General features: G+C 40.5%; 6 protein-coding genes across 9 annotated transcripts; 4 read left to right on the forward strand and 2 right to left on the reverse strand.

Annotated features, from left to right (window-relative positions):
* Nucleotides 1-42,802: 42,802 nt before the first annotated feature.
* On the reverse strand, nt 42,803-55,679 carry rasgrp2 (RAS guanyl releasing protein 2 (calcium and DAG-regulated)). 2 transcript variants are annotated; one of them, XM_077233404.1, is made up of 17 exons: nt 55,533-55,679; nt 55,104-55,258; nt 54,064-54,166; nt 53,724-53,780; nt 50,770-50,901; nt 50,086-50,227; nt 49,804-49,977; nt 49,068-49,184; nt 48,463-48,744; nt 47,918-47,998; nt 47,599-47,706; nt 46,645-46,760; nt 46,389-46,530; nt 45,237-45,273; nt 44,993-45,154; nt 43,785-43,844; nt 42,803-43,655 (listed from the first exon to the last, which is right to left on the reverse strand). In XM_077233404.1, the coding sequence occupies exons 2-16, from the start codon at nt 55,171-55,173 to the stop codon at nt 43,789-43,791; spliced, it is 1,779 nt and encodes a 592-aa protein (XP_077089519.1). In that variant the 5' UTR covers nt 55,174-55,258; nt 55,533-55,679; the 3' UTR covers nt 42,803-43,655; nt 43,785-43,788. The 2 variants fall into 2 exon arrangements, with proteins under 2 accessions (XP_077089519.1, XP_077089518.1); XM_077233403.1 differs by lacking the exon at nt 55,533-55,679 and having other exon boundaries at nt 55,104-55,293.
* A 1,655-nt stretch (nt 55,680-57,334) lies between these two features.
* Nucleotides 57,335-71,732, forward strand: pygma (phosphorylase, glycogen, muscle A). The gene is made up of 20 exons (XM_077233405.1): nt 57,335-57,902; nt 61,445-61,546; nt 61,629-61,707; nt 61,896-61,999; nt 62,226-62,357; nt 62,439-62,550; nt 64,032-64,114; nt 64,380-64,523; nt 64,672-64,764; nt 65,084-65,230; nt 65,945-66,108; nt 66,421-66,535; nt 66,723-66,824; nt 66,907-67,054; nt 67,525-67,583; nt 67,704-67,845; nt 68,291-68,498; nt 68,616-68,750; nt 69,218-69,284; nt 69,376-71,732. Exons 1-20 carry the CDS (start codon nt 57,660-57,662, stop codon nt 69,523-69,525), a joined length of 2,529 nt encoding a protein of 842 aa, XP_077089520.1. The 5' UTR covers nt 57,335-57,659; the 3' UTR covers nt 69,526-71,732.
* A 3,788-nt stretch (nt 71,733-75,520) lies between these two features.
* Nucleotides 75,521-102,517, forward strand: slc22a6l (solute carrier family 22 member 6, like). Of its 3 annotated transcripts, XM_077233407.1 has the most exons (12): nt 75,554-75,600; nt 75,866-75,897; nt 76,479-76,968; nt 77,591-77,694; nt 77,824-77,978; nt 78,104-78,272; nt 79,133-79,256; nt 79,339-79,454; nt 79,543-79,757; nt 79,908-80,016; nt 86,116-86,319; nt 100,905-102,517. In XM_077233407.1, the coding sequence occupies exons 3-12, from the start codon at nt 76,582-76,584 to the stop codon at nt 100,996-100,998; spliced, it is 1,677 nt and encodes a 558-aa protein (XP_077089522.1). In that variant the 5' UTR covers nt 75,554-75,600; nt 75,866-75,897; nt 76,479-76,581; the 3' UTR covers nt 100,999-102,517. The 3 variants fall into 3 exon arrangements, with proteins under 3 accessions (XP_077089521.1, XP_077089522.1, XP_077089523.1); XM_077233406.1 differs by having other exon boundaries at nt 75,521-75,897; XM_077233408.1 differs by lacking the exons at nt 75,554-75,600; nt 100,905-102,517 and adding an exon at nt 88,049-88,234 and having other exon boundaries at nt 75,776-75,897.
* Nucleotides 102,518-124,639: 22,122 nt separating this feature from the next.
* Nucleotides 124,640-126,645, forward strand: cox8a (cytochrome c oxidase subunit 8A). The gene is made up of 2 exons (XM_077233410.1): nt 124,640-124,818; nt 126,250-126,645. The coding sequence occupies exons 1-2, from the start codon at nt 124,699-124,701 to the stop codon at nt 126,358-126,360; spliced, it is 231 nt and encodes a 76-aa protein (XP_077089525.1). The 5' UTR covers nt 124,640-124,698; the 3' UTR covers nt 126,361-126,645.
* Nucleotides 126,646-127,222: 577 nt separating this feature from the next.
* otub1a (OTU deubiquitinase, ubiquitin aldehyde binding 1a) lies at nt 127,223-132,571 on the forward strand. The gene is made up of 7 exons (XM_077233411.1): nt 127,223-127,312; nt 127,785-127,846; nt 128,651-128,749; nt 128,937-129,055; nt 129,350-129,434; nt 130,501-130,695; nt 132,034-132,571. The coding sequence occupies exons 1-7, from the start codon at nt 127,267-127,269 to the stop codon at nt 132,229-132,231; spliced, it is 804 nt and encodes a 267-aa protein (XP_077089526.1). The 5' UTR covers nt 127,223-127,266; the 3' UTR covers nt 132,232-132,571.
* Nucleotides 132,572-132,611: 40 nt separating this feature from the next.
* epdl2 (ependymin-like 2) lies at nt 132,612-135,459 on the reverse strand. The gene is made up of 6 exons (XM_077233412.1): nt 135,328-135,459; nt 135,149-135,183; nt 134,869-135,003; nt 134,575-134,761; nt 134,165-134,255; nt 132,612-132,805 (listed from the first exon to the last, which is right to left on the reverse strand). The coding sequence occupies exons 1-6, from the start codon at nt 135,404-135,406 to the stop codon at nt 132,679-132,681; spliced, it is 654 nt and encodes a 217-aa protein (XP_077089527.1). The 5' UTR covers nt 135,407-135,459; the 3' UTR covers nt 132,612-132,678.
* Between the last annotated feature and the right edge of the window lie 8,720 nt (nt 135,460-144,179).

The following is a 144,179-nucleotide window of genomic DNA, read 5'->3' on the forward strand; positions in this document are numbered from 1 at the left end:
CAGAAAATAGAGATGTAATTTATCAATATCGCACACCCCTAAAGCGGTCTTAAATTAAATAAAATTACAAAAAAAAATCAAATCATTTTACATGTAAAAAAGTAAATTGAGGAACACCGCTTTATACTGTATACACAGTATGAAAAAATAAATAAACGGACATTCATTGAGAAGAGATTACATTCTCAAAATCCTTCCTAAGAAATTAAATGAACAACATGACAGTAGAAATATTTAAAAAAGAAATGTATCCATATAATTAATTTATTTTTTATCAGTATCAGACTATATTTGATATAGGCCCCTACAGCCAGTACTGATAATAAAAAATAAAATAATAATAATAATAATAATAATAGATAAATGATATGGTACTAAATATTGTGCATTCCCTACTCCCAAATATATTGTAATTCTTTTTTATTTATTAGCAATTTAAAGAGAAAATGCGAGTGGAGCAATTGTATTATTGTATTTCCAAATAAGTCAGAATGAAATCAAGAAAATCAGTATCAATAACAATTTCAGATTGTTACAATGCCAAATTTCATAAATAAATAAAATCATCCACAACACAGACTAAAAATGTACACTTCCTCGCAGCAGCCGAAATAGTTATTGTTTGTGAATTGTTGAAATAGTTATTGTTGAAATAGTTAATAGTTAAATTTGGGCAACCTTAATGCATCATACTGCATCTTTTCCTTTTGTTTTGTGCTCATCTCATATTAATAATTAAATAAAAGTATAGATCATCATGCAGCTAGTAAGCCTAATTCATACCCAGCATGAGCATAACAATGGAAGACATCATGAGGCAATGTTATGATGAACTATCATCATGCTAATTGCAAAATGCTTTAAAAAGTAATTAATTAAGCAGTGCACAAACAATCTGACAACTTGTCAGTTAACCAACACTGGGTCATTGTGTGAGCTGCACGAGATGAAATTCAATCCTAACACAGTCTCCAACATGGCTTACTGAGGCATTCCCTTCAAAACGGTTCCTCATACACAGATGCCAAAGGACAGCACAGAAGGACGATAAAAAAGCAGGCTCACAAACCAGCCAGTCAACCTTCGTGTACAGACAGGGGAGGGGGAAAAAAAGAAAAAGGAAGACCACCTGTCCATCAGGAAAGCCACCAGGTTTCCTTCCTCCCCCTCCTCTCTCAGTATCTCCCGGCCCAATGACGGCCAGCGATACTCCTTATCAGCTGGTGAGATGAGATTTAGTTCCAGGCCGAACACTCATGGGAGGCTATTGATAATGCTAGTCCCAATACTCCCCCACCCGTCCCCCTTCTCCTCTCATTTTCCTGAAGTGGGACCGGCCTCACCTGGCCAAATCCAAACCGCAACCATGAAAGCAACTGCAAGACTGAATTCGAATCAGCGTTACGAGGTGACATCTACCGTATTCCAGCTATGGATGAATACGATGAACCATGCAAAAGCCAGATGTGAGCCCTGGCAGTGGGCATCCCCCTAGTAAAATCCCCTCTTTTTTCCCTACTGCTACCTGGACGGAAAGCTAGGTCAAGCTCCTGGTGATGGGTGTGATGTTGTTTTGACATCCATACTGCTGCATACCCGAATGAATAATCGATGGTGCTTGAAAAAGAGAAAGCATTTGATTTTTTTTTTTTTTTTCTTATTTTAGTTTCTCATGCAACTTTCATTGTTTATAGGTACAAAGCCGGAAACGGCACAGACTGCCTAACATGGTCAAAGCGGTGTTTTTCCATTACGGACCGTATCTCCACAGCTAAGAATAATTTAATGGTCTTCATGCACAGAGCAAAACCATGTGCATCTCTTTGTGTCCACGTTTTTATAGCCTCGTAAATGGTTGCATATAACTGTCGAACTAACCTATTACACTGACAGACAGCAACTATTATGTGATATTGATCGCTCAAGCCTTTCAATAGCAGCGGTCCTGTCGATTTGATCAACTGGAGAAGTAGAGTTTGTCTAGAGCGTGTCTCAGTCGTAAACTTTAGGAACACAAGTCTGAATGTAGCCCATTTATCAAAACTCAATTTGACTGATTCACCTCAGCAGTTACTACACAAGGGACTCATATGCAATTAGTGGTGTTAATCATATACTAATAATAAACAGTGAATTTAATTACATCCATGATGTATTGTCATGCACAGCAAATGCTACTGGATTTTCACACACCACAGCTCAAAAAGATTTATCTGACACCAGCTCACAATCGAGTTCTTCAGCCCTGGCTGCCCTGCCACAGAACAGTTGGTGATAGAGCTAATAGAGGGTTGCAACATGGCAACGGCAGAAAAAGACAACAGATGTTCAAGAGGGTGATCCGAAAAGGATCAAAACAGCATTTTGGTGGCATCATTCTTTATATGTCCTGACGTCCATCGTAGTTGACCAATGTATAGGGGGCTACAGGATTAGTGGAGGCAAAAACTGACAATTTGATTATAGTACTCTGCCTCAAGTTCAAAAACTGTATGCATTACTTTCTTCTGTGTAGCATTCAATTGGTGAAATTCAAAGACAAAATTATGCAAAAAACTATAGAAAATGTCAATATAGTCTATATCATAAATATAAGTCTATATTTCAAGTATTCTGTGACTAGTTGCATAAACTGCTTAGACTGGTCTTCCCCCACTAATTTTTCAAAAGTCAATTACATAAAAACATAAGCCTTATCCGGGCGGAACTAGTATTCAGGGGAGAAATTCGTGTTTCACAGACGTACTTTCGATTTTAATTCCGTCGACAACCTCAGTTAAAATTCTAAAGCAAATTATCTGCTGTTTTTCAGCAAACTCAACGGTCCTCTGAGAAATCCAATCCTGTTCGAATGCGAATGTCTTGCGGATATTGTTTTATCCTTCTCATATACATACACATACCATACGTAATGCACAGCACATGATGTTTCTGTAACACCCACATCTATCTAACACACACTCCCACCTCTATAAGAAACAAGGGCTGTGTCTGAAATTGCATACTCTCTTGAGTAGGTAGCTACTTACTTTGAATAAGTGATTACTTCGCGACCGCTAAAAAAGTATGTTCTATATAGCATGAATGTCTGTAGTATGAATGTATTCCAGACGTACTACATTCACCATGATGTCTTCATCACGTCAATTGTGTCGCATCCCCATTCACAAATCTTCTCCCGTGGCCTCATGGGATAGTATGCATCATATGCACACTTCATAAACTCCAAAAGTAGGAGGTCATCTGGGTTCTTTTTGTAAACTGTTTTATGAGTACTGTGAATTCGGACATACTACTTTTGTCACATTGGCTACGGTTTTTCACCTAGTAGGGAAGTTGCTATTTCGGATGCAGCCAAGCCAGTTAGTCCTGTCCGAATTGGTAGCCTACATGAAATCACAGACGTCACATGATAAGTATTATAACTCAAACGTTGTTTAGAAAACCATGCAGTCCCATCCAAATAGGGCTATGATTCGATCACAAATTAGACTGATCTGGTAGGCTACTTAGACTGATGATACACCGTTCGGGATGAGGATCACTGAAAAACTACTTAAATGTAAGTCTGTGAGGCTTAATATTTTCTGTCATAATTCACTGTCATTAGTTGAAAGAGAGCAGCCAGGAAATCCTTAAAAACGTCTTCCATAAAAGAAAGAAAACCATATGGGTTTGGAACAACCTAAATAATGACAATTTATTTGAGTTGTTGGGTACAAATCTGAATGTGCCTTACACTATAGAAATGTTATGTGGTGAAATGGACTCCCTAAACTTGTTAATGACGATGCATTACAAAGACTGAATCTTCTCAAAAGATTAAGACATGTCCAGAAACACTCCCACAGGCCTCGACTGTTATTTCATAAGTCATAAAAACAATTTATTCGGAGCAGTTTTACATGTGTCCTTAGTGAACTTGTTTGGAGGGTCAGATTTATAATACCCTCCAAAAATTCATTCCACGGAAACAAACATTTGATCAGCAACACATTCGGGGGATAGCCCCTTATCCAAACAAAAGGCTGTTTTATTCCCACGGCTTTTCCATTTTTCTCTCGCTCTCTCTCTCGTGCATCTGAGAGCCGCACATGGCATGACTCGAATGGGGACAAATCAATACACACAGCGCCCCGTTAGTAACGCTATACTGGCGCAGGTGTTCTACAAACCCATCACCAATGAGTTATTAATAAAAAGATACACTTCCGAGGGGTTAACAATAACAAAGAACAGACATCTTCACTTACGAATCAACGTCACCATCCGTTCACTTCCCCAGCCCCGCGCATCACCTGCATTTGTGAAAGCACATATTCTGATGACAAAGGCATCTGCAGAGACACACAGAAGTGCCCTTACCTGTGTTTGTGGCTGAAAGTGAGCGCGCGCTATCCCCACTGCTCACTGGAAATTGTTCGTTGGTCTTCTGTATAGTCCAGAGACGCGAAATGCGGTTGTTTGCCCTCCCCTTTTACTGGCGTACAGACGGCGGCTGTGTAAGCGCGTCAAGTCGCTCCACCTGCATGAAACGACATAGCAGATCAGCCGCTCAATGCACGTTCTCCCCGTAGCGGTTAATGTTATAGCGGCGAAATGAGGGCGCGGTCAGTGGAACACCTCACCAATCATCCCGCGCGAGCACTTCGCCTTCCTACCTCACCGACGACAGGATGACTGCGGCACAGCTGCCTCAATGTGACTTACTTTTACAAAATCTGGACCACCACCGACTATGTCCAGTAACTACGTCTCCTCCATCCCCCTTCTGTCTCTTAATCCGTTTAGACTAGGGGTTCCCATCCTTTATGGTCTGCCGAACAACTATTTATTTTAAACACCCTCTGGAATTTAAATATTTTCGTTTCTCTCAATACATTTTATGAATAATAAAATCAACATTTTTGTAATTATTTGTAATTGTAATTTATTTGATGTTAAATGTATTGGTTTAATCTGTTGGACTCCATTAAAAAAAACTTGCCTGGCTCTATTGATTGCATGATTCTGATTGGTCAATAGCTGTTTTCAAATAAAATATTTATATAAAACTTGACCAATTGTCCGTGGCAACGCTGTCCCCTCATCAGAGCAAACAAGCTATTTTAGTCTCTTTACAAGTATGCCTACGATAAATTATTTCAGCTCAACTGCATTTTTAATGTGTCTGCATCTCATCTATTTATCCAACTTATTTTGCAATGCGGAAGTGAGCTAATTTTTGTTTAATGTGCGAAACTTTCATTAGGTAAAGTAGAAGAATTACAAAGGGCACTAAACAGTACAACTATTTGCATTACAAACCAATGCGTTTATGTGATAATAAATTAAAATAATATGATAAGTACCGGTTTGCAATTTACAGTTTTTTAAAAATTGCTTAGACACTTAAAGTGGTACTTGTTGAGGCCCCAATCAGTGAAACCATTCACTCACTCCAGTTTTGAGAAATGGAGCCATAGTTTCAAAAACTGTGTAAGCATTTTTTTTTAACTGTAAAGCTTTTTGTTATTTTTACAGGTAAAATAACTGGAAGCAGACACTTTAAGCCTAGCTTCACTGGCTGAATCCAAAATCGCCCCCTATACCCTTAAATAGGGTGGTTTTTGAGGGGACAGCCATTTGTAGTGGTGTCCAAAACCATAGTGGACGTTATCAAGTGCACTTATTCAATCCCACATTGCACTGCAATAACGATTGTACTGCAAACGATGTACGCTTAACGGCTGTCCGAACTCGTTCTCTCATTTACATTCATTCCTTCAAGTGAACTTTATTTGTGAACTAGCGTAGGGAATAGTGAATGGGTGTTTAGTGGAAACAGCGTAGGGAATAGTGAATGGGTGTTTAGTGGAAACAGCGTAGGGAATAGTGAATGGGTGTTTAGTGGGCGATTTCGGACTCAGACAATGTCTGCACCTGATCTTACATCAAAATGGTCATAAAACGGAAGTTGTGATAAGGTGTGTTCAACTTGAAGCATGCTGCGCAGTCCGAGCGGTGTATGATATCAAATAAAAGTATAGTGAGAACGATAGAGAGCAGGAGGCTTTATATGCTTTCGAATCCCTCTCGCGGTACTTTGACGTCATACAATGATCAGTCTGCGCAGCGACACTTCAAGTCGAACAAACCCAATGCCAGTTTGCAGTCAGTTGTGGAGGATGTGTATTTAGTCCTGCCCTCCGCTGAGACATACGTCATGAAGAGCATGTGCCGTTTTTAAAGGGGAGGGTAGGTTAATGTTTTTGATTAAAGATTACAAATTTGGAAAAAAATGTAAAGATGTGCATGGATAAATCACACTGTTAAAAAAATTCCTGTAGAAATTATAGCAAATTACTGGCAGCTGTTTGCCAGTAACTTACTGTAAATTAAACTTACAGTAAAAATACTGTATTCATATTTACAGTACCATTTAACTTACTGTAAGTTTATTTACAGTATAGAGTATTGTTTACTGTAAAACAAAAGTTAACAATAATTTACTTCGAGAGTAAATTAGGAAGGAAACAAAGACTTCAGGAGGGGGGGGGGACAATGCCAAAATAACAAACAAAAGTTTAATCTGCCTGGGGGAGTCAATGTCTTGCTAAATCTCTTAAAGAAAATACAAATAAATAACAGAAATGTACACTCCCTCCCTTCCTGACCACAAACCAGGAGAAAACAGGGGATAGCAAAATAAAAATGGCACCCATCTCCCTACAGTTCCCAAACAATAAACAAAGCAAATAATCAGATAAATAGCAGCTTAAATTATAAAGCAAAAAGGTATTGACTGGGACGTCTCACAAATAAGCAACAGTGCGGGGCTCCAGTAATAAACAATAAACAGGAATAAAGCAACGGTTCTATAGGCAAAAACAACAGAAAGAGGCACAGTGTTACACAGGTCCACGACAAGAAACACAACAGCTCTCAACAACAGAACCGGGCCGGGCCGGGCCAGGCCAGGCAGGACACAGACCATGCTCTGGAGAAAGGTTCTCCCTGAATGATAGTTCTGCTGGCTTTTATGCTGTGTCCCTGCAGGTTGATAAGCAGGTTCAGCTGGAGACGTAATCAGCTACCTGCCAGAGTGAAAAAGTGGGAGGAGCCAAAAGAGAGCAGGATACACCAAAACAACAAAGAGAGCACACACAGATCACAGTACCATGTACTTCACAAAAATATACGTCCTTGGACGTAACACAACAATGTTATGGTATTTTCTCCACAGAAAATACAAATATATTAATTTACACTGTGAAATTTACTGTAATTTGTTGTACACTTTTACTATTTATTGTAAAACTGTACAAATTATTGTATTTCAACAGGTCTCAGTAGTAAAGTATTAAGTGAAGGACTCGCTCCCTGACAGTTCTGTGTGTGTGTGTGTGTGTGTGTGTGTGTGTGTGTGTGTGTGTGTGTGTGTGTGTGTGTGTGTGTGTGTGTGTGTGTGTGTGTGTGTGTGTGTGTGTGTGTGTGTGTGTGTGTGTGTGTGTGTGTGTGTGTGTGTGTGTGTGTGTGTGTGTGTGTGTGTGTGTGTGTTTTAAAAAAAAGTATAATTTAACCATGCAGGAACATCTTTCTTATACCACTTAACCTTGAAATGAGCCACCATGGCTCACATTTCTCTGCCATTTTATAACATTTCAAATCTTATGACTCCTCAGCTGCCGTGGCCTTATGGGACTGCAAAGTGTCCATTATTTGCACTTTGCAGGCTTCAGAATCTCAGCGGATGCAGTAGGTCATATGTGTATTGTCCGCCTACTGTTTCAATGAGTTAGTTAGATACCAACAACTCAGGCATCCAACTCAATTCACACTATACAATATAGAAGGACACATATATTCGGACGCTGGGTTAAATTTGAGGTAAATGTTGACCAAAACATAGCACAATGGTGAGTAACTGACTTAGTGCTGTTTAATTGAATTATGATTAAATATTTTAAGTATGAACGGTCACTAGAGAAAATAAGTGTTCTGGGGTCAAGTGAGACAATGAGTATAGATTGTTTACCATATCCTTTTACCACAGAATTTAATTTCAAAAAGAAAAAATGTGTAACGATCTTTGCTTCAAAGAAATTTAAAAACGCCAACGCGCATGGATTCATGCACTTGATTATACATCAGCTATAATGCTGCGGGCTGTTTTATAAGTTGAACATTTCCATTGTTTTTTTTCTTTTAATGTTATTTTGTCCTCGAGTCATACAATATTAGGCATGTATCATCTTTAAATGTATTAATGTTTAACAGATTACTTTACATTTGCAAGCTTTGTGTAATGAGCCAAATACTCAAACAACAGCTAGTATGATTAATGGTATCTGTAGTAATTCCCCCATGTATTACCCTCAGCTAATAACCTTAAGCTCAAAGCCTGGACCACAAATGTCTGTTCAGACTTGATTTTAACAAAACTGCCTCACTGTCTCTTCATTTTGTTTGGGGGGGGTAATGTAACATAAAACAGGACATAATGTTAGACAGGTCCCATGCAGACCCTCATGACTGTCAAAGTCAATAGGTCTCTTAAATTATCAGTTAATTTGAATTTTTTATGCTAAGACAAGGTAAGCTCAGGGTGTGAAACATCATGTAGTGGTTCTCCCAAAAACGTATTGATATTTATGAATTAATAATAAAATAAAATGGTAATAAAAAAGACAATTGTTGTAAAATAATACACACACACACACACACACACACACACACACACACACACACACACACACACACACACACACACACACACACACACACACACACACACACACACACACACACACACACACACACTGTGCAAAAGTCTTAGGCTCTTTAGTATTTTCACGCACAAAAAAGGTTGAGCCATTTATTTAGCATAGGCCTATATATTTTAGACCGAATAAATTCAGAAGAACTGCGGCAACGTCTCCAAGACGCTTGAAGAAACCTACCTAAATATACTGATTTATGAATTAATAAAAAACAAAAACAAAAAAATAAAATAATAATTGTTGTGTTTAAATAGAAAATAAATAAGTGAATAATTATAATGTGTACACACCTGTTTTCAAGGAAAACACAATATGTTATTATTTTCTACTGAAGTCATTCAAATTAAACCGTTCTTTAAAATGGTATAAAAATCTAAGTTAATGGTATAAAACAAATGGATTGCTTTTCATTTGACATTCCTGTCTCATTTCTGAAAACGACTACGAGCTTCTGAGCATTCCAGTGTGCCTCGAGATGAGTGTGTGTGGGGGGGTCTCTCTCTATCTTACAACAGCAGACGGAAACCCAGCCACTCCAAAGTGTGCCTTGGCATTGGCCGCTGTGCACACAGCACCTTACACACTCAGGAAAAGCATCTAGACTGGCGTCGTTCCCGACCAACCTGCCTCATCTGTATTGAGCTCTGGCATAACTAAATGATTTGCAATTATTATTATTGTAGAAGTTTCCATTAATGCCATTTTTTGCATTCTTTCGCTTCTCGCGCACTACTTTGAACTTGGAGTGCCATTATGCATAAGGGGCTCCATCAAAGGAAAACATGCAAATGGTTGGGGATTTTGTGGATATGGTTAAGCTGAGAGTGTGTGCGTGTGTGAGTTTTCTGAAGCTGGCAAAGCTAATGATAGTCTGTTGTGGACCGTGTCAGAGCAGCCACATTGTCACTGTAACTTGAGTTAAACGATCGCTGGGGTTTAAAACCTGGACCGTGTGGACATGGAGACCTTGAAGCCTCTTCGAGCCCAGAGAGCGCAGCTGCATGGGACATATTAATGCGGACTGACAAGGACATGGGACATTGACTCTCTGCCTCATTCTCTCCCCCACCCTTCTCTCCATAATGTGTGGTTTCAGGAATAGCCACACTAACAGAAGGACGGCATGATGGGACCTTGGAATGTAATCATGTCATTACCGTGTGAGTGAAGTATGAAATAGGGAGAGAGCGGGTGAAAGATTGACTGGCCTGAGATGGCAATTGCTTTAGGGGGGTGACTGCTCTCAGGCAAGTGACACCGCAACAAGCTTTCTGCCTTTTTGTCCCTATTGTGCCCTATATTTTTAACACAAGCGTTCACTTACTCTCTCTCTCTCACAGACACTTGTCTTCCTGAGTCAAACGCATATCTCAGACACACGCAAACCACAACACAGATTTTGAAAAGCGGCCAATTGTCTTTGTGCAGTCACTAGCGTTTCTCCAGGGCTGGCTGTGAATTAACTCAACACAATTGGGAGATTAAAACACATAAGAGCCTGCATTTAACCACTTCTGTCCTCCGAGCGGGGCAGGATGCCAGTGAACAGCCTCTTGTGCTGGGTTTAGATTTGGGTCATCAGCTCGGTGTGGTCTTATCTAAATGCACTGCGGCGATAGTGCGGCAGAGGAGCTTGAGGCCTTCCGACTCATTATTTAGCAGTTCATATCAGTTTATTAGTGCCCGCGCAATTATGCCGCAAATCTCGCTTCTTGGTTTAGTGCGGTAAATACTTATAAATAAATCACAGCCCATCTGTCATCTTAACTGGATGTCAAGAAAGAACGCTGTAGCACATTTTTCATTGTGAATGTACAGTAACAAGATCAGTTTTTGTTTCAAGTGGTGCTGTGTTTTACAGGAAATATCTAATCGCATGATTGTTGTGCATGTCAGGGTTGTGCAAAATTTAGAATAATTGGCTCTGTGTCAAATCATGTGAATGAGTGTAAATTTGAATTAATTGGCCACAGGAAACTGCATTGTAATTTGAATTGAAATGACAGGAATATCTATCTATCTATCTATCTATCTATCTACCTCTCTTTCTATCTATCTATCTATCTATCTATCTATCTACCTATCTACCTCTCTTTCTATCTATCTATCTATCTATCTATCTATATCTATCTACTGTATCTATCATTCAAAAGTTTGTAAGACTTTTTAATGTACTTGAAGGCAGTCTTGCTCACCCTGTGTTTATTTATATCAAAAGTACAGTAAAAACAGTAATATTGTTAAATATTATTATCATTTTAAATAGTTTAAGGAGATTTTTGCAAGACATTTTAGAATTTTCTGCATCATTACTCCAGTCTTCAGTGTCACATGATCCTTTAGAAATCATTCTAACATGTTGATTTGCTGCTCAAGAAATACATCTTATTATTATCAGTTGAATCATTTGTGCTGCTTAATATTTTTGTGGAAACCTACTGTAACGTAGTGCTTTAGAAATAGCGATGAGGCTGGATCCAGACGCAGTGTGGTTTTATTAACAAACTTAGACAGGAACAGGATTCAAAGACTCAGGAACAGGATTCAAAGACTCAGAAACAGGACTCAAGGATACAGAAATCACCAACGTTAACATCTATCATACATTCAACAACTCACAAAGACAGGGCAGGAACATAGGGCTTAAATAATCAGGGACAAACGAGCTAACAGGATAACAAGGGGGCGTGGGAAAATCAGAAACACCTGTGTAGCAGCCCTTCAACTTGGAATAAACAGGCTTGGGAGTGTTTCCATACGGGTGTACTTTTATTCCGACGAGTGTGCATAGCATCAACACCTTGAAAACTTAAAAGGAAAATAACAGAGGCAGTTTAGCTAGATGCAAAATGATCCTTTGACAAATGCACAAATGCTAGAAAGCTAGCATCAGATTGTTAACAGCATAGCATGCAACAGCCATCACAAAATGAATCTCATTTCCATTTACATGAACATATGAAATGAATTAATATGAAAAAGTACATTACAATGAACCACATACCTCGCTCCGCATATCAAAGGGTGCTAAAAGTAGTGATCCAGGGGGGGTTCTGCCACCATTAACTTAACTTGGACAAACTTTGTGAATTACTTTTACTGCCAAACAAATAAGTACAGATGAATAACACTTAACATTTTAGTTTAAGGTTACAGTAATATTTTCCGACCTCAAACATGCATTGTATCATATCGTGCCTTCCCGCGTTTACCCCCTTCATGAGTGAGCGCGTGAGCGGATGAACACAGAGAAAAAATAGTCCCCCCTGCAGATAGCATGTCAAAATAAAAGTCACATAAAATAAAAATATAAAAACTGGATAATCATAATAAAACACTGCTAGTGGTCAACTACACTCCCACCACTCATGTTACGAAGAGTGAAGACAAGGATCAACCTGGCTGAACGGCTCATACTTGAGTACTAAGTCTGTATCAGTGTTTCTAGATATGTGCAGGAGAGTACTAAATAACTCTGAGGATGACCTATGTCATAAGGGGATAAAGGAGTAGACAGTAAGACTGATCAATCACTCTCGAGGAGGAGAACTAGTTTCTGAATGGGCCTTTCTATAATCAAAGGTTTGGTGGGGCGATCTTGTTTCACTGACGTCCTTTCTCCTACTAACACCTTGACACGACGCACTAGTCCATCACTCTCCTTTGTGGCTTCAACCACTCGTCCCAGATGCCACTGATTTCTAGGGGTATCTTCCTTTATAATGACTAAGTCATCTACCTTAAGGTTGCGTCGAGTCGTATGCCACCTTTGGCGTGTGGAGATGTTCATGAGATATTCTCTTTTCCACCGGCTCCAGAACTGTTCGACGAGGTACTGGACTCTTCGTCACCTTTTAGCTGCATAGACATCCTCCTTCTCAAATTTGCCAGGTGGTGGAAGGGCAATCTTGGACTTCATCAGTATGAGATGGTTTGGAGTTAATGGCTCGAGCGAGGTAGGGTCATTTACCCCGTTTACGGTTAATGGACGGCTGTTCACAATGGCCATTGCTTCATAAAACAGAGTTCGAAGGGAAGAGTCGTCGAGTCTGCCTGAGTATTGACAGAGTGTGACATTTAGGACATTACGGACAGTCCGAATCTGGCGCTCCCAGACGCCGCCAGCGTGACTTGCTGAGGGAGCATTGAAGATGAACTCACATTGCCTTTCTGCGAGGAAGCTCTCGATAGTTTTGGTGTCACATTGCTTCAGTGCTTCTTTGAATTCATTTTTAGCTCCCACAAAATTAGTTCCATGATCGCAATGGAGTTGACGAACGGCTCCTCTGAGACTGATGAAGCATCTTAAGGCATTGATAAATGCATCTGTAGATAAGTCCTCAAGCATCTCAATGTGAACAGATCGAGAGGCAAGGCAAGTGAAGATTAAGCCATAGCGCTTTTGCTCCTTGCGGGCTTTCTTAGTGATGAATGGGCCGAAGCAATCGATGCCACAGTATGTGAAAGGAGCAGAGACATCTACCCGCTCCTTAGGAAGCTCTGCCATGCGTTGTTCTTCTACAGGCCGTCTGAGTCTTCTGCATTTCACACATCTGTGTATCAGCTTAGCAACTGACTTACTTCCACCGATGACCCAAAACCCATTGGCTCGAAGTTCTGTTAGAGTTTGATTCCGTCCTTGGTGACAGATCCTCTCGTGGCAGTGAGTCAAAATCAGTTTGGTAATATGTCCTCCTTTGGGTAGAATCAAAGGGTGTTTGACTTCAAGGCTTAAGGATGACTGACCTAGTCTCCCACCGACACGAAGTGCTCCGCCTTCTAAGACGGGATCCAAGCGAAACAGAGGGCTGGAATTTTGAAGACCCTTTCCCTTTTGAAGTATCTTCATCTCTTGGGAGAATGCTTCTTCTTGTACAAGCCTCATTACTGATTCGGCAGCTCTCTCGCGCTCTTCCACACTTACAGGTTTGCCAGGACGGGTTTGCTTTGAATTCAGCCTCTTGATTCTTGCAATGACTTTCAGGAGTTTTGACCAGGAGGAGAATCTATTTAGACGGCTAAGAAAGTCAGACTTAGAAGGTTCTACTTTAGTTGTAAACGCCTGCATTGACCTGACCTCAGGATCACCAACAAGCAACTCAGGAGTGAGCTGAGACTCTGGATGTATTTCTTGTTCCCACAGGAATTTGAGTCCTGGTAGCCAGTTTGTTGTGGAGATGTCTACTGCATTGAGACCCCTTGACGCATGGTCAGCAGGGTTTTCTGTTGTGTCTATGTAATGCCACTGGCTGGGGCTGGTGTGTTCTCTGATCATTTGCACACGATTGGCAACGAAGACATGGAACCTTCTGGCTTCATTGTTAATATAAGCCAGGACAACTTGCGAGTCAGTCCAGAAAAATTCTGCATTGATTGGCATTTCAAGCTCATTTCTCAGCATGACACTTGATCTTGCAGCGACCACTGCTGCTGAAAGTTCCAATCTTGGAATACTTGTGAGTTTTGTAGGCGCAACTCTAGCTTTTGCCATCACAAGGCTGCAGTGAACTTCACCAACATCATTCTTGCTCCTCAGATAGGAACACGAGCCATATCCTATATTGCTGGCATCCGAGAAGTGGTGTAGTTCCCTCATGACAGTTTTGCAGAAACCTCGCGGTTGGTAGCATCTTGGTATTGAGACTTCATTAAGTCTTTGTAGGTCGCTCTTCCATCTCTCCCACCGTGGACTTAAGTCTTCGGGAAGTGGGTCATCCCACCCAATGCCTCGACGGCACAGCTCCTGGAGGATGCACTTTCCGGTTAAGATAAACGGAGCCACGAATCCGACTGGATCGTACAAAGAAGCAATGACAGATAAGATGCCGCGACGTGTGGGGGGCCTGGTCCGTGGATTTACATTGAAGCTGAAGGTGTCATGTTCAAGGGACCACTGGATACCAAGAGCACGTTCTGCTGGAGCTGCATTTAGGTCCAGATCGAGGGGTTCAGATGTGGCTGCTCTCTCAGTTGGGTCCACAGAGTCCAGAACTGACCTTTCGTTTGAATTGAACTTATGTAGACACAAACCTCCTCTCTTGCATAGCTCTCGTGCTTCAGCGATCAACTCCTTTGCTTCTTCTATGGAGGGGACGCTGATAAGCCCATCATCGACGTAGAAGTTTTTTTCGATAAAGGCTGACGCTGATGGATACTCTTCCCTGTGTTGGCGTGCCAGGTACTTCAGGCCAAAGTTGGCACATCCGGGTGACGAAACGGCGCCAAATAGGTGCACAGCCATTTGATACTCTTGAGGCTCTGCTTCGAGGTCTCCATCCTCCCACCAGAGAAACCGTAAGTAGTTCCGTAGTTCGGGAGAAACGTAAAACTGATGGAACATTTTCTCTATGTCGCATATGATGGCTACAGCCTCTTTCCTGAAACGACAGAGCACTCCAAGGAGAGAGTTGATCAGGTCAGGACCTGTTAGCAGTGTATCATTTAGTGAGACACCACGGAACTTCGCTGAACAATCAAAGACGACCCTTAGCTTCTCTGGCTTCTTGGGGTGGAACACCCCATGGTGTGGTATGTACCACGTAGTCTGCTGTCCTGTTGCAGGAGAGGCTGGCTCTGCGTCGCCTTTCTTTATCATATCTTTCATGAAGGCCTTGTACTGTTCTTTATATCGCTCGTTATTTTTCAATCTTTTCTTTAGATGCTGCAGTCGAACTGTTGCAAGATTCTTATTGTCTGGTAGCAGAGGAGGCTCTGTGCTCTTGAAAGGGAGGGGCATTTCATAGTGTCCATCTTTCCTTTGAGTTATGTTGTTACTCAGGAGCTGAATGAAGCGAACGTCGTCTTGTGACACATACTTGTCTTTATCTGCATGCTTTCCTTCATTGAAGTCTGATTCCAAGACCTTCAGCAGGTCAGTGGTTGATGGCGCTGGTATTTCCTTCACTGTCACTCGATGGACGAACCTCTGGTTTCCCTGGCGATCCAGATGTGGATTGGATGAGCCTATGATGCTCCAGCCGAGTTCCGTTCTCTGAGCAAATGGATCGTTTTCGCCTCCTATGACGACTTCCTGGGGGGCTAACGCCAAAGGGCAATCACTTCCAATTAACAGTCCTACCTCACAGTCCTTCAACAGCTGGAGTTTGTTTGCTAAATGCTTTAGATGAGGCCACAGCAGCGCTGTTTCGGAAGTTGGGATGTAGGACTTGTCGACCGGAATGAAGCCACGAGTGTAGGCTTGGCGTAGCTGAATCTGTTTTCCAGACTGTAGTCCTCGAACTTGTAGACCGTACACCCTTTTACTTGCGATGGGTGTGTCAACAGCTGTCATGGTGCTCAGTTTGAGCTGTACTGGTTTAGTCTCCACGTTCAGATCTTCTAGTAGGTCTTCCAAGACGAATGTCGAATCACTCTGCGTATCCAGAAGAGCATACGTTATAACTTGTTTCTGTGGTTCATTTGCAGATGACATGAACACAGGGACGATGCTTGATGTGGCAAAGATGCGCTGCGTCACTGCATGGGACGTCACCTTGATCTCCTCCTGACTAGTGCCTTTATCTGTGGAAGTGTACTGTTTCTCCTTTGCTTCCACAGATCGGTTCTCTCTCTCTTCATGTAGACAGGTGGGGTGACGTCTGCTGCATATGCCACAAGAGTGTCGCGTTTTGCAATCCTTACTGTTATGTCCCTTTTTCAAACATCCGTAGCACAAATTGTTTTCCCGTATGAAAGTCTTCTTATCTTCCAGAGATCTTGCTGCAAAGGTAGGGCACTTTACGACGCCGTGAATCTCATCTTTGCAGATAGGACAAGGTGGCCTTGACTTGGTGCTGAACACTTTCTCAACCTTTTCCGTGGGATAGCTCCCTTTAATGTTTGTGTGAAGTGCTCTAGCTCTCTTGGGCTGCCTGTCATCTGTGGCCTTGATCAGAAGTGGAGAGGCGACAGGGTTACAGGCTATCCGAGCCTCCTTCTGGATGAACCTTGTGAAACAGGAAAAGCTCGGGTAATCACCGGATTCATCCAGCCTTTCCGTGACGACTCTGCTCCATCTTCGTGTGATCCAGTCTGGTAATTTCTTCAGCAATTTGTGGTTCTCTTCACAGTCGTCCAAGATGGACAATCCTTTCACATGAGGCATCGCTTCAACGCATCCTTGCAGGAAGTCAGCAAACTCTCGAAGTGCAGCAGGATCACTGGGACCAACCTTGGGCCATTTCATGAGCTTGTCTCTAAAGGCCTTCTGCACAATGAAGTGGTTTCCGTACCTTTCTTCCAGGACCCTTAAGGCCCCCTGATATGCTTCTTCTGAGTTTCTAAAGAAGAATCCCTCTACAGCCTTACGTGCTTCTCCACTCAGATAGTTTTTTAAATAGAACATTTTTTCATGAGCTGGGAGAGGCTGGTGGTCTATGAGGGCCATGAAGGACATCTTCCAGTCTACATACTTTAGGGCTTCGCCAGAGAACTTTGGTGGCTCAGGAGCAGGCAGGCGATTCATACTGAGTGAGTTAATGAGTGCTTGGGTAAGGTCATCTTTCTCAGGAGATGCTAGCACATTAGCGTGTGCTTGAGGAGGCTGGTATGCGATGGCCTTTGGATTAAGCTGGCTTTTGAATCCAACTGTGAAATCTGTCTCTTTTGGCCAGTCTCTGGAGTCATGTTCAAGGCTCTCGTATGCGTTTACTCTAGCCTCTGCTATTCTTACTTCTGACTCTGCTTGAATTTGCTGTAGTCTCTTTTTCTCCTGACGCATGTTTGTCTCTATTCTTTTAAGAGCTACTTGCTTTTCTTCTTCCAACCTTTTAAGAACTAGCTGTTTCTCTTCTTCCAACTTGCTAAGAACTTCTTCTTGAGCTTGTATTTGATATACTGCTTTAACCTTTTCTTGTTGAGCTGCGAGTTCTGCTCCTGCGTCTACATGTTTGCTTGAGCCCTGTGAGTGGATTGAATTTTCTGCGGGAGAGAGTACAGTATCTGTCTTTGTGTGTCCGAAGACAGATCCATACTCATCCTTCTTAAGTGCCATCCTCACTCGTAGTCTCTCAAGTTCTGGATTGAAGACCTCATCTACAGTTTCTAGCCGCATCTCTATTATTTCGCTGATCTCTGCAGTAAGTGCTATACAAGCATCCATTTTTGGTACAATCTCTGGGGTGGCATTGTGGTTGCGTTGAATGGGCTCATAACATTCACTCACTGCATTGTGACGAATTTGGATTTCTTCTCTGATTTTATTTAGTTCATCTTGGGAGCAGAATGATTTTAGTGCGGTCCTAACCTTTCCTGCCACCTGTTTCCAGGAGCCATAAGCTCTCATGAATTCTTTCTTGTGTTTAATGGCTTCCTGTTTGTGCATCTCTAATCCCTTTTCTGTAAATGTTCTTTCACGTGAACTAGACCTGACTGGCTGTGGGTTATCTGTTTTCATGGGTAGGTCATGTGTGCTAGCTACTTCTTCTTCATTAAGTGACATCTTGTTGAAGTTGTGATGCTGTTTGGTTATATTGAACTACTGAACTATAGTTTAATTACTGAAATATAGCTTAATAACTCAACCAATACTTAATATCAAACATGCACTGGGCGATTATCATCAACAAAATATGAAGGCTAACACACAAACAGCTTAGCAATGAACGCTATCATACAAATTTACCCACAAATGAATTTACCTATAACAGGTTCGATTAGTTCAAATAGGGTTGTTGTTGTTTTTTTTGTTTTTGTTTTTTACCCTTCTGTATCTTTAAATTCAAACATTTACAGTATATGGTCTATAAAGGTGACTTCAGTCCATTAAATAAACATCACTGTTCGCAGTCAAAGAGTCCCTGTGATTTTATGCAGCAATAAGCAAACGAAATAGACCGATCTTGCCTGGGTACCGGTTGACGTGACGGCGTTTGAACAGAAGGTGGCAGTCTTGTCCACAGAATGGCGGGTGGCAGTTCTTCTAACGTCGAGTTGAGTTTCACTCCACATCAAGCGACGAGTTTTCACTGTAGCAGCCCTTCAACTTGGAATAAACAGGCTTGGGAGTGTTTCCATACGGGTGTACTTTTATTCCGACGAGTGTGCATAGCATCAACACCTTGAAAACTTAAAAGGAAAATAACAGAGGCAGTTTAGCTAGATGCAAAATGATCCTTTGACAAATGCACAAATGCTAGAAAGCTAGCATCAGATTGTTAACAGCATAGCATGCAACAGCCATCACAAAATGAATCTCATTTCCATTTACATGAACATATGAAATGAATTAATATGAAAAAGTACATTACAATGAACCACATACCTCGCTCCGCATATCAAAGGGTGCTAAAAGTAGTGATCCAGGGGGGGTTCTGCCACCATTAACTTAACTTGGACAAACTTTGTGAATTACTTTTACTGCCAAACAAATAAGTACAGATGAATAACACTTAACATTTTAGTTTAAGGTTACAGTAATATTTTCCGACCTCAAACATGCATTGTATCATATCGTGCCTTCCCGCGTTTACCCCCTTCATGAGTGAGCGCGTGAGCGGATGAACACAGAGAAAAAATAGTCCCCCCTGCAGATAGCATGTCAAAATAAAAGTCACATAAAATAAAAATATAAAAACTGGATAATCATAATAAAACACTGCTAGTGGTCAACTACAACCTGGGAAAACTAATGAACAAGACAGGGAACCAAAGAACATGACAGGACACAAACCCACATTGTGACATAACCCCCCCCCTAAGGGCGGCTCCTGAAGCCCAAAATAAACAAACAAAAGTCCAGGAGGGCGGTCTTGGGGGAGGGATGGGGGGCCAGGCCCATGCAGGGGAACGGGACCTGGACCTAGGCAAGGCGGGCCTGGGCCGCAGAGCGTGGGCGGACCAGACTGGGCCGAAGGCCAGGGCGGAGCAGGACGAGGCGAAGGCCAGGGTGGAGCAGGACGAGGCGAAGGCCAGGGTGGAGCAGGACGAGGCGAAGGCCAGGGCGGAGCAGGACGAGGCGAAGGCCAGGGTGGAGCAGGACGAGGCGAAGGCCAGGGTGGAGCAGGACGAGGCGAAGGCCAGGGCGGAGCAGGACGAGGCGAAGGCCAGGGCGGAGCAGGACGTGATGGCGGCCATGGAGGTGAAGCCCCTGCAGACGACCATGGCGGCGCAGCTCTCATGGTCTCCTCACCGGACCCTTGGCCCCCCCCCAAAAAATACTTGGGGAAATCCACGGGTTCAGGAAAGCCCTCCCGGAGCTTGAAGGGCGCAGGCAGGGCGAGGCGCAGAGGCGGGGCCGACAGGGCGAGGCGCAGAGGCGGGGCCGGCAGGGCGAGGCGCAGAGGCGGGGCCGGCAGGGCGAGGCATCTGGGAACGCCCTCCGGAGCCTGGCAAGCAAAACGAGTCCTCCTCCTCCTGCGACGGCGCTTCACTGGGCTTGAAACTTTCACTTGGCTGGACTCACTTGACTTGGAACTCGACTCACTTGACTTGGAACTCGACTCACTTGACTTGGAACTCGACTCACTTGACTTGGAACTCGACTCACTTGACTTGGAACTCGACTCACTTGACTTGGAACTCGACTCACTTGACTTGGAACTCGACTCACTTGACTCGGCGGCACTTGACGCACTTGCACTTGACGCACTTGCACTTGACGCACTTGCACTTGACGCACTTGCACTTGACGCACTTGCACTTGACGCACTTGCACTTGACGCACTTGCACTTGACGCACTTGCACTTGACGCACTTGCACTTGACGCACTTGCACTTGACTCACTTGCACTTGACTCACTTGCACTTGACTCACTTGCACTTGACGCACTTGCACTTGACGCACTTGCACTTGACGCACTTGCACTTGACTCACTTGCACTTGACTCACTTGCACTTGACGCACTTGCACTTGACTCACTTGACGCACTTGCACTTGACTCACTTGAATCGGCGGCACTTGACTCACTTGACGCACTTGCACTTGACTCACTTGAATCGGCGGCACTTGACTCACTTGAATCGGCGGCACTTGACTCACTTGAATCGGCGGCACTTGACTCACTTGAATCGGCGGCACTTGACTCACTTGAATCGGCGGCACTTGACTCACTTGAATCGGCGGCACTTGACTCACTTGAATCGGCGGCACTTGACTCACTTGAATCGGCGGCACTTGACTCACTTGAATCGGCGGCACTTGACTCACTTGAATCGGCGGCACTTGACTCACTTGAATCGGCGGCACTTGACTCACTTGAATCGGCGGCACTTGACTCACTTGATTCGGCGGCACTTGACTCACTTGATTCGGCGGCACTTGACTCACTTGATTCGGCGGCACTTGACTCACTTGATTCGGCGGCACTTGACTCGGCAGTTGACTCGGGACTTGATTCACTTGACTCGGGAATTGACTCACTTGACTCGGGACTTGACTCACTTGACTCGGTGGCACTTGACTCGGCAGTTGACTCACTTGACTCGGTGGCACTTGACTCACTTGGCTCGGCGGCACTTGACTCGGCGGCATTTGACTCACTTGGCTCGGCGGCATCTGACTCACTTGGCTCGGCGGCACCTGGCTCTGCGGCACTTGACTCGGCGGCGCAGACGAGAAGTGCGGGCTCGTCGGGGCTCACGTGAAATGCATGCTCGTCGGGGCTCACGTGAAATGCATGCTCGTCGGGGCTCACGTGAAATGCATGCTCGTCGGGGCTCACGTGAAATGCATGCTCGTCGGGGCTCACGTGAAATGCATGCTCGTCGGGGCTCACGTGAAATGCATGCTCGTCGGGGCTCACGTGAAATGCATGCTCGTCGGGGCTCACGTGAAATGCATGCTCGTCGAGGCTCACGTGAAGCGCGGCCTCGGTTGGGCTTACGAGAGGCGACGAAAGCCCGGCAGGTGTCGAGTAGAACAAGCCCGTAATCGAGAAGAGATCATCCAAGGAGCAAGCCTGAGCAATATACCGGTCAAGAGTCCATTCAGTAAGATCCCTCGGCATCCATCGAGCGATCTTATAATCCAGCCCGTTCCAAAACAGGTCCATGAGCTGGATCTCATCTAGCGCTCCCAGATGGCAAATGGACAGAAAATCCTTCGCGTACCTTTGGACGGACTGGCCCTCTTGCAATAACGTCGACAGGTATTCTCCCAGAGCCCGGTTGCTGACAACTGCTGGATCCATTTCGTGGTGAGTTGTTCTGTAATCTGCTGGATCCTGATGTGGTGAAGTATTGTTTTACCCAAACTCTGTCTTAGTTTGTACCTCTTGTTTCTCCGTGCTTGGACTCGATCTTTTGTGTTCCTTTAATAAATATCTGCGAATGGATCCGACCGCCTCAGCCTTTACGTGACACCTACATACAGAACCAGGATACTTTGATGGATAGAAAGTTAAAAAATATTTGAAATAGATATAATTTGTAACATTATAATTGTTATATAATTTAATTTTAATGCACCCTTGCTGAATAAAAGTATCACAGTAATCTCTCTCATAAAAAAATCTCACTGACCCCAAACACATTTCATTAATCTATCATCATCGTCATTGTCCATAAATCTTCATGACTTTTAATACCTTTTTACAGGTCGTTTGCAAGTCAAGAAGTTTCATGAACGCAAAACATTCAATGCGGGTGCCCCGAAAACCTGCATCTTAGACGGCGCACGAATACAGAATTGAATTCTCTTTCACGTCTTGCGGTTGTGCGGGCGAATTCACACAGAATTGGTTAAAAATGCCCGTCTTGGCGAATATCCTAGTAAACATAGTCGGTTATATCTCAAGTGAACATAGACAGTAGGCAATTCATATTGGACCCTGTGCATTCGGTCTTAAAGGGACAGCAGTCTAATAAACCTGCTGCTGTGTTTTAATGTTAATCAAACAAAGGACAAAGAAATCACTCACTGCTCTTGACTAAATACCTTTTGATACTTTATAAAGATCCATCTATATTTAATTTATGCAGTAAAGTATGCAGTATTATTTCACATTTGATTACTTTATTCAAATTTCTGTACCTAAAAAACTATCATTAGACCTACCTGACAACTCTAAAAACACTGTTTATTTTATTTGTAGCCTTTCTTTGTTCTATTGTATTTCTTTGTGCTATTTTTAATTTGATTATTTTTGCTTATTTTTTTACTGACTGTTTACTTGTCTTTAATAATGTTTAAATGTATATTAATTAGACTAATAATATTGCTGTAGTATCAAAATTGGAATAGAGAATTGTGATGTATCTAAACATTTGAAAGAGTGCCAATCCTTAGCACTGAGCCCTGCTGAAGCAGCTAAATATGCACTGTGCTATTAAATGAAAGATAAAATATGATAGAGCAATAGAATGAACAGTGAAAGTAACAGAAGCTCATACATTTTAGCAGGCTTAATTAAGCATGAAAATAACTGAAGGAAATATTTGCTGAAGAAATTAAATTTCATTTCAATATACCAAACTACCCGCAAGTGCTGAATTACTACTCATACAAGTCAGTTTATTAGACGAATTAAGCTTGTGAGGTAACACAGCGCTGTTTCACTTGGCCCCTGCATTATCATACTAAACAGCATTTGAGTGTGTTGAAAGTTATAATGTTATTCTATGTGTTACTTTGTTGGCTATATGAGACTAGCAGTAAGCTAGATCAACATTAGAATATCGTACTGATCACATTCTTACATTTCATCATGTTGAGCTATAAAACATTGATTTGTTTTATATACATTTGCTCACCTGTCTAATAAAGTACATGCAAGAGTGGCGTCTCTGTCAAGTCAAAGTTTGTCGCGAAGCTCTCGGCATCTCGAAAACGCCCTGCCGATATTGATCCTTGTTTTAGTTCTCCTTTTGTCCTAAAGTCTGCTAATTGCCATGGTCCGTAATGTTTGAACGAAACAACAACAGAATGTCCACGTTTGTTGCCATGGTTACTAGGGCAGTTCAATCGGGAACCAGGGATAACTATGGGGATAACGCAGATATTACGTCATTGACAGGCGACAAGGGTCGGGCACTATTTAAAATTGTGAATTTCTCTGAATTTACAAATTCTTGGAAACATTTAGGATAATGTAAGTACACAATTGAGTGAAATATATAACACTGTGCAAGTGTTTTTTGGATATTTTTTTAAAAAATTATTACAAATTGTACCTTTAAGCCAACTAATATGATTATATTATTTTGGTTTCTCTACCCAATACATTTATAAATGACAAAAAGTGAAAATATGGCAAGTACCAAAAATGTAAGTATTGGTATCAGGACTGCATCCTGTTTGAAACCCCAATCCAATCTCAATTTAAAGGGCATTCTCAAATCAATTCTAAATGGTGCACAACCCTGGCGCATTTAACAGGTGTTAGCCTATATGTATGAATAGAAATCCTATACGACACAGTAGATCCAGTCAATAGTCCATGTCCGGCATACAGGATGACTTGACTTCACCCAAGGACCTGTCCTTGAGGAGCCACGGAAATGAGACTGAGAGAGTTAAAGAGAGAAGAATCAATAAATAGGAGACAAAACATTTTTAACAGAATGGATTGGATCTTCCTTCACCTGTTCAAGAAAGACTTGTACTCCCTGTCACTCTTCCTTGGCACAATCTCCAGGGAACCGTTCACAGAAATACAGCCTGATTCTGCAGTGCTCCTGATAAGGGCCCTACGCAGACGGCCACACACACACACACACACACACACACACACACACACACACACACACACACACACACACACACACACACACACACACACACACACACACACACACACACACACACACACACACACACTGTATTCCCTGGATACAGAGCTTTTATGTAGTTCGCCTTTTTTGTAGGCCTCCCTGCCCTCGATCTGTGGTGTTTTGGAGGCAAAAGTTGGTCAGTTTAATATGATAACAAATGCCCAAAATGCGACAGTATGGATTAATTTATCATAAGTGAAACAGTGTTCAACTTGTCTTGTCGCTTTTGTTTAGCTACCTTCACACATTTTTCTACTCTTGCTAAATTCCGCCACCCTTTTACAATAGGCTCTCCACAGCCTGGCACTGTGCTTTTTGTTACATTCCAGACAGCCTCTTAGTTCAAGACTTCAGTTTCGTTATTGCAACAAAGACATTTCCCTTCCTTACTTTTAGGTCAAACGTCATATGTTATGCACCGCATTGAGGTTGTTCAGACATTGCCATAAAAGTGCTCAGCCAGTCTTTTCCCTTTCTAGATAATAATGTAAAGATCTTTTTTTCACTGCACTGTCTCCTCTGGGAAAGAGGGATCTGAATCTTTTCTCATCAACTTCTTGATATTAGACTGCTATGTAATTACACAAGCAAGAGTGCAGTTGATCCGAATTCCGAAATAACAGCACGAGAGTTTCAACAGGTCATTAAACAAGAAGTTCATATTGAGTAACTTACATTTTAGACACATTACTTTTTTAGGTCCGCCAGTGAATATAGTCAAAGCTGAATTTAGCAGTTGTGCATTTCTGAATGTATTTGTTGTTGAACAAATCAGTTATGTTAATGATTCAATTACTAATTGGTAAAGATTTCAATCTCAGAATATCATATCATTCACTTGTTTCGTTCATAAAAGAAGTGTTTTGAACAAATTGGTTGTAACAACTCACTAAAGACATTGTCATTTGTTGACATGCTGGATTAATGATGAATAGAAAAAAGAAATCACCTAAAATGTGTGATAAAATAGTGAAAAGTATTGTTGAACTATTTAGTATTTTGAGCCAATAAGTTTTGAGGACTGAAACTTACTTTTGTATAAAAGTAGTTCTGTCATGACAGTTCTCGGAGTGATTGGGATGACAATGTTGTATGTTTGGTCTTGGCGGAATAGATCTGCTACGCTGCTGCTGCTGTAGGTTATTGCTGCTGCTGCAAAGCAAGTACGGGACTTGCTAATGCCAATACATACACGACACACTGCTGTGAGCAAATAAGACATGCTGCTGCTGTACAATATAGTGTTCATGAATTACCCGTAGCAGATCTATACAGGTGGAGCTGGGTTTCTGAAAGTGTGCTGCACTGCTAAGGCAAATGCTACCCAAGTATTTGAAGGTTAGCAGCGAGCTCATTGGCTACTGATACGGCAGGAACCAATCAGCTGCGCCCTAAAGATAACGATGTGATTATGAACAGGTTAAAGGACATATTAGCCTGCGTCATCTAGAGTTTCATGCCAGAACTTTCTATTATGCTAAGTGAGGGAAAATACCTCACGTATTTTAACATAAATATATTTTTACTGTTACATAACGTTAATATTCAAACTTTGTTTGTGATATTTGACCGCTGACATTTTGTGCTATTCGATTTAACAATAATACACTATTACTCTGTCACTTCATATTCAAAATAACTAAAGGTGTGGTCACATTACTTTCATTTTAACAAGATTTTACTGGCAAAAAAGGGAGCTCAAACCCCCAAAACATGGATTTCTATAAAATGACTGGATTTTGCCACAAAATTTCTGCTAGCAAAGATAAATGTAGCCGCACCTTAAAGCATATGTCTTTGAAGTCCACGAGAGTACAAGATTTCCTATTTGACATTTTAGGCTTCAGAAAGGTGCTCATGAGCACCCTCTTTGCAGCACTCCACATTGGATTACATGCGGCATTATGTCACCAAAGTGTGGACTTTGAGGAAGGCCGCAAGGGCTTAAGGCGACATTTGGAACAAAGCCTAAGACCGGGGAAAGCGAATCTTTGTGTCTTCCAGGTTTTATTATAATCCACCATTGTTACAGAAACACTATAAGAGCTGTTCTGTTTTTACTGTTTCAAATCTGACTGTGGACATGACACATATGATATTTTCTATGTGTAAGCAAAGTAAACAGGGAGTGAGCTTTGACGATTTCCCTCCATGACATGGACATGGTGGAGCCTAAGTTGGACTCATCCATTATTCATAGGGGAGGCGACGACGAGCGGTCTGACCCATTTTGGAATCCATATACTCTGTCACTTTCAATAACCACTGTGGCCTGAGCATTCCTGGCATCCCAAGACCACTCAGGCAGCACCCCACAGACTATGACTAACCACTGTTCCAGGGTTTGGAGACGCAGAGTGCATTCATCTCCAAGCCACTCCACAAAGCTGATCCCAGATCAGCCCAATTCAACAAACATTGGCAGTTCTTGCTACACTCCATTCGACCAGGTCAATCCCAAATGCACCACTTAACAGTGGCATAAGGCAATGGATGTTTAAAACAAGTGACTGAACAAACGACAAATCAATATGCAGAAGCAATCAGTAGGCCAAGTGCTGAGAGAAAACACACTGATTGTAATGAATAGGTATTAAACACTTCTGAATGCCAAGGCATATAATCTCGGGTGACTCATGCGCAGGCAAAATAAGACGAGCCAAATTCACAACACACGACCCCCTAACCGAGCCAAAGGTCACGCTCTGCGCCTTTCCACTTAATTTCCGTACACTGGATTGGATAATGACCCTAAAACACATGACATCGAGCTCAGTGGGTAATACTTTTTAAAATATGACCACACTGACTAAAATTAACCACCTGCTTCGAAAGCATTGAGAGCGAAACGGCACAAAAGAATGGCTGATTGTGCCTGCCGCCTCCTCCAGAATGCGAAGGAAAATCAGCTCAGTCTACATGGAATTTAATTCAACCAATTGAAAATCAATAGTGGATTCATCAGCCTTTAAACCAAATGCTTCACTGCATACACTAATGCCCCAAATGAGAAGATAAATGACATCTATACTATATTTTCAGGCTACTTCCCTGCCTTTGATTCAGATGGTCTACAGCATACACTGATGCCCTAAATTTAAAGATAAATGATGGCCATTTCAAGCTAGTTTCCTACCTGCTAATATTTAGATGTTTTTACTTCTGCGTGTGTGAGCTCTCAGGCCAGAAAAAAATACTTAATGCACTGCCAGTGCAAAGTCCAGTTTAAAATACTGTAGTTACCCAGCATGCTTTGTGGCTGGGGTCAAATCATAGCGAGTTTCATCTGATTATTCGTTAGGTCTATAATACTGAAATTCATTCATAGTTGATTAGAGGTTTACATTTCACTGTAATATCACATGTTGTGTGTTACTGTTGTTGGGCTATATAGTCTAAAATGTGCCAGGTTTGAAAGTTATGTTTATTGGATTTATATTGTTGCATTATGTGATTTGCTATTGTCTGTGTGGTTTTGTAGTGTGACATTAATCAACTAAACTGATGAAGTAGTGATGGCAATTACACTGCTTAATGTGTGTTCTTGTGCAGCTCTGACAATAACAACCCCCCATACTCATGGTGGCGATAGAGTTCAAATGCTGTCCCATTTAACATGTAATTTAGATGTATTTGCAATAGACAAAAGGTGTGTTTCAATTTGCATAATTATGCACTATTCTACACCATTTTGTATTGAAAATAATGTGAGAACATGCACTGAAAACAATGTGTGATCTGCTTCAATATTTGTAATGCTGTTCATATTTTTCAATGCAAAAGTAAGCTATTTCCAATGAATGTGCAAGACTTCATATTCATTAGCTATCCATTTGTTAAGTCTGATGTCACACTTCGCTGTTTCTTTATTTAAATATCAAAATCTCAGTTGACTTGGACAGGGCATTTTGCATTTCTATGGCAACACTATCAAATGCCTAATCTGCAGTGGTCAGGTGGTACAGCGCTGTCATGTGGTACAAGTAAGAGCTCTCAGAAAATAACAAGCTTACGAGTTGTAATTACGAGCTCTATGAGGACGTGAACAAGTTTTACAAGTTGAAATCTCATAATCATGTTAATTACGACATGGCGTAAATGCACCTTTATGTTTTATGAACTGTTAAAATATTGGTGTCCTGCCCGGACATCATGAGCCCATAGATGCAATGTACATCTTGAATTTTTAAAAGATTTGCTTAAAGGTGAGCTATAAATAGTACACATAAACACTGCTGAGATTATTCTCATTTGAAACGGAGTAGAAGCTTTAAGTCGGAAACAGTATTCGATACGCCACGATATAAGAGAGACAAAGTGCAGTAACCGGTAAAACCATTTACGCTATAAAAGAGTGTTATGATTACAAATAATGAAATACATAAAAAAAAAATGATAACAAATACCAGTTTTCAATATCAAACAGCATAATGGACTTTGTATAGCTTTCTATAGCACTGTATATGTAGCTAAAATAACTGGAAACAACCGACACCAGAAGCCTTGAACATTCAAGATATTAATGGATGTGCCAGACCTTACATAAAAAAACGAACTTTGAATGTCTAGTGCTTTGGAAACATCAACTGAAAAACTTCCATTAAGAACAGGAATAAAATCTGTACAATATATGGCCTAATGTTGGTTAAATTCCTTGGCAGGATTCCATTCAAACTATTTGCTTTGCCTTGATTTCAGTTTACCTGAAAGAGAAACCTAATAGTAAAAATCCAATTTGTACTTGTGTCGTGTTATAAAAATATGTCAGATTACAACGATGAACAAAACCAAGTGCGATCACATACTTGCATGTTTCTTGCCTTAGGCTTCTGCTCACTTGATGTCTGTTGTTGTGGATGATTCATCCTAACCTAGTCTTATTTACATATACATTAATTCATTAAGCAGGAGAGATGGTCTGATTGTTCCCCTGTTTTCTCTGCTGTTGTCGTATCACATTTCAGCAGTACCACAAGGTCATTGGTAGCCCTTTGTGTGGTAGCCTGTTGGGTTGAGCACATTCAGACATCCAGTCAGCCCACATTAACCTTGCTATACCGGAACAACAAAGAGGAACACCAAAAAAAACATACGCGCATATGCTCCCGAGTCTACTAAACGCAAGATTCATCTCAGTTTAAACGGCTGTCTTTATCCTCCATTTTCCTTTTCTTTCATCCTCAGACTCACCCAAACACTCATTTAGGATCATAACATTCTGTTTCTCTCTCAGTTTCAGTTTTACTGCCTGTCTTTGTCTTCCCAGTCAGTCTATCTATCTTCTTCCTTTGTTTGACACACAAAAACGCATGCAAACATTCATATGCGCTCATTCACCGTCTCTTGTGCACACAGAAATAGCACAATCTCTTTCTAACCCCCATTACAGTCATACTGTGAAGTGACTGACTTCATTATTCACCTTTGTCAACGCCCACGCATTGCTGCCTCTCTTTCTTCTTCTCTCTCTCGGGTACGGAGTCGTACTCTCTATTGCCATCCCCTCCAACCTGCCATATCTCAGCTGTTTAGACATCCTCTTTAGACTAAACTATTAAACCTGTGGCAGGATACTGGAAATTTTGCACTCAAGAGGAGGAAGCCAACACGACAATTAATTTTTCTCACTCTAACACTCTTTTTTAAACCACAGGAGCTGCAAAGTTATGCAGAGTTGACGCCATTGAAGACGAGATGATAGCTTTGACTACACATGATATTGTCTTAAAAGATACGTGTCAGCCATTGTGACAAAAGAGGACTGTGGCATCTGAAATCCACACTGCGCTCGAAGACTACAGCTCATATCACTCATGTACAGTTAGCGGCGTATCACAGAATAGTCAAGGATGCTTTTGTGAGTCTTATCGCACCTCTATAATTACTGCTATTAATTATGCTTCCTATAAAGATTATTCCGAGAGGGATCACTCCATCTGTAACGTCTTCTGAAGGCGGAAGCGCTTAGAGGTCAACCTCAAAGTTAGTTGCGGATATGCCATCACACGCCAGGAGAAGTTGTCTTTTTCCGGTCACACCTGTAAATGACATTCCATCTTATGCTATTTTGGATAGCAATGACACCGATCTGCCACAACAGACATTGCTGCGCCGTCTTCCGACATGCCCGAAAGAATGATGGTGAATGACAGTAAATACACCTTCAAGCCCCGGTGGAACTATCTATCTCACCTCTCATTGCACCCTCGGCTGTCAATCACAGAGGTCAGCGCGGGGTGCAACTGCCGTCACGGCCCAGCGGCTCTTCTCTTATGCTAATTTAGCCTGTGATCTTCAGCATGACATTTAGCTGCAGCAGTTACAGCTGCGGCCCGTGTGCTGTTGGCTACCTGAGTGTGAGTGTGTTGCATGATATACGGCACACATGTATGCTTGTTCATGTTGGGGTAATGAGATGTGTCAAAGTGGTGTGTATGTGCAATGGTGTGTGTTGGAATGTCTGTTTACATGTATGCAAATGAGAGTTGTCGTAAATTGTTGAGTTTATAGCTACAAGTGAAATAAAATGTCACGGTGTCGCAGGTATCTGGTTATAGAGGACACAATGGTGGACTAACAACCTATGAGTCGAGTAGTGAGTATTTTTTCAATTTTTTCATACTTAATATTTGATATTCATTAAAATATATTTATATTTAATTAGCATTCTTATTTACATTTTGACTTTCACTTGATTTCTGTTTATTCGGCTTGGCATATACTATAACTTAAAAAATTAGATTTTCATGGTATATTTCTTTTGTGTTTTGAAGACACCCATAATTAATTTGTAATGTACTTATAACACAAATAAATAACACTTTAATATCACTAATCAAGCATGTAATAATGCTGCCTTCACATGCCATCAGAAATTTCCTACTTCTTAAGTTGTGATTACAAGCTTGTTCCATTCAAGTGCTTTGTTGTCAGAAAAAACAGGAATCATGGAGTACACCGGGCTTATTCTTGCCTAGTAATTGGAAAAATATTATTAAAGCCAAAATAATATTTAGCATCCCATTCATTGACAACCATATAAACATTTACCGCGCTATAGTCAGCTTGCTGACAATTCTGGAATTTCTGTCAAATACAGGCTATTTTCACTGTGTACATACAGACTAATACAGACAGTGTGCTGGTGTGTCGGTGTTGGTGTGAAGAGAAAGCTCTGGCTGAATTAGTAAAAGTATAGCATACTACTCTTACTATTTTTTTTCCATGGCTCAAGTAGTAAGTATATTACAGCAATATGGTATTCTGAATCCAGTCACTGATTCTGCACTTTAAAAATGGTGGGTCACTTTAAAATAGTCCAAAACACTTCTCAAGAACACTTTTCCAATAAGTTGCCCTCCGTCTAGTTGTTTTGAATGCAAAACCATGTCTTATATACATGATTTTTAAATAATTTTTTAATAAAAAAAACAAAACAACAAATAACCACTGAAATACTTTTTTTCCCCTTATATTTAGTCAAAATACTTTTGGATTATGCACAACATTGAACAAATGGATGTCAAACAAAAGATAGGCCTACTTGTCTAGGCTGTATTTATGTCAGTTGTATAAAAGTTTTTGTCTACTTTTATATTGTAGTTAGACAGGTACCAGGTTCAAGGCAGAAATGTTTTGAGTAAATCACACACATAAAAGATAAAAGTTGTAAGTATTTTGGACAGAAACTTTTTTACTGAAATATTAGTGTGGCGAGAAGCAGGGTGAGGACGAGAGCCGCTGGAACGGAGTGAGGTCGGTGGCGTTAGTGTGAATGCGTATCACCTGTGTGCCACACCGGTCTTGAGTGACAACAGTGAAGGATAAGAGAGCACCAGGCCCAGGACATTTACGTTGGCTACATCTGAAATCGCATTCTTTCCTATATATAGTAGGCGAAAAGCTGTATGTGACAAATATGTTTGTAAGTATGTCTTAATTCACAGTAGGTAACTCGTAAAAGAGTTGGCAAAAGTACCCTAAGGCCTGGTTCACAAGGCCGATTTTAGCCCCGATTTACCCCTTCCGACAATCTTAAGGATGCTCCGATTAATCGTAAAATAATCTGATCAGATATTCCTGCCGTGTGTGGACGCTCGGATGGACGTCGGGACCGCTCCGATCTCAAATCGGGGATATCCAACATGTTGGATTTTTTTGGCCCGATTTCTCCTCGTGTGTGGTTTTCCCCGGGGACAAACGAGCACGCAGCCTGTGGACTGTGGCGTGTAGCCAATCAGAAAGCGAGGTGACGAGGCGCAGAGGAAGCACCGGGAAACAAAATCAAAACAGCCGTCCATGCTCGCGTTGTCTCCACTTCTTTGACCATCGCCTTTTCTTTTGATAACATTTTTTTCCGGTTAAAAACAAACTACAATCATCCGCCATGATTGTTTACTCTGAAGTCACGTTTGGTCTCGAGGGATTTTGCAAGATTTTCCGTCTGACCTGGGAATGCTCGGGAGTCAAATCGGTTTGTGTGTGATGTGTTGATTTTGCCGTGTGGCTGCGCACCACACACTGTACGACCAAAACTGTTAGACCCGTGATTTTTTTATCGCCGTGTGTGGGGTCTCTCAGGTTTGGAAAATCGTCTGACAATTTTAAAATCGTCCCGTGTGAACCAGGCTTCAGACGACCTACTTCTTCTGGCGATATTTTGAAGTGTCTGACGGACACTTTACTATTATCCCATGAGGCCACGGGAGAGGACACTTGGCAAATGTAGTACGCAAGTAATTACTTATTCAAAATAAGTACCTATTCAAAAGAGCATGGAATTTCGGACGCAGCCATTGTGTTTTGCTTATATTTGGGCAGCAGTCATCGGTAAGGGGCTGCCGCTTACTTTTTTGTTTTGTTGTTTACTTTTATTCTTGTGATTAAAGTTACGTTTATCGTTCGCCGGCTCCCACTTCCTTCTTTCATGAACTTGAACATTGGCGTTGTTTCCAGATGAAGCGCTACTTTAGTTTCCACGTGACAACACACCCACACCCACCTGGTGTCAGGGTTATGCAGTGTCTGGTGAACTTTTAAGTTTTAATTCAGTCCTCAGTTTTTTTTGTTTTCCAGTTTTCCGATTGTGTTCCAGTTCCCCCTGGCTTTGTCTGTTGCCATAGTCATTAATTGAGATACCCTGGTGTTGTCCGTCTTATTCATGTGGTTACGTTCCTCTGGTTTGGATTTATTATTAAAGACTGTTTTCTCTTGAGTCATTCGTCCTTGTGCGCTACTTTACCGCAACAACCCACAAAATGAGTATATTTAAACATGGACACAACAGTAATATATCTCCTCCTCCCAGAACAAAGACCATTTTTGGAGTATTTGTTTTGGACGCTCCAACACGGAGGATCCCTTTCACATAGCCTGCGAAACAGAACCCAGCCGGCCACCAGCCACGTCCGCGTCAGAGCAGCAACCAGAGCCCGCCACGAACATCGAGACAGAGCGAACCCCTGAGGCTGATGTTCGAGTCAGTCAAGGTGTGTGAATCGGCAGCTACAACCGTCATTGAGGGCATGTTAGTAGAGTTCGTGGGGATTGAGTGGAGCCCTGCCCACAGAGACCTTATTCAGAGCAGTGCCATGACAGGTATAAAAGTCAGGCTGTGAGGGATAGACTTAGCATATTTTCAATGGCATTCGCTGTAAAAAGTTCTCCTAGATTACTTATAATTTTCACTGCCTGAGATTTTTGGTTTACTGAAATTTCTTGGAAAGATTTTTTTGCGGTGTTTCATCAGCAGAACAATCCAAAAACACATTAAATAACAGTACAACCAACTGAAGAGATGTATGCCTATCCCTCATAGCCTCGCTTTCATTTCCGTTAAAAATAAGGTCAATACAAGGCTTCCCTCCACTGCCGGCCAGTTATTTGCAGCATGCCATGTCGTAAAAATTGTAATTTCGAGATTCAACACGTGACATTCTACTCCGAGCTGTACGTTTTTTTTTGTGTGTGTTTCTACGGCAATATTATAAACTCCTAAATGAATCTGTAGCGATCATGTGGTACAAAATTCCCAGCTTACAAGTTGTAATTAACGAGCTCTGCTAGGATGTGAATGCTTTTACATGTTGAAATGCTGTGCACGGTAATTACGAAATGGTGTGAACGCACCTATTTTTACTAGTTTTGTACTAAGTACTAATGTACTAAGACATTTATATTACAGACCAAATTCAGTATACACCTGATTGATAATGCATACAGGTGAACAGATGAGCTCAGAATATGCTTAACTGCACGGTACTTGTTTTCTCAGATGGAAACAGGTGATCCAAATATTTGTGGCTTGAAACAGTTTGAAAATGGACAAGCATGTTTTGCAATTTTATGGATGTTTTGCCCCCCAGATCTCCATGCCAGTCATGTGACTGAAAACAATGAATATAAGATTGTTTTTTAAAGTGAGAGAAAAAAAAATGCTGGTAGCTTATGTATGTGTTTATTTTTATCAAATGGAATGTTTGCCGTATATCTAATGTACTGAACCGGGTTTTTGTTTTATTTTTCTGGAATTTTCTCTAAAACAAATGGGTTACAACTAGTTGCATATCCCCATTACAGACCTGCCACTGATTGCACACCTGCACGGCACTGTTTTGCATCCCGTGAGCCTGCCGGGTGCCAGCAGCACTCGGTGTGTGTGTGTGTGTGTGTGTTCCCATCTAATGATCATGACTTCCACACATCCTTCTTTTCTATCAGCTCACCACCATTTAGTACAAATTACAGCCATCAGCTCCACCCACGAAGAATTGTAGCCGTCGATTCCTGAGGGAGCAATTCTTCAAATCTTCCTTCCACATACCCAGGTAAGACATGTTCACCCACAGGCCAGCATGCATGAATGCCCATACTCGCTGGCCACGGTTACCCAATATAACCCTTTCAGCTGAACCCTGGCCAGCCATAACTTGATTTAATTACGATCTCATTACTCTCTGCAGCTGCACATACTCTGTCGGCTCTCTGTCCTTCTACTCCAGGCTTGTGAATTCCACTCAATTGCCCCGGTTAATGGGGAGAACACAATAAAGCATCGAACACTCTTGGAGGTAGAGCTTCTCTACACGCCCTGCCTTTAAGCGCGAAACCTCAGAGCCTGAATCAGCCACAGAACAGCCTGGTTCTGTTTAGCGGCGCTGGGTTTACATGATCGCCAGCTACGACTACCATATTGATAGACCCTCCACTATGGAGCGGTAATGCAGCCGGAATGAACGGAGAACTAAAATCAGCCATGCACCCTCACGCCCACCGCTGGCGCTGTAATAGTTTCTATTTGTGGAAGAGGAAGGATATAAACAAATGCATTAGCTTTGCCTCGCCACAAGAACGAAGGGGGAAAACAAGTCGAAGTGAACAGCGGGAAAGAGACGAGGAGAGGCGGTGGCTGCGAAGAGAGAGGGAAGGCTGAAATGAAAATGTTGAGATTGGGATGTAAAACTGCAAAGTGGCGTGAACAGATAAGGGACGGAGAGAGAGAGGGAGGAGGAAGATGGTGTGAGTAGATCCAATCTCCAGCCCTGTCAATCAGAGCTGCAGTGTTTACTGCCCACACATTCCTGCCCCTCTTACAGGCATTACACATGCAGGGAAGAGTGTCTCGCGTCAGCCGTATTGATCATGTGCCAGGATGGACCAGCGGCCTCTGCTGATTGAATATGTTGGATGACTTCCATTGTGCAGCTTCGTCTTCAAAGTGGTTCCAAAGCTCTGGATCAAACGCAGAGTGTCGTAACTGATTACGGGCGGTAATGATAATGACTTTGTTATGTTCTGGATGACTGTTTGATGAAGTTTGTTGGGCATCTTCAACGGCTCTGGAGTTCAAAGAGACATGCCGAACACTTCCTGAAGTGAGTGAAATGGTTCCTGTTGTTAAATTGACTCTATAATAAAGTAATTTGCAAGCTTATAAACTGTGATCTCTGTATAAATCTATAATAATTCTTCTACAATATCAGTGTCACAATGCAAGAACTGCTCATCCGTTGAAAAAATTACTATGGTACTCATCGTATTTCTGCTAAAATCCCATTTTCTTTCTAAATTCATAACTTAGTATTAGACCACACTGTCATCAAAAATAATAAAATTTAATTGTGACACAAAAATGAAAATTCTTTATTATCTCACTCTCATGATTTTCCAAACCCATTCTACTTTCTTTTTTCCATTTAAAGGTGAACACTAAACTTATCTGTGCAACAAAGCCATTTAGTGACCGGAGGCCATCAAGCTTTAAAAAAGGACAAAAATACAATATTTTACAATAAACTATATTCCAAGTCCTAAAGCCATATTATAGCATTGTGATATGCAGAAAATCTTTCTAATTGATAATTTGCGCTAACATATATTAAAAATGTAGTGCTTAAATATAACGTCAAACATCAAACATAATTGGTTCATATAAACTAATTACTTCCAAAGACTGTGTATATATATATACCCCTGTGTTTGAGGGGCCATTTACACGACACCGGTTTCAATAGAAAACGAAAAACGTTTCATATGTGTTTTTGCCGTTCATTTACACCACAAAGGTGTTTTGGGGGCCTGGAAATGCAAACTTTTATAAACAGTATTCAAAGTGCAATTTTTGAAACCTATACCGTTCATGTCTCTGTGTAAACTACAAAAACGTGAATTTGTGAAAACGGTGACGTCATGCGCATGCATTATTACGTGTTCAGTTTATAGGCATGTAGTGTTTCTTTACAATGTGCCAAAACTACTGGCCTGGCATCATAATGCAGTGTTTTTAATCATTTTCGCGGATTGTTTTGACAACGTTGTCGCCTGTGCAGGAAAAAAGCAAAGGAAAAACTTTTTTGTTTTTTTCAGTACATCGTTGTCGTTTAAACATGACCTCAGTCTGTGTTTGTCAGTCGTTGTCTTTAAACAACAGAGTAAAGTTGTTGTGTCTCCTGTTCCCTCTGTGGATTTGGTCTCGTCTTCCTTTTGGATTTATGTTTTCATTTTTGGTATATGGCCATCTGCTTTCCTGTTTGTTTTATCTTCTTTTGTTTTTGTGGAACAAAGACTGCTCGAGAATCAGACCCTCGTCTCTCTTCTTCCCTGCACACCGTAACAACCACAAAATCATATGACTTAATTTCTTAGTTGTAGTTTGTATACTTAAAATTCATTTTATATTGATCAGGATGATGCAAAGCTATTTTCTCCATGTTTGAAGCTTGTCCAAAAATTCACTCCAAAAATGTGATGTTTATTATCTTTTGGCTAATTGTCCTTTTACAATACAAATTCAGAGGTCAGAGTCTTCTTCACATCCCACATTCACATAAAGGTCGCTAGTGTGACCTTTATCACAGTTTGAAGGAGATCCTGCAATATATTCATCTTAATGGTCTCACAGCAGTATCAATAATTGTATTAACTGCAGCATTTTAGCATAAACAACATTTAAATGATGGAAAGGTCTGCACATTGATCAGTTCAGATGAGGATAGTAGTACAAATTACAATTGGGCCAGTAATGATGACTTCTTTTCAATGTCAGTGAAGTGACTGGCCCAGAATGGAGCATGACATAAAGCTCCAACTATCTTTTCTGACAGCCTCGTCTTCATCTCAGTAACTCTTACATTTTCATTCCCTCCTCTGACCTCAATCAAGGCCTTTCGCTTTTATCATAGCGCAATTTCCATCACAGAGATAAACTCATTTGCGTTTATGAAGGTCAATGACTGAATGAACACAAACGGAGAGAGTGACATGGGCTGGTCTTATAGCAGAATCTGATGTCGTAATGAAGTTTCAATGTGGCACTCGGTACATAAAGCAGCTCTCAAAGACATCAGACCGCTGGCGACTGCTGCAAAGCGGGACGGAGCCGGTGAAGAACGGAAAACCTACAGGCTGGGAAACACACGGCATGATGAACGAACTACGCACACACATCCGTAAGAATACTGCACTCCTCCTGTAAATATACCCTTCCCAGAGCAACCACTAATGAATGTTAATTTCAGTCCCCTGGTGCTGATCCAATATGCTGATAAAGAGAGGGTGTGCATTTCTGTGTGTGTGTGTGTGTGTGTGTGTGTGCGTGCGTGCGTGCGTGCGTGCGTGCGTGCGTGCGTGCGTGCGTGCGTGTGTGTGTGTGTGTGTGTGTGTGTGTTTGAGGCCCTTGGGGCCACCTAAGTGTCTCGTGTAGCGGCACTTTCATATTGAACATTAGTAAAATGGACCAGAACGCCTGGCTTTCTTCTCTCGTCTGTAATTAACGAGTGGATTATTAGAATGATGCTGTAGATTGTTCCCTTAAGCATGCTGATTCCATACCATAGAATAAGGAGCTCCATGCAGATGCTCTGACAAGGGTAACTGTAGTGGAGACTCTCTGTATCAGGTGCAACTATCAGTGGCGCTTGGGGGCTCACAGGAGACCCACGCCATCCCTGACCTCTGCTGCGGTTTCCTCTCGCTACTCACTTTCGAAAATCCTCCAGAAATAGAAGAAAATATTGATATTGGACCTTGTGTGGGGTTATAGTATCATCTTGCGTATCCACAAAGTGATAAGCTGCTTACAATGAAGCCAATGAAGCCACATGGCAGCTACATGCTCAAAATGTTCTTAATTCTAACTGCGGGAAAATAATAAAAATCATTATTAATAATAATATTATTCCCAGTCATAACTAGAGTTTTTCACTTTAGAATACTGATCCAAATAAGTAAATCCTTCTGAAGGATTTGGTAATCCCTTAAAAAATAGAAGTTTATTCAAGTGTTCCATTAGTATACTTCTTTTAAACTAAAAATAAGAAAGTATACTTTCAGTCTACATTGTATATACTTCTCAGAAATATACTTAAAATTACACTTAAGTGTACTTGATTATACTGAGAGAAAAGTCCAATTTGGCCTGTACTCAATCTTTTGATCAAGATATACTTAAAAGTATAATTAAATATTCACAGTACAGTTGGCTTGTAGTTGTGTTAAATCTTTTGATTGAGTAGCCTATCAAATATATATTTTTTACATAGCCTTTCATATGAAACTTACATTGTTTGAAAATATTGATTAGAATATTGATGTAAAACAAATATGTTTCTAATTCTGAGTATCTGAATTTTTGTGTAGGTTAGTCCACTGGTAGTGTACATTGGAATTTTCTTTAATTCTACTTTACTCTTTCTCTACCATTGACTGAATTTTCCAGCTATCCATGTTTTCACTGTTATACGGTAGAAGGCGCTATGACACATCTTCTAGTACAGAATCTCCGGATCAAAACACAGGAGAAGAAGAAGATGAAACAAGTGATAGGCCCAGTCCCAATTCGCCCACTTATACTACAACCTAAAAGTATATACTCTTTTTGTGAAGAAAAAGTACATACTTTTGAATGTGTAGCAAAAGAGTAGGCAAGCTTTGGGACATAATATCACGTCATCTTTAACGGACAGATCTGTTGCGTGCATCCTGTCACCGTGAACTGCCCTGTCAATCATCTCATCACAGTTAAAATCCTCCATTCAATCTAATTTGATTTCCTACCGTTTCGGAGAGAAATGTAGTAGCACGTTCATCTGTTTTAATTCTATTTTCGAATACTATTTAGGATGGATAGTATGCGAATTGGGATTGGGCCTATAGAAGATTGCTCAGGCAAATGTAAAATAACGTGGTCATCAAACATTAAACAGCAAATCAAAACTGCTTAATGTTCGAATGAAATTTCAAACCCATGAAGAGAAAACGACTGTGAAGCTTTGGGTGTGTTGGACTCGATCTACTCCATCTGTGTTTTGATCAGATTCAGAAAGATGATCAAAACACAGATGGAGTAGATCGTAGTCTTAGAGTAGATCGTAGACAAGTCGTAGTCTTTGACACTAAAGTAATTTTCTCAACTTTTTTGTTTAAAATGTTGCCTTTCTTTATGATAAAATTTATTTTATTGATAAAAAAAGAAGTACTGTTAAAGGTATTTTTCAGTTAGGCCTATAAAAAATAATATCTACATTTGAACATAGTAGTAATAATACATAAATAGTCAAATATAATGTTATGTTTACTTAAAGAAAACGTACAAGTATACTTGCAGTATACTAAACTAGTAGTTTACTGAGATCACACTTAAACTAAAAAATGTACTACTTGTATTAAAATAGTAAACTACTAGTATACGAATAAGTTCACTTGTATTACAGATGCGTTACAAATGAGAAACCTAGTTGTGTAGGCCTACTTAAAGTTTACTACGGTTACAGTAATGTTACACTTAAACGTATACTTTTACTAAAAGTGGGCCAATTTAGTCCCAAGCAGTATTGAAATAGTAGCTACACTTACAAGTTTACTACAAGTAAGTATACTTACTACTACATCAATTATTTCCATTACACGAGAGTTAAAACTTAATGCTGATTTGTACTTGGCTTTCGCCAAGATAAGCACCAACTAGACGTAGCTTTAAAGTAACCTATGCTTCTCCATCCATTTACGCTTCTTTCCATATGGTGATGTGAATCTCCTGGCGCGTCAGCACCATAGACTGTAAAAAAAATGATCAGCACACACAACGGCTGCAACCACAGTAGGCTACGGTCTCCCCAGCGGATCAGCATGACAACCGTCTGGATTGAGCCGGGTAAAGTAGGATAAAGTATACTTAAAAAATAATATCTACATTTGAACATAGTAGTACTGCAAGTGCAAAAATAATACATAAATAGTCAAATATAATGTTATGTTTACTTAAAGTAAACCGACAAGTATACTTGCAGTATACTAAATACTTGCAGTATTTTATAAGTATACAGTATAAAAATGTACCACTTGTATTAAAATAGTAAACTACTAGTATACTTATAAGTTCACTTGTATTACAGACGCGTTACAAATTAGAAACCTAGTTGTGTACTTAAAGTTTACTACGGTTACAGTATGTTACACTTAAACGTATACTTTTACTAAAAGTGGGCCAATTTAGTCCCAAGCAGTATTGAAATAGTAGCTACACTTACAAGTTTACTACAAGTAAGTATACTTACTACTACATAAATTATTTCCATTACACGAGAGTTAAAACTTAATGCTGATTTGTACTTGGCTTTCGCCAAGATAAGCACCAACTAGACGTAGCTTTACAGTAACCTATGCTTCTCCATCCATTTACGCTTCTTTCCATATGGTGATGTGAATCTCCTGGCACCATAGACTGTAAAAAAAATGATCAGCACACACAACGGCTGCAACCACAGTAGGCTACGGTCTCCCCAGCGGATCAGCATGACAACCGTCTGGATTGAGCCGGGTAAAGTAGGATAAAGTATACTTAAAAATAAACTTGAACATTACTTAAGATATAAGAAAATTAACTTTAAGTAGGCGTACTTATTTTTCGTAAGGGATTTTTTGATATTTGAGTCATAGTGGGTTATTACCTACACTTTAGAATTAATTAGGCCTATACATTATGGATTATTCATGTGAATTATGAACATGTATATACCGGTAGTAGATCTAGTAGTCCTCTGGGATGTATGAAAAATAGTTTGGTAATAGTGATCTACCACATTAAACTGAGTGCTATTTCTTACTAATTTGTTAATCAGAGTTTCTTGTTTGTTAATAGTATAGTTACTTGAATGTTAAGAGTGCGTTACTCATTCGTTCCTCTGTAGTTGTTAATTAAGGGTAGAACAGTATTCTAAAGTGTTACCCATATGTCACTTATGGTTATGAACTGTGAAATATACAGGCTCCACACAATAGCCTACCTATATAGGCTAATGCCTGATGTGTTGGGGTAATTTTGCGAAGCCAGTAACCACATATATTTTATTCTCAGTGAATTTGTATTTGCAAAGCATTTGACATGCCACAACTTGTAGTTTGGAGTTTGAACCGTGATTTAATCCCCGCCCTCACCTCCGCCTGTGGTTTCATAGTCATTTTTTCTCTCTAAGTGACACGGTTCACCGAAGTGTTAAAAAATAACTTTAAAAGCTCATGTTGACAAAGTGGTAAGCACAACTTAACTGTGAACATAAATGTAGCTTTGCAGCTAAAGGTCAACCTGCTAGATTAACCCCGAGTCTGATCTCGGCCAATTTCAGCTGATTCACACAGCGTGTTTGCAGTAAATAGTTCAATAAAAAAAAAAACTTGAAACTTGATTTTCTTGCTTCCGTTTTCAGCTAGCTGTTTGATGGACAGTGAATAATGTCGACGACGCCATTTCCTCAGCAACATCCCTTGACAATGTCACATATTTTTATGATAAAATAAATAAATAAAAAATAATGACAAACAGACAGCAGACTATACTATCAATGTAATGAAATGTTCTATTTTTATTATACATCTCCGCGGCAAAAAACGACAACAACAACTAAATGTACATAACAGAAAACAAATGATTCATCTGCATAATAATAATATAAACGTAAGAACAGAAAGCAGATGACAGGCAGCACAAGATCTTGTCATATCAGTCTCTCAATTTAGAACAACAGCGCCTTCTGTTGGTGTGAAATTAAAGCCTGTGATGAGAGATGGCCGAGGCACAATGGGGTCTGCAACACGTCATTCATTTGACCTTGTCCTCTCTTCATAATTCATATCATGAGAAATAAAGATATCAATGAAATCATGGAGTTACATGAATTCCAATTTAAATAGTAGCCTATTCTCAATTATAATACAATTCTCACTTATGCGCAGTGTCAGTCATCATAAACTGTATATATATATATATATATATATATATATATATATGAAGTGGTACAGAAAAAACACTTTGTACTATTCTGTAAAGTGAATTGTGATGTGCTAGTTTTTTTTTGTTATTGTTGTTGTCCCCTTCCAATCACACCACAGCTTTTCTTGTGTTACCAAAAAAACCTTTACCTCCGTGATAAGTTCAGGAAACTGCAGGGGGAAAAAATAAAAATAAAATATATGACCTCTTCAAAAATGTTGCAACTTAACAGTGGTACTTTTTTCAGATTTATTTGAAATCCATGTACTATTTCCTGAGTAACAACCCATGAGAAATCACAGAATGAGAATTCAAGAGAATGGATCACATTGGACAACAAACGCATGAACAAACACACGCTGCTTTAGAGAGTAGTGCTGCTCGCTCTCTGCTGCTGCTTATGGATTTGCTCCAGGATGTGCCTATGGAAATAGAGAGGAGAGGAACGTATCTAATGCCAGTTGATGGATTTCTCTTCATGAGAAAGACTTAATGAAAAAGCTCTCAACCACGAGGTGAATGTATTGGCAATATGCATCTTCTTTTCTTACCTCATCAAAGGTGGACATCAAAAACCTCATCCTGTTCCTCCTGAGAGCCGTCTGTGATGACTGGAGGTACAGAGAGAGAGAGAGAAAAGCTTGAAAGTCACTGCTAGTTACTATCATCGTTTATTCTTCAAAAGATAAATAGTACGGTACACTAGACAGGATCTGGTTTCTACTGGGTAAAGACCACTAATTTTTTTTTGGCTGCATTTTTTAAATTGAATTACAAATGTGTTTTTTCAATCACACTGAATTGTATTTAGCTTGACAATACATGGACCTTTTAACTTAAAATTAAATATTTTTTTACTTTATTTTAATTTCATTTAATTTATTTGCAGGTACATGCACGTTTACAGTGATATATTGTTGATTTTTTTTTTTTGTAAGTAGAATACATCTGTTCTTTGTAAATAAAAATAGAAAAAAGCACAAGTTGACAACAACATGATCAGTTACTAGCATTTCGTTGGTTCTCTCTAGTTTTTGCATGCATTTATCATTTCTTTGTATGACAGCCTGCCCAAAAATAATGTCTGCACAATTTGTCAGGTTTCATTGCGTTGTCACAAATAAAACAATTGACTCCAAGCGCAACACAATATGCATACAAAGTCTTTAAAAAATCTTAAATAATATTTGAATAAAGGCTGAAGATGTCAATTTTCCTATAGGCTGGAGGAATCACTTTCACTTTACTACTGTATGCTGATTATTGCTGCAGAACAAATACCGAGACTTGCTACTGCCACATGACACGCTGCTGTGAGCATGTAAGACATGCTGCTGCTGCACATATAACATACATGTAATAATAATATTGGCTGCTGATGCAACGACAACCAATCAGCAGCGGTATGTAGATACCGATTTGATCGCAAACAAATTGAGTTAAGGACCTATCAGCCTGTGCCATCTCAGTTTCATGAAAGAACTTTGTATACACACACACACACACATATATATATATATATATATATATATATATATATATACATGTTGGATTGTGTAATGTAACATGTGTGTGTGTGTGTGTGTGTGTGTGTATGTGTGTGTGTGTGTGTGTGTGTGTGTGTGTGTGTGTGTGTGTGTGTGTGTGTGTGTGTGTGTGTGTGTGTGTGTGTGTGTGTGTGTGTGTGTGTGTGTGTGTGTGTGTGTGTGTGTGTGTGAGAGTCTTGTATTCAAGTACACTTGTATTAATGTGCATTTACCTGGGGACTCTGCTATCGGCTCTGTGCTGGTGGGAGGCGGAAAGCTGAAGGAGCGCGTGGCCTTAAAGGAAACGTCATTGTGACAACTGACGCTCTGTGCCCGCTTGCGGCACTCAATGGCCAAACGACTGCAACAGTCTTTATGACAAATCACCCCACACACTGAAAAAAATGAGAGGAGGGTCACAATGCTACATTCACACACACGCACATAAAAACACACACAGTTAATTTGGTTTCATACCTTTGCATTTGCATCGCTGTTTGAAAAATCCCCATATCTGCAAGAAGTAGCATATATAAAATAACTCAAAATGACAAAATATGTAAGAAAAACATGGGAAAAAGTCAGTTTGAAATGGATTTTGGGTGCTTCAGTTCATTTAAATTAGCTATATAACACAGGTTGTAAACATTTTGTTTTATCCAGTCAGTTGACATTGTAAGATGCTTGGAGTTGGAACTATATTCATATTTTTTATTCATAATTGGATGTAGCCTATAGAAATCCAGACATGTTGATTTGAGTGTAACATTTAAGAAATTAACAATCTAACAATACAGTCCAAATGTTTGAGCTTTAAAAGAATTTTAAAACGTTTTTAAAAGAAGTATCTTATGCTCACCAAGGCTGCATTTATTTTTAACAAAAAAAATGTTTTTTTCTTTTAAAGTCACTTTTGATCAATTTAGTGCATCCTTGCTGAATAAAAGTATTAATTTCTATTAAAAAAACAGACCCCTTACTAACCCCAAACCTTTGAAAGCTAGTGTATATAGTATATTTAATTTAGTTTTCTACCAAATTAAAATATAGTTAGTTCTTGTTTCATTGCTGTAATGATATGACTGGATTCTATGTCATGTGAGTTGACAATGTTACATTTTTCAGAAACACTGCTTTATATTTAAATATTTCAATGAACAAAAAAAGACCTTTAATATAATAACATGTTAAATTACATTCACTGAACATTTAAAAAAAAATGCTGGTTCCAAAAAAAAAAAAAAGAACACAAAAGAAAAAGGAAAACAGGTTCTGGTCTGGGGTGGACTCGACAGGAAATTAGAAAATAGGAAGTGGTTACTATCTACACCCAAGTACCGACTATGAACACAACAACATCTTTCCCTCAGACACACCCTAAAACACACTGCTGTACATGAGCGAAAACAGCACAAGCACCATAAACTTCTGACAGCAGAGACAAATATGAACAAATCTGGCTTATGAGTGATAATAAAATAGGCATAATGTGCTTTTTCGAAATAAATACAGATCTGGATGTCTGTTTCTCATGACACTGAAAAGATCTTATTTCATCTTATGTGTGGGTTGTCATCACGTTGGAGATGAAGATGAAGAGTTCGAGCCATAAATAAAATGTGTACTCACCAAGCGAGAGCAGTGCCGACAAAATGAAGGCTTGACGCTGCTCGTCTCTGTAAAAGTGTGAAAAAAACCCATCTTACAGTTCTGTAAGGAGCTCGCCTTTGTGAAGTACTCAATCATCTCCTCTCTGCTAATTTTACAGTCCCTGGGAGAGAAAATGAAAAAGAGAAAGATGGTACCTTTACTGTACTGGAGACTTTGACAAACGAGGAGAAATAATTATTTTAGATAAACTGGACAGATGTCTTGATAAACCCACTGGTTTTGGTCCAGTTCATCAAACTTGCCGAGGTAAGGGAAATTGCTCCTGATGATCTCAAACTCTTTTTGGGAAATGCTGCCATCGCCATCAGTGTCAAAATTTTGGAACACTGACTGAAAATAAGACGTCTTCGATTAGTTCTTTTTCACCGCAAAATCATTAAGTACACAGCTCTCAGGAATACTTGTAAAATTTATGCAATAAGCGTGATCTTTCATTTATTCAGCCTATATAAGTTAATACAGTGTAACTTACATTTCAGACACAATATTAGCAGTTATTTTTGCTCCACCAAATGAAAATATTTCCAAACAAAAATCAGAATGAACAGTTTGAAATTTTCCCACTTATGTTCCCGAATGAATCAATGTTTTTGAACAAATTGGTTGATTCAATGACCCAATCAAAAGGTCAATCACTTTATTTTTATATTTTTGAACGCATCAGTGTTTTAAATGAATTGGTTGAGTGAATGATTCAATGACTCACTCATAAGGTATGTCACTTGTTTCATTTTGTCTTAATCAGTGTTTTTGAACAAATTGGTTGAATGACTGAATCAATGACTCACTCATAACGTCAGTCACTTATTTAGTTCCTTACTGAATTAGTGTTTTTGAATCAGCTGAGTGAATGAAAGAAAGTCACTATTCGCCACAGGAGTCACTGTGATACAGTACAGCAATACTGTTTTATCGAATACATATAGTATCAGATATATAAACATAAAATAATATATAACGACGCAAACTTTGTAACTGACCATTGTCCCAGGTAATCAATATCCAACATAGTTAGTTTGTGCTAGTTTTACACAGCTCATTATTGCATTCATTTTGTGACTGTCTCACTTTACTTTATCCTGTACATACTATTCCAAAACTATATTCTGTGCCATCAGTTTATCTGAGATTTATAATAAATTAATTGAAAGTAGTGCATGTCACATACCTCCACCATTTTTTCAATGTGCTTGTTGATAATCGCTGGATCTGCTTTGGGTTTGACTGAAGATGCCCACTCTTCTATTTGGGGAGACTGTGACTTTGAGCTGGAGGTCTAAGAAGCCAGAAATCAATGGTGTATTCACTTAGCAAGTGGAAATAAGGCACCAGTAGATATGGATAAATGACTGCCGTCCGTTGCATGAACAGAATAAATATAGAGTAGTGGTTCAGTCTCCCAGCTGCAAGTCTACGTAAATGGATTATGCAAACAATATGGGAAAATTAATCAACTGAGGAGTTGGTGTGTCGGTGGGGTGACTCACTGATAGTTTAATACTGCGAGGCTCCCTCTGTAAAGACAGCTGATATATCTCGTCCTCTGAGTGGTACTGGTCCAAAGACACCTAGACAGGTACAGAAGAAATGCAAATGATGAACAATAATTGATGACTGATATAGATTTGAAAAATCATTCAAAGGCTATATCAACCTCAGTGTTTCCTGCTTAAATATCAATGTTTATATTTAAAAGAAATATTTAACTCAAAAGCAAAAATTCTGTCATGATGTATTTATACTTATTTCTTTATAAAATTATGCAAACAATATATAAACATTTAAAATAAATGATGTTCTTTTGAACTTTCTATTAATCAAAGAGTCCTGAAATAAGGTTTTGTGGTTTCCATAAAAATATTAAGCAGGACAACCATTTCCAACCTTGATAATAATAATAAATATTTCTTGAACACCTTATCAGCATATGATTTCTGAAGGATCATGTGATACTGAAGACTAGAGTAATGATGCTGAAAATTCAGCTTTGCCATCACTGGATTTTGATTACAGCAAACCTATAATAACTCACTATGAGCAGATTCAGCAGGTCTGAATTGGCTTCTATATTGGGTGGAGTGCTCTGAATGAGCGCCAGCTCTTCCAGGATGGCATACAATTGATGGGTCTTGGTTAGGTTGACCCTAGTCTTCTCTGGGTCAAACCAATCAGGCAGGGCCACATGGACAGCAATCAGGTCCTTCAAATGTACCCCGAGGATGGGGAAGCGGAATCCCGAACATTCAGAGAATCGCTGACGGTAGCGACTGTAGTTTCCAGAGGAAGTGACCAGCTCCACCAATCCATCAAACACCTGATTAAACACAGAGGAGGCCATCAGTTAGGATGAAGGTCTCTGCAGCCGAAATATAAGGAAAGGGGATTTCAGAGGCTGGTTCATGGGTAAAAAATACTTCTGCTCATGTTTGGTTGCCTGATAACAGAGCACTTGACTTGAGTATTGATATTTCTGTGCAATCTGGCAGAGAGTATGAAAATGGCACTCAAGCCACCTAAAGCAAAGTGGGAACTTAAGAATCTTATCTCCCATAGCCAGATTTGGAGTGTTACAGCTGTTTGTTTTTCTCGCCAGAATTGGAGGTGTGTTTATAAAAGCTGCTCTCTGGCAGTCCTTACCTTGCGCGTCTCGCTGCTGATGAGCGCCTGGGTATCTTTGAGTCTAGCAATGGAGCTGTTGCTGAGCCCACCCACTACAGCCATCAGTGTGTTAAAGTTCTGCAGCTGCAGTAACCTCTGCACACACACACACACACACACACACACACACACACACATGCATTTTCATGTTTTATGAGAACATTCCATAGACATAATGATTTTTATACTGTACAAATGGTATATTATATCCTCTAATCCTTTATAAGCGGTTTTCCTCATGGGGACCAAACTAATTTCCCCACAAGGACAAGGGATATTAACATCTTTGTGGATAGGGTACCTGAACCACCTACCCACACACACACACACACACACACACACACACACACACACACACACACACACACACACACACACACACACACACACACACACACACACACACACACACACACACACACACATAAACACACACACACACACACACACACACACACACACACACACACACACACACACACACACACACACACACACACACACACACACACACACACACACACACACACACACACACACACACACACACACACACACACACATATATATATAAATGATAAAATCCTAAACCATTCTGTTTAATTTCAGTTAAATTAGACTCTGAATCACAGATCTTCCATGTGCTCTTAGACTTTTGGATCCCACTGTAAACAGATTACATGTCTTTAAATATAAGCAAGCAAGTTGGATTAACCTGGGCCACTTTGATGAATTCACTGATGACAGTGGCTCTCTGCTGAGCTGTAGGCTTACTGAGAACCATGATCTGGATCCACTGGGAAACACTGTTAAACAGAGTAATAAAACGCTCCAGAATAGGATTATCCACCGTGCAGCCGTGCATCACAAAACTGTGGTAGTCCTGGAACTGAGGTGGAACAGATTTTTCATTTGCAATATGAAATAAGACTTGAGGTCATACTATTACAAGCACAAACATGTGATTAATTCTGCATCTATAAATTAAGAGACTTACTAAAATTTTGCAAAACGATTTGTACTCCATATACGTAAGGTGTTCAGCCAGGGTGGAAGCATCAAGGTGGTCAAAAAGAAGTGAGGTCTTGCGTTTCTTCTGGACAGTCTCATCTAGTTGACGTCGCCATTCGTATGATGGGCTACAGGCAAAACAAACAAGACATTGCATTTCTGTTCTTTCGCCAGTATGCCTATATATCATGTTGGCTGTTTGGATTAGTGATTTATATTGATTTGATATTTAAGTAGATTTTAATTTAACTTAAAAATAGGCACCTAAGTTTAATATGTACTAAAGACTCATTGATTTGGCACTCTGGAACTGTTAAGTTATTCAAAAGTATTGTAAATGCAGTTCATACAATATTGATTGAACACACATCTTTAAAAGGTTTTGAAATTATAATGAAGGCCAACGTTATATATTTGGAAAAGTCTAGTTATATATATGTATATACTGTATACATATATATATATATATATATATATATATATATATATATATATATATATATATAACTAGACCTTCCATCATCTTTGACATTCTTAATTTGACCTATAACCTTTCAGCTGTTTGAGTGTCTCAGACAAGCAGCTTGTTTGTGATGTTCAGTCCATATTCTCCACCCCTCCGTATCAAAGGAGCAGCGTTTTGAGTGAATACTGTGCGCCTGTGACTCACATGCTGTCTATATCGATGAGCAGACTACGCCTCACATCTCCATTCTGCTCCAGTCGCTCTTTCAGACCGCGGATCTGCTCAGCCAGTGCGGGGTTCAGGTCAAACTCAGCTGGGAACTCAGATATCCAGTACCTGACAGAGAAAAAGAGACGGAGGACAGAGAGAACATTGACACAGAGTAACTGTGGCTGTTCATGAAATAGGTCTGAGCAAGACATCAGGAGGACGAGTATTTTCAGTGAATAGTCTTGCCTCAACTGTTTTATTCACAATACACTTCTGTGATCCAACCCAGCTGCCTTATGACACAGACCATCACGTCTTTACAAAAACCAGATGGCCAAATAGTATTTGGACACATAGACACCACAGCCATACTTTTGGACATGTAATTTCAAAAACCATACGCATTAATAAGGAGTAGGTCCTCTTTAAGGGGCTGTTCTATTCACACATATACAGTAACTAGTTTTTACTGTTTTTATATGTAAATGTGATACACATATGTGCTTGACCATATCGCATGTTTGGCAGCATCACACACATGACAAAACTTCTTAAAAAGCAGCGTTTAAGTTAAAATAGGTTGCATTTTTCTATTTCACTGCATGTGTCTCACTTTTTTAAAAGCAAAAACATGATCTGTGGCCCCTAAAACGTGTCCCCTGATGGAAGTGGAATGGAAAAAAGACGATTTTTTTTCAAACTTGAACATCAAGGTTTTAGATTGCAGCGTCGTGCGTGAGAAGCTGCAAAAGAGTTACTTCATTGTTCACTGCTCCCCATTTCCTGAGCACGGGATATCAGTCGAAGTCCACTTCTCTTGACAAAATGCATTGATTCAGAACATACTATAACATCAGTAAACACAGATGAAAAAGTCGTACATATTAGTATAATGACATAAAATACAACCATACATACATGTAATATGTATCTAAATTTAATTAAATTAATATAAAATGTCATTTGAAAGAGCTGAATTTAGTGATAATTGTCTATCAATGTTTAATATGAAAATTAACAATTTGGTTATATTAGATGTCTTTTATCTTATTTAATTGTAAATGCATTGTAACTATTGCCTTTATACCCACATACAAACCACACTAGGACTAATTTAACTCAATAATAACGACGGAGCCTCTAGTGTTTTCTACCGCCTTTATTTTAAACATTTAAAGTGCCCTCAATAATTTTATGCCTTAAAACTAATCTTTGATCACCAAAATGGCATATTTATTTGTTTTTTTACTGTGGGAAAAGATTGTTCACGCCTTAAAATATGATGAATGTAACCTATACCCTTGCTTCATTTAGTATACGCGGAACCATGAATATGCAAGTATTGGTATGCAATATGCATTAGTCCCACCTCCACTCACTCATACAGGTTCATCAACAAGTCTATGTATCAGAATTATAATGCGTTTATGTATCGCTCTCTAAAACATCATACACATAATGGTAATTAATATGATTAGCCTTTTGCTTGACTACGTTATCAAACAGCAAATAATGTGTTGCTAAAATTACGCAAAGTGTTTTCCCCCAAACTCTGGAACGAACAGCGAACAAATTACAACGTGAGAAATTTTCTGACCGCAGTGAATTATTTAATGAATTACCAATGAATTATTTAATGAAGCCAATGCTGTTTGGTATATGGTTTGTTACTAAACATTAGGTTCTAATCTCACCTCCTCGTTTCACACATTTCACGTAACAGGGTTAAAAGCGCTGCTAACCTTGCTGTTGAATCATTGCTTTTAAAGGCAGGGTATGCGATTTGTTCCAGAAAATGTTTTTGTTATGCTGGTTGAATGTCTATTCACATCCTTTTACCAATCACTAAAAGTTAAGTGGTCTAAATGTATTTATATATATATATATATATCATCTGTAGATGGCCCATCAAATATTTGTCCAATCATTGCATTTGGTCCAAATTAAATAAATCTGCAGCAGTCAGGTGGTACAAGTCAGTGCTCTTTTATGTTCATTGCTATTGTAATGTTATGTGCTTTGAGACATGAGGTTTAACGCCGTCTCTCGTCTCATGATGCTTTGGAAACTCATTCATGTGTTTTGAAGGTGGTGTAGCTTTGGAAATGCTCTGAAGTGAGGGTGCGATCTCATGCTTTCAATGCTAGCTTGGTATTGCTAGCCACTCCAAAAATTGCTTACCCTACCTTTAGGGCGGTGTTTTAAAGGGATAGTTCACCCAAAAAGCTTCTGTTGTTGTACGTCACACGCATCACACACATGTCCAGCGTTCGCCAATAGTGAGCCTACGTGTGACGTAGCTCTACGCAATCACACTACGTTAACTGACTAGAGGCCCATAGAGAAGGAAATGATTAGTTGAAATAAAGTTGTTATTTTTGTTTGTTTTTGCGCACAAAAAGTATTCTTGTCGTTTGATAAACTTAAGATTGAGCCACTGTAGTCACTTGGACTATTTTAACGATGTCTTTAATAACTTTTCGGGGCTGACAAGTTTCAATCCCTTAGAAGCCTATGGAGGAGTGATCCAGCTCTCAGATTTAATCAAAAATATCTTAATTTATGTTCCGAAGATGAACGAAGGTCTTACGGGGTTGGAACAACATGAGGGTGGAGTAAAAACTGACAGAATTTTCATTTTTGGGTGAACTATCCCTTTAAAAGATGATAACGCAGGGTTAAGTTCTGTGTGAAAAGTCAATTTAAGGGCCATTTACATTCAGACGGGTATGATACTGGAAGATACTGATACTGGCTCCACTCTACTAAAAAGGTTTGTAGAATGATAGGGCTGTACTTGATTTCAGGCACTTGTTAGCATTAGGTATAACTGAAATAGCCAAACCTTGGGTGTCACACTTTTAGCCGCCATGTAGTATGTACAGTTATTAAGCTTTTGTATGTATATGTAAAAAAAACCTAGGTGAACAAATGGGTCTTTAACCTACTTGACAAGATGACAAATCTGAGACTGGTGATTTGCAGAACAGTCCTGTTCCTGAGACCTGTAATACTGTCAAGGTAGCTCCACTTTATTACTATTATCAGCTGTGAGGAGAGTGATGGAAACAGTTTGTGATCCTGTCGGCCCTCTCCATAAATGACAAACCCCACCCATGGCCGACTGTACTAAGTGCTAAATGTCTAGCATAAAAGCCGGCCTGTCACATCGGAAACCAAATGTACAAAGACTTGCATTTCTTTTCAGGTATTTGACTTTAATGCTAGTTATTTGAAATGCAGAGTTCTCAGTAAGTATAATGTGACAGGTCTTAGGAAGGAGGATACTTGTGCATGAGTTTCTTGGCTAGGTCACTGGATGACAGGAACCAGGGATGCATGGTGAGAAACATTCGCACGAGAAACGTCTCCTTCAGAACACCTTCATTGTCTGTGAGGAAGACAGAAAACCAGACAGGGATTTGCACATGAATTAAAATGAGTCCATTAGCCTATGATTTTCATTTAATAGCTTGAACATTTCTACTCTTATAAAAATGTAATGTACATTAAATGGAACAAAAATGTTAAGCTAAATTCAATCAAAAGGTCGAAAAGCTAAAGTTCAGCTAAATTTTTCTTTGTCCATCCCACATTAAAATGTATCAAGTGAAATGCAAGTTGGTGTAAAAAGTGGTAACCTGCAATTGTTACCTTAAAGAGCTGTTTTTAACTTGATTTAATCCATAAAAAAATATTTGTTGTTATAACTTAATGTATTTAGGTTGATTCAGCTATGTTAAATTATATTTTGGTTTTGAATAAAACCAGTTAAAGGGATAGTTCACTCAACAATGAAAATTCCATCATCATTTACTCACCCTCATGTTGTTTCAAACCTGTATGAGTTTCTTTCTTCTGTTGAACACAAAAGAGAATATTTTAAAGAATGTCTGTAACCAAACAGTTGACGGACCCCACTGACTTCCATGGTATTTTAGTCAATGGGGTCCATCAACTGTTTGGTTACCATCATTCTTCAAAAAAATGTTATTTTGTGTTCAGCGGAAGAAAGAAACTCATACAGGTTTGGAACAACACGAGGCTCAGTAAATGATGACAGAATGTTTATTTCTGGTTGAACTATCCCTCTAACTTAGATGTTATCATTTTTAGTTTACCATTTTTTCCCAGTGCATCCCTAAAAGATTATTGTAGCTTAATGGGTCCCTGCTTGAAGACCCCAGAGCTATAAAGAAATATTGAAGAGTGTGGGAGGGAATATTGATAAACAGACACAAGTACACAGTTGAAAAAGCCAGTGCGGTTCCAAATGGCTGATCAGATTGTTTACACAAGAGAAGGAGAAAGCAAATATGAGCACTGACCAAAGGCTTTGATGCAGGCTTCCACCAGCTCATCCACGCTGGCTGACTGATCCGATGAAACGCTCTCCATTCCTTTCTACTTCACTGTTCTCCACAGCCCCTCCTTTCCCCCCCACTTAATTTTCCACTCCTCTCTTTGATCCCTCTCTTTCAGTCTGTAAATGAGGCAACGGCATGAACGGCAAAGGAAACAGAATCAATAAAGCAGAGAATGGTTTAGATGTGAGAGGTGTCATTGGTTTTTCATTTTCATCAAAAGCACACAAATCCTGGTCACACATGGATAATACAACGAACAAGACTCATCCGGAGAATAACAAGGTGCATAAAAGAAAAAGAAAAATCAAAGATCTATAGTAACTGTTCTCAGACAACAGTGGAAGAAAAAAAATAAAAGCCTTATAAAAACTTTCAAAGGAACTAACTTACCCGTTGATCTGGCATCAGAGGTCCAACAGTGATCACTGATGGTATTTGAAAACAGAAGTGCTAATGAACGTAGGTTTCAGGACGGCCTATCTCTACTCATACAGAAAACCACACAGGGCCTCACTGAGGTTCACGCGAAGTACAACTGCCTGTGCGCTTTCCTGTCAGTTAAGAAACTTACAGCTGTTGCATTTCCTGTTCATAATGTTTTGACTCATTTTTCACACCAAAAATGGGTGGAGGGTTGTGAGAAACAAAATGGAGATAGAGACATATTTTTTTTTTAGTTACAGAATAAAAAATCACAGTTTTTGTCTTGAAAATAAAAATATCTAAACATCCTTAAAACAATGTATATTTATTTGAGAAGCAAAGTACATAAGGTGTTGTCAGAGAATATATCTTGATTTTGTTTTCTCGTTTTATGCATGAATTTAAAAAAGTTATGAGGTTTATGTTTAAAAAATGGGTAACACTTTACAATAAGGTTTCATTAGGTAACATTAATCGACACATTTAGTCAACATAAACAAAGAATGGACAATTCTTCTTACAGGATTTATTCGAGTCTTAGATCATGTTAATTTGAACATTTACGAATACATTATTAAAATCAAAAGTTGTATTTGTCAACATTTTTTTTGCTGCTTCATGTTTTATACTTAAACAAAGAACAGCATTTATTTAAAATAGAAATCTTTTGTAACAATATACCCTACCATTCAAAATTTTGGGGTCACTCATTTTTTTATTTCTTTTTTTGAAAGAAATTAATAGTTTTATTCAGCAAGGATGTGTTAAATTGATAAAAAGTGATAAATGCTGTTCTTTTTTAACTTTTTATTCATCACTGAATCCTAAAAAAAGTATCACAGGTTATAAACCGATTCTAACATTGATAATAACTGAGTATCAAATCAGCAAAGTAGAATGATTTCTGAAGGATCATGTGACACTGAAGTCTGGAGTAATGATGCTGAAAATTCAGCTTTGCATCATAGGAATAAATTATATTTTAAAGTAGGCTATATTAAAACAGAAAAACATTATTTTAAATTGTAATAGTATTTCATATATTACTGTTTTTTTCTGTATTTTTGATCAAATAAATGGAGGCTTCTCAAGTAGCTTTTTGAGAATTATTAAGGATAACTGTGACTTTGTTTGTTTAAATGGCAAGTCTGAGCATAACAGGACTGTGATAATAAAGCATGCACACAAACTATTTCACTCATCCACAATCCAGTTCTGAGTGTGTGATCAACTTGAACTTTAACAGTTGTGTTGGCTCCCCTCAGTGGCCACATATTGTCATATACTTTAATTTATCACTCTACTGAAATTTGTATCAACCAAAAATTAAAAAAAAAAAACCTGCTTTATTGAAATTGAAAAACAAACAAAAAAATAACATTATCTTTAATGACTCATTTGTTAACTTAAAAAAAAACAATGTTTCAAAGTTAAAACCTAAACCTGATGGAATAAGGGGAAATTAGGGGTTTAATTAGGAATACAATTGGAGTAGGATTGTGACTTCCACTGCTTGTACTGCCTTATGTTTATCTTAAATGCAAGTGTACATTTAAATTATATTAAGTGCAAATATGTAAATTAGGAAGATATGTATTGGAACTGATTGTTTAATTATTCATTTTGTTGTTTAAGATTAAGAATGCATGCGTGGTGTTGTATCCAGATGCGGTGGTGCTCAGCTGTTGTGGAACTATGTGAGCCGCATGCCGTTCAAATATCATGGCCTTTGAGCTGGGTCATTGCAGCTATTAATGTCTTGGGCTCCTGAGAGTTCTGCACACTCTCAAGCTATTGTACGAGTTGCTGTTCAGCTCAAAATACGGGTATTTATCAATAGGCTAATTTACACTTCTACTGTACATAGTATTTAACAGCTGCGTAAAAAAGAAAACAGCGTATCTTCTTGTTCAAAAAGCGTAAACTTATATTGAAAACGTAATTGACTGATGGCTACGCGCCGACCCCGCCCGCTTATTAATATTCATGAGGGAGACTTTAAATAAGGAGAGCCGTCAACGAAGCATGGGTGTTGTTGCGTGCGGTCTGGTGTTTTACACTCTTACCTGATCCAAAGACGAGACTGCTGTCACCATGTCCAAACCACTGTCAGATCACGACAGGAAGAAGCAGATTTCTGTGAAGGGGCTCGCCGGTGTGGAGAATGTGTCGGACTTAAAGAAAAACTTTAATCGTCATTTGCATTTCACGCTGGTAAAGGACAGGAACGTATCCACCAAACGGGATTACTACTTTGCGCTCGCGCACACTGTCAGAGACCACTTGGTAGGCAGATGGATCAGAACACAGCAGAGTTATTACGAGAAAGACCCCAAAGTAAGTTCATGCATGTCGAGATTGTACCAAAGCAAAAGCAAGACCATGCATGACACTACTGCACCAAAGCCAAAGACTTGTACGCAATTAATAACTACATAACGTCAATGCATCTCTAATAACATGGCATATGTGCATGGGCTTAGCCCTGCTTGACCACAGCATTGTTGACCTTTTCTGACCCTTCGTGAGAGCTCTTCAGGATCAGCAGCAGCCTCTACTAAATATAATCAGGATTCACTTGTGCAAAACAATGTGCAAATTTAACACATTTTAGGTCTAATGTCATTTCTGAAATTACTTTGACATTAACATATACAGACCTTAACTTAGGGAAAATGAATGAGTGTTTTAGCTGATCAATAGCATGACCTGTGCACAAAAAGTGCATCTCCAGATTTATGCATCCTGTCATGTGCATGCATAAAGCATCTTGTTTTATATTAAACATCTAAATGTATATAATATTTTATCTGATTTACAGCATATTATATTTCATTGAAAGGTTACTAGGGACCTTTTATAAATATTAAAAAGACCAAGCAATAGTAAAAGTATAACAAGAATGTGTCAGTATTCAAGGTATCACAATCTGAGTTGAAATACTGGAGATGAAACCACAGCTCAGCATCCCTGACCTTTCCCTCGCTAGTTTAGCCCAAAATCCCTGGATGGAATTGGTGTCTAGGATATAAAGGTCAACAGTCGCTCCCTAAAAGGAAGGTCACTCTGGAAACCTATGTAAGAGGTGTGTAATTCAGCCTCATAATAAATCAGAGTTATAAAGACAATACAAACTTTTTACAGGAAATTTCATAAATACAAATGACCTGGACTTCTTTAGAAAGTTCTATTCTGCTCCTGCTCCTGTTGGTGGACTTTAGCAGTAAACCTTGACTCAAACATTAGAGCTCCAATGAGGCTCATGAAAATGTGATTGTGGAAGTGATGTGAGAAACCTTGTCTAAGAAACCAGTTTCATGAGTTCTAAGCTTTTAGATGCTAAGAAACAGTGGGTGTGGGCAGAATTATTTGGTTTACCTGGACATTGCCATCTGTTTCATAGTTTTTAACATCATTAAAAACTTGCACAACACATTGGTCTGCACTCAGAACTTCTTCATTAGCTGCTTTACAGAATAATATTACATACTCTGTAACCTTTTCTGCTGACCTCACTGCTGGTTATTTTTGCTGGAGTCAAAATGCCACTGTTATATAACACCATTGACCTTCCCCAATCTCTGACTAGTCTGTTTCAGCCCATCGTGCCGCCACACACCCACTCTCACACCCACTGTCTCTTTCTCTCTCTTGCTTTTCATACCCAACACCAAAAGAAGGCCTAAAATGTCAAAGGCTACAACAGGGATGGTATCGGATTGCCATGTGTTAAATTATCCCTCTGCCAGAAAGTATTAAAATAGTCCTTAATAAAGTCTAAAAATAGTGCCCAGGCGGAGGATGGTCCGTGGAGAGACCTTGGTAACCCCAAATCAATATATCAAAAGTACATAACCATTACGTAAGCAATGTCATGTTCCTTATATATATTTATATAAATAAATATTAACACTACAATACAGTTTTAAATAACTTGAGTGTGTTAACATGAACTAACATGTACAGGGCAGTCATGGCCTAATGGTAACAGAGTTGGGCTGGTGACCGAAAAGCTGCTGGTTCGATTCCAGTACCGGCAGGAATATGACTGAGGCCTCCTTGAGCAAGGCACCTAACCCCCAATTGCTCCCCGGGCGCCACTCAAGGCTGCCCGCTGCTCCGGGTGTGTATCCACGTTTGCAGTGTGTGTTCACTACTCACTACTCTGCTCCTAATGTGTGTGCACTTACTTGGATGGGTTAAATGCAGAGGTCAAATTCCAAGTATGGGTTGCCATCACGTGTCACTTTCACTAACAATGAAGAATACTTCTACATCATTTATTGATAATAATAAAAATTTGTTACATTTATATAATGCTTTTTCTGGGTACTCAAAGCGCTTTACATGTAAGGGGGAATCTCCTCAACCACCACCAATGTGCAGCATGATCAGCATCCTCCTGGATGATGCGATGGCAGCCATATTGCGCCAGAACACCCACCACACACCAGCTTACTGGTGGAGAGGAGACAGTGATGAAGCCAATCAGTATATGGGGATGATTAGGAGGCCATGATGGTCAGTGGCCAAGGGTGCTCTTTAACAGAATAGTGTCTCCGTCACTATACTGGGGCGTTAGGACCCACACAGACCACAGGGTGAGCGCCCCCTGCTGGCCTCACTAACACCCCTTCCAGCAGCAACCTGGCTTTCTCAGGAAGTCTCCCATCCAGGTAACCAGGCTCAGCCCTGCTTAGCTTCAGTGGGCAACCAGTCTTGGGCTACAGGGTGATATGGCTATTAATATTTATCGATGTAATTTCAACATTTTTAAAATAAAAAAAAATTATGCATAAGTTAAATGTACTACATGAAGAAAAAATAAACATTTATATTTTTTCTAACATTAAAGATTAATAAATGCTTAAAAAAATCATTGCTCAAAGTTCATGTCAGAGTTTTTAAGAGTACCTGGAAACCATGGCTGATTAACTTAGGAAACGAAGGTACTGATACCTTAGAGCAAAAATTACTAAATAAACTGCAATAAACTGCTGCAGAAAAAGTTAGGTGCCACGCAAAATATAACAAATTGTTGCATTTCTCATCATAAATGTATTGGTATGCTGCTCGAATTTCATTGGCTGATGACATCCATGTTTTTTGAGATGCGTGAATGTCCTCATAGACAATCCGTGGCACCTTAGACAAAGACACCACTTACCAGTTTTCAAGTCCATCGGACTGACTGTGGCGTAGATATAACCGTTTTCATGTTTTTTTTTATTTTATAGTGCCACTAAGTGGCCAGTCACTGCGTCCTTTTTCATGCTACAACAGACTCAGCCCAATACATAGGTGTACCAAGTTTGGAAAAATTATCTCATTCCATTCAAGAGGGATAGCCCTTTTTTAGTAAAAGTGGTCATGCCCACTTCAAACATTTTGGCATCCCGTCACTGACATTAATTAAAATTTTGACCTTTTTTTTCCAATAATTATTGACAATCAGACTCCAGAGAATCATTCTGCACTGGTGTGATTCTGATCGGGCGAAAAACCTAGGACTTGTTAGTAGGTTTGGTAGGTTTTTCAAATATGCCTTGAGCCAAGGATTCCAATGATATAAGACACTTGAGCCTGCAACAAACAGTGTAGGAGTTATGAGCCATTACATACTTTTGCTCGCTGTAGTAGCACCACCATCAGGCCAATTGGGGCAAGCCTCGATGATGTTGTAGACGAGTACTAAAATTTCTCAAAGTTTAAAGTCTCTATGACTTGCGGTTTGGTCTGCCCGATCACTTTTAGCTGATTCTTGGAAATTCAAACAATTACAATAGGGTTTCACCACTACACGCTTGAACGCCTAATAAAAAACACAAACAACGAATGACTCCTGACTAACTCTGTCTTATCCTTCTTGTGTCTGTTAGCGTGTATATTACCTTTCCCTGGAGTTCTACATGGGCCGTACCTTGCAGAACACTATGGTGAACCTGGCCCTGGAGAACGCTTGTGATGAAGCCACGTATCAGGTAAGACAACACAATAAAGCCAGTGTACTGCTTTAGATTATTGTTTTGAAACCAATGAATGATTACAGACCTTGTTCCACAGCTGGGTCTGGACATGGAAGAGCTGCAGGAGATGGAGGAAGATGCTGGACTGGGAAATGGAGGCCTTGGTCGTCTGGCTGGTGAGTAATCTGACCACAGGTTTGAAAGAGGAACCATCATTCGCAGTATATGGATTTTTAAAACTTTGCACAAGAAAGTCAGAGAATAGTGGAAAAGCCTGATTTTTAAACTTTCAAAGCTACAGAACCTTTCACAAACATGATAAATCTGTTCTGAAAAGTCGCTCTTGGTCTCCCTCTCTCTTTAGCTTGCTTTCTGGACTCTATGGCCTCTCTTGGCCTGGCTGCCTACGGTTACGGAATTCGCTATGAATTTGGCATCTTCAATCAGAAAATCTGCAATGGCTGGCAGGTAGTTTAAATGATCTTTAATAGTTTGACTTGATTTGAAAAACAAAAAGAAAAGATAAGCAAACCCTAGTGAATTAATGGTGCTTGCTATTTCTAAACAACTGCCTAACAACCATCTTTTCACATTCACATTTTTTCCATTTGTAAACATGCATAGATATTACTTATAATTAAACATGTTCACTCTGCACATATCTTGAAATTCGTATAATATCAATGATCGACAGGTTGAAGAGGCAGACGACTGGCTCCGCTACGGTAACCCATGGGAGAAAGCCCGTCCAGAATATACGCGTCCTGTGCACTTTTATGGTAGGACAGAGCATCACCCAGATGGAGTGAAATGGGTTGATACTCAGGTATAGCATCACCATTCATAAAACTGTATGTTTGTGTGTGTTAATACTGTATTTATAAACCCCTTTAAATTGTTTACCCAGGTTGTCTTGGCTTTGCCCTACGACACCCCTGTACCCGGATACAGAAACAACATCGTAAACACCATGAGGCTGTGGTCTGCTAAAGCCCCATGCGATTTCAACCTGAAAGACTGTGAGTGCCAGTGACAGTTATCGTACATGCTGAAAACACCAGCCTAGACCATACTAACCAGCATGCTAAGGCCCAATATACTTCAAGCGAAATTGAAGAACGAACAGGTGTGATGTCATTTCCAACAAAATCAGGCCAAAACTAAGTTAGTTTGGAGCTCGTTTTTCGGATTTTGAAACCGCTTGCCAAATTGAACTTTCCACAAAAGCTCTCTCTGGTTGGTAAACACCTTTAAAACTACCACTGGTTTGTGGCGATGATGTAATAGCAGAGATTGTCTTATTATTGGGAGATACGTGGCTCTACCATTGGAGAAAGCGTTACGGCTAAATTGGATCACGTGTGCCTTAATAACAATTACATCACAGCCTTGACGTAATTTAGTTTCGTTCAGAGTTGCACAACAGTCAGTCACTGTTTGTGGGTACCATAGAAATGAATGTAAACTGAATCCTGTCACGCAGTTGTTTGTGACTTCTCTTATAAAACAGCATTTTTTTTTTTTTGGTGTAAACTCTAGAAAAAAATAAGTCCAAAACAATTGTTAAAGAGCAAATATGTTGAATATTAGCCGAGGGGCCGTAGATTCGTTAAATGATAAACCGTTTTCCCACAAAAGACGTTTATTTAGTGTAGTGAAGCCTTTCATCCATTGACATCCATTAAAAAAAAAGGCCCCATGTCTCCTTTTCTGTGTACCGTTGCATTAACAGGCTTGTAGGCTTGCAGGCTTGCAGGCTTGCCTTTAAGTAGCTTTGGCGTAATAGTGTGGCTCTGAGGCTCTGCCATCTTTGATGTGGAAATCCTATCTGTTTCATTTCTTTTGTTAAGGTGGTCAAGGTCAAACAGGAGGAAAAACATGAACACACTGCTTTATAGTAGAAATTGAAGTTGTAATTCTAATTTAAAGCAACACTGGCACTTTTTTCACGTTTAATACTGTAAAGATCTTTGATTTAAAGAAATCAATTGTATAAAATGCTATATAAATAAATGTGGTGCTCTATATATATATAAAAAACGGCAGTTTTTTATTTTTGATGTGTTTGTTATGTTAGAGTAGTAAAGCGCGAAGCACATATTTACATATTCATCTAAATGCCGTTTTCAGCAGCGTGGGCGGCATCAGGATGTTCGCTAACAGTATACCTCTGTTTACGTATTTCAAACTTATTTTTACCCATAAGCGAAGAACACAAAAGAACTTCGCCGTGAGTATATTAGGGCCTTGAAACATGGGTTTCCAATCCTGCTCCTGCAGGGCCACTGTGCTGCAGAGTTTATCTCCAATCCCAATTAGACACACCTGAACCAGCTAATCTAGTTCTTACTAGGCATAATAGAAACCTCCAGACAGGTGTGTTGAGGCAAGTTGGAGCTAAACTCTGCAGGACAGTGGCCCTCCAGGAGCAGGATTGGACACCCCTGCCTTAAACCATCCAATCTGGACTCTGTCTCACTTGTTCTCCTTCCATCCTCAGTTAATGTTGGTGGCTACATTCAGGCTGTGCTGGACAGGAACCTGGCGGAGAACATCTCTCGTGTGCTCTACCCCAATGACAACGTCAGTAAACACACAATAGGTCCTTAATTTAAAGGAAAAGTTCACTCAAAAATTAACATTCAGTCAATATTTAAATTTTGAGGATGATGCTGTTTGCTTTTACAATGTATGAAGACCGAGGCTTTCGAACTTTAAAAAGGGCCACAAAAGCATCATAATACCATTCAATCTCTGGGTCAACTATTCCGTTAAGGACAGCCAATGTTTTGACACAAGTAGTATTTAAGCACCTGAACTGAAACTTTCGGTCCCTGTCTTCTTGTAGTTTTTTGAGGGTAAGGAGCTGAGATTGAAGCAGGAGTACTTTGTAGTGGCTGCGACTCTCCAAGACATCATCCGCCGCTTCAAGGCTTCCAAGTTCGGCTCCAGGGATATTGTGCGCACGGACTTCAGCAGTCTACCTGACAAGGTCAGCTCTGTTCACCTATCTTATTCATATATGAAGATCTTCTAAAGGCTCATTGAAAGATATGTGTCTTGAAGTTGCTTTCAGCAGTGAAGGGTGTGGGTGTCACAGCTCTGCTTTTCTTGATCTTCTTTTGTTTGACTGCTCTCAGGTGGCCATTCAGCTAAACGACACTCACCCTGCCTTAGCCATCCCTGAGCTGATGAGAGTGCTGGTTGATGAGGAAAAACTAACTTGGGAGAAGGTTTGAGATTTGTGAATGTGTGTGTGTTTTTATTATTTTTTTATCATTCCTTCAAGTTTCATACAGCACTAAAAGGCCACAGACTCATAACTCTAGAGGGCGACAGAGTTCAGATCTAAAAAATGATACTGAACAGTGAACAACACCATCATTACATTCACTATATTACTTTTAAAATGATATTTGTTTTGTTGCTTATTTATAGTAAACATTAACTAAAAGTGTTTTAAAATCCCAAGTTACTCTTGATATACATTAATTCTACTGGGTGTTGTAAGCCAAACTGTGTAAACTCCCTGTATTTCCCAACTCTCTGCAGGCATGGGACATCTGTGTTAGGACCTGTGCCTACACCAACCACACTGTGCTGCCTGAGGCTCTGGAACGCTGGCCTATTGACCTCTTCCAGTCCCTGCTGCCCCGGCACCTCGAGATCATCTACGAAATCAACCGCCGCCACATGGAGGTCCAGCTTCAACACAACACAAAACTATAACAAACTAACAAGATTTGGCCGTTCAAAAGTTTTGGGTCTGTAAGATTTTAAGCAAATCTCTTAATGCTTTGATCTGTACTTGATCCAAAATACAGTTAAAACTATTACTGTGAAATATTGTTACAATTTAAAATAATTATTTTCAATTTCAGTATATTTAAAAAATTTAATTTATTCCTGTGATGGCAAAGCTGAATTGTCAGCATCATTACTTCAGTCTTCAGTGTCACATGATCCTTCAGAAATCATTCTAATATGCTAATTTGCTGCTCATGAAAAACTAGTGCTGTCAAATCCATTAATCACGATTAATCGCATCTAATGTTAACTTTTGTGTCAATGTATTATAAATGTATGTATATATATGCGTGTTTGCATGTATTTATATACATATACTGTACATACATATGTCCCACACATTTATTATATAAACACAAACTTTTATGTTAGATGCGATTAATTACGATTAATCGATTTGACAGCAATAGTTTTCCACAATTATTTGATGAATAGAAGGTTTTGACAATATTTTGTAACTTGATAGAAGTCTTTACTGTCACTTCTGTTCAATTTAATGCATCCTTGGTTAATAAAAGTATTTCTATCCTGCTGATAGATGCAATAACATCAAAAAGCATGTTTTGTGAGCGTGTTGTATACAGAACAGGCTGCTTGTTGTTATAGCGCGTGTCCTCCATTTACCCCGGTGATGTGGACCGCATGCGCCGCATGTCTCTCATTGAGGAGGGTGGACAGAAGAGAGTCAACATGGCTCACATGTGCATCGTTGGCTCTCATGCAGTCAACGGTGTGGCACGTATTCACTCCGACATCCTCAAAGCTACCATGTATGTATTCAAACACACATACAGACAAACCATCTTAATCACAGATCTTTACATACAGTCTTAACTAACTTGTGGTATTAAAGAAATAGTATAAATGACAATTCACACTATATGAGTCATATGACAGCTTTCTGTTCATCGATAGACTGAAATTTAAGTCACTGGATCAGTAAGTCAGTGAACTGAGCTGCGAATTGAATCAGTGAACAAATTGTTGTTTTGAGCAGTTTATATGGTTCACTTAACGGACTAAACAACGTTTCTAATGACATGAGGGTGAGTAAATAATGACCCTATTCCTTTACTAAATAGATTCAAAGACTTCTTTGAGATGGATCCAAACAAATTCCAGAACAAAACCAATGGTATCACCCCTCGCCGTTGGTTGGTGATGTGCAACCCTGGTCTTGCTGAGGTCATTGCAGAGGTTGGTGAGCTTCATAACTTGATTTGTTGTTTATTAACATAACTGACTGCGACTGTGACAGCAGCTGTGTCTGCACGTTTATATAATAAAATTGTATATATATAATTAGACATTTATATAATGTATAATGTCATGCTGTGATAGTTATGTTCCTGCTCTGACTTTCTTTGGCCTGCTCAAATTTTAGAGAATCGGAGAGGACTTCATTCGTGATCTGGATCAGCTGCAAAAGCTTCATAATTTTGTCAACGATGAGGCTTTCATTCGAGATATCGCCAAAGTTAAACAGGTTAGAAATGATGAAAATGTGGCCCATATCAACTACCCAGTGGGTTTTGGAATTTTTTTCTTGATGTTCGCACCTCTTCCAGGAGAACAAGCTGAAGTTCGCTGTGCACCTGGAAGAGCACTACAAAGTAAAGATCAACCCCAACTCAATGTTTGACCTTCAGGTGAAGAGAATCCATGAGTATAAGAGGCAGCTGCTCAACTGTCTACACATTATCACTTTCTACAACCGTGAGTGGCTTTAAATGGATAGCACCAAAACTAAAAAACATCCTGTCATCATTTACTCCCCCTCAAGTTGTTCCAAACCTGTATTAATGTCTTTGTTCTGCTGAACACAAAGGAAGATATTTGGGAGAATGTTTGTAACCAAGCAGAACTATCCCTTCATGTTCCCCTCTCATTATCACTATCAGTCAGGTGTATTTTTTGGAAGCGAAAATAAACATACATAAAAATTATATTTTATATTATAAATATTTTAAAATAAATTAAACATTTCCCCCTTTTTACTATTGCTTTTAGTCAGGGTTGTCTTCTCTGAGAAGAAGTTTTTGACATTTTTGTAAGAGAAAATTAATCAATGAAAAAATATTTGTCCCTTTACCACTATCACTATCAGTCATGGGTGTTTTCTTTGAGGAGATATAAAATATAACATTTATGAGATATAAAATATATGAGTTATTTATATTTTGCAGGTATCAGGAAAGAGCCTAACAAGCAGTGGACCCCAAGAACAATTATGATTGGAGGAAAGGTAATCTTACCATGTCAAGTGACTCCAATGCAGTCAGATTAGCAAGAAGATGTTTATTTAATTGTTTTGTCATATCTGAATTGTTGTATGTGTTATAATGTTCTGCTCAATCTTTCCCAGGCTGCTCCAGGCTACCACACAGCTAAAATGATTATTCGTCTCATCACAGCTATTGGTGAGGTGGTAAACAATGACCCGGTGGTGGGCGACCGCCTCAAAGTCATTTTCCTGGAGAACTACAGAGTTACCCTTGCTGAGAAAGGTGACAAATTACAACATTTGAAGTGTCTTGATATTATCCAGGGGTGCCGGCAGGTGTAAAGATGGAGGTATCATATAAATTAAATGTGCATTTTTCCAATGGCAAAAAAAAAAAACACACACAAAAACCTCACAAATAACAAATTTCAAATGTTTAAGTAATTTTATTTTATTTTTAATAATACCTTGATATTTTAAGAATATAATTAAATTTTGATTATTGGATATGAGTTTCACTACAGACACAATATTCAAATTAATACTAAATGTGATTAATTAATAAAAAAATGGAAATAACAGGCTGGTTAAAACATGCAGCATTGTAACTCTTCCTGCCCATCTTCGGTTCCTCACTTTAAAACTCATTCCCGCACCACTTATACTGCCTTATATTCACCTGAAAGTGTGAGTCATGTGTTCATGAAGAATATCCTTGTTTTTGTCAGTGATCCCAGCATCTGACCTGTCCGAGCAGATCTCCACAGCCGGCACAGAAGCTTCTGGAACAGGCAACATGAAGTTCATGCTGAATGGAGCTCTGACCATCGGCACCATGGATGGAGCCAATGTGGAGATGGCAGAGGAAGCAGGAGATGACAACATCTTCATTTTCGGCATGAGAGTGGAGGATGTCGAAGCCATGGATGCTAGAGGGTTTGGGGAAAAAATACTAATTTTAATACTAAATAAAAAAATTGTTAAAATTTGGTGATATAATAATAAGCACTCACACAGTGTATGCATGTGACATGACCTCCTTCCATCTGGCAGATACAACGCATCCGAGTTCTACAATCGTATTCCAGAGCTGAAGCAAGCCATAGACCAGATCGCTGGGGGATTCTTCAGCCCAAAACAGCCAGACCTCTTCAAGGATATTGTCAACATGCTGATGCACAATGATAGGTAGACAAATAGGAACAAGAAACATTCACGTACACATTACCACAAACACAGATAGTCATGTAATAGACACCATTTTTTCCCAGTTGTACAAGGAAAACACATACAACGACCAAGATAGGGATTATTTTTACTGTGAATGTCAATATTAAATTGTGCAGCCATCCATCCTGGAAACAAAACTCTTTCATTTTCCAAATGATTTGTATTTTCCTTCATTTTAACAACTATACACAATATATATGGGGAGATAATTATAACTTATAACTCTTAAAGGAACTACTGTACCTTACACATCATTTGCTATTCATCTCACAGAGAGTTTATTTGAAGTCAATTCAAATCAAGATATTAAAAAAATCTTCTACCTGGGTCTTAAAAGAAATAGACACCATTTAATATAAATAATATGCTACTCTAGAACATATTTTAACTACATTTGTATATGAATCATGTTTTTTGCCGCACAGGTTCAAGGTGTTTGCTGACTATGAAGACTACATTAAATGCCAAGATAAAGTCAGTGCTTTGTATAAGGTAAGTGTGCAAACTGTTTTTGTTGTTACATTGCCAAACAAATTGAGAAATTATGAACCTTGATAATTTATAAATATCCTCCTGTTGACAGAAACCTAAGGAATGGACCAAGAAAGTCATCCTCAACATCGCCGGTTCAGGCAAGTTCTCCAGCGACCGCACCATCTCCCAGTATGCCCGTGAGATCTGGGGTGTAGAGCCCACTCTGGAGAAGCTTTCTGCTCCTGATGACCCAAATTAAACCTCCACATGCCCATTTCGAACCAAGAACAACCTGTATGATCGAGCAACGCTAGATGCTCCCTCTTCATGAATCATGCACTTTCTTCCTATGGCAACCCAAACGCAATCTGTCAATCTTCAATCTTAAATGTTCTGCCTCATTCACTTCACAAACAATCAATAACTTCAACAAACTCAATCAATGTTCAACAGCCTATATCAGCATTATTCAGCAAAAACCAGGGCTGTATTTCCCAAAAGCAGTGTAGATCGTAGAAACTATTGGCACAAATGGTCTATTTGGCCCTGTTTACACCTGGTACTAAGATGTTTGATCAGATCACAAGTAGACGAGGCAGACACGTACCTGTTTACACCTGGTGTTTTAATCCCAACTCTTTTCCCATTTTCGAGCACTTCTGTCCTGATTGTTCAATCTAATGGACAAAATAAACTAGTGAAATTTAGCTATGAACACGCCCGAAGACGACAGAAAATACACTGAGTACAGCAGCTTTTCGGAGTACAGAGTACACCGTGCATTTCCAGCTTTGACTTTTTAGTACATTTTTCGTCTTCACACTAAACTTGGGTCTTCAGCCAACAAAGTTGAAATCCTGTCTGGCTAGCGCGCTTCCCATCAGTTGGCGGTCTTAGCGTTAACACTACATAAGCAATCCAGTCGAATGCGACTACCTCTGGAAGTAGTCCAAAGTGGAAAGCTCAAAACTTTTTAGACCCATTTTACACCTGTATTTAGCGTTGTCCAATTGTGATCTGATCGACCAAAATTAACTTAATACCAGGTGTAAACAGGGTCTATGATCTACATAGGCTCGGTGTTGGGGAAAGTTACTTTTAAAAGTAATGCATTACAGTATTGTGTTACTCCCTAAAAGTAACTAGTTGTGTTAGTTACTTTTTTGGAAAGTAATGCATAACATTACTTTTGTGTACCTTTTTCTCATCTGGGCTGGGCTGGGTTTCTTTTTTTATAACAACAAAAAAGATTATTTTGTTGGCAAATGTAAAGGCCCTTGCACACCAAAAGTGAAATGAAGTAAATGCAAATTCACCTCTGTACAGTAAAGGGCACAGCTCAAACAAATCTTGCTGCTGTGCCTCATTCTAGATTGCAGAAGAATAGGACGCAGGAGAAGAAAGTTCAACACTCTTACTTTGCCAATAAAAACAAAAAAATGAAACACAAATGTGATTTTTATTTAAATGAAAGTTCAGTCCCAAAGACATTGCTTAATAAGTGGAGTTAAATGCATAAAGTATATTTGTATTCTTTAACATATTAATTATTGCAGGTTTGCATAATATTCTGAGTTTGCATTTGACAGTTTTTATTCATTTCAAGGTATACTAAATCTGTTTTTGTGCAAGTGAGTTGAGTAAATGCTTTCTCACACTTACATTAGAACTACAATGACCATAATGTTTACACAGCGCACACAACGCCTCTGCACTTACCCCCAATTTTTATCAACATGGGGACAGAAAAGCTGAGTCAATAAATTGGAGAGCAAAGCAATTTGTGTTACTTATTTTAAAAAAGTAACTCAAAGTAAAGATATTTTGTTGTAAATTTAAAAGTAATGCGTTACTTTACTAATTACTTGAAAAAAAGTAATCTGATTATGTAACTCACGTTACTTGTAATGCTTTACCCACAACACTGTATAAGCTTAAGATGCTTTTTGGAAATGCTCTGAATTGCATATTCAGAATGAGATGAGGAAAATTTCAAGAAGGTTCTTGATGTTATATTTGGGTTTTGAAATTCAATAGATGTTTTTCCCCCATCTAAACTGTTCAAACACTGCATACTTGAAAAAAAAAAATCCAATTAAATCCAATCTCAAACACTGTTGCATTTGGCTGTTAGTTCTTAAAGGATTTGGAGCATGCTTAAAATGACAAGATTATCAGTAATGTGTATAAAATGGCTGGTGTAGGGGGTCACGGTTGCTTTTAAAGTGAGGCAGTAAGCATTGCTCATATGTATGTGTGAATCTGTGGTTGCTGCTTGCAATTTTAACACTTTTTGGACTGTGTAATGTGTAAAAGTCACAAAAATCATGCACTTAAAAGTCTCTCATCAGCTGTTTTTAATAATCATAACCATCTATCCCAATTACAAGGCCCTTTTTCAATTATTTTTGTTAAAGAACAACAAAACTGTGTAATAAATTACAAATAAACTGCTTGGCTCTGTTATTTATCTCACCAGTTTGCTAAGAATGAGAATAAGTGTTATGTAAACACGCACTCGTTGACACATTCATGCTGGACACTTCAGTATTTACCCACGTGTGAGCAGTCTCTCACACATTCTTGCATGCATTCAAGCAATGTTTGAAATCAGGGGTCAGTTATGCGCAGCCAGTAAAAAATCTTTATGACGCGCAGTACTGAAATGGGTAACCAGCAATGTCTTGTACCGTCTCGTATTTTAATGCAAAACAAAGTAATACAATGCAATAATGGGGGATTCAGTTTGCCTAATAGCTGTTCAAGAAGGTAAGAATCTCACCAACTGAATAAACAATATATTCTTTTTTATATTCCCATGCAAACAAATATAATTGTCAACATCCAAAAAGTGAATACAAGAGAAAAAAAATCAACTACATTAAACAAAACAATGTAACGGATAAGTGCTTTGCAGGAATTGGTCGTTTGGTTGCACAATTCAATAAAGTGAAAATTGATGTGTGTAAGTCTTATCTGATGGTATAATTAATCAAAGAATGTCCAAAGTTGAAGCGGTCCCTTTAATAATCCAACCATTTACGATGAATTCACTCCCAACGACAACAGTTCTCATGGATCAGACTCTTCAAAATCAGGAACAGTCATAAATAAGCCAAACGTCACAAGCTTACATCCCTCTGGACTATAAATCCATATTTAGTTCGCAACATGGAGTGTTAAAGTCATCGATAAAGAGTCCTTTTTAAGTTGAGCTTAAAATAAAACATTTCCCAACCAGGACATAGCACAAATGCAGGTAAGCCATGCTTTCTACTGCTGTTCTTCTAACTTCCTCTACATTTCCACTTACTTAAGGAGCACATTTAGGCACCATAGCAACCCTACCGGTGAGGAAGAAGGACAAAGATAAAAGACTTCGTAACAGCCTTGTCTGTTACAGTCTAGAGCTTGGTTACACCGCCATGATGGCGTGAGGAATGCTAAATCCCCCCATTGCAGCTTCAACCATGAAGTTAACTCACAAACTGGCAGGGGAACGCAAGAAACTGGCTTGATCTGTCACAGTGTGTTTCTAGCGAAGGTCTACGCTGAGTTATTTGTTCTGGCAGCTTGTGTTGCTCTTCACTGGAGTGATTTGGAGATAAACGGGTCCTGACTTTCCATTCACACTGCAGAACGGGGGCCACTGTATTATCGCAGACGTCTGTTGCTTCACTTTACAACATTCTGTGCAAAAATGTCAGTGGCTAGAATTAATGTGTGATGTCAGTTCCCCCCAAGTTAATGCAGGTGGAGTTCATCACATTAACTGTGAATAACTTCAATTTACATCTATGTCAGCCTTATTCAGCAAAAACTAATGATTCAGGATTCTGGTCATTTTAAATCTATGCAACCACAAGGGATGCGTCCGTAAAACTCATTGGCAGCTGACTTGTAGCCTCGATAACTTTGTTGGCAGCGTTTGCGTTCAAAGGTGCCTCAAGAAACTGATTTCAGACAGACTTCTGAGACAGGGTAACGGTTTAATGATCTACAGCAAAATAGAACGAGCTTTGCTGATAACTAAGCGAATATTTAATTACTACAATAGTAATTTCTCGCTGGAAATGACATCAGAAGTGAATCATCAGAAACCATTTCAGATGCCTTCTTTATTTTTTAGCTTAACCTTCACAGATAGGAAAGCACAGGATTGTGGGATATCAAAGGTAGTGAAGGATACATCTATGCTGCCTTCAGAAACCGATCAGATGAAGGGATCTCAGGAGACAGGAAGTGAAGCTAAGATTGGATTCGACGAGCATTGATGCCTTTCTACCTTGGAAAGGCAGCATTTCTACATTTTCGGACACAGCCAAAGTGTTCGGCCAATGTTACGAAGATCATAGTTCAGGGAAGAAGGAGGTGGGAGCCGGTGAACATTTAAACATTTAATGATAAAATAAAACAAATACAAAAGGATCAGCAGCCCCTCGCGGACGACTGCTGGCTACACAAAACGGAAATAAAACACAACATAAAATCAGGCCTGTTCCTCTCTCAATCTTCACTGTCGTCGCTCCTGCTTTTATGCTTCCGCTCCTCCTTGAGAGATGCGAGACGCCGCACCGTTCTCTCACGTTCCTCTGCCTCATCCTGCTGGCCACAGTTCAGTTTGACACAAAATATTTGTTGTTGTATCATAAATGCATACACATCAATACTGGCCACTGTACCTTTGGGAACACATTCAGGTGTTTTAAAACTAAGCTCTAGGGACCCCCAAGGGAAATTTCAGAATGCATTTACTTTCAATAGAGAGTGTAAGTCCCTCCCCTTCCGTAGGACCACCACCTTATTTCAGAAAAATAATTTTGCGACAGACAACAAATATTTGTGCCCTGAATTACACATATGATGTTTTTCAATTACAAGATACATTTTAAAGTCCAGAAAGTCGTAGTATGATGTAAAACTGTTGAGGTATAAGGCTGTGAAAAAACGTAATTACAAAGACTACAAACCCAAAAGGCGTGCATGTGATGTCATAGCTTTTCTCTCAATGAATGAAGCTAACTTAACTGAAGCTAACGTCTGTCATTTTAGTATAGTCTAACGTTACAATCGTAACGTTACGCCATCATGCCTGTGTGTTTTGTACCAGACTGCACACATACGAGCTTGGTGACGTACATAGTGCGAGACGAGAGATGTAGTTCATTGAGCGATTTTCACATAAAACTAAATGTTACTCTTCTGTTTTATGACAAACTGTGACTTTCTTGACTTTCATAATTATCTTTTAAATTGACAAACATCATATGTGTAATTCAGGGCACAGTTCAGACGGAATAAAAAGATAAGTTGTCTCTCGCCATTGACCACCATACATATTTTTTCCGAAATAAGGTCCCATGAGCCGGAAGCGGAGTTGAGGGACTTAGGCTCTCTATTTACATTCAGTATTTTTTTTCTAGAGAGTTATTTCCTTGCCACTGCTAGCTGTAGCTTGCTCACTAGTCCCAGCACTGTGTAACTGCTTTGGAACAATATTTAATATTAAAAGTGAAATGCAAATAAACGTAATTTGAATTAAATAGAAATCTTATATTCTAATATAGGATTAAGAAATATACACTGTTGACTTATACAAAGTTTTAAAATATATATTTAAACATTTAAATTAAATAAATCTATATCATTATATAGTTGTGAATAATTATTATAAACATTACAAAATAACTTTGTAATATATTATGTATAATGTATAATTGTATAATGTATAATTTTGCAGATGTGATCTGAAAAATTATTACAAAGTGTGTCTTATCACACTTATTTTTCCTCACACAGTTTAAATGGATCTGTATATTTAAAAATATATAGCTGCCTTATTCAGAAAGAGATTAATCACAAGGGGTTCCTAAAATATTAAAGCATTAAAAAGTTTGAAAACCCTGATCACACACAATGATGACACCCCAATAAAACTGATATCATTGATACAATTTTTTCAGAAGTGACTTATTCTTTCAAGTCAATCAGGTGTATTGTCTTACACAAGACTGAACATATATAAACTATACCTATGAACCTTGAGAGTCAGAGGATATAAACACCTGCATATGGATAAACATCATTGGTTACTCTTCTACCTTGTCATACCTGTTCTGTCTCACTCATTGCTTGAGTGAACAAAATGTTCTGCCTACGTTCAGCTAAGCAGAGAGTTATGCCTAAAAGTAATAATTTACCCATAATCCCCTCCTCCTTTCACATTTATAATGAGACATGAAGTCCCGCACACTAATCTACACTGAGTTGTACTCAGTTCCTCACAGTAACACCCCACCGGCTCGGACTCTGGACCATCTTCAGGACACAGCAGGTACGAGCACAGAGGTTAGCCAAAGGATTCCAGAAGGAGCACAACAACTTCAGTCTAGCTGAGCCATCTCTTCCCGTGCCTCATGGAAAAGTCTGTTCGTGCCACAAGCGGTTTAAATGTGGACCTTCTAATCCAGAGCAAACCTTTGGTGCATTTCCACCCGAAAGCCTGAGGAATTTAAGAGCTGATTATAAAACAACGCATAACAGTTTCTCTATTTATTTCTCCTATTAAGAATATCTTTCTAGTTCCATTTGTTTTCCAGGGAGAAAATTCAGGACATCCAAGACACCACAGGTCCGTGCGCACTTGTTTTCTGCCTTAAATTAATACATTGTTTAAATTAAGACATTATTAGCTGACTGTGTGATTTGAATATGTACATTTCTAAAAATACATAACTAAGACAGTTACCTCTGATAACAGATCACTCTAAATTGTAATGTTGACATGCATTTTCTGTAAAGCTGCTTTGAAACAATATTATGAAAAGCGCTATACAAATAAATGTTAATTGAATGTAACTGAATTGAAAAAATAATTAACACATTGAATTAAACATAAGGTAGAAAGACGTATACATTGTAAAACGTGAGTAAAATGTAATCTTTATGTACAACTTTTTTATACAGTGATGCCAATATTATTAGCATAATATGTTTACATCTCCATAATATCTACACTTGTACTTTTAATTATTTGGATAAACACATCTGCTAAATTACTATATTTAAATCTGATTGATTCCTAAGTAATTTTTTTATGATTGCGACATAATTTTATTGTGATAAATGCAGTGCATTACCTATTTCAGAGCCTATAAGTGAATTTTCCATAAGGGCTTTTGACCAACATGCCTTATCTTTATATTCCCACAGACATATTTTACAACCCGCTTAGCAGAACATTGGGTTATAAACTGTATTCCTCACGTGAGTTGTAATACCTGTGATATTCCCTGTTGTTGTGGACATCTGAGCCATGGCCTTTTCTGACCTGCTGGAGCAGGTGGGCAGCACGGGACGCTTCCAGATCCTGCATGTCACCCTGTTGAGTATGCCCATCCTGATGATGGCCAGCCATAACCTGCTGCAGAATTTTGTGGCCTCTGTGCCGCCGCACCACTGCGCCCCCTACGCCAACCTCTCAATGTCCTCCATGGGGGACATGGTGCGGGCAATGGTGCCCCTGGGCCAGAACGGCCAACCGGAGAGCTGTAGACGCTACACACATCCTCAGTGGCAGCTCCTGGACAGCAATATTTCAGAAAGCCTAAGGGAAGAGGGTGTGGAAGAGATAGAGATGCAGAAGTGTGAGGATGGATGGAACTATAACATGACAGAAATGAGCTCGACTATTATTAGTGAGGTAAGTGTTAAATGTTTTTCCATTATTATTATTAGCAAAAAGTTTGCTTTCATGGTGACATTAATGTTAATTTAAACATTTAATAATATTTTTTTTTTAAATCAGAAGTTGTGTCTGTTAATATTACATTACACTGTGAACTAACATTAATAAACAATGGACAACATTTATTATTAAAATGATGTAAACACGTTTTTCATTGTTACTTCTTAGCTAATATATTAACAAATGAGACCTTATTGTAAAGTGTTACCAAAAAGATATTAAATGAAAATCATATATTTGTAAGTCCGCCTTGTGTGACCAAATAATTTTTTGGGGCTCTGCCTGTTCACCAAGCAAAAAGCAAAGAAAGGAAAGTGGTATGTTTGGTAACACTTTATTTTAAGGTGAAGTAGTTACACGTTACAACATGTTCTTACTATAGTAATATCTAAAGTATAAGTTATAAGTAACTAGAGTACATCTAAACCAAACACTAACTCTATATAGTAAGTACATGTAGTTAATTAATATTACACAGTACTTATTTGAGTATGTAACTACTGTACGTCTCCTTAAAATAAAGTGTAGCCATATGTTTTTCCCTGTGTGCTCTTAATTAAAATGTTGATTCTTTTAGTGGGATTTGGTTTGTGACCAGCGTGCGCTAAAACAGATGAGTCAAACTACATATATGGGAGGCGTCCTTGTGGGAGCAGTGCTTTTTGGGGGACTTTCTGACAGGTTGTGACAGCTTTTACAGTTAAATATGACAACAACATCAGGAGAAAAAACAAAAAAATTTCATTATTTAACACATCTGACAGAGACATGCAGTAGGACACTAATTAAAATTCCCCTAATCTGTTGTAGATTTGGCCGGCGCATTTTACTGCTGATCTCTAACCTGATGATGGCGGTTGGAGGAACATGCGCTGCCTTCTCCACATCCTTCACCATGTTTTGCCTTTTCCGTGTCTGCTGTGGCATGGCCCTTTCTGGTCTGGTGCTCAATTCCTTCTCTCTAAGTGAGTATAGTGAATAACACAGCTGTGGATTAGAGGTCGGCATCTATTCAATCCATGTGATTTACATTGTATTTAGTGACATCTAGAGGAGAAAAGCATAAAGTGTCATTGTTGCTTCTCCTCAGTTGTGGAATGGATCCCCACGCGTGTGCGAACAGTGGTGGGCACAGGAACGGGCTACTGCTACACCACGGGCCAGCTGATCCTGGTAGCCATCGCTTATTGCATCAGAGACTGGCGCTGGCTCACATTGGCCGTCTCTCTGCCTTTCTATGTGTCCTTCCTCTACTCATGGTGTGTCTTCTGCTCATTTCTACTAAACTAGAACTAGAACAGCATTTATTTGAAATAGAAATCTTTTCTAACATTAATGTCACTTTTGATAAATTTAATGCCCCCTTTCTGAATAAAAGTGTCAAAAGCGTTGGAATGAAAAAAGTAGCAGAATCTATGTGCAGCATTATTAAATAACAAATCATAATAAGCAAACACTCATATTATCTCAGAACTTCTAAAAAAACTTGAAAGGAACAATCAGTATACAATAGCAATCACAGACAAAGAACAACTAAAAATGAGCAATAACACTGGAGTAAACAAGATAATTAACCAGAACATGAGGACAAATCAACCATGTCAACAGATAAATTAACACATGCAACTGAATTGGGAACAAAGCTAAACTAAACACAAAGTCCTATACTCAAGCAAAACACAAACACAGATCAAATGTGACAACACCACTAAACACACAGTCTGGGACGGATGTTGAGGAGCTCAGTTGTCAGCTATGGCATGGACTCCTGGTCTGCGGTGGGCTCTGGCTTTGTGGGCTCGGGCTCTAGGTAAGTGGAGGATTTGGGTGCTGGCCTGGGGAGGATTGGAGTAGACAGTTGCAACCGCAAAGGGGCAAGTTAGTCTGGGCCATGTTTAACTTCCATTGCCTCCACGAAAAAAATCTGAACCTTACACAAACACAATATGTCTATTCATGTTTAGTCTGTTAAATAAGTCTTTAATAATACCAGATAATTTGATAAATAATTTAAATAATAACATAATATAATTATTGTAAACAAATATTCATTGTAAGAAGTCAACCACTTGAAAGTCAATGTTTATTTTGCTCATGTTTGAGTTTTTATGTTCTGCAGGTGGTTCTTAGAGTCTGCTCGTTGGCTGGTCCTGAACAAGAAATCAGAGCAGGCAGTAAAAAACCTAAAAATGGTGGCTCGCATAAATGGACGCCGTGCAGAAGCCGATAAAGTCAACCTTGAGGTATGACTTTATGTGGGTTGTGTCAATTTCAGCATACTCCGAGTCATTCGGAATGCTTATTCTGTTGTGGTTGTGCATGCAGATGTTGCAAGAGTCCATGAAGAAGGAGGTGGCCTGTTCACAGGGGTCTTACAGTGCTCTAGACCTCATGCGCACATCCACTATGAGAACCATCACCGTGTGCCTTAGCGCAGTCTGGTCAGTCACTCAATTCTACCATTTAATTCAATAACAACTAGCATTTAAATCATACCGCACTTGTGACCTTCGAACTGTAACATCTCAGGTTCTCAACCAGCTTCGCCTACTATGGCCTCTCCATGGATCTGCAGAAATTTGGGGTCAGCATTTATCTTATCCAGGTCATCTTTGGAGCAGTGGATATACCAGCCAAAATCTTGGTTACGATATCCATGAGCATGTTAGGACGAAGACCATCTCAGTGCGGAGCTCTTGCACTGGCTGGTGTAATGATTCTCATTAATCTTCTGGTGCCTTATGGTGAGAATTTGAGCCTGGTTAGCAGTAAAGCACACTAATAATAAAACTGCAGTCTCATTGTCACATAGGGTCACCACAATTCAAGTTTGACATTCATTTGGCTGATCATGGAACAATGTGTTCGTGACACTTGTTTTTGTGCATGAGCAGACATGCAAGTGTTACGCACCAGCCTGGCAGTGATTGGGAAGGGCTGCTTGGCTGCGTCATTCAACTGCTGTTACCTGTACTCTGGAGAGCTCTATCCTACGGTCATCCGGTAATTAAATCCTAAAACAACAACAAATTCCCTACGATTCAAAGCTTAATTGCACTTGTCCACAAGGCCGTAACCATGTCTTGAACATTTGTGGCGGAGGGTTGTAATGGTCTTTTTATTTAAAGGAAACAAATAATTAAAAAAATTAAAATGGATTTAATGAAATAATGAAAAAGGCAGAAGAGCAGTAACGGAACAAGAATATATATATTTCCCTTTCAAGGGAACTTCGAGCTGCGTCAAACGCTGCGGGACGCCCCTGCGTTGTGCGTCATGAAGCACGTATGGAATCAGCCCAATGGAGAGATGAAACGTCATAGGCGGGTGACGTCATCGACCAGGAAACTATAAAGCACCCCAAAAACACAAGCGCATTAGCTTCTGTGCTTTCAGTCGCGCTACATGTGAATCTGTCCCTGTGTGATATTGTCTGTCTTACATACCCTGCACCACACAAACAATTTATCCCTATATATATATATATATATATTGAGAGATTATGGCGGACGAACAGCAGTTTAGAAAGTGTGTTCCTCCCTGCTCGCGTTATTTAACGAGCGGGGATACACATGATCTTTGTGTTGTTTGTTTGGGAGTTCAGCATGCCCAGTTTGCTCTCGAGGGAGCAGACTGTGAGCATTGCGAGCGTTTGCCGTTAAGGACGCTCCGCTCCCGCCGATCGCTCTTTGAGGAGAGCGGTTCGGTGCGCGCTCCCCGCGGTTCGGGTCCCGCTTCTGCCGAGGCAGAGCGGCGGCGCTTATCGTGGGGATCGCAGATGGATCTCACAGCGGGGTTTGAGACGGGCTCTGCCTTATCTCTCCCTTCACCTGTGAGATCCAGTGCCTCAGTCCCGGGTTCGGAAGCACGCGCTGCGGTTTCTTCCGCTCGGGCTGAGGCACCAATGCTGCAGCTATCCAGTTCTGAGGAACTTGATGTTGTTAGTGTTTAGGGAGATGTGGAGGATTCGCCACCCCACACTCCTGAGAGTGATGAGCTTATGGAGGTGTTAACAAGAGCTGTTGAAAAACTTAATATTGAATGGCCAGTGACTAGACAGGAGTCTGTTTCTAAATCAAAGTTGGATGAGAGATTTTTGCCGTCACGTGTGCAGCCTCCACGCCGGTGCCTGCCGTTTTTCCATGATCTCCACACCGAGGTGTCGAAATCATGGAGAAAACCGGTGTCATATAGAGTGTTTAGTCCCCAGACTTCAACATACGCTAATATTATGGGAGCCAAGGCTCATGGTTATGGTGCTTTGCCTCGTGTGGAAGAGACGCTTGCGAGCCATCTCTCCCCCGAAGCAGCATCATCTTTTAAGGCACCGGCATTACCCACCAAGCCTTTAAGAAACACTTCGGCTTTGGTGGGTAAAGCATATTCGGCAGCAGGTCAGGCTGCGTCATGTCTGCATACTATGTCAATCTTGCAGGCATACCAGGCTGATCTGCTAAGGGACATGAGTGAGAGTGAGGAGGTCAGTACTGACGTAGTTCGCGAACTGCGTCAGGCTGCTGATTTATCCCTGCGTGCCACCAGAGAATCGGCCAAATTAATGGGTCGTTCTATGGCAGCTCTGGTGGCCGCAGAAAGACATTTGTGGTTAAATCAGACTAATATTAAAGAGAGAGAAAAAGCTTTTCTTTTAGATGCTCCTCTTTCTCCCATGGGGTTGTTTGGTGATGCTGTGAATTCAGTTATCGATAAATTCCAAGAAGAAAAGAAACAAACTGCAGCTTTTAAAAAGTTTCTTCCCCTTAAAGTTCATGTCCCTGGGGCTGCTGGGCGGGAGCAGCCCCGGCCGTCTTCGAGCTCATCACATAGAGCGCAGCAGAGGCAGAGTGTCGCGTCTCGTGCTCCCCCTGCTGGACAGTGGGCTCAGCCGCGACACTCTCAGCCGAAGCCTTCTCCCAGTAGAACTGATCTGAGGACAGTTATATTGGCTAAGAAGGCTTCGGCTAAGAAGAAGTCCTGACGCCAAGCCGTTCAGGATGCTGAGGGTGGTCCCCACCGAGGCGGAAAGGTGTTCACCTCTTTTTACGGTGCCCATTCCTCCTCGGTGCCCTCAGGGGCTCGTTCTGCCAACCCCGCCTTTATGCCGGGGCACAGACGATCCCAGCGAGCGCTTTCCCGAGGGACGCTCGCTCCCTCTGAGGAGGGTCTCAGAGCGGTCAGACCAGTTGTTCCCTGCCGGTGCGCCGTTACAGGGCGCTGCGTCTGCTGCTCAAGTTACACCAGAGGCCAGTCTCGAGAGGCTGGTACCCTTAGTAGAATTTCTGGCAGAGTGGAAAAGCCTTCCAAAAATATCTCATTGGGTCCTGCAGACAGTAGAAAAGGGTTATGCTATCCAGTTCAGGTGTCGTCCACCAAAATTCAGAGGGGTTCTGCACACAGTGGTGGGCCCCGAGCAGGCTCTGGTATTGGAACAAGAGGTGAAAACGCTCCTTCAAAAAGAGGCTATAGAACGGGTTCCTCCTCCCAGTTTGGAGTCAGGTTATTACAGCCGATATTTCATCGTTCCAAAGAAGGATGGGGGGTTGCGTCCAATTTTAGACCTGCGCATATTGAATCGCTCGGTAGGGAAGCTAAAATTCAAGATGCTCACTATCAAGCAGATCGTGTCTCAAATCAGGTCCGAGGACTGGTTTGTCACGATAGATCTGAAGGACGCATACTTCCATGTGTCCATCCTTCCACAACACAGGAAGTTCCTGAGGTTCGCCTTCGGGGGCGAGGCGTTCCAGTACAGGGTTCTTCCGTTTGGCCTAGCTTTATCTCCCCGCACTTTCACGAAATGCATGGATGCAGCACTAGTGCCTCTGAGGCTTCAGGGCATTCGGATTCTCAATTACATCGACGATTGGTTGATTTTAGCTCAGACCGAGCAGATGGCGGTTCGGCATCGAGATGTCGTCCTCGCTCATATCAGAAAGTTGGGGTTGAGGCTGAACGCAAAGAAAAGTGTATTATCTCCTTCCCAGAAGACCACTTTTCTGGGTGTCGTTTGGGATTCGGTATCGATGCGGGCGCGACTCTCTCCGACCCGCATCGCTTCGATTCTCTCAGCTGTGAAACAAGTGAAGCTAGGCCAGCTACTCACTGTCAAGCAGTTTCAGAGACTGTTGGGTCTGATGGCAGCAGCGTCCAACGTTATACCTTGCGGCCTGTTGTACATGAGACCGCTACAGTGGTGGCTCAGGACCAAGGGATTCTCCCCGAGGGGAAATCCGCTCCGCACGTTCAAAGTCACGCGGCGCTGCCTTCGTGCTCTGGTCATGTGGAGAGAAACTTGGTTCCTATCCAAAGGTCCCGTGCTGGGGGCTCTTTGTCGTCGCATAACGCTAACGACGGATGCTTCCCTCACAGGGTGGGGGGCGGTCATGAGTGGTCGCCCAGCCCAAGGTCTGTGGCAGGATCATCATCTTTTGTGGCACATAAATTGTCTAGAGATGTTGGCTGTGTTTCAGGCTCTGAAACACTTCCTAACAGACCTGAGAGGCCATCATGTGTTAGTTCAATCAGACAACACGTCGGTGGTCTCTTATATAAATCATCAGGGGGGCCTGCGGTCTCGCCGGCTTTACAAGTTGGCCCGTCAGATCCTCCTGTGGTCCCAAGGGAAGCTACTATCTCTGAGAGCAATGTATCTCCCTGGGTATTTGAATGTGGTAGCAGACTCCCTGTCGAGGCAGGGGCCGAGGCCAGGGGAATGGAGACTCCACCCCGAGGTGGTGGAGCTCCTTTGGTTGAGTTTCGGTCGCGCCGAGGTGGACCTATTCGCTTCCAAGGAGACCACTCATTGTCATCGGTGGTTCTCCATCACTCTTCCAGCCCCCCTGGGGTTGGATGCTATGGTGCAGCCGTGGCCGAGGTCACGTCTGTACGCCTTTCCCCCGATTGCTCTGTTACCAGGAGTTCTGGAGAGGGTCCGCCGGGACGGGGTCAGTCTACTACTAGTAGCCCCGTTCTGGCCGGCCCGAGTATGGTTTGCGGACCTGATTTCTCTCCTGGACGGTTCTCCTTTGGAGCTCCCGGTCAGGAGGGATCTACTCTCCCAGGCGGGGGGCACGATACTTCACCCCCGCCCAGTATTGTGGAAACTGTGGGCTTGGCCTCTGAGGGGGCCCAGCTCATAGACTCCGGTCTCTCAACCGAGGTTGTTGAGACCATTCTTAACTCCAGAGCTCCATCCACGAGGAAGCTTTATGCCTTGAAGTGGAAACTTTTCACTTCTTGGTGTGGAGAACACCTGCAGGACCCAGTTAACTGCCCAGTGGGTGCAGTGCTGGAATTCCTGCAGGAGCGCTTCTCCACAGGGTTATCCCCCTCCACACTAAAGGTGTATGTGGCGGCACTAGCTGCTTACCACGTCCCTTTCAGTGGAGTTTCTCTTGGGAGACACCCGCTTATAACTCGTTTCCTCCGTGGCACTTTGAGGCTGAGGCCAGCAGTTCGTACGAGGGTGCCGACTTGGGATCTGGCCATTGTATTAGAAGGTCTTTCCCTAGCTCCTTTTGAACCTATCGAAGAAGTTCCCGAGAAGTTTCTCACTTTTAAGACTATCTTTTTGCTTGCTATCTCTTCACTAAAAAGAATCGGAGATTTGCAGGCTCTGTCGGTTTCACCCTCGTGCCTGGAATTTGCACCTGGCATGGTTAAAGTTTTTCTGCATCCTAGACCAGGTTACGTTCCTAAGGTTCCTACTAATATTGTTAGACCTACGGTTCTGCAGGCTTTCTGTCCTCCTCCATTTATGTCATCGGACCAGGAGAAACTTAATTCACTCTGCCCTGTTAGGGCATTAGACGCTTATGTCCACAGAGCTGCCCTGTGGAGGAAATCAGAACAACTTTTTGTATGTTTCGGGCCACCCAGGAAAGGGTGTCCGGCGTCTAAACAGAGAATGAGCAAGTGGGTGGTTGAGGCTATCTCACTTGCTTATGAGTCGGCTGGCCAGCCTTCACCTTTGGTTGTCCGAGCTCACTCTACCAGGAGTATGGCTGCTTCTAAAGCTCTTTTGTCGGGGGTTTCCCTGAGTGATGTTTGTGATGCGGCTGGATGGTCTTCACCGCATACTTTTATTAAGTTCTATGACCTAGACTTAAGCTCTACCCCTGGGGCACAGGTGCTCTCGTCCTCTGTGCGCTAGTCTCACATGACGGTCATTTGGTCCTATGGCGACGTGGGTATTCGCGTTCCCGCAGCGTTTGACGCAGCTCGAAGTTCCCTTGAAAGGGAACGTCTCGGTTACGTATGTAACCCTAGTTCCCTGATAGGGAACGAGACGCTGCGTCGCTCCGCCATACTCCCGGCACTCCCGTTAGCGCTTCCTTCAAGCCTATCAGAAGCTAATGCGCTTGTGTTTTTGGGGTGCTTTATAGTTTCCTGGTCGATGACGTCACCCGCCTATGACGTTTCATCTCTCCATTGGGCTGATTCCATACGTGCTTCATGACGCACAACGCAGGGGCGTCCCGCAGCGTTTGACGCAGCGTCTCGTTCCCTATCAGGGAACTAGGGTTACATACGTAACCGAGACGATATATATATATATATATATATATATTATTTTTTTTTACAATTTGAGCAATATGCACACATTCACTTTTATACGTTACACAAAATGGCTCTTGTCATGTAGGCTAAATGATTCAGAATATATTTAAAATTTGACCCCCCAAAAAAGTCAAATATTTAATGGTTAGCTACTTGCAACTTACCTCAGTCTTTTACCATTAAAAGCTGAAGTGTTGCACTGGAATTTATGTTTGGTGTTTGTGAATCCCTTTTAGTCAAATCCCACCTTCTGTGATTTAATTGGTAATGCCAATCAGATGACCGCTGACTGCAGACCAGCCTAAAAATGTCACTTTAAAAAAAAAAGAAAGTCATTCTAATAACAAATAGAACAGCATCAATTTGTACATTTCTAATTTTGGGGTGAGGGACTTGTTTCCCTCAATCTATATGGTGGTTACGGCCCTTTTTGCATATCATTTTGTTTCTTTTTGACAAGCAACAACAAGAATCCCAGAATCCCATACTATTTTCCAGTGCAACTGATGTCAACGTATGCAATGTTCTGCTGTGTCCTCTCAGTCAAAACGGAATGGGATGGGTCTCCATGATGGCTCGGTTTGGAGCAATGGTGGCCCCCATGGTGCTCCTTCTGGGAGAGGATTCCCAATGGCTACCTGGTTTTATCTACGGAGGGGCTCCAATTGTCAGTGCGATCATCGCCTACTTTCTCCCAGAGACCCTTGGACAGCCTTTGCCTGATACTATCCAGGATGTGGAAGACAGGTGAGCCTGTGCACTTTAAAAAAAAAAAGTTGAGTTAATAAAAAATAATAAAACATCTAAGCAACCAGCTGCAAAGCATTTTTGAGTTCACTGAACTTTAGTGGTCAAAGTTGTGCCAAATCCTTTTTGAAAGTTTTCTAAACTTATTTAATTAAGTTGTTCTACCTTTCTCAGTAAGTTAATCTAACTACCAGTCCAACTCAAAAAAACAAGTAAGCACAACTACAGAGGCCTGAGGTTCACTAAACTCAAAAAACGAATAGCCCTCACATTAAGAATCATACTGTTTACAAGTACCTCAGATCCTCAGAAGTAGCTCCTGATACCTTCACTCAGCCTCGGAGTCCAGGCCCTGTCCCATCGCAGTTTGCGTCTCGGGCAGTTTTAGGCGGAGCTCTCACGATGAGCAACACCACTCTGCACGCTCCAGCCTCCGGAGTTCCGGGGGTAAAAAAGCCCTAGGGCCACGTGCGTGTGGCCCGTTTATGACGTACAAACCATACTGTAAATACAAAACAATACAAAAGAGATTGCCATCATTACAAACATATATTCATTGACAATTCTGCAAAACAGCACTTTTTCTGTCTACATGAAGTTCTACTCCACTCCTCACTATTTATTAAAAAAAGAGAAAAAGATTAGTCACTAAATTAGAGTACAACCTGTCCTGGAATACATAAATGATGAACCTTATGATTATCCATATGGATTGCAGCTACTTGAACAATAATCATCTTTTGAAGGACCAAACTCTTGCACACTTGGGGTCAAGACCAATAAACCCTTTTGAATTTGTAATTCTTTTATTTTAATTAATTGGGATAGTTCACATTGAGGGCATTAATCAAAGAGGAGAATAACAGCTGTGGCAAAGGACTTGCACATTATCCGACCCAATCTGCTCTTTTAGTACTACAGAGAGGCACCTTATATTTGGGTTTGAGTGGATGGTGGCTACATCATCTTCAACGATGGTTAAGAACCTCATCTTCTCCCCTTGTGAATGGCTTCTGGCTCTGTGTCCTGCAGTAGAAATTGGCAGAAAATATAGGGCAAAACAATTTTTGGTTTGAATCCCATTGGACCACAGAGTGTTCCTAAATATGTGCTTGTGTAACTTCATTTGGAAAATAAAGGTGGTCATGTTTTTAAGCTTGTTCAAATTCAGCCATCGAACTAAAACTGATAAATGAAATACATTTCCCTAGCCCAAACAATAACACACTTGTGCTGTTAGATGCCATATCAGCATTGATGTGATTACCTGTGGCACTTGTTAACAGCAGAATCCACAGCCATTGATTTAAAGCTTTTTATGTTGTTTAAAAGAGATAGGTCCCCCAAAATCACACATGCAGAGGGCATAAGGAAGTGTATAGGATCACATTCTATTCATTGCCCAAACTGATCGTATTGAATCAGCAAAGATTAAATCACAAGAGTCATATGGATAACTTTCATGCTGCCTTTGTGTCCTTTTTGGAGTTTAAATGTGTTGGACCCCGTTGACTCGAATTTTGTGGACAGGAAAACCTTCAATCCTTCGAAATATTTTTTTGTTCACCAGAATAATATAAAGACAACAAAAGAGGTGAGTAAATATGCAAGTTCTTCTTGTTTATATCTTCTATATATTTATATTCTTTCATATTATATTAATTTATTTACTCTGCTAATGCTATATTACTGTTTAACCTTATGATTGTGCACTGTATTGTTTTCACAGGTTAGATATCAGAGGGAATGTCTCAATCTCAAGGTTTTCAGTGTCTCTGGAAAGTGTTGCGAAGCAGTAATATTCTATTGTCTTTGCTTTGGTATAAAAACAACTTGTTGAATGTGTGGTATCAGATTAAGTCAAACTTATCACCAAGAAAGACTTTAATATTCAATAAAGTAATTTTTACCATGACTTTGTCTCCTGCGTTCTTCTATTTCGTCTGCATCTTGGCTGATAGGAGAGCAGGGGCTGTATTCACAAAATATTTTATCTTACCACTAAGAGTAAGTCTCCTAAAGGGCAGTAAAAGTTAATTAAGAGTTTTCTCTTAAAACTTATTCACAAAGCTGCTGATACCAACTTTTACTAAGGAATATTTGATTTGATTTGATTTGATTGACTTTATTAATCCCACACTGGGGAAATTCCTGTGTTACAGCAGCTCCAGTAAAATACAAAAATAAAGTAGAATACCAATATAAGAATAGAACTGTATTTACATATTAACCAACCTTATGTAAACCGACAATCTATAAACACAAATATACAATAAATATGCTAATAAATAGAGGTAACATATTGCACAGTTGGAGGTGACACAAAGTAATAAATAGATAAGAAATATACATAATGCAAAATATTGTCCAGTGCTACTCAGCTACTCAGCCGCAGCTAAGAGTGCTAGTTCAACAACAGCTAACAGTCCTACATTGTGATGTTGCATTCAAAAGTCTAACTGCTACTGGGATGAAGGACCTACGGAAGCGCTCCTTCTTGCACTGCGGGTGCAGCAGTCTGCCACTGAAGGAGCTGCTCAGGGAGCTCACAGTCTCATGTAGGGGGTGAGTGGTGTTGCCCATAATAGATGCCAGCCTGGCTAACATCCTCCTCTCCCCCACCTCCTCTATGGTGTCCAGAGGGCAAACCAGAACAGAGCTAGCCTTCATCACTAGTTTGTTGAGTCTTTTCCTATCCCTTTCTGTGCTCCCTGCTCCCCAGCAGGCCACTGCATAAAAGATTGCAGACGCCACCACCGTGTCATAAAAAGTTTTTAACAGAGACCTGCACACTCCGAAGGAACTCAGCCTCCTCAGCAAATGGAGACGGCTTTGGCCCTTTTTGTACAGGACGTCTGTGTTTGTGGACCAGTCAAGTTTCTTGTTTAGGTGAACACCCAGGTATTTGTAAGTGTCCACCCTCTCAATATCGACACCCTGGATGTTCACCGGTGTAGTACCCGGCCGCCTCCGGCGAAAGTCAACCACCATCTCCTTTGTCTTGCTGGCGTTGATGTGAAGATGGTTTAACTCACACCAGTTGACAAAATCCCCGATGACCTCCCGGTACTCCTGGTCATTCTCCTCTGATACCCTCCCTACAATGGCAGTATCATCAGAGAACTTCTGCATGTGACAGCTGCTTGTGTTATACCTGAAGTCCGCTGTGTACAGGGTGTAGAGAAAAGGAGCGAGCACTGTCCCTGAATAGAGAAAAGTCTTAAGCTAAGAGTAAGGGCGGGGTTGACCTCGTTGCTATGGATGATGTCAACACGCTTACTAACTATGACCACAGTGATTGGCTGATAGGGGACGAGTCTATGTCAGCAATTTATTCATAGAAATATTGTAGAATTCAAATAAAGGTTTTAAAATAAAAATGTTGCCATATACAAATAAAGATTAAATATATATATATGTTGCCTGCCATATTCAAATAAATGTTTTAAAATGTAAGCTAAGTGTCACTAATTAAACTAGTATATGTTCAGCTAATTGTCAGCCTCTTAAATGTCTGCATGTTCGACAAATGATGTTTTATAAACAAAGTTTGGGAGGAGGACTTCCAAATGGTCTATCTAATAAGGTTGAAAGGAGGCATATACACAGCTGACAGATGACTCACCCAGTTACCTAAACAGTTTTCTGTATCCCTCCGCCACCCCTATTGTACTCTCGGTGAAGATAATCTTTGCTCTCTGTTGGGGATACGGGGGAGAATGTCTCGGATACGTATGTAACCTTGGTTCCCTGAGTAGGGAATGAGACACTGCGAAGCAGTCGCTATGGGAACATCTTCGTTGTGACGAATCTGTGAAGCCCTTATACCATCACGCCAATTTGATTGGCCAATAGAGCTTAGCTCGGCCCAAAGAATAGGTCACGTAGCTTAATATCAGTGTGCTGCGCGCTATTTGGTCAGATTTCCAAGACGAAGGAAGCACTAATCGAAAAATACGGGAAAGCCGCCATCGCAGTGTCTCGTTCCTTACTTAGGGAACCAAGGTTCCCTTTCGTTGTCACTCCAAGTTCAGTCGGATGACGACGAATGGGGTTTCGCTTAGAAAGCCTATCGACTTCGAGTATACAAAACGAGCCAATGGCAAAGAAATGCCATGGGTCTGCGGAATTTGCATAGTGGATCTCTGCCTTACCTCGTGGGTATAAAAGGAGGACGCCGGCAACATGCAGATATGTTTTCGCTTCGGAGCCAAGAGTATCTCTTCACTCCACAGCCATCTCTGACTTCGCTCTACGAGACGAGCCACTCTCTCCGGTGTTGGTGTGACGGCGATCTGCAGCGAGTTCACATTGCTTACTGATCTGTGCTGTGATCTGCCAGTGAGTGTGTTTCTCCCTGCTCACTTCAACATTGCGGAGTTTTTTCTCCTCTCACAAAAGAGCCTGCCCTTATGGCCTTTATGGGTATACTCCCGATGTGCACGTCTTTTTATTTGCCTTGCATTTCTGGCTGCGGTCGACTCATTTCCGATTTTGATGGGCATATTCTCTGGTCTGTGTGCTTGGGCTTGATCACGCTAGAGCAGCGTTTTTGGATGACTCACGTTCTCCCCGCGGAGAGAACGTGAAAGAACTGTTCTCAGAAAGAACTGACTCTCCCGTCTCTGAGCACACAGAGTTCTCGGACGACACAGTGCGCCGCCCCCGAGCCGTGCACCCCTCGTCCCCCTCTGTCTCAGAGCCGGATGACAGTGCGTGCCATCCCCGGATCGTACCACTCTCATCCCCCTCTGTCGCCAGACCCCTGGCAGAGCAGGTCCCCATGGAACGCTGGTCCTTCCCTGGCCTCCTCTGTCAGGGTGCGGTTATGACCATGCCCCTACACCGGGCCGCTAAGCCGTCCACGTCCGGGCCGGTCATTCCGCTTCGCTCCACCACCGAGGGGATGTCTGGGGTTCGCATGACTCCGCTGGCACAGTTCTTGGAGCCTAGCTAGAGCGCCCCAATCTGTTCCGCTGGGTAGCGCGAACCATTGACTCGGCTATGCGATTCAGTTGGCACGGTCTCCTCCCCGCTTCAGGGGAGTCTGCTCCACTATGGTCGCTGGCCATGCCCCTATCATGAGAGCGGAGGTTGCTACCCTACTGGCGAAGGGTACGATCGAGACTGTCCGTCCAGCCGAAATGAGGTCCGGGTTTTACAGCCCTTACCTCATTGTCCCAGAGAATCCGGTGGGTTACGGCCAATCCTGGACCTGCGCATCTGAACCGGCCCCTTCACAGGCTGCCGTTCAAGATGCTCCTGGCCAAACGCATTTCCGAATGTGTGCGGCCACAGGATTGGTTGGCACCGATCGACCTGAAGGACGCCTACTTTTATGTCTCCGTTCTCCTTCGACTCAGACCATACCTTCGGTTTGCTGTCAGGGGGCGTGCATATTAGTACGCTGTTCTCCCATTTGGGCTAGCCCTGTCTCTTCGCGCCTTCACACAGGTTGTCGAGGCAGCCCTCGTTTCTCCATGGAAACACGGGGTTCGCATCCTGAACTATCTCTGCGACTGGCTATCCTAGCTCACTCTCGAGACCAGGTTTGCGAACACAGGGACCCAGTGCTCTGGCACCTAGCTCGTCTGGGCCTTCGGGTCAACTGGGATAAGAGTAAACTTTGCCCCGTGCAGAGGATCTATTTTCTCAGTATTGACTTGAACGCCTTCTCCACTCAGCCACGGCTGACTTGCCTGAGACAATCAAGCGCAAGAGGCTCCTGGGGCATATGGCGACCGTAGCCGCAACATCGCCGCTTGGATTGCTCATATGAGACCGCTTCAGCTTTGGCTTTGCGACCGAGTCCCGAAGTGGGCATGGCAACACGGCGTGTACTAGTTACTCCGACCTGCCGTCAGACCTTCACCCCGTGGTCGAACCTCAGTTTCTACAGGCTAGTGCCCCTGGAACGAGCTTCCGGGCCTGTTGTTTCTCAACACATGCCTCCACCATGGGCTGGGGCGCCATGCACAATGGACACGCTGCCGCCAGCTCCTGGACAGGACCTAGCGCCCTTAGCATGTCTATTGCCTTGACTTGCTGGAAGTTTGCCTTGTTCTGCACTGCTCTTGCAATGCTCAAGGTCAACGCATACCAGCCCACTCTGACATTACCACAGCAGTAGCGTACATCTACCATCAAGGTGGTCTACGTTCCCGCCGTATGTCGCAACTCGCCCGCCACCTCCTCTTATGGACTCAGAAGCATCTGAGGTCGCTTCGAGCCATTACTCCTGGAGCCCTGAACTGTGCAGCCTACGAGCTCCCACGGCTTCAGCCTCTCCCTGGAGAATGGTGACTCCATCCCCAGTCCGTTCAGCTGATTTGGGACCAGTTCAGGGACGCAGAGGTAGATCTGTTTGCCTCCCACGACTCGACCCATTGCGCTCTGTTTTGCTCCCTGTCCGAGGGCACGCTCGGCACGGACGCACTGGCGCACAGCTGGCCGCGGGGCCCCGCAAGTATGCGTTTTCCCCCAGTGACCCGTCTTGCACATACCTGTGCGAGATCAGGGAGGACGAGGAGCAGGTCATTCTGGTCGCGCCGCACTGTTCCGCCTGGACCTGGTTCTCCGAACTAGTACTCTTCGCGACAGCACCTCCCTGGCCAATTCCTCTAAAGGAAGGACCTCCTTTCTCAGGGACGGGGCACCCTATGGCACCCTCATCCCTATCTTGGAGCCTCCACGCGTGGCTCCTGGACGGGACGAGGCAGGTTTGAGTACCTTCACTTCCGCTAGAGCGCCGTCCACGAGACATGCCTATGCTTGAAGTGGAACCTCTTCGTCAACTGGTGCTCTTCTCACAGAGAAGACCCCCGGAGATGTTCGATCAATGTCTTGCTTTCCTTCCTTCAAGAAGGGTTGGAGCGAAGGCTGTCTCCCTCCATCCTCTAAGTATACATTGCCGCCATTGCCGCACACCATGATACGGTTGAAGGTAAGTCTGTTGGGAAGCACGACCTGATCGTCAGGTTCCTGAGAGGAGCGAGAAGACTGAATCCTCCTCACCCTCCTCTTGTTCCCTCTTGGGACCTCTCAGTGGTTCTAACTGCCCAGAGTGTTCCCTTTGAGCCTTTGTAATCAGTGGAGCTTAAGTTCCTGTCAATGAAGACAGCGCTCCTGGTTGCATTGGCCTCCATCAAGAGGGTAGGGGACCTGCACGCATTCTCCGTTGACGACGCGTGCCTGGGATTCGGGTCGGCTTACTCTCACGTGATCCTGAGACCCCGGCTTGGATATGTGCACAAGGTTCCTACCACTCCCTTCCGGGACCAGGTGCTGAACTATGTAGACAGAACGCAGTGTTTCAGGACCTCAGACCAGCTCTTTGTCTGTTATGGTGGGAAGCTGAAGGGAAAGGGTCTCTCCAAGCAAAGGTTGTCTCACTGGATAGTGGACGCCATTGCTTTGGCATACCAGCAGCAAGGTCGACCGTGCCCCTTGGTGTGACTGCCCACTCCACCCGGATTGTGGCGTCCTCTTGGGCTCTAGCGCATGGCGCCTCGCTAACAGACATCTGCAGAGCTGCAGGCTGGGCGACACCTAACACATTCGCCAGATTCTACAATCTCAGAGTGGAGCCAGTGTCCTCTCATGTACTCGCTTCAACAGCTAGTACTGGACCTGCTCAGGTGTCTTTGCTTGCTCGCCATTCCACTCCACGGACTGGATACTTGTGATATTCTCCTCAGGTGAGCTTCCCCGAAAGCCCTGAGTTCCTCCAGCACTCCTGATGTCGGCGCCAGTGTCTATTGCCTGCACGTCGGCTAGGTGCCTCCCGTGTGCATGGTCCCTCCTCTGAGCGACCCCCACATGTGTATTTCCACTGTAAGCCTCTCTGAGCATGTCTCTTTCCCTTGGCAAACCAACTTGCCACCCCTGGGGTTGAAATATTCCACCTGCGGCTGGAAACCTCAGTGTTTTACACATGCATCCTTCCCTGTCATGTGTATTCACTAAGTCCCCCCCTCTCTGGGTTGGCAATAATTGCATATTTCCTCTAAGCTATGGGATATGCTCCCCGGTGTACCTTGGTATTCCTGTGCTAAATAGGAGTCCTTCGTCCATGGTAGTCTCACGACAGGGATCTCAGATTTACACAGGGCACTGGAAGACAGCTGAGAAGGTGGCGTCATTAGACTGGTAATCCCATTCGTCGTCATCCAACGTAACTCGGAGTGACAACAAAAGGGAACGTCTCGGTTACATATGTAACCCTCGTTCCCTGAGAAGTGAACGGAGAAGTAACGTCTTCCTGCCACTTTCCGATGTACCGCGGGGATGGCCTGAGTTAAGTCTGGGCTCCTTAGTGAAGAAACATATCTGCATATCTGCATGTTGCCGGCGTCCTCCTTTTATACCCACGAGGTAAGGCGGAGATACGCTATGCAAATTCCGCAGACCCATGGCATTTCTTTGCCATTGGCTCGTTTTCTATACTCAAAGGTCGATAGGCTTTCTAAGCGAAACCCCATTCGTCATCATCCGACGTAACGTCTGCGTTTCCTACTCAGGGAACGAGGGTTACATACGTAAACGAGACATTACATACGTAACTGAGACGTTCCTTTTCATATGTTCTCTCGAAACTGTGAAGCGGTCGCTATGAGAACGATTTATACCATAACGCTTTCACGTACCTGAGAATAGCTGGAAGACCGTGGAAAGCGTCCACTCAAGCAGATGAGCCCCACCTTGAAAGCAGGTCTGCTCCCAGGTTCAGACGGCCTGGAATGTGAACCACTCAGATTGAAAGAAACTCGGCCTACGCTCCCAAAAGAGGACACGTTTCGCCAGTCTGTACAGGTGATGAGAATGTAGTCCCCCGTGACGATTTAGGTATGAGACCACAGTCATATTTTCTGTCCTAATCAATATGTGAAAGCCCTTCAAACAGGGTAAGAAACGCTTGAGTGCTAGAAACACCGCTAGCAACTCCACACGGTTTAGGTGCCAACCGTAATGCACCTCTTTCCAGACTCCAAATGTCGGGCGTCCCTAATAGACTGCCCCAAAGCCCGAGAGGGATGCGTCAGTCTTGATAGTTTTGCGACGACAAAATGCCCCCAGCTGGACTCCTTCGGAGAGGAGTGGGAGTTTCGTCCACGGACGCAGAGCATGAAAACCTCTGCGTGTGATCCACACTCTGCGGAGAGGGTGGCAATCGGGCAAAATCCCGTGGCTTTTGAGCCACCTTTGAAACTGTTTCATGTGGAGCAGGCCCCAACTGAACCTTAGGGGACGCTGCTGCCATAAGACAATCAGTCTGTGGCATGTGCCACCTGAACTAAACATCACGTCCTGAATTGACTCAGACAGCACTGCAATGACTGAACACGTGAGGGAGACAGTCGTGCCCATTTCATCGAGTGAGAGTCTAGTTCCACGCCCAGAAAAGTTGTTTGTTGGTGTGGTAGCAATATGCTCTTCTCAAAGTTTATGCATAATCCCTTGCTCCTCAAATGACTGAGTACCAAATCATGATGTACTATTGCCAGTTCCTGAGATTTGGCTGGTATTAGCTCATCGTCCAGGTAGGTCAGTATTTTGACGTCCTGTAGCCGCAGCGGGGCCAGAGCCGAGTTTATACACTTTGTGAATGTTCGAGGAGCCAGAGCCAGACGGAAGAACACGGTATTAGCAGAGCCATAGAGAGAAAGAGTTGCGACATGCTTTGATGTCGCCGCTATGGCTGTCACGTGGTTCATGAAAGCCCCAATAGTTCCAAAACATACGCTGGCTGTCATGTTCTTCTATGGGACAGACAGCAGTGATTGCATTATTGAACGGTAAATATAAAATAAAACACACACCCAAGTACTTTTTAAGCTGTTATTGCATTATTGCATTTTGTTAATGTCAGTTTTGCATTTGGAGAGGCAGGGTCACAACAAAATACTGTATATTCTGTCACAGCTGACAAAGTCGCGCTAGCTAACTAGGCAGGGCTTGAAAATTGGTTGAAACAACCAACATAAAATATAAATAATTACGCTGTGCATGTAAAATGAAGACCAGTATAAGCATCTCAAAGGGCCTCTGATACAATATAGACAGTTGACAATTCAAAAGAGGTCGATATTTCCGAAACTTACGTTACCTCTGGAACAACTCGCAGGCAGCATTCACCACTCAAAGCTCAGCCAACTCGTCACATAATGAAAAGTTTATCCCAAAATTTCAATGAAATAAAAGTTGCTATATAGGTGGTAGCGATTCATTACATTGATTATTACGTTGAGACTTAAATGGCTTGCATATAATAGCATTTTTTTGGGGGGGGGGGGGGGGGTAGCAGAAACGGCATTGTAGTGTTGGTTCAGTGCGGGTGTGATGGAAGAAGACAAGGGTCGGCGTAACTGGGACTCGTACACGATTTTATTAACAGAGTTTTTGAACAGGAAATATGCGCGAGGTGCGCCTTCACCATAGAACACTTTATAGCAACGTTCAAACACTCTTTCCACTTTTAAATTAGCTCAGTCCATCAATTCTAAGTCCTTTTCCGTGCACGAGCTCCCAGTCCTTCTCTCTCCCCGTTCTCTCACTCCAGCCGGCTTTTATGCGATCTCCCCACGCCAATTACAGAAACAGGGTGATCGTCATTTTGCACTTGACCTACTTACCCACCGCTCGGCTCCGCCCTCTCTCTCTCGGCTACAGACTCCGCTAAACCACGCCCCCCTCGCCACAGGCATGAAAACGTTTTTGTGGTTATTTTTGGAGGGAAAATGGGGTGTTCTCATAACGTAGAATACATTTACAGCACAGCAACGACCATTTGCAGCAAATTTCAGTAAATTTGATGGAGAGACGGCATTAACTTTAACAGTGTGGTCAGTTGAAATGAAACTGGAGATATGGTTACTGACTGGAATAATTCATAACATTAATGTATACTGTTAACGGGATTAATTTGAGTATACATTTACATACTGTAGACAGTACATCGAATGCATGTATAACCTACACCTACTTGGACATTTGTCATGATTTCAGTTATTTTGACACTACTCCTGTACATAATTTGAAATTAAATGAGAACAAAATATCTATATAAGTTACAAACCACTATTGCTATTCAAATTGTTATTCTTACACAACAACATTATGTAAGAAGCTGGAAGATTATTTTGCTCATCCGACAAATTATGCAAATTAGGGAAAGATAATTTTATATTTTTATTGCATTATGATACCGTATAAAGCTCAGCCATACGTTCTGCTTTTCTATGATGTTCAGGATTTTTTATACTGTCATAGAGGTGTAAATTCATTTTTTACGTTTTAGCATTGATGTCTTATTTGTGGGGGTGCCGCTGCACTTATTTGCTTTATATCCAGATGTATACTATTTCTAATATTCTGACCACCTCATGTATGTATGCAACATCACATTTAACTATGACCTCCGTATTTACACAGTTCTGACTGGTAGGTAACGTTAGTGAATGGTTGATCACGTAAGCTACAGCTGCAATTAACTATTTTCTTCCAATAAACATTAACTAAAGTTGGCTACATAAATTACAACTAGGCTACTGACTAGATTCATGAGAGGAAGGCTAATGCATTCAAATGCAAAAAATACAGTAATTTCATCAACTTACCAGTGAGCGTACTTCGGAAACACTGAAAATGAATGGGGTTCAGTGCTGGAACTATCATTGTTTGGAACTATCGGCTGCCCCACGACATGCGTTACTTCCGCATTCCAAAGTTCCCATGGCAGTCTATGGGAGTGTCGTAACTCTGTTTTTCAACGGCTCTGGGTATTGGTAAGCTTTGCCCTCAAAAGCGACTTGAAGAACTTCCTGTGTCTCTTGACTACATGGATGTGGAAGTACGCATCCTTTAGGTCGATGGTCATGTAAGCCCAACTCAATCGGCCCAAAGGAGGCATATGTGATCAGTGGGTGAAGGTCTCTGCACATTACTGTCTTTCCGTGTGGTGAAGTAATTTAATTAAATTAAATACATTTTCTCATATGTATTAACTCGTTATTTCATCTGACTCCATAAATGAAAAATGTTTTAATGATATCTGTGCATCATTAAGTGTGAGCGAATGTTTGATTATTCTTTTTAACTCTTTACTGAAAATAATGTCAGAGTCGACTAGAATAAAATCAAATGTTTACAATTTATTATGTCAGGTAAATGTATCACGCCAATTGTATAATCAGTTCAAAGATAATAGATACAAACATCAAATGTTCTGGAATAAAGAGAGAAGATGCAATACCTAACATTATAAAATACATGATGCAAAATGTTTTGTTTACACTTCGCATCACGAGCTAGTCTTGGTTACAGAATCGCCCCGAGTCTCTAGTTGCATTTCCTTATATAGACAGACCAAGGCAGACACCTCTTTTCAAATGTAAACATGAGTTCACAGTGGGAATTAACATTCATCACCGTCCCAGACTTACTGGAGGCAGAAGTTAATTTACATGGAACCATTTGCTAAGAATGGGAATTTGATTGAGTTTACACCTTCTGAGAGCAGGAGACCATTTGCCTGAAAAAACCCACCCTCCTGTGTGCAAGTTCTCTCTAAACTCTTATAAACTTTATTACCTTTTGTTTTACTTCTTTTGGATATGTACTAGTCGCACCGAGACATTTCGAATGATACCAAACGTGTAATACTGCATGATAATTATTCACATTAAACTATATAGATACTTAAGTGATTTTCAGGTGATCTCAGCAGGAGAGAGTGGGACAACATGGGGGAGGTGATTGACTCTGGGATGCTAGTTCTCAAGAGTGAGTTCAAATGTTGATTTCCTCTAAGAGAGTTGCCCTCTCTTCCAGTTCTTCCAGTTTCTCCCGTCTTACAGTCACAAACCAATCTCTGATCTGGATCTGAGACAAAATGGACTTTAACGTCAGCATTTTAAATTTGTTGACTCTGAGCACAAGGTTTAAGCGACAAAGTTGAATATCGGACACAAACCACCATCCTTTTTGGGCACAACAAAATAATGGCTGTAGAAGCCTGACTCCATCTGAGAAGGGGGTATTTCTTCTATAGCCCCTTTCTCCAGGAGTGACAAAATCTCCTGACTCAAAGTCGAGAATTCCCAAGGACGTACCATCGTGAGAAGGATCCCGCTGAAAGGAGGTGGGCCATTCCTGAACTGGATGGTGTTACCTTGTCGAATGGTATGTAACACCCATTGTGAGATTTCGGGCAGGCGCTGCTACGCGGCCCAGTGTTCCGCGGCCCAGTGCTCGCTAGAGGTGTTAGCCGTTCTACTTATGGACCCTGCCATGCTGCAGGTGCCAGTACTTTTACTGAACGCAGAGAGCCCCTGGCGTCTGGCCTTTGCGTTTTTAGTTATAGACAGGTCCCCCTGAATAGGGCTCCGAAGCACATAAGTGGTGGAAACCTCTGAAACAGGGAGCCGTCTCATTGCGGGCTGACCCCCCACATAGAATGTGGGGATTTTGTACACCGTCATAAATTGGCCTCACGCAAGTTGCCTTAGGGCTTTTTCTTGAACTCCGAAGGCTGGAACACACGGAGTGTCTGAGGTGTTGCTCGTCGAGAGAGCTCCGACGGAAACCACCCGAGACGCAATCTGCGGCGGGACTGTTAAGGTCGGAGCTGGGAGGCTACAATGAGAGAGACGAATATCCTTGTGTGGAATATCCTAAACTCTCCGATGGAGGGCTTAGCCTCCGAGGACGAGCGAAGGTATCAGGAGCTACATCTGGTGACCTGAGGTTGAGAGGCCTTGGCCGTCAAACCCAGGTCTATCTGTTTACGTCGCGAGTGAAATGGTGGACGAGTCCTAGGAGGGGTTCGTTGTGACTCACGGGGGCGCTGTAGCGAAGATGAGTGGGACCGGACTGCAGGTGGCAGTTGCTCGGTCTCACCAGACCTGGGGTGGATAAGCTGGTGAAAAACAGCAGATTGCTGTTTCGCTGCACAAAATTTTTCCATCACAGCGTCACAGACTCCCCAAATAGGCCGTCTTTAGATATGGGGGCATCCAGCATGAAGGTCTTGTCTTTTTCTTAGATGTCCTTCAAAGTCTTTTTTAGTCTTTTAACATAATATTATATTTTACCAACTAGTGTGCAATTTATGTAACTTATTTTCATTCATAAAGCTTAAAGAAAACGTATTATTCCATTCCTTTGGCAGCATGGTTGAAGGAGGAAATTAAACCCCACAGAGGAGGGCACAGCGACTACTGACTGTGCATGCACAAAACCGGGAAAATAAACGTTCGAACGACGAAATCAAAACATTAAGTTTTCCCTACTTAATTGTTTGTATTTATTGGACAAAATAGTAGTAAACATGTAGTTAAATAGTTTTTTATAGGTAAACTCAACATTGTGTTTAAAAATTGTCCACTCAAACGTAACAATTTGCATTTGGATTTTTTGCAGTGTGGTGACTTGAAAACATACAGTTTTGTGCTAGTTGAATCTGATCAAACATGATGCAATTGATATCGCAAGAGAATGTTACGTAAAAAGTTAAAGTGCAAATGAGCAAAGTGGCATGTGTTAATTGCTAACAATAACATGTTTTTCAACTCTTTCACTTATTATAGAGGTTTAGGACGGACAAATTCTAAGAGATTACCTGAAAAAGAGGATTTGGCCAAGAAGAATCCCAGTTGTGTCCTCCTGAAAGAGTCTGCCTGAGACGGTCACTTCACTGCAGTATATGACATTAATTGAGATGATCGATGCCATACCGAAGAGAACTCAAGTGTTAATATGATGGAAACAACCAACGGCTGTAAATGGGGATTTCTTTGAATTTGAATTATAAATAGTGTGTGGTATTTACTTGTTGTTCTGACTGCAATTAATGTAAGTTAAAAGTATTATTTACTTGGATGAAGTGAGAAATAGAGCTTCATATGGAGCTTTGTGCTCTTTAGAAATCTTTTACTGTTGTGTGTGTGTGTGTGTGTGTGTGTGTGTGTGTGTGTGTGTGTGTGTGTGTGTGTGTGTGTGTGTGTGTGTGTGTGTGTGTGTGTCAAGTCAAGTCACCTTTATTTATATAGCGCTTTTTACAATACAGATTGTATCAAAGCAGCTTCACAGTGATAACATGAAAATAATATAACAGAGTTTGTTTCTAAAAGAAAATTGAGTCAACGTCCACCTTAAGTAAGGCAGATCAGTAATATTATTGAATAATAAATGTCCCCAACTAAGCAAGCCAAAAGACAAGGCAACAGTGGCAAGGAACCAAAACTCCATCAGGTGACAGAATGGAGAAAAAAACCTTGGGAGAAACCAGACTCAATCGGAGGGCCAGTTCTCCTCTGGCCAACGAAGGAACAGTGCATGATTTATGATTCGGGCAGCATAACAAGTCAGATTGGATCGGAACATTGAGAATATTTATCCATTTCCATCATTTGGAAGTCCAAGTAATCACGCCGGTGTTGAGACGAGTTGTTGAGGATCAGTGCCGTCCACCATAGAGGGTCCATATCGCCGGTGTTGAGTCGACTCTTCACAGGCTTTGTGATTGAGGTATCTGAAGTCTCCGTGAAAGGCTGGATACAAACTAGAGCTGACGAATGCCGTTTTTCCCGGGACTCGCGTCCCGAGATAACAGCAGAAAAGCAAAAAGGGAAAATAATTAGCGTAGCTGCTGTTCATAATGATTTCCATAACACGGGCGTAATTGATAAAAAACATGAAGACAGTGATTCTTGCGTCCCAGAGTCACCCCCTCCGTCCCCCACTCAACTCAGCCCTGCTTACTGACCTCTACATCCCTCCTGCTGCTGAGACCTAACCACAATCTCACAATCTCTTCGCAGCCCAACCATACGCGCCGACCCGTTTGACTAAGGCTGTCGAGCCCCACTGTCGTCATTAAAGCAGGTTCAGTGGCAACGGTTCCGTATGGCATACCACCTACCGCAAAACACAGTAGTGTGTGTGTGTGTGTGTGTGTGTGTGTGTGTGTGTGTGTGTCTGTGTGTGTGTGTGTGTGTGTCTGTGTGTGTGTGTGTGTGTGTGTGTGTGTGTGTGTGTGTGTGTGTGTGTGTGTGTGTGTGTGTGTGTGTGTGTGTGTGTGTGTGTGTGTGTGTGTGTGTGTTTGTGTGTGTGTGTGTGTGTCTTTGTCTGTGTGGGCCGGAAATTTTTGTTTTATTACATGAATGATGAAAATAAATAAAGAACACAAATTGTTGATGAATGGGGTTTGTGTTTGTTTTGTTGATATTTATTAAACCTTTCATAAGTAGTTTCATGTAAAATGCATCCAAAGTAATAAATATAAATAATAATTAATTATTTAATTTAATTTCATGATTAAATTAAGTTATTTTGTATTAAATTAAATTATTTTGTATTTGAGTAAATAAATGAGTGACAATTTTATAGGGCTCAGTGAATGTCCTTTTGAAAACATGGACAAAAGACCACCTTACCACGACTAAATTACAATCTCTGGCAACAAATGAAACAGAGAAATTCTGCTTTAAAGATGGCTCTAAAATCAGGGCATAGTAGACCGGATCACCTTTAAAACTTTCCAATAAGGTATTTAAGGAATTTAAGGAGTAAAGGAATTTAAGAAAGGCTAAGGCAGTGTTTTGTTTTTTATCAGAATCATTAATGAAGCGTAGGGAAATGGGAAACTTAATACACTAGAGAAGTCTTAATAAATTAACTGGTAGGAATAAAGAACAAAGGATAACTTTACCTAAACTCAAAGTGAATCGAACACTGACACACAAGGCCGTTTGATTTTGAAATTGGTGGGGACCGGGACATCCCCAGAAGTTGAGCTGCATCTGTCATTAAAGGGATAGTTCACCCAAAAATGAAAATTCTGTCATCATTTACACACCCTCAAGTTGTTTCAAACCTGTATGAATTTCTTTCTTCTTTTGAACACAAAAGAAGAGATTTTGAAGAATGTCGTGATGTGCATTGTCTCTTTTAAATACAATAAGAAATACAGGTAGAACTCTACTGCCCTAGTACTTCATGAACCCCTTTTAACAAGGTTCAAGATGAAGGGAAGGAAGAGGACATGGTCGGCTTGTGGAGACTGTGAGTGTTTATTAGAATCAATCCAAAGAACAAAAACAAAGTCACAAACATGCTACTTGCAGCATCAAACTCCAAAAGTCCAAAGTCCAATATCATCAGCGCTTCCCAGTGGCTTTTATCCGGTCTCTCCACGCCAATTACTGAAACAAGACACAAGTGTTTTTCTAAACCACGCCTCCCCTGCCACACCCCTTTTATGTGAATTAAACATGGCACAGTGGCCTTTATCATTCCAGTAATGCCTATCTAGTGCAAGGGATTCATCAATATGCTGATTGAGGACTGTTGGGCGTGGGACATTCCTGACAGGAGAGTTCTGTCTGGAGAGACATTTACACATCAATGACACATCTGTCAGTCGTTTATACCTCAATGACACATCTTTACCATTTGTTTCACAGGACATATGTTTTCCACTACATACTATTTATCAACTAATGTGTTCTATGTCATGTTCAGTCTTATCTGACAGCTTATAAACTGAACTGAATGGTGGTGAACTTAATAGAGATATTAAAGTATCCTAATTTACAATCTACTGCAGGTACTGTTGCTTAAACATGCATTAAAGGAACACCCCGATTTTTTGGGACTTTAGCTTATTCACCGTATCCCCAAGAGTTAGATAAGTCCATACATACCTTTTTCATCTCCGTGCGTGTTGTAACTCTGTTTGACGCACCTGCCGCTAGCCTAGCTTAGCACAAAGACTGGATGTAAATGGCTACAGCTAGCATACTAATCCCAAAAAGTGACAAAATAACGCAAACATTTTCCTATTTACATGTTGTGATTTGTATAGTCACAGAGTGTAACAAGGTCATATGAGACAGCCATCTTTTAACCGTATAAATATTGGGGAACTATATTCTCAGAAGGCGAAGCACTGCTACTTGGGCGGAGTGATAACAGCAGCACCTGAGATGCACCGTGGTGAGGAGCAGAGAGTTAATTCAGAGTTGGAGTAATAGAGTCAGGAATTACTAGATAGTAAAAGCATAGTTTACAATCATGGGTGTTCGCTGTATTGTAAAGTGCTGCGACAATAGAGAGACCAGGTAATACCTTGATGTTTCATAGAATTCCAACCAAATACGCTGACCTGATGAATCAATGGCTACTTGCTCTGGATATCGATCCAAACACAGCTGAATAGATCATCAAGGACCATCGTGTTTAACTTACTCAGTACATTTCAATGAGGACGACTATTTTGAAAAAATGGAATTTGCCCCACGCACCATGAAACGTGTGCTGAAGGATACGGCCATCCCATCGATAGCACAGACAGGACAAAGTGGATCAGCTGCAGTAAGTGTTCCGTTATGTTTTTAGATGATTAGCCTGCTGTAACAGTGCCATTAGCTAGATCTAATGTAACGTTAGTGACACTATTATATGAATAGGGTGGTCACTACTATTGCAGTTGTTCCCGGGCTCCATGTATCACCTGTAATGTTAGTATTGTGTTGTCACGAACGCGCTCTATCTCCCCGGTAACAAATGAGCGGAGCCAGAGGTAAAGAAGAAGAAACAATGGTGCGTCTCAGGTGCTGCGGTTATCACTCCGCCCAAGTAGCAGTGCTTCGCCTTCTGAGAATATAGTTTCCAGTATTTATACCGTTAAAATATGGCTGTGTCTCATATGACCTTGTGATTTGTACACTCTGTGATTCTACAAATCACAACATGTAAATAGGAAAATGTTTGCGTTATTTTGTCACTTATTGGGATTAGTATGCTAGCTGTAACCATTTACATCCAGTCTTTGTGCTAAGCTAGGCTAGCGGTGGGTGCATCAAACAGAGTTACAGCACGCACAGAGATGAAAAGGGTATGTATGGACTTATCTAACTCTGGGGGATATGGTGAATAAGCTAAAGTCCCAAAAAGTCGGCGTGTTCCTTTAAGAAGAATATATATATGTTCTTCTCCCCCTCTTGATCACCACCCATTTGCCTCTTCTTTTGGTTTCCTGTCGGTCAGTTTTGCTGTTGGTATTACACTCATGTTTAACAATGCTTTGAGAATCTTTCCTTTTATCACTGATGATGTTGGAAGCTTAAATGATTATTGTCAGGATTTGGGGTAGGTGGAAGTAGCGGGGACTTGACTTGACAACAGGATCTAGGACTTGACTTGGAGGCTGTTCCATAAAAAACGCTTAGAAAAGCGGGAATTAAAGTCCAAAACCTGACTTAAATGAGAGAATGAGAATGAGAGAGCAGCGATGTTCACGGCAACAGAACAGCGTTTGCTATTGGAAACATATGAAGAATTTAAAGATGTCATCACCAAAAAAGGCAATACAGCGGCAATAAATAAAGCAAGAGAGAAAGGTTGGCAGGAAATTGCTGATCGTCTCAATGCGTAAGTAGCGGTATAAACTATTTAAAATACTTTATCAACATTGAATGTGTGTCACAATACATTGTAAAGTTTGTGTGAATAATAGTAACGTTAATTGCTTTCATGCAGCAGCAACTTAAGTGAAGGACAAAGAACCTGGCAGCAGGTGAAAATAAAACATAAAAATATAGTTCAGAATGGTAAGTAAATCTAATGGTATGTACATATGTAATCAATGCCAGCTTGAAGTTACAACTAATCAGGTTTTTTTATTTATTTATTTTTATTGCAGCAACCAAAAAGAACATCATAGCAGTGTAAGGCCGTCTAACTCGATCCAATGGCGGTATTCGAATTAGCGGTGAAGGTCTCTGCGTGTTATTGTCTTTTCTCGCGGCAAAGTATTTTTGGTTAAATGCAATACATTTTCTCATGTATTAACTCGTTATTTCATCTGACTCCATAAATGAAAAGGGTTTTAATGATATCCGTGTATCATTAAATGTGAGCGATTGTTTTACTATTCTTTTTGTCATGTGGATGGCGGATGAACCCAGGCACAGACAGTATGCAATCACAGAACGTTTATTGTAGACAGAAAACAGGAAAACAAAACCCACGAGGGGGCAAAACACGACTAGGACAAGGAATGGATGGGAGACTAGACTAGACAATGACTGTACAATAAACTGACAATTCTTCAAATAAACATTCACAAAGACAAGACTCTACACTAAGTACTCACGGGTAAGCAGAGGTGGAAAGAGTAATAAAATATTCTACTCAAGTAAAAGTATTACTACTTCAATGAAATTTTACTTAAGTACAAGTAAAAGTACCGGTCTAAAAATCTACTCAAGTAAAAGTAAAAAGTAGCTCATTTAAAATTGACTCAGAGTAAAAGTTACTGAGTTACTTTTTTAACAGCGGGGGTGGGGTGGGGGACCCTCCCGTGTAGGGTTGTAATGGTATAAGATTTTCACAGTATGGTAACGTCTCAGAAAATATCACGGTTTACAGTATTAATCAATTGTTAAATAAATAAACTGTAATATTGAATCATGGGTATTATTATTATTATCATCAGTTAAAATGACAGTTAAATTAATGAAAACAGGATTTTTTTTTTGGTTGAACAAATGCTTTTATTATAACAAACTTGAAATAATTTGTTTGTTTATTAAAATTTCAATAAAACATGTCTAATCAATTAAATTCGATAATTAATAATGAATTAGATTAACAACTTATTTTTAAAATTTATAATTTATTAAAATGTTTAAGAATAATATTGTCCTATGAAATGTATTTTATTCAGAAAATTAATGTTTCTTTTTATTAAGGGTGTAACGATATTCGAACCAAACCGAAGAACCGCGATACAGAACCCACGATTCGAATGGCGATACTCTCATTGCGTACTGAACACGCCCCGCCCTGCAAGCTACCCCGGCCCCGCCCAGCCCGGCTCATTGATTGGACCTGGAATCAGTGTTGCCAAGTCCGCTTATTATAAGCGACTTTGGGCTTGTTTTTCTGTAAAGTCGCTTACAAATATTGGTAGTCGTGGGTCGCGTTTTTTTTGGGCTTGTTTCTAAAGTGTAGTTGCTTATTTGGGCTTGTTCTCAGCTCGTTGTCAAGCAGATATTTTCTATATGTTATTTAAACGTAGGAGTTTGTCTTGCCTGTTCCCTCTGTCTCTCCCCTTTCCCTATACACAGAGTTTTTTCCCACCCACATCCTGCTTCTAATTGGCTCTGACCCAGATGGCAATGAGTACTAGCCAATCAGAGGCAGAGCAGGGCAATCGTATTTTTTTTTTCTGGTTAGGAAAACGTCAGTGAGTGACGTTTAAATGAAAATACGTGCGAGTCGCGACCGTCGCGACTGATGGTGACTGGACTGTAGGAGAGTTTTTATATATAAATTATATTTTAGATATTATAGATATAGATATTATAGTGTAATATTGTTTAACCCTTTAACTGTCACTCCCCCTTTTTTCGCATAGACATGAAAATCACTATTCAAACTTAAATGGTTGTAATTCAAGAATGCTTTGGAATATAGACCTATGGTTGGTCTTGTTTTAAAGAAGAAATTTGCCAGATTATTGTTGAAGTGAAGTTTTATGAAATGATGAAAGTGAAACAGAAAAAAAGTTATACAAGTTTGAGTTTATGAAAATGAACAGTGTAAAAATATAATTATTTATATTTTATGTAAAATATATATATTACAAAATATATTTTACTCTAAAACTGCCAGAAAATGTAAGCCAAAAATCTGAAGAAGTTGTGTTCCAAATTTTAGGTTGATATCTCAAAAAATTAGCTTTCAGTAAGATTTTATTTGGCCGCAGTACCAACATTTTTCACTAGATGGACAGCCAAGCTTCATTACAGAAGAAAAATAAACTACCGTGTGCACAGTTTTACAAAACTAGGCACAGTTTACCAATCTGTCCACATGGATGTAAATTGACAATCTGTACCCACAGTTTAAAACTATCTGTCACCACGGATTGTAAAACCGTGCACAGACACAGTTTATTTATTTTTCTCTTCCTGGAACCTAGGGGGGCTCCATAGAAAAAGCTCTTTTACTGTCTATGAGAAAAAGTCGCTTGTTTTGGGCTTGTTTTCATTGGCCTGGTTGCTTTTTTGTCCCGCGAGATCTGGCAACACTGCCTGGAATGTGTACATAACGAATTCAGTTTTGTAGCCTAACCACCATTAACACCAAATAGCAAGCTCCGTGTTTTTGTTACTTTCGATAATAAGCAAGGTGTAATCTTCAAATTCTGACTATTTGATCACAAAAATCAAACAGTAAATGCCGTTTTGGCGCTCTTTAATGTGGCGTGGCAGATCGCTGTACTTGCTCCTCATTTCAAGCGGAGTAAACGCGGTCATCTCTTCCTCAGTTACAGAATAAACATGAATGGACACCTGAAGGTACGTTGAAAAATACAGTATACTTACTGAAAGGCATCATAACTCGTGTAATCGCTCAATCAGTGTTTCAGCAGCGCAAAGACGTCAATAAAACTGCATAGCTTGTCACTAGCATTATATTTACCTCAGCAGGCAAGTGATTCAGTGTCCACAACTTGTTGGTTCCTAGAGAAATTAACTCTTGCACTAAATAAATGCACAATATTATCCTATATATTATATTTTACTTAACCTGTTAATTATATCTTGATTATTTAATGTACGTTTAAAATATCTTTCATGAAAATGACAGCAACTGTGTAAATTATTATATTTCAATAACAAATTAGAGTAAAGTTAATGCAAAAACTGCCTTTTGTTCAGTTTACATGTTTTCATACAATGTGTTGGGTGTTGATTATTATATCTAAAAAATAAATAGCATCTAAATTTAGGCTCTGTTGTTAACCTTTAATGTTATAGTAATGTGCGGCTCCCTAGTTTACAGCATTAGCAGATTTTTAATCCTTGCAAAACGTCTAATTGTAATTGAATTAATTTAAAGACAAAGACACCATTTTTTCATTAAACCACTGTTTAATTTTTTTTTTTTAGCTTTCTAAACCGAACCGAACCGAGACGTCAAAACCGTGGGAAAACCAAACTGTCAGTTTTGTGTATCGTTACACCCCTACTTTTTATGGTTTAATCCAAATATATTATCAAAAACGGTGGTTATCAAATGTAAATTTAAACTTGTGTCTTTTTATTTTTTGGGGAAGCGCTGCAAAAACAGATTTACTAAATTAAACCATGGACAAAAAAAAATATTCCTTTAAATAATGTTCAAATAAAATGTATTATTATTGCTGTTATTATTATTATTTTGAGAAGTAGGCTACGTTCTATTGTATGCCTACAATAGTAATATATTTCTGTCATGATTTCTCCTAGTAAAACCGAACTTTTATTTTGACGGGTTGTATTGAAGACCTGTTTCAAAGTGTATTTGACAATGGTTTTTCTCAAATAAAATTATGAAAATGCTCATTAGGCGTTCTCTCAGAGCAGCTCTGGAAATGTTCATGTATTCATATCCTCAAATTGTTTGTGAGACGCTGAAAACACCATGAACGTCACGAGTACTTCAGTATGTAGTAGACTAACGCAGCTCAGCAGAACAAATAGGGTTATATATTTACATGCAGTATTTTTGTGCTTAGCTTAAATATTCACAGACCATGTCGCGATTGGATTTATTCTACTTTCCATGTATTCATCCATCCATTATTTTGCATGTTTTACGTGACATCTGCATTAAGTGAATTCCATTTTCATGACTGGATTCCGGGATTCCCTTTGCATCACGTAAATCGGGACATACCTTTATCTGCAGGAGGGATGGTGTCCTATATCCTCTTTTTGCAGCCACTTTGCGTCCACATTTTTTGCAAATTGGATATCTATCCTCTAGGACAACCACGCTTTTTTTCTACTTTTCATACTGGCCATAATTCGCTTGGCGCTTAGCTTTCAGCTTCAGCTGGGTCTGCATTACCTTTTTTGCGCGTTTGTTCTCCCGCCCTTCAATCAATTCAGTAGTTTCCAGAGTGTGTGATTTTTTTTTCCCCCCTTGTATTGTTATTTTTTACTCAGTAACGGATATGATTTCAAATGTAGCTAAGTACAATACTTCAAAGCAAACGTACTTAAGTAAAAGTAAAAGTACAGATTTTAAAAACTACTTTAAAAAGTAGAAGTACACAAAAAAACTACTCAATTACGTAACGCGAGTAAATGTAATTCGTTACTTTCCACCTCTGCGGGTAAGAAATGGCAAGGTATAGCAACAGACAGATTCGACAACATTCAGCATAAATTAGGCAATGAACCGAAACAAGACAGCAAACACAAGGGGACTAAATACCAAGAAACTAACGAGGGGAACAGGTGACGCTAACATGGTAATCATGACTAAACAAGGATAACAAGGGGGCGGGGTAGCAAGACGAGACAACACAAGCACATGGCCCAAACAACAGACCATGCGCTTGTACATAAAACATGGGTCTGTCATGATCCTGCCACAATACTAGAAGAATACAAGGACACGGCAGAATCATGACAGAACCCCCCGCTTAAGGAGCGGCTTCCAGACGCTCAAAGGGACACTAAGCACAAGACAAGACGGAACGAGACATAGACAAAAACCAACAAAACATGGAAAACACTAATAACAGCATACATGAATAAACAATTACAGGGTTAGGGTGGAACAATAAAAACATCAAACATGGCAGGGGAGGAGGAGGAATCACAGAGTTCATGGGGGGAGGTCCAGGGAAGATGGGAAGACTGGGGGTCTTGGGTCCACGGGATGAGGGCTGAGGACGAGAACTCTGGGCAGGCTTAGACGGAGACACACGAGGAGAGGTACTGGGGGAAACAGTCCGGGGCTTAGTGGAGACAGGGAAAACAGTCCGAGAACGTGGTGACGGGGACAAACGGGGAAACAGTCCGGGGACTAGTGGAAATAGTCCGGGGGCTGGTGGAGACAGGGACGAACGGGGAAACAGACTGGGATACTGCTTCAGTGGTAGCAGCAACAGATTCAGACACGGAGGACACAGAGAATGAGGAAATGGGACTCCTGACGGGGGACACAGCAGGTGAAGGGGGAGGACTGGGTGCAGCGCTCTCCGTGGCAGGCTTGGGAGTAGAGCTCACAGACACAGTGGGCTCGGGACAAGACATGACGGGCACATCGAGGATCTTGACAAGCTTGGCAAGGTAGTCTGCTAGAGTCTCGGCAGCAACAATGATAGGCATCCGCTTACGAGCAGACACCGCTTGCAGGACTGCTTCTGCAGCTTGATCGGCAACTGCGCTCGCAGTGGCGGGCTCTGGAACTGCGCTCGCAGTGGCGGGCTCTGGAACTGCGCTCGCAGTGGCGGGCTCTGGAACTGCGCTCGCAGTGGCGGGCTCTGGAACTGCGCTCGCAGTGGCGGGCTCTGGAACTGCGCTCGCAGTGGCGGGCTCTGGAACTGCGCTCGCAGTGGCGGGCTCTGGAACTGCGCTCGCAGTGGCGGGCTCTGGAACTGCGCTCGCAGTGGCGGGCTCTGGAACTGCGCTCGCAGTGGCGGGCTCTGGAACTGCGCTCGCAGTGGCGGGCTCTGGAACTGCGCTCGCAGTGGCGGGCTCTGGAACTGCGCTCGCAGTGGCGGGCTCTGGAACTGCGCTCGCAGTGGCGGGCTCTGGAACTGCGCTCGCAGTGGCGGGCTCTGGAACTGCGCTCGCAGTGGCGGGCTCTGGAACTGCGCTCGCAGTGGCGGGCTCTGGAACTGCGCTCGCAGTGGCGGGCTCTGGAACTGCGCTCGCAGTGGCGGGCTCTGGAACTGCGCTCGCAGTGGCGGGCTCTGGAACTGCGCTCGCAGTGGCGGGCTCTGGAACTGCGCTCGCAGTGGCGGGCTCTGGAACTGCGCTCGCAGTGGCGGGCTCTGGAACTGCGCTCGCAGTGGCGGGCTCTGGAACTGCGCTCGCAGTGGCGGGCTCTGGAACTGCGCTCGCAGTGGCGGGCTCTGGAACTGCGCTCGCAGTGGCGGGCTCTGGAACTGCGCTCGCAGTGGCGGGCTCTGGAACTGCGCTCGCAGTGGCGGGCTCTGGAACTGCGCTCGCAGTGGCGGGCTCTGGAACTGCGCTCGCAGTGGCGGGCTCTGGAACTGCGCTCGCAGTGGCGGGCTCTGGAACTGCGCTCGCAGTGGCGGGCTCTGGAACTGCGCTCGCAGTGGCGGGCTCTGGAACTGCGCTCGCAGTGGCGGGCTCTGGAACTGCGCTCGCAGTGGCGGGCTCTGGAACTGCGCTCGCAGTGGCGGGCTCTGGAACTGCGCTCGCAGTGGCGGGCTCTGGAACTGCGCTCGCAGTGGCGGGCTCTGGAACTGCGCTCGCAGTGGCGGGCTCTGGAACTGCGCTCGCAGTGGCGGGCTCTGGAACTGCGCTCGCAGTGGCGGGCTCTGGAACTGCGCTCGCAGTGGCGGGCTCTGGAACTGCGCTCGCAGTGGCGGGCTCTGGAACTGCGCTCGCAGTGGCGGGCTCTGGAACGCAGTGGCGGGCTCTGGAACAGCGCTTGCAGTGGCGGGCTCTGGAACAGCGCTTGCAGTGGCGGGCTCTGGAACAGCGCTTGACGAAGGATGGGAGGCTCCCCTCTTCCTCTTTCTCCTAGATCGGGAAGCAATGGTCACAACAGGACTCGTGATCGGCTGGACGGGCTCAGCGGAAGACAAAACAGGAACTGGGAAGACCACTTCTGGTAGGGTGAGCTCAGATGACGATGATTCTGAAGGGGAATCCCACGAAACCCGTCTCCCTCGTTTACCACGGAGGTAAGTGGGTGTGGAAGACGCCTCTGGAGTCGTGGGGGAACCAGCCTGGTCCCCAAGCGTCTCAACACCTATCATACGACCCTCCGGGATGACAGGAAGACAGGAAGAAGGTAAAGACCTCGAGGACGCCGCCCCAGACTCCTCCCGGGAGAAGTGGTCATACAACCGGGAGAAGTTGACAAGATCCACTCACCCTCGGGTGAGTATGGAAGGGTGACACTCTTCTTGTTGAGGGGGGATGACAACCAGACTTCTTCAAGGGGGTCCAGACGATGCTTGGCAGAGAAGGACAAACGGTCTGCTGGGTTCTTCTTTGGTCGGTTCATTCTGTCATGTGGATGGCGGATGAACCCAGGCGCAGACAGTATGCAATCACAGAACGTTTATTGTAGACAGAAAACAGGAAAACAAAACCCACGAGGGGGCAAAACACGACTAGGACAAGGAATGGATGGGAGACTAGACTAGACAATGACTGTACAATAAACTGACAATTCTTCAAATAAACATTCACAAAGACAAGACTCTAAACTAAGTACTCACGGGTAAGAAATGGCAAGGTATAGCAACATAGACAGATTCGACAACATTCAGCATAAATTAGAATCAGAATCAGAATCAGAAAGAGCTTTATTGCCAAGTGTGCTTGTACACACAAGGAATTTGTTTTGGTACTGAGGCTTCCAGTGGACATATACAAATACAACATTAAACATAATACTACAAATTATAAGAATAAAAAATAAAAATATAAATATATGAGAATAAAACTATCACAGTTGGGTTTAGTCAGAATAGACATTTTCAGATTTACAGATTATGAACCTATTTACAGTGTTTTGAATATTATAAATAAATAAATCTACATATAAGTATCACCTGAGTTGTGGGATATTGCACTAAACAGTGGGAGTATTGCACTTACAGGCATATGCCTTGGGAGGAGTGTTAACTGTTCAGGAGGGAAATGGCCTGTGGGAAGAAACTGTTCCTGTGCCGAGATGTTCTTGTGGACAGTGATCTGAGTCTCCGTCTTGACGGTAACAGTTCAAACAGGTGGTGTCCAGGGTGAGTGGAGTCTGTGATGATTTTACCTGCTCTCTTCCTCACTCTGGAAGAGTACAGGTCCTGGAGGTTTGGCAGGGGGGCACCAATAATCCTCTCCGCAGTCCGGACTGTCCGTTGTAGTCTCCTGATGTCTGATTTGGTAGCTGAACCAAACCAGACAGTGATGGAAGCGCACAAGACAGACTCAATGACGGCTGAGTAGAACTGAATCAGCAGATCCTGTGGCAGGTTGAACTTCCTCAGCTGGCGAAGGAAGTACAGTCTCTGCTGGGCCTTTTTCACAGTGGAGTCAATGTGATTGTCCCACTTCAGGTCCTGAGAGATGATAGTGCCCAGGAACCTGAATGACTCCACTGCTTCCACAGTGCTGTTCATGATGGTGAGTGGGAGGAGTGCTGAGCTGTTCCTCCTGAAGTCCACGATCATCTCCACTGTTTTGAGCGTGTTCAGCTCAAGGTTGTTATAACTGCACCAGGCAGCCAGCTGTTCAACCTCCAGTCTGTAAGCAGACTCGTCACCGTTTCGGATGAGACCGATGACAGTGGTGTCGTCTGCAAATTTCAGGAGCTTGACAGTGGGGTCTTTAGAAGTGCAGTCATTAGTGTACAGGGAGAAGAGCAGTGGGGAGAGAACGCACCCTTGGGGAGCACCAGTGCTGATTGTGAGTGTCTTGGATGTGTGTTTCCCCAGTCTCACTCGCTGCTGCCGGTCTGTCAGGAAGCTGGTGATCCACTGACAGATCGAGGATGGTATGGAGAGCTGGGTCAGTTTGGCTGTGAGAAGACCAGGCATGATGGTATTGAAGGCCGAACTGAAGTCCACAAAGAGGATCCTTGCATAAGTCCCTGGTCTGTCGAGATGTTGCAGGATATAATGCAGTCCCATGTTGACTGCATCATCCACAGACCTGTTTGCTCTGTAAGCAAACTGAAAGGGATCCAGCAGGGGTCCAGTGATGTCCTTCAGGTGGGCCAGCACCAGTCTTTCAAACGACTTCATGACCACAGACGTGAGAGCGACAGGTCTGTAGTCATTAAGTCCAGTGATTTTGGGTTTTTTGGGGACAGGAATGATAGTGGAGCGTTTGAAGCAGCAGGGAACTTCACACTGCTCCAATGATCTGTTGAAGATCTGCGTGAAGACCGGGGCCAGTTGGTCAGCGCAGGCTTTTAAACAAGCAGATGAGATGCCGTCTGGGCCTGAGGCTTTCCTAGTCTTCTGTTTTTTGAAGACTCGGCTCACGTCCTCCACACAGACCTTAAGCTCAGGTTGGATGGCAGGAGGGGGGAGTGATAATTGGAGAACAGGAGGTGATGCTGAATGTGTGAAGTGCAGATCAGACCGGGTGTGTGGTGTGAATGAGGGCTTTTCAAACCGGCAGTAAAATGAATTTAAATCGTCAGCCAGGTGTTGATTGTCCACAGATCGAGGGGATGGTGACTTGTAGTTGGTAATGTTTCTCAGGCCATTCCAGACTGATGATGGGTCGTTGGATGAAAACTGGTTTTTCAGTTTATCAGAGTAGTTCCTTTTAGCAACTCTGATCTCCTTTGTTAATCTGTTTCTGGCCTGGTTATACAAGATTTTATCCCCACTTCTGTAAGCATCCTCTTTGGCATGACGAAGGTGTTTGAGTTTCCCAGTAAACCATGGTTTATCATTAGTGAATGATAAGAATGTCCTGGTAGGAATGCATGTATCCTCACAGAAACTTATATATGATGTTACAGTATCTGTGAGCTCATCCAGATCATTGGTAGCAGCTTCAAAAACAGTCCAATCAGTGCAATCAAAGCAGGCCTGTAGATTCTGCTCTGCTTCATTAGTCCATCTTTTCACAGTCCTTATTCCAGGTTTAGCTGATTTCAGTTTCTGCCTGTAGGTCGGTATGAGATGAACCAAACAGTGATCAGAGAGCCCCAAAGCTGCCCGTGGGACGGAGTGATATGCATTTCTTATTGTGGTGTAACAGTGGTCCAGTATATTACTGTCTCTGGTGGGACATGTAACGTGCTGTCTGTATTTTGGTAGTTCACGGGAAAGATTTGCTTTGTTAAAATCCCCAAGAATGATTAAAAGAGAGTCTGGGTACCTTTGTTCCGTTTCAGATATTTGTTCAGCCAGCTGTTGTAGCGCCGCGCTCGCGCACGCGTCTGGAGGGATGTAAACATTCACGAGAATGAAAGAGGAAAATTCCCGAGGCGAGTAGAAGGGTTTACAGTTTATGAAATGTGCCTCTAAATTAGGAGAGCACATCTTCTTCAGTGTTGTTACATCTGAACACCAACTTTCGTTAATGTAGAAACACAATCCACCACCTCTCGTTTTCCCCGTTAGCTCCGCGATGCGATCCGCTCGGAACAGCTGGAAGCCCGGCAGATGTATTGCGTTGTCCGGTATGGCTTCACTCAGCCAGGTTTCAGTGAAGCACAAAGCAGCAGAGTTTAAAAAATCCTTGTTAGTGTGGGTGAGGAGAAGAAGTTCATCCGTTTTGTTAGGAAGAGATCGGAGATTCGCGAGATGAATGCTGGGGAGTGCAGTGCGCAGGCCGCGCTCGCGGAGTTTAACCAGCGCGCCGGCTCGCTTCCCGCGTTTGCGTCTGAACGCGCGTTTGAACAACAACGCTGCCCCTCCGACGAGAATGTCCAGCAAAACGTCCGAATAATCAAAAACTGTAGAAAAGGTTTCTGGTGTGTGTTTCCTAATGTCCAGTAGTTCGTCTTTGGTGAAACTGATAGGAAAAGAATGACTAAACGCAGAACAAACGAACAAAAACAACACAATAGCTGGAGAGCTCCACACCGAGGCAGCCATCCGCGGCGCCATCTTGGATCTATTGCCCTATAAATTAGGCAATGAACCGAAACAAGAAAGCAAACACAAGGGGACTAAATACCAAGAAACTAACGAGGGGAACAGGTGACACTAACAAGGTAATCATGACTAAACAAGGATAACAAGGGGGCGGGGTAGCAAGACGAGACAACACAAGCACATGGCCCAAACAACAGACCATGCGCTTGTACATAAAACATGGGTCTGTCATGATCCTGCCACAATACTAGAAGAATACAAGGACATGGCAGAATCATGACACTTTTAAACTCTTGAATGAAAATAATGTCAAAGTCAATTATAATAATCAAATATCACAATTTAATATGTCAGGTAAATGTATCATTATAATTTCATAACCAATTCAAAGATAATCAATGCAAAACATCAAATGCTTTAGAACAGAGAGGAAATGTTTACCCGACAAAGAAATGCGTGAGGCTGAGAGTCTCGCAACTCTCAGCCTCACGGGCCGATCTCAAATATAGAAAAGGCCCCGAGCTCTCGCTGCGTTTCATTATATACCCAGACCTCATTTCAAATCTAAACATCATCCACAGTGGAAATTTACCTGTAAGTCACCATTTGCTAGCAGTGGAATTAGCATTCAGTCAAATGGTCAGAAGATGTTAACTCAAAGACACACCCTCCAGTGTGGAAGATGTAAACTTCCTAATAACTTTATTACCTTTTGGTTTACTTCTCTGGGAATGAGACATTTGTACCAGTCGCACCGAGACATTTCAAATAATACCAAACAAGTATAAACCTTGATCATAATCATTGACATTAAACCATTTAGATTCTTGTGTGAGTTTGGGAGATCTCTGCCAGGATGAAGAATGGGGGAGAGAAATGTAGATTAGGATGAGGGAGGTGAGACCTTCGTCTCAATAGTGCATGAGGGGGAGTTCAAATGTTAATTTCCTTTGTTTTCTCAGAGGGGCCCTCTCTTAAAGACCTTCCAGTTTTTCCAGTCTTACAGCAGTAATGTCACGTAGAGGTACTTGTGCTACTTTAATGGTGCATTTTGGTAAAAAAATTTTTTATTTTTTTCTATCAAGATTCTGTATGCTTTATGGATCCACCAGACATCATGTTGCCTGTGAGTATGAGACCTTTTAAATCAGTCATGTAAGCTAATGAGTTTAACTGAGTTTAATCAGTGGTCACAGGGAGAAGGCCCATCAGTTGAGGAGGATGAGGAGACTGTGCCTGTATGTTCAAGGAGGCCTGAGGTACTCACAGGTTCCATGCTATACTGTATTGAAAATTAAAAAGTGTACTTGTGTGATAAAATGATCATAATGTGTTTTCAGGATGCTGACACTGTTCTACAGCCCTCTCAGTCTAGGACCACATGTGACAAATTGAGTATTAAGAAATGAAAACAATGTGACAAGAGTATTCAATGAAATAACTTACATCTATGTTGCAACAGAACCCAGAAAACATAAAAGGAGTGTATAAACGCTACCTCCTTAAACAAATGGAAGCAATTAATATCGACATCCAGTATAAAAAACTGAAGATGAGGAAGTTGGAGCTGGAAATTCAACAGCTACAGAAAAATGCAAGTAGAACTACCATGTTTAAAAAAGGAAAATAAAAAAAAACATTACCTTTATGATCACTTTCCACAACATTTATTTGTGTTTTCACCCCTAACAGGCAGATTCACTCTGAATAAAGACAAATCACATTAAATACTTTGACTTCTGTGTGCTTGTTCAACTAAGGAGAAAGTTGAGGGGCCAGTGGAAAATTTTAAAGGCTACACATGGTTTAGACCATATAAAGCAAAATAATTATTTGCATATGTGTCTCGTATAAGTCTGCCTGTTTCGTTTTCTTCCAATACTGCTTCATTGCCCCAGTCTTCCTCTTCAACAATCCTTGGTTGCCTCTTTCTCCACAGACAAGCAATGTAATGGAGCACTACACAAGCAATTACAATGTCACATGCCCTAGGTGGAGTCACTCTGAGGTGCTTCAGGCACTGAAACCTTGACTTTATCAGCCCAAATGCCATCTCTATACGAGCTCTTGTGCGTGCATGGGGAATCTTGTAGCGGTGCTGTGCCTCTGTCTGGGGCTCCTGATAGGGAGTCAAGAGGTAAGGCTGGCATGGGTATCCCTTGTCTCCCAGCAAAACTCCTGAGAATTCTCCTGCATAGACAGAATGAAGATATATAGATATATAATGTAGTTTTTTTTCCTTCTTTTTTTAAGACTTTTTGCGATTTAAGTGATTACTAGCATACCTCTTGCTAGATGCTGGTAGTGAGATGAGGCTCTAAAGATTCTGGAGTAATGCACAGTGCCTGGCCATTTGGCCTCTACATTTGTGATGATGCAATCTTCATCACTAATCATCTAAAATAAATTAAACCTGTAGGTCACTACATTTTAATTGCAATGAACTAAACACTGGTGCCCAGCTTAGTACAGAACACTCAGTGCTAGAGCATAGCCTTCAGTATCATCTCAATGGTACCGTACCTGTACATTGATGCTGTGTACTGATTTCCTATTCACAAAGTCCGCTTCATGTGGACCAGACGGACACTTAATACGCACATGGGTGCATTCCAATGCACCGATAACATTTGGGAAACCTAGGAAAATTATTTGTTTGTTTTAAATATGTCCTATGTAAAATCAACAGTCAAGAAATATGTCCATGTTTTATAGCTATTTGAACTTACCAGCTATTCCATAAAAGGCATGTTTAATGGTACGAATAGCTTTGTGGCCAGGAAATGTGATGAACACATTGAGTAGTTTTTTTAAAGAAAGACACACAGTTCATACAGAGCGGCAAACTGATGCTTTGCTGATATTCTCTGCATCTCCAACTGTCTACAAAAATGTTCCACTGGCAAAAAAGCGAAGTGCAATGCACACCGTCTGTGGGGCTGTGAGCGCTCTGTTGCGGCGTGTATTATTTGCAATGTGTGGGTTTAGTAATCTACAAATATATGCAATCCCATCTCTTGAGAACCTATATCGCTCATACAGGTAGCTGTCATTAAAAGCCAATGGGTCTGACCTGTCTCTGAAAGTTCTCTCTCTTTGAAATGCCCTCCGCAAGACTATAGCTCCCTCATCCACCACCTCATCTATGAAAGGACACACCATGCTTAAGTTTGGAAACGAGTTCAGCTCCCTATTTATATACTTTTAATTAATTAATTACCAAACTCATTAACCAAACTCACCAATTAAACACACAAGTTTTGAACATTTCTTAGTGTATTCATACCTTATAATTTCTTACATTTATTAGTAAAGTACATTTCCTTCTTTATTTATTTATTTAAAAACAATTTTATTAATAGAGGATAAGTAAAATAAAATTACATCCAAATACCAGCAGGTGGGTATAAATGGTATGCTCGTTAAGTCTGAACTCAGACTTAGCCTGACAGTCAGCCTGCCCCGGACCAGGTTATTTTGCCAGCATAAGTTGCCAGGGTAACTGAGTTTGAACTTTTTTAAGTTTGATTTATGAAACCGAATCTACCAAAAATAAGCCTGACTAACCGAAATAAGCCTGGCTTATACTCTAATCTTCGTTTATGGAACAGCCCCCTGACAACAGGATCTAGGATTTGACAACAGGATCTAGGACTTGACAACAGGATCTAGGACTTGACAACAGGATCTAGGACTTGACTTGACAACAGGATCTAGGACTTGATTACAGGATCTAGGACTTGACTACAGGATCTAGGACTTGACTACAGGATCTAGGACTTGACTACAGGATCTAGGACTTGACAACAGGATCTAGGACTTGACAACAGGATCTAGGACTTGACTTGACAACAGGATCTAGGATTTGACTTGACAACAGGATCTAGGACTTAACTACAGGATATAGGATTTGACAACAGGATCTAGGACTTGACAACAGGATATAGGACTTGACAACAGGATCTAGGACTTGACAACAGGATCTAGGACTTGACAACAGGATCTAGGACTTGACTACAGGATCTAGGACTTGACAACAGGATCTAGGACTTGACTTGACAACAGGATCTAGGACTTGATTACAGGATCTAGGACTTGACTACAGGATCTAGGACTTGACTTGACTACAGGATCTAGGACTTGACAACAGGATCTAGGACTTGACAACAGGATCTAGGACTTGACTTGACAACAGGATCTAGGACTTGATTACAGGATCTAGGACTTGACTACAGGATCTAGGACTTGACTTGACAACAGGATATAGGACTTGACTTGACAACAGGATCTGGGACTTAACTACAGGATATAGGATTTGACAACAGGATCTAGGACTTGACAACAGGATATAGGACTTGACAACAGGATCTAGGACTTGACAACAGGATCTAGAACTTGACAACAGGATCTAGGACTTGACTACAGGATCTAGGACTTGACTTGACTACAGAATCTAGGACTTGACTACAGGATCTAGGACTTGACTACAGGATCTAGGACTTGACTACAGGATCTAGGCAGGACACAAGGAGTACATTCGACGACAAACCAGCACAGGACTGCAAACACAAGGAGAATAAGGAGGTAATGAGCGAGTACAGGTGGGGCAAATTAATAAATAATCAGGTAACAAGATGGGAGGGATTAAACAATCGACAGGAGAGCACATGGCACAAGGAAACATGCATGAAAAGCCATGTGCTCACACCAAACATGACTAAAACACAAGCACATGGCCAGTAAAACAAATCACCAGCCATGTGTTCACACAAAACGAGACATGAACACATAGCTAATGAAACACTCATAAGCCACGTGTTCACACGAAACATGACAACATGAAAGCAAACAGCTAGTGTTAAGTACAAGCTGTGTGATACACTGTACAAGACAAAACTGGAGTGTTAGGGCTCTGTCACAAAATTAAGATAAGACTAGACTGAAGTAACAGAACCCTGACAATTATAGCTTTCGTTATCTAAACGTTCAGGTTAACTCCTAAGTTGTCCTATCAGTTCATATCTTTACCTTTAAAGAATAAGAGGTTAAAGAAACAACTTTAATAGAGTTAGATTAATTATATTGGAGTCAGATAAATAAATGAATTATGCACGTCATCCTTCAACTGCCCTTTGTTCCAATTATTGGTTCAAAATAGCAGCGTAACTTTCATATATGGAAACCAAAGCTAGTTTGTAGTGCTGAAGGCTATCTCAGTAATACACAAATGTTTGTTATTTTGTTTGTTTTTTCTAGCAGTGGTTTTGTATGGTGAGTTCAATAGTTATATAAAAACCACATTAAAGGGATAGTTCACCCAAAAATGAAAATTCTGTCAGTATTTACTCACCCTCATGTTTTTCCAACCCCGTAAGACCTTCGTTCATCTTCGGAACACGAATTAAGATATTTTTGATGAAATCTGAGAGCTGGATCACTCCTCCATACTCCTCCATAGGCTTCAAAAGGATTGAAACTTGCCGGCCTCGAAAACTTATTAAAGACATCGTTAAAATAGTCCAAGTGACTACAGTGGCTCAATCTTAAGTTTATCAAGCGATGAGAATACTTTTTGTGCGCAAAAACAAACAAAAATAACGACTTTATTTCAACTATTCATTTCCTTCTCTGTGGGCCTCTAGTCAGTTAACGTAGTGTGATTGCGTAGAGCTACGTCACACTATTGGCCGACGCTGGTCATGTGGGTGATGCGTGTGACGTACAACAACAGAAGCTCTACGCTTTTACACTAGTGAACTGACTCGAGGCCCACAGAAAAGGACATGAATAGTTGAAATAAAGTTGTTATTTTTGTTTTTTTGCGCACAAAAAGTATTCTCGTCTTTTGATAAACTTCAGATTGAGCCACTGTAGTCACTTGGACTAGTTTAACGATGTCTGTAATAACTTTTCGGGCCCTGCAAGTTCAATCCCTCAAGATGCCTAAGGAGGAGAATTGAGGAGCTCTCAGATTTCATCAAAAATATCTTAATTCGTGTTCCAAAGATGAAAGAAGGTCTTACGGGTTTGGGACAACATGAGGGTGAGTAAATACTGACAGAATTTTCATTTTTGGGTGAACTATCCCTTTAAATTGGATTTTGCGTATGAATTCTATCCTTCAAACAAATATTCCAATATGGACCCTTGTAACAGACTATTACATGCTACCACAGTTATTGTCATTGTAAATCTTGCAAAGTTTTCATTTAAAAAAATTATTTACATTTATAACACTATACTTTGTGTAATATTACCTTGCCATTAACTTACAAAAAAACGTAACTGCTGCAAGGGTGTTTCTAATGGCTGGGGGAGTAACGATAAATCTCTCTTCTGACTGGAGATCAATATCATCTGAAAAGCCATTGAAACACTATTGTATTTTTTTTTCTTTTGCTATTCGACTTCACGGTTATTTTCTGTATTTTCTGTGGTCCCATCCAATATAGACTTTTAAGCAATGACTTCTGCTTTTATTTATGTCATTTGTTTTTTTTATTAAAAGCTGTCTTGGGTAAAAAAGGGAACATAATAACAGAATACTAGGTTACATTTATCAACTTGTCAGGTTTTGAGGGGGACTCAGGTGCATATCAATTGGCTTTTTATTTAAATATCAAATTAAACAAAAACTACCCTATAAAAAACTCTGGGTCCAAACACACCAGCAGAGCAGGGCAGAACCAGGCAAGACAAGGGATCAAGACACAACGGGAACACTGTGCACTAATTCTTGAGAACAGGGACAAAACATGTCCTATTATAGTATATACACACAAAAGCCCTCTTTATGCTAAAAATAAGTTAAGTTACTAATAAATAGTTACATCCACAGAAAATCTGTATACTCAGGTAATGCATTTCTTACATTTTTAATTATTGTGTTTTATATTATTTTAAACAAATGCTTATAGAATATCAAATATCACATGGGATATTTAATTACAGGCTCCCATTGTGGCAACTTACAACAAACAGTGACAACTATGGCTATTTAAGACCATGTGGTCACAAAGACCTTATCTTTATTTTAATGGTGCTAATAAAAACAACATTTTTTAAGGCAAGACTCAATGTATATTCATATAGAAATCGATCCCAAAATAAACCTGCTTGAAACATTCATGTAATAAGGATGAAAACATATTAGATTAAGAGGTTTTCATTTTGTTTATTTATTTGCCATAGGTATGCATGAAACTAAGGGGAAAAAATAAGAAAAATATAAATGAAATTAATAATATACACTAATATTTAATAAATATGTGGTCCACCACTGTAAAAATCTCCCACGGGCACACCTAAAAATGTATCCCAGGCCCTTTGCATTTTGGTGACACTGCATTAGTTAATAAGAGTTCAACAGTTGCTTATATAAATAATTTCTTATAGTATGCAGACAAGGATCTGATTACTTGCTCTTTTGCGTCAACTGGCACATGTTAGGCTGGGCTCATGGGGCATGCAGGCGGTTAAGTAAAAAGTAAAAGAAGATTGTTTAGTGACCGTTTAACTGTCACCTCGAAGAAGCAGTGTCACTGTTACATAATACACAAATGTAATGAATAATTTTAACAATGTATAATTAGTGACGGTTCAAGACTGTTTATTTTTAACAGCCTAAACAAACTAAAAATGGGTTATGCAACAAAAAAAAAACTACAACTCCCACACACACACGCATGCGGATGTTTCCCATGAGCGGAAATTCCGGTGTCATTTTCCTCTTCCTGTTCATTACATACTCGAAATATCATCAGAGAAGCAAGATGTCTGGACTTCTGCAAAGAATCGCTCGGTTCCGCAACGCTCCGGTTCTGCGGGGATCAACCATCACCCAGCGAGCCAACATCGCCTCCCGTCCTGCCAAGGATGCACTTGGGCCCGCTGTGAGTATCTGTAGAGAGCTGGATGATTCCTCTGCAGCTCGCGAAGGGAAGGCCATGATCTCCTCGGTATTCACCTTTAGACCCAATGTGGTCATCGGAAACATAAAAATTCAATTTAGTTTGAGCTCTAACTTACACGATTATTGAGAATAGATATCGTTTGTACTTTAGAATTATTCTTGGACTAATGTGATTTGTGGTTAAAACGGCACCCACAACTTCATCGGCCCATAGCGGTTATTCAGAAGGTCGTGGAGCTGCAAGAGAATCGATGGCGAAATGAATCTCAACATTTTGAGTTATATAAATTTTAGTTAACGTTACTCTTTAAAGAAAAAATAATTCGCGTTTAAGGGCCATTGTGTATATTTCGAGAGATATAAGTTAGCCTATATAATAATACACTAGTTAACGTTAGCTATGCTAATACTATAGCTACAGACAGTGTACCGTGTCTTCCTCTATTTTAAATGATCTCTCATCCATTTCTGAATGTTTCTTACTGTTCCTCGTTTCTCCCAAGGTTCCTTGTTTTTCGTTTTCTTGCTTTAATTAGAGAGATTCGATTAAAAACGAAATGCACATTTTTCTGTAATTAATCGCACCTGACATTGAGAGAGATTTTTTTTCACTTATATCAATACTACTGATGTAAATTGATCTTTTTCAATTTCTAGAGATTTGGGTCTCTTTTGTATTTGAATGGTTAATAACTTAAATGAATATATATATATATATATATATATATATATATATATATATATTAAAGCGTATATGAATAAAATTAAAGAGTTAATTATATATATATATATATATATATATATATATATATATATATATATATATATAAATAACGCTTTAATTTTGACAGCCCTAATAGTACATATTTGGTGATACCTTAGATTTCCGACAAGGCAATTATTTTTTATTCTGTTTGAAGTCACAGTAGCTGTTTTGAATCTCAAGATGGCATTGATTAACTTGCATTGGAATGAAAGTACAAAGTCTGTGCAGTACTACAGGTGATAAGTGTCATCAGTATGTTGCTACAGTTCTATTAAAGTCAGCATGAAACAGAAGTTGCGATTATTATTATTTTTTTCTTTCCCATTGTGACGCATATCCGAGTGACACTGCTTCTCAAACAAGAAAAATGGAGGGCAGGACTTGATTTTGTCCATTGGGATTTGATTGCATGGTTGTGGTTTGCTATTGCTGTGTCACTTGAGTGCAGGTTGTCACGCCATCATCAGAGAAGATTATGTTGTTGAAAGGAGGGGATAATGATAATGCAATTTTTATTAAAATATACCATGATTTCATGGTGACTTTAAGTGGTTATAATGTTGCGTTCACGCTAAGTCCTAATAATAATAATATATAATACATGGTTACCTAACAGTTGTTTGGGTCTTGTGTCTGTTTTTACAGGAGACAACAGCTGGTTTGGCCTTATTTTCTCTTGCCATCCTGGGACCAGCTGGGTGGGTTCTGGCCAACCTGGAAAACTATAAAAAGAGGGGCTCCGCTGCATCTGAGTGATCAATCTGTCATTGATTGAAAGCAGTTTGTCTGGTTTTATTGCTTTTAACACATTGGGACCACCATCACACAGACCTCTGACTTGCCTGAACAGCAGAACAATTTCTCTCCTTGAGCCACTCAACTACATCTCCATGCGACTGGTTACTTTCCTCCAAACACTCCGGTCTTCATTACACCGAGCGTCTGCTCCCTGTTACCAACTGTGTAATAACATTTAATGATGGGTGTCTCTTATTACCTGGAGCTGTTACATTTGAAATAAATCATTATTTAAATCTTAAATTCTGTGTCTGTTTTTTTTATTTTGTTTTTTTGACAAGATACTGGAATAAAACATGATATATATAATGCATTTCAAAAACCTGTTGCATGATGGGTTTGTATTTTAATGTCTTTTTAAATATTTCATAATAGCTAGCTATCTGTCATTGACAGCAAGGCTTGGACAACTTGTATAAGATAAGTTAATGTTGGAGTCCTGCAACACATTTACTGAATCATTGGGTCTGATCAAATGTTGATCTAAAAATATGGTGACAAACATCTAATTTCTGACACATGGGTAAACGATTTAGAGAAAAATAATGATATAATTGAATTTTAGTTGTGTACATTATTTATTTTTTCTTTTAAGATAACACTTAAACACACCTGGTTTGTGAAAATAAAGACTTTTTTTCTTAATTAGTGATAATGTCAAGATGTATACTTATCACCAGCTTTTATGGGAGAAACTCGGTTAAACACATTTAAAAAGTCGACCGTTTTTACACGTGTAAAACAATTGTAGTGCATTCAGGTCATGATTGGGGTACAAACGGTACAAACTGGTGAATAATTTCATCCGGAAGTAGATTCAGTTCCCATCAATCAGGTGACCGGAAATGACTGTTCTGCAGGAACATGGCGGAGGAGCAACAACAGGAGATCCCTCAAAAAGAGGCTGATGGTGAGAAGTACTTTACCGCTATTAGCTAGAACCAAATTCTGTTTACAACGTTTTGCACATGTCGCTGGTATTGAGCTGTATGGAGCACAGGAGCTAAGGGATGAGCAGCTAGCGCTCTGCTAACCTGCTAATAACAATAGCTGAGAGTTTCTTTGTTTATTTTTGAAAGCAGTTGTTTCAGTGTCCAAATATTTTTTTTTTCATTCTGTATACGATTAACGTTATTAGTTTCAGCTTAATATAAACGTTTAAGGAAAATGCTCCCCCGTGTGTCACATACGCCTTTATAAATGCACTGCACTGTGGAAACAAATGTAGAAATACCTTTGCACTCGTCTCGCAGTAACAGCCAATACTAACGTTTGTTCCTGACAATGTAACGTTGGGGGAAAAAAAGTATAATTCACTCAAGCCACAAGGTATTGGCAGATTTGTCAATAGTTTGCACTTAATTGTGTTTGTTCTTTGACAGGGCTGAATTGTCTTGCATATGACGAAGCCATTATTGCACAGCAGGATAAGATTCAGCAAGAGGTAATTGTTGAGCGATTTACTCATTCATTTGTATTGTAATGTCATGTGATGCTGTATACACGCTCCTCTAGAATTAAAGGTCTTATGGCTAACAAAGCACTCAACAGGTCATGATTTAGCTGATTCTGCTTTAGTAATAACACTTGAAAGACATGTATTAATAGTAGGTTCATTGTCATTAAGTAATTAATGGAAACATAATGTATAAATTTTTTTAATTTTTTTTATTTCACCTCGTTGCCAAGAAAGCATTTCTCATTTTAATTTAGTTTCACTTTGCTGTACTAAAATAAAAATAAATAAAAAAAACTATAAAGACATATTAAAGAAAAACGAATAAAATGGCAAAAACACAACAGAAATGCTTAAGTTTTTATTAAAATTTAAATGAAAATATAAAAATAAAAACTAATTTAAAATCTTACTAAAAATATATAGTATTTCAATGATACTAAATTAACGTCGCTGATTAAAATTGAGCAAAAATGTGTGTCGTACTTGAGACAGTTTAATGAGGATCAGGTTTCCTACTATTGTGGAAATCTGGAAAATATTAGGGTTTCGAGCATTGCTCTAAAAAAATGTCTACAAGTTATTCTAGTTGTTATAATTATTACTTATTTGTTTATTCGAAGAAAAATCATTATCCAGTAATCATGAATGGCAGGAAGACGCATGAAAATTCATTGGTCAAAAGGTGTGGGATCTATTTTAGCGCCTCTACATGTATTTATGTATAGACATGATGCTCATTACGAAAAATGGCAAGATTCAATCTTTAACCCATCTTGAATGTCATTGTAGATAGCAACCAGTATTTCTCTGGTGTCAGAAAGACAGGAACTGTCTGTCCTTAAGCGAGAGTATTCAGATGATGACACCATTTACCAGCAGAAGATAAGAGTAAGTGAACCTTTTCAATTGAGAATGAATGTTTATGGAATACTATGCATACAATATTTTTTATAGTGCAGTTATCTTTGTCTTTTATCTCAGTTATCCAGCCACATACACAAATATGTATTTATACACAAATATTTCCAGGCATCCCCATCTCTGACATTTCTTTTCAAAACTGTTTCATCAACAGGACTTGCAGAAGAAGTACTCATCTATACGCAAAACACGGCCAGATGGGAACTGTTTCTACAGAGCCTTTGGTTTCTCACATCTGGAGTCTTTACTTGAAGACAGCAAAGAATTACATAGGTAACTACCTGCCAGCCTACATTCAAGTGAACATCTTTATTCATTTAGCTAAGTAAATGATTCCCACTCCACAAAAATAGATATAAAAACATGAAATATTGTCTAAATGGCAGTGATCGTCACTCACATCATGCTGCGTTTTCACTTTCAATGTGGACTGACAAACTACTTGTTGTGTCAAGCCTGTTAAGATAATTTTCATGAAAGTATGAGGAGAAGATAATGGTCTCAAGCTGCTCCTGTAACCTTTAGCACACTCTTCTAAGACTGTGTTTGGTTCCGTTCACCTGGCAGGTTTAAGGCTATTGCTGCCAAGAGTAAACTGGATCTGGTGAGCCAAGGTTTCACAGAATTCACCATTGAAGATTTTCACAACACCGTAAGTCTTTGGAAGAATGTCCAGAAAATGTATATTTTATTATATTATTTATTAATATTATAAATTAGCTTTTATTTTTTTAATACTTTTTATATATCAGGTTTTATTTAAATTTTAGTCATTTTGTTATGCGGTTTATTTTTTATTTTATTTATATTTCTAAATATATATATTTCTATATATTCTATTTCTATATATTCTAAATGTATATATTTCTATTTAGCTTTAATTCATTCTTGTCATTTTAGTACTTCAGCTTATTATATTTTAGTTAGTTGCCAGGGCTACTTCTCTAAAGGGACGGTCACACTACACTTTTCGTTCTATTGACTTCCATTCATATGCATGAGACAGGAAACGCAAGAACACATGAAGAAGTTCTTTGCATTTAGCTTTGTTCTAAAGTTCGGATTTGGTGAACGCTGACCTGCGGATTCATATCACGTGAAGACGTGTGACCAATAGAATCGATCCGATACTTATCTGAATTAAAAGAATGTTGCAGGAAAGTGTAGTAGATTGTAAAATTAGATTTTTTTTTTTGAGTTTAAAAAAAAAAGACACTGCAGAGGGTGACATCATATCACGACCATCGCAGTGTCTGAAGAAATATCACAAGCTCAAAGTCTAGTGTGACCACAGCTTAATTATTTTGGGTTACACCTTATTATGACGTAAATACATTGTTCTTACTAAAACAAGTACTGAGTAATATTAATTAACTACATGTACTTACCGTAACTTACTATAGAGTTACGGTTAGGGTTTGGTTTAGGGTTAGTTACTTGTAATTATGCATAATTTATTGTTATTACTATAGAATGTACATGTAGTAACTTGTTACTACGTCACCTTAAAATAAAGTATTACCTTTTTAGTTTTAAATTGTTTTTCACTCTAATATATTATTTCAGCTTTATCTTAATTAACTAAAATAATTTTTAATCGTTTAAAATTACAGCACTGGAAACTTGAAATCAGTCCCGTTTGCCCTGTTTTCTTTCTTTGGGGTATTCTTAAATTAATTTCTTGCAGAATTAATTTCCTCTTGTCTTGTCCACTTCAGTTCATGGACCTGATTGAGACATGTGATAAGCAACCGTCTGTAGGTGAGCTGCTCGGCTCCTTTAATGAGCAAAGTGTATCGGATTATCTGGTGGTCTATCTGCGGCTGGTGACCTCTGGGTACCTGCAAAGAGAGGAAGACTTCTTCCAGCACTTCATAGAGGGTGGTCGCACCGTTCGAGAGTTTTGCCAACAGGTAAAACTGAAAAAGTCCTTTATTTTTATTAGGGATGGCCCGATACCGTTTTTTTTCAAACCGATACGAGTACGAGTATTTACATTTGTGTACTTGCCGATATCGAGTACCGATACCGATATTTCTACCGCAAAAGTAACTATAGGCTCCCAGAAAAGAAGACAGAAGACTATTTTAGAACACAGGTTAGAAGACTGTTTTTATTTTCTTCTCTGCTTGTTTTAACAAGTCTAAAAATAAATAATAATGAGTAAAATAATAAATGTATTAACACACAAACCACTGTTAATTTAACATAAAAGGAAGCAGTTACTGCGTGCATGGTCTGACATGACTGAATGCGCCCAAAGTGCGCTCCCTTAATAGTCTAATTCCTAAAAAGCTGACAGTTCATCGCGATCTCACACATCTGTTATTATCAATGAAGCTGACTGCACAATGAATCTTTAATAATATCCACACTTTGTTTGTTATAATTAGAGGATTTGCCAGCATACAGAATTCAGCACTGAACAAAAAAGTTTTGAGCAGTGAGGGGAGTCTATCTTAAATGCTTCTGATTAGCCATTGCGTTCAAGAAATCAACACACATGTCTGTGATTGGCTACATCGCTCAACGCTGCAAACATGTTATGAATAGAAACTCTGGCCTGTAAATCGTTTCTATTTTGTTTTAGTTGTTCTTCTTGCTTTTCTGCAACAGATGAATGAAAATCTATTAGTTTTAATATGTTGTATTCATAGATATTTCTAGTTTGCGGAAGTCCCGCGAATCGTTTTATTCTCCCGGAACCCGCACACACAGAGTGAGTGCATTACCGCCCGTGCCTGCGCTCGCGCTCGGCCATCAGATCTAGTGCCGCGCCGCACTCTTTTGCGTTGGGAGTGCACGTCCCTATGCCTCAGTTCACCTCGACAAAGCACTCGCGGCGGCCAGTTTCGTTTCGCTAAATGTACGTGGTATCGGGGCGTGGTATCGGTGAATTTTTATGAGTACGAGTACGAGTATATGAGGACAGTATCGACCCGATCCCCGATGCCAGTATCGGTATCGGGCCATCCCTAATTTTTATCCAGTTCTTTTAGATCAGGGGTGTCCGATCCTGATCCTGGAGGGACACTGTCCTGCAGAGTTTTGCTCCAATCCTAATTAAACGTGCCTGAACCAGCTAATCAAGGTCCTCGGGGTTACTAGAAACTTCCAGGCTTGTGTGTTGGGAATGGTTTGAGCTAGACTCTGCCCTCCAGGAGCAGGATTGGACACCCCTGTTGTAGATGAACCTGCTCTTCAATGACTTTGCAACATTTTTAACCAGCGTGACCTTCTGTTTTGGCCAGGAGGTGGAGCCCATGTCCAAAGAGAGTGATCACATTCACATTATAGCCCTGGCTCAGGCTTTAAACGTGTGCATCAAGGTGGAGTACATGGATCGAGGAGAAGGAGGAACAGTCAATCACCACATCTTCCCTGAAGGTGGAGAGCCCAAGATCTTCCTCCTCTACCGACCAGGCCACTACGACATCCTGTACAAATAGCAGATCGGCTGCTAAAGGCCTCGTCTATCTCTGTGCTGTGGGTTTGACTCGACTCTAAACCTGTGAAATGTGAACCCAGCACTTGACATTGCAATTTCCTGTCAAAACCCCCCTAAGACTCTTGGAGTATTTTGGAGAATCTGTTATACAATGCACTGGACATTGTACAGTTAAACCTTCATCATCAATTTTTTCAGTTGTATATGGTTATTTCATTTAGTTGTTCTTTTTGTTTGTTTCTTGTAGTTTAAGACTGCATGTCATTTATGATAGGAATGGAAATTGCTTTATCATGTTTGACTGTATTTGACTTTCATCAGAATAAAAAAAACTTGCAGTAGTCATAGTTTGCATAGTCACATTGTTTAATGTGCGTAGGTTTAAAATTGTGCATCCATGCTGCAATTTAAGCTAGACATGCACTGAAACACATACTCATTGTTCCTCTTAGAGAAGACCGATGAAGGAGTTTGTCATGACACCTTCTTTAGCCGGCAGCACTTCCACAGAATCACAGAATGAAGGTGGGATGAAGACATTTGGGTCCTCTATTCCCTCCACTAGGTCAAAGAAGCTATGGAAAGAAGAAATCATGGCCTCTGGATCTATTTAAGGTTGATGACTTTTTATTTGCTTAAAGATATTACTTCAGTGATCCCTGGGGTGATTAAGGTGTTAAATGTAAAATACTTAGAAACAAATGGGTGATGGTATAAAATAATTGGTATAAAGAAGAAACAATCCAAAATTGTGAGAAAATGTATATATTTAACTGTCAGAAAATGTAATTATATAGTACCGGTCAAAAGCTTGGAAACATTCATATTTTTTATGTTTTTAAAACAAAGTCTCTTATGCTCACCAAGGCTGTATTTAATTTATTTGATCTAAAATACAGAAACAAAATAGTGAAATATTATTACAATTTAAATGGTTTTCTATTTTAATATACGTTAAATATTTTTTTATATTTAGAAATATTTTTTATTTCTGTGAGGCAAAGCTGATTTTTTGATCAGCCATTACTCCAGTATTCAGTGTCACATGATCAAGTAATATTTTGTATAACCTGTGATACTTTTATCAGGATTCTTTGATGAATAAAACGTTTTTTTAAAGACAGCATTTAACCAAGCATTAACCTTTGAACTGTAGTGTATATTGTCAGAAAATATTTTATTTTGAATAAATGCTGTTCTTTTTAACTTTTTATTCTTAGATGAATCCTGAAAAAAGTATCACATGTTCCAAAAAATATTAAGCAGCACAACTGTTTCCAAAATTGATAATAACTTGGTATTAAATGAACATATTAGAATGATTTTTGAAGGATCATGTTACACTGAAGCCTGGAGTAATGATACTGAAAATTCACCTTTGCATAACATAACATAAAACATTTTTTTAAAATTATTTTAAAGTATATTAAAATAGAAAACCATTATTTTAAATTGTAATATTTCACAATATTACTGTATTTTTGATCAAATAAATGCAGGCTTGATGAGCATAAGAGACTCATTTTAAAAACCGAAAAAATAGTAATGTTTCAATGTTCATTCAGAGTCTCGGGTTATGTCTACATCTGTGACCCATTCAGCACCCTCCTTTTCTCATTTGATTATTAACAGAATTAGTTGTTTTCATGAAGCACACTTTCTGTTTTATGTGCATGTTATTCGTTATTCTTGCATGAAGACAGCCTTGATCAGAGGAAGAGGAAAGGCGATGTAAACACATGTAATTGGTTAAGAGGGTCGCTTGCATAATCTGCTGTTGTTCTCCACCAGTGTACTACAAATGTGGTTAAGTAAAGGACAAGATTGTAGACTTAATTACATAAATATTATCCATGGCTCTTTGGTCTTTTAATGAAAAACATGTTAGACATGGTTTCTATATGGGACTGATCAGCCTACTTTTGAACACTAACCTTGTCATGACAGATACTTCCCCTTTCTGTGTGAAATCAATGGTGTGGAGAGGCACGCAGCCAAACGCAGTGAAGGTCAGCAGGTAGTTTTCTGCAGAGAACAGTACAGAGAACATAAGCCAACTAGCAAGGGAACTAGAGCCAATTTTATATCGGTTCATTCAAGCCAAAACGACAAGTTACTTACAAGTAACTTTTTTTGTTGTTGTTCAAAACATTTATACTCTATCAATATTTCTTTAAAAACTTGTTTTTGTCACCATGGTAAGCCTATTATAAGTTTTTATATTTTAGAATGGTCGGGATTGTTGTGACTGTTTTGAAAAGTAAAAACTTGTGATGTTTTAATACATTCGTGTTGTTTATCGCAGTCTGTGTGAATCATCAGTCAGCATAACGGCGCACATTACCTTTTGTTTCCTGCGCTGTTCCATTCCAGTTATTGACGAGCAACCCTTGTCCTAGAATAGAGCTGCTACCCAAGACCATTTGAGTCAGGAAATGGGCATCATGGGGAACCCCGATATGTCTGAATGGTACCTTTAATGCAGTCTTAATACAAGTTTGGTTGCGGTAGTGGATCTCATAGCTGACCCCCTGTTGAGGAGTGCAAACTCTGTAATTAGCAGTCAGCAACAAAATCACCAATGATGAATTTAGCTAAATTCATGTCTTGCTATTTCTCCTTATACATGGTACTTTACCTCTCTAAAGAGCAGAAGCCTGTCTACAAAGAATGTCTGGTTGCCATCTTTTCCAGATGCTAGAACTCGAACATTTTGTCCATAGGCATCATAGGAGAATTTCTCAAAAACACGCAAGTGTTGCCCTGGCATGAACTGTGTTGGAGAAGAAGATAATATTAGTGAGAGCATTTTCACATAAATCACAGTTAGCATTTCCATTAGGTAGTTTTCTACAGATATAAGCCAACAAGTAAGAGACGTTAGAGATAAAAGGTATATGTCAAGACAGTCCACTTACTGCGGTCAGCGCCCCCTCTAGCAAGGGTGGAGACTCTGGAAGTCAAGGGAGGATAACAAGTTTCATTTAAACTTCTCAAAGGATCCAAAACAAGCATACATCCATTGTTAGTTATTTCAACTGCACTATAAAGTTTACTAAAATGTGCAGGCAAAGGACAAAAGGTCAGGAGGTCTTACTGCAGGGTTCAGGCCTCTGTGCGTAGCTGCTGAGAATCAGGCTCAAGCAAACTGGGATCAGAAACAGGATCTTCATCATTACCGTGGAGTGCTGGTAAACAGGAGCTAGAGCGACTAGCAGCAGTGTTTCTAAACCCGCCTCTTCTTATAGAGTTGAACCCGGATCATCTCTCCATGTTTTTATATTCACCCATACTGGGCCTTTTGGGTATCGGGGTCAGTGATCTAGTTCATTAAATGTTTTAGAGGTGGTATACACTTATTTTTATGTCTTACTTGGAATAATCATTAAGAAAGTGCAATACAGAAGGAAGATAATATGTTTTTGAAGTTCCAATAATAGGAAATATTGTCAGGTGTACCTGTAGATAATGGGTGCGTGTGTAAAACCTGGCCTGGAGTAAAAAAAAAAAAAAAAAAACAGTCACATTATGAAGACTCAGCATATTATGACCTAGCATTTTCTTGCCACAGGTCAATGTTCAAGTGCTAGTCATATAACAATCTATGGAGAAAAAGAAGTTGATGATATTAAAACAGTAAAATAAGTTGTGGCACTTGGCCAAAAACTGTCAATTTGACAGAATCTGATGATTATAGCTTTCTAAAAAGTCATCTATGTTCTATATAGCCATCTTAAAATAGCCTCAGCAGGTTTAATGGTTCTGAAAAACTTAAATCTGATTGGTCAGTTGAAGAATTCGTCAGTCTGATATTTTCTCACATTCGCCTCTGTCAATGGCAGTGCTGTATATCAGTTAAGTGGGGTGATTCCTTTAGGGTTTGCGATGCCCTATTGAACGTATCAAAAAAGCAACACTTATAGCGTCTTGATGTAACTTAAATACCCATGCAATTCCCCTGCCAATGTAAATACCGGTCCATCTGGGGTAAGTAAGGGAGAATCAAGCCTCTGCATGTTGAACACATTTGTGACTGAACAAGGCCACATCGAAGGAAACCTTTATGGTTTAAGTGCTTCATTTAAAGAGTTCTCGTGTTCTCATGCACACACCTTTCCCTTTGACATATAGATTTATACAGTCTGGATTATGTTTTCATTACTTCTTTACTGCAGTCAAAGTACAAACATGGCTCATCTGTCAGGAGACCCATGTGACTCATATGACCAGCGATGTGGCTTCTTTGATTACAGAAGACATAGACAGTTACTTATTGTTTGGTTCAAGAACAAACATATAGTAAGTTGAACAGAATTCCTTCAATCTTTCGCATTAAATGGCCTGTAATTACAGTTGATCTGACTTCTTGGCAGGATCAAAGCATTATATTCAGCTTTGAGGCTGGAACTGGTGATTTGAATTGATTTAGGACAGATGAATCACACACATATTATTTCATATACACCATTTTATTATTATGGACCTTTGAAATTGCAGTAAACTCCTCACTCTTTATGCTGTTGACCTCTTAGTTCACTATTGTGCTCTCTTTGAGTGAGATCATTGGCAGAGCGTCCACTAAGGAGTCATCAGTTAAATGGTTGTTATATCCCTCACTTACCCCTGTATCTTTATTAAATTTTGTGACAATGGTGGTTTAAAAAGTAGAAATGTGCAGTTTGTATTTATTAAAATAGTTAGAATAGTTTACCCAAAAATGAAAAAAAAAAAATCAGTTTTTTTTTTTGTGGAACCAACATTGGTGAACTATCTCTAGCTAGTCCATGAAAATAAAAAGCGTCCATTCAGTCATTGGGCCGATAATGCTTGAGTCGTAACACTGTCCGAATTTTAATTATTTGTTTTTTAGCATCACAGTTCCAAATTATTAATTTGTGCTTATCTTTAGTATGACGTGAAAGGCAAATTATATATTTGTTTTTTTTACACTGTAAAAAGTGATCAGTTGACTTAACTTAAAAATGTGAGGAAACCTGTTACCTTAAAATATTAGGTTATGTGAACTTGACAATTCCACATAATAATTTTTTTCAATTAAGCATGAAGTTTATTTACTTGATAATTTTAAGTCAACGTGCTTTCCTCACTTTTTTAAGTTAAGTCAACTGATCACATGTAGAGCATATAAAATAATGGTCACCGTTAAAACATCTACTGTAGTATATAATAAAATTTTTACTATTTCTGTGTTGCTGTTTGTAATAAACTATTTGATCATAATACATGCCTACTTTTACATGGCCCTCAGTGGAGATTAATGCTTTTTGCATCATAAAATGTATTTACGGCATCAACCAGCAGGGGCTAACAGGGCCATGCTCCTTAATAAAATGTTCTATGGATAGTTGTATATCACTTTCTGTAATTCTCACATTAAAATAATCCAAATGGAGTGAGTTTGGAGAGAAACTACCAGTTTTTCTCACCAATGGAGAAGTTGTGTTTTAAGGGAAAACACTTATTTCTGCAGTTCTGGTTGCCCTAGTGGTGCACAAATCACACACTTCACTTGGGATAACCCAGAATATTTAGTATACAGGATGATGTAGATGACAGTTTTGCTGCATTTGGCTGGGTTTTTGCTCAAGTGTTGAAATAGCCTGTTTATTGAGTTATTGATGTGTGCATTGCTTCATTACGGAGACACATGTGAACATGCTGCATCACTTTTTCATAAGCACCCTCTGCCACACTCTATCACTGTATTCATCATGTGCTGCCATGAATCAAAGGAAAAGGATGCGAGAAATGTTGACTTGTTGAAGCAGATCGTGTGAAGCGTGTTAAGATTTTGAGGCTCAGTAGCAGAGATCACGCTTCACAACTTGTACTATACACAAACAAATTTTACTTTCATACGCAGCATCTGTGTTCTGTTTGGAGTGCAGAACACAGGCAATTTAACGTGGAGTAAACCTTCTCTCATGTCGCCATTCACTAATGGCCATTAGGGTTTTTGCGTGGAAACATGCATCATCCTGTCATGTTTTCTTTGCCTTGCAATCGGAGAGCGTGGTTATGACAGTTCATGTGTGGGAAAGTGTACGGTGTGTAATTAACAAGCTCTTCTTGAACTTGGTGGGAAAGTAGTGTTTTTTAAAAACTCTAGAAGATTCCAGCTGTCTCAGCAGAAGATTGATCTCAGAGACACACCTGCTTCTCAGGATCTGATGGTCTTAGAAGATATGAGTCAATGACTAATAATAGTGCACATGATAAAGAAAGGGAAACACTTTAACTAGAAAATCTAGTTAAAACATATTTACAAGTCCTTGGAAATGTACTATTTGTATTCATGTTGTTTAATAGGTTTTGAAAAACAAACAAACAAAAAAAACGTTAGTATAAAGTATAGTAAAGTATAAAGTTAAATATTTCACATGTAAACATTTTAATCAATATTTTCAAAAAAATGTGTGAATATCATGAATTATTAATTCTTCAATATCATTGCATTTTTGGGGAGTTGCATTACATTGCATTTTAAAACCTTTTGTCATATAAAGTCAATTTATCTGATATATGTTGTATTGGTAACACTTTACAATAAGGTTCATTAGTTAACATCAGTTAAATACCTTAGTTAACATGAACTAAGAATGAATACATATTTTATTAATATTTATTTCAACATTTACTACGTTATTAAAATCACAGGTTGTATTTGCTAACATTAGTTAATGCACTGTGAACTAACATGAACTAACAATGAACAGTTGTATTTTTATTAACTAACATTAACATAGATTAATAAATACTGTAACAAATGTATTGCTCATTGTTAGTTCATGTTAGTAAATACATTAAGTAATGTTAACTAATGAACCTTATTGCAGTGTTACCGTCGTATTAAATATTTTGACCCTTAAGAAATAATAATAAAACCTGATGCCAAACTATTTCAAGTTTTCTTTTCAAGAGTTTAATACCAGCTAACCCCCTAGAAAAAAATATTGCATGCTTATCAAATAACAGGTTTTTGCAATATATATATTTTTTTTTATGCAATATATTTTTTAATAAATAGATCAAGATAAAAACAAGTGTCATGTGATTGACCCAGCTCCTGCTCTTTAGCCAATAGGAGTGGTGAGGAGGAAAGGATGTGTGTGGTCTTTGCGAGACCACTGACTCTTCACACACACTGAGCTGTGTCTTGTTATTCTGAGCTCAGGTTAGAGAGTAGTTAGCAGGTTCGGTTCACAGATTTTGTTGACCTCAGTTTGTTTTGGAAGCATCATGCCTGTGCCTGTTGCAACATTAATGTGCTTTCAGTTTAGAGTATTTCTTTTCTTGTGGACTATTTCCTCATTTTATGTAATTGGATGTTTTCTTCATTTCTTTTCCCATGTCAAGTCTAGTCACGTTAACTTCGCATTTCCAGTTGTGGATCGATAGTATCAAGTTTTCAGGTTTTGAAAGCCTTGTCTAGCTCGTGGAAATATTTACACATGGGTGCAGATTGGATGCAAATATTGTAGGATCTTGTATTCATAGAGAAAAAGTTCAAACCAGCCTGTAGGGCTTAGCTGGCCTGATTATGCTGGTCTATTTTATGGTTGTGAAGGGCTTCTGGACACCAGGGTGGGGAGACCACCCTTGTAAAAAAAGAAGTACACTTTTAAGTACTATTTACTTACTATAAATCAACACATTAAAATAAGTTTACTTCTTAAAAGCATGGCAAAAACTTAAAACAAGTATTCAAAATGCACTTTAACTTAAAAAATTTAATTTGATATTAAAAAAAAAGTGTGTTAAGAAACAGTAATGAAAGTGTACTCAAACTTAAGTGGCCTTTTATATTATTATATAACTATTTGCAAGAACAGGTTTTTTTTTATTAATTTTTCAGATTTTCGGTACATCAGAAATGAACATTCAATACAATTAAGTGCACTTCTTTTTCATAATGGCATTTAGACCAGCATTAACCTAGTAAGACCTGAAAACCAATTTTATTTGGATTAAACTGTTTTTTCTTTGAGCAGTGACACATTTGTTTTACTTGCAGATCGATAATGAATGCTTATATATGCCCATTTTACAAAACACTATAATGTAACAATGGAAAAATTTACATTGTTTGATTTCATTTTAGGTTTGATTTAATTTCACAGCCTCTTGCAACCGGATAAATATTCTGCTAAACTATGACATTGTAGCGTTGATTCAGTTTGTTCTCATTATAAAGTCATAAAACAAATTCAGCACATTCCTCCCTCAACTCTACATTGCATCATCATTTGCATTGTGAAGTACATCTCCCAATTAAAGTGTCTGAAATGTTTTGATGCCGTATTCGAAATTAATGAGATCATCCTTTGGCTATCCGGCATTTGGCAATCAGTAGATGGGAACAGACAATGATGCCAAATCATGTGGGAAGCGATTAGCACATTTTGAAGGTGAAGCAACATTTGGAGACTTTATGACCCAAACGGCTCGTATCAGGTAATCATCTAGAGACTAGTTATTCCCCTTTCCACACCTTCATCTTAAAATTGGAGCTCACCAGAGAGGAGACAACAGCCGCTCCAAACATGCACAGGATGTCCTTTCACTCCTTTAAATGATTAGACATCATGAAACATCCCTTTTAATGGGGGAACCACATCTCTGCCTTAAATAAAAAACTGAGGCAGACCATTTATCACCATGATTTATAATTTTTTCCTGACGTGAACGAATAAAGAATGGAGCCCATGGCAACAACAGTCTATTTCAATGATTCACTGCCCATTCAGGTAGTGAGAGACATTCCAAAGGACATATAACCAGATTTTCAGTGTTGTTGCTTCCATGACGGAGGAAAGACAGATATGTATAAAATCTGATAACTACCTTTGACTCCAGAAACAAGGTAATATATTTCCTTCAGTCAATATACATCATTCAGTTTGTCCAGTGTTCACCTACCCAGAATGCACTAAAACCAAACACTCTCATGACAATTCGTATTTGGTGCATTGGTGGCGAAATGAATATGAAATCATTTTCAAACAAATCATTTGTTTTTATTCAGATCAAATGAATTAATATGAAATCGGAAAGGCCTGTTCTCACCAAGAAAAATGTTTTTCAAGAAAATGTTGTGCAATATCTGCATTAGTTTGTTCAGGTCAATGATAAGATAAAAAGTATTATAAAAAGTATTAGACAGTAACAGCACTGGCTCTGGGCATGTAACCAAAAGCATTAATTTTATTGTTTGGCCAGTTTTCTATGCAGTGTGATGGAAAAAGTGTTAGAACCCCTCCATGTTGCATTCCCATTATGTGAATGTTAGTATTGATTGAGACAGATGCATGGATTAAAATTCAAATGTTCATCACGCAGAATTGTCCTAACAAATATTCATGTGTGAACAGGCCACAAATGCTCAGGAACTGCAGGCTTCAGGTGTCAAAATCATCTGAATCGCTCCATTCACACAAACAAAAATCTTTGCAAGTTGTCTGTAACACATCACTTTCTTGAAGCCTGCCAAATACTAGCTGAAATGAGCTATTCAATTCAGCTATTCACTTAAGAAAAACTAGAGGTGTATGTGAAATCTAAATTACATTCAGTTTCCTATTACATCATAGTCCCAAGACATTAGCACTTTTATGACTGTAAACTGAAGTGAAAATTCACATTACTAAGAATGTAAAAATATGGTATTTCAGCTGTCCAACAATTAAACACAATGTAACACTTAATTGCTCTAGTAGTAACAGTGGTCCACATACTTGTATATGGTGGTTAGAGATAACATACTCAGCCTGTTTTACTGCATTTGCCGTGTGGAATCAGGCAAGTAATTACCTCTTAAAGTTGTAAGCGTGAAACTTAAAACAGGTAGGCTGCGGTCCACCTACAATTAAGTTACCATGGACTGGTGTGTTCAAGTTTACTTGGCAGCTACTCAACAATATAGTGAGGCATATGTTTCATGTTTAAGCATGACCAGATTGACCAGAGAGTGCAGAAACACATAAAAACGTAGAGCTGATCAGGGTCATTGAGGGGAAAGCGAAGTGTTGGCGATGATGGGCCCCAGATGAATGTCTTGGAAATGTCTCACAAGACAAAAAAAAATTGCCTCTTCGACACTGAAACTCAGATGTGTGCAGCTGGAGGTACGAGCTGTTGTGAGAGAATCACTCCTGACCTTGTTCCCCAGCCTCCTCTGTGTGTCCATGCCGTAATGTCACAGGTTATAATGATCCAAAGATTATGTTGTCTCACTCTAGGTCATCCTCAGACATGGGCAATGTGAACATAAATAAAATATCTCCTCTAGTGGACTTTAATTCCTCTAACCACAAATCCAGAAAAACTGCTACTTTTCATATAAACGCGAAACATCCACCTTATTTTTCAATGCAAATTTCTTGTTAATGTGTGAAACGTCCAATTCATTAGCTGCTATAGGTAAATAACAAAAAGAATAACAAAGCGCAGTAGCCGTTAAACCAGTTTACAATTACTATAACAAATTCAAAATAAGAAAACAAAGATCAGCTTTCCAATTCAAGCAGCATAAATGACTGTTTTTGAAGAGCTAAAATAACTGGAAGTGCCTGACACCTGAAACCTTAAGGTAAAAATGGCCGTGCCTACTCTTATGTTAAAGATAAGGTGAATAATGGATTTGTAACAGCGTAAGAATTTTACAGAGCCTCTGAAACAACACTTTTACACAAGCACTAGACACTTTCATGTGCTTACACATCACTGTTATGTAAATTATCATAGCTTCTGCTCAGAATTTTTTTTTCAATACAATATGGTGTGAAACAAGATTCTGACATACAGCGTTTCCATTGCAGTAAATATTAGGAAATATCTGACGGTTGGATGCTGCAACTGCCGAATTTGAAAAAAGCATTCCAGTTTTCATGCACAACTTCAAACGTTTCTTGTGGATATGCAAGTATCAGGGGTTCCCTTTCGAGACTGTTTCACTTGACATTATGTCAGTAGCTGACACTAAGGGGAAGCGCTCGTGCGATGGGCGAAGCATCTGCTATTGCTATGTAACACAGTGCTGGACTTTCATTAACTCAAAATCTTTCTCCTTCTAGCTATTAGAATACGACTTTCACCAGTGATCTATGACTTCAAGAGGATGATCGTCTGTTTTGCCGATACCCTTTAGCGTTCCGGTGATTAGGAAGATGGCCCTGAAGGAATGTAATGCGTGCAGGGGACCTATTCAACTCCCTGACTGACATGAGGCATGCATCTTGTGCCTGGGCTGCACCTACACCGAGATGGTACTTGATGGACCCGGCTGTCAGCACTGTGATGAGATGACAGTCGACCAATGGGACAGGAAGCAGCAACAGGTGCTGACGCTCTATAGGCGACCTCACGCTAGCCCACTTGTACCATGACCCCTGGAGTCTATGATCTATTAAGCAGAGACTATCTTCACCCCTCCAACAAAGGCCACAAGCTTATCTCATTTGGCACCTTGGATGGCGATGCAATGTCCACAATGGCCTCAGAGAAAGACGGGCCACAGAGCTGCTGCCCCTAGGAGATCGGCACCTTTTTTCTCTGAGGTGCATGATGAGATCTCTTGGTCATGGTGGACCGGGCTCATGCTGGTGGAACTTCTCTTCTCTCAACTGTCCACAAAGCTGAGCACTGAGTCTATGCCAAGCTGCTGCCCGTCGAGGAAACCATTGCGGCCCACCTCAGCCCTTCATCCTGGGGCTGGAAGTCCAAGGCATTGCTTCCTTTTAAGCCATGTCAGACTATGTCCAACATAGCGTCTTTGTCTACGTCTTAGTCGCAGAAAGACAGGCAGCGTCCGCCCTTGATACAACGGTGGTGTTGCAAGCTGCTCAAGAAGATGACGTTCCGGATCTGGAGGTATTCAGGGAGCTATACTTGTCTACGGACTCAGCTCTCTGGTATACCAAGGTGACTGCT

Source organism: Siphateles boraxobius, unplaced genomic scaffold (assembly GCF_051911475.1).
Source record: "Siphateles boraxobius isolate OS27281-9 unplaced genomic scaffold, OSU_SipBor_1 18, whole genome shotgun sequence".
Taxonomy (NCBI): Eukaryota; Metazoa; Chordata; class Actinopteri; order Cypriniformes; family Leuciscidae; genus Siphateles; species Siphateles boraxobius.

Bases quoted from the DNA above. Each gene is read 5' to 3' on its own strand.
- rasgrp2 (XM_077233404.1), bottom strand. From the start codon at position 55,173: ATGGAGAGCGTTTCATCGGATCAGTCAGCCAGCGTGGATGAGCTGGTG. The intron at 53,781-54,063 runs GTATCCTCCTTC...ACAGTATTACAG, and splicing joins GCCAAGAAACTCATGCACAA to GTCTCAGGAACAGGACTGTT. The intron at 46,761-47,598 runs GTATGTGACATG...TCTTATTTTCAG, and splicing joins ACATTGAAAAAATGGTGGAG to TCAGTGTTCCAAAATTTTGA.
- pygma (XM_077233405.1), top strand. From the start codon at position 57,660: ATGTCCAAACCACTGTCAGATCACGACAGGAAGAAGCAGATTTCTGTG. The intron at 62,551-64,031 runs GTGAGTGCCAGT...TTCCATCCTCAG, and splicing joins CGATTTCAACCTGAAAGACT to TTAATGTTGGTGGCTACATT. The intron at 67,584-67,703 runs GTAATCTTACCA...AATCTTTCCCAG, and splicing joins CAATTATGATTGGAGGAAAG to GCTGCTCCAGGCTACCACAC.
- slc22a6l (XM_077233406.1), top strand. From the start codon at position 76,582: ATGGCCTTTTCTGACCTGCTGGAGCAGGTGGGCAGCACGGGACGCTTC. The intron at 79,257-79,338 runs GTATGACTTTAT...TTGTGCATGCAG, and splicing joins CCGATAAAGTCAACCTTGAG to ATGTTGCAAGAGTCCATGAA. The intron at 79,455-79,542 runs GTCAGTCACTCA...GTAACATCTCAG, and splicing joins GTGTGCCTTAGCGCAGTCTG to GTTCTCAACCAGCTTCGCCT.
- cox8a (XM_077233410.1), top strand. From the start codon at position 124,699: ATGTCTGGACTTCTGCAAAGAATCGCTCGGTTCCGCAACGCTCCGGTT. The intron at 124,819-126,249 runs GTGAGTATCTGT...CTGTTTTTACAG, and splicing joins AGGATGCACTTGGGCCCGCT to GAGACAACAGCTGGTTTGGC.
- otub1a (XM_077233411.1), top strand. From the start codon at position 127,267: ATGGCGGAGGAGCAACAACAGGAGATCCCTCAAAAAGAGGCTGATG. The intron at 127,313-127,784 runs GTGAGAAGTACT...GTTCTTTGACAG, and splicing joins CCCTCAAAAAGAGGCTGATG to GGCTGAATTGTCTTGCATAT. The intron at 129,435-130,500 runs GTAAGTCTTTGG...TGTCCACTTCAG, and splicing joins TTGAAGATTTTCACAACACC to TTCATGGACCTGATTGAGAC.
- epdl2 (XM_077233412.1), bottom strand. From the start codon at position 135,406: ATGATGAAGATCCTGTTTCTGATCCCAGTTTGCTTGAGCCTGATTCTC. The intron at 134,256-134,574 runs GTAATGTGCGCC...TGTTCTCTGCAG, and splicing joins AACAGCGCAGGAAACAAAAG to AAAACTACCTGCTGACCTTC. The intron at 132,806-134,164 runs GTTAGTGTTCAA...TTCTTTCCATAG, and splicing joins GAAGTATCTGTCATGACAAG to CTTCTTTGACCTAGTGGAGG.